The following is a 144,179-nucleotide window of genomic DNA, read 5'->3' on the forward strand; positions in this document are numbered from 1 at the left end:
CAGGTCAACATGTATGTTAAAACTGCGGAAGTATGACCCTGATGAGGGCATATCCCAGGCCTAACCTAGACCTAACATGCGTTTTCCTCTAAAACATTGATGGAAACCAGGTTTAATTGACTGTTTCAGTGTGGTACCACATTACCACGTGATCCAATCCAGAAATAGCCCAGGATCCAGCCATGAAGTATGAGAAATATGCGAAAGTATGAGCCTGATGGGGGCAAATCCTAGACCTAACCCAAGCCTAACATGCGTTATCCTCTAAAATATTTATCAAGACCAGGTTTAATTGACTGTTTCAGTGTTGTACTTCATTACTACGTGATGCAAACCGGAAAAAGCCCAGGATCTAGCCATCAAGTGTGAGAAATATGCGAAAGAATGAGCCTGATGAGAGCAAATCCCAGACCTAACCTAGACCTAACATGAAATAGTCTCCAAAACATTGATCGAAACCAGGCTTAATTGACTGTTTCAGTGTTGTACTTCATGACTACATGATGCAATCCAGGAAAAGCCCAGGATCTAGCCATCAAGTATGAGAAATATGCGAAAGTATGAGCCTGATGAGGGCGAATCCCAGACCTATCCCAGACCTAACATGCGTTATCCTCTAAAATATTAATCGAAACCAGGTTTAATCGACTGTTTCAGTGTGGTACCACATTACTACGTGATCCAAACAAGAAAAAAACCCAGGATCTTGTCAACGAGTATGTAAAGTGTGCGAAAGTATGTGTCTGATGAGGGCTAATCCCAGATCTAACCTAGACCTAACATGAATTATTCTCTAAAATATTGATCGAAACCAGGTTTAATTGACTGTTTTAGTTGTGGTACCACTTTACTACGTGATCCAAAGCAGAAAAAACCCTCGATCAGGTCAACATGCATGTTAAAACTGCGAAAGCATGAGCCTGATGAGGGCTAATCCCAGACCTATCCCAGACCTAACTTGCGTTATCCTCTAAAATAGTGATCGAAACCAGGTTTCATTGACAGTTTTAGTTGTGGTACCACTTTACTACGAGATCCAAAGCAGAAAAAACACTCGATCAGGTCAACATGCATGTTAAAACTGCGAAAGTATGACCCTAATGAGGGCAAATCCCAGGCCTAACCTAGGCCTAACATGCGTTATCTTCTAAAATATTGAGCGAAACCAGGTTTAATTGACTGTTTCAGTGTGGTACCACATTACTACGTGATACAATCCAGAAATAGCCCAGGATCTAGCCATGAAGTATGAGAAAAATGCGAAAGTATGAGCCTGATGAGTGAAAATCCCAGACCTAACTTAGACCTAACATGCGTTATCCTCAAAAATATTGATCGAAACTAGGTTTAATCGACTGTTTCAGTGTGGTACCACACTACTACGTGACCCAAACAGGAAAAAACCCAGGATCTGTTCAACAAGTATGTGAAAAACGCGAAAGTATGAGCCTGATGAGGGCAAATCCCAGACCTATCCCAGACCTAACTTGCGTTATCCTCAAAAATATTGATAGAAACCTGGTTTAATCGACTGTTTCAGTGTGGTACCACATTACTACGTGATCCAATCCAGAAATAGCCCAGGATCTAGCCATGAAGTATGAGAAATATGCGAAAGTATGAGCCTGACGAGGGCAAATCCTAGACCAAACCCAGACCTAACATGCGTTATCCTCTAAAATATTTATCAAGACCAGGTTTAATTGAATGTTTCAGTGTGGTACCACATTACTACGTGATCCAAACCAGAAAAAACCCAGGATCCGTTCAACAAGTATGTGAAGAATGCGAATGTATGAGTCTGATCAGTGAAAATCTTAGACCTAACCCAGACCTAAGATGCGTTATCCACTAAAATATTTATCCAGAACAGGTTTCATTGAATGTTTCAGTGTGGTACCACTTTACTACGTGATCCAATCCAGAAATAGCCCAGGATCTAGCCATGAAGTATGAGAAATATGCGATAGTAAGAGCCTGATGAGGGCAAATCCTAGACCTATCCCAGACCTAACTTGCGTTGTCCTCTAAAATATTGATGGAAACCAGGTTTCATTGACTGTTTCAGTATGGTACTACATTACTACGTGATGCAATCCAGATAAAGCCCAGGATCCGTTCAACAAGTATGAAGAAAGCGAAAGTATGAGTCTGATGAGGGCTAATCCCAGACCTATCCCAGACCTAACATGCGTTATCCTCAAAAATATTGATCGAAACCAGGTTTAATCGACTGTTTCAGTGTGGTACCACATTACTGCGTGATCCAAACTAGAAAAAAACCCAGGATCTCGTCAACGAGTATGTGAAGTGTGCGAAAGTATGAGCCTGATGAGGGCAAATCCTAGACCTAACCCAGACCTAACATGCGTTATTCTCTAAAATATTTATCAAGGCCAGGTTTAATTGAATGTTTCAGTGTGGTACCACATTACTACGTGTTCCAAACCAGAAAAAACTCAGGATCCGTTCAACAAGTATGTGAAGAAGGCGAAAGTATGAGTCTGATCAGTGAAAATCTCAGGCCTTAAATAGACCTAACTTGCGTTGTACTCTAAAATATTAATCGAAACCAGGTTTAATTGACTGTTTCAGTGTGGTACCACATTACTACGTGATCCAATCCAGAAATAGCCCAGGATCCAGCCATGAAGTATGAGAAATATGAGAAAGTATGAGCCTGATGAGGGCAAATCCTAGACCTGACCTAGACCTAACATGCGTTATCCTCAATAATATTGATCGAAACCAGGTTTAATCGACTGTTTCAGTGTGTTACCACATTACTACGTGATCCAAACCAGAGAAAAACCCAGGATCTGTTCAACGAGTATGTGAAGTGTGCGAAAGTATGAGTCTGATGAGGGCTAATCCCAGACCTACCCCAGACCTAACTTGCGTTATCCTCTAAAATATTTATCCAGACCAGGTTTCATTGAATGTTTCAGTGTGGTACCACATTACTACGTGATCCAATCCAGAAAAAACCCAGGATCCGTTCAACAAGTATGTGAAGAATGCGAAAGTATGAGTCTGATGAGTGAAAATCCCAGACCTGACCTAGACCTAACATGCGTTATCCTCAAAAATATTGATCGAAACCTGGTTTAATCCACTGTTCCAGTGTGGTACCACATTACTATGTGATCCAAACCAGAAAATAACACAGGATCTGTTCAACGAGTATGTGAAGAAAGCGAAAGTATGAGTCTGATGAGGGCTAATCCCAGACCTATCCCAGACCTAACTTGCGTTATCCTCTAAAATATTTATCCAGACCAGGTTTCATTGAATGTTTCAGTGTGGTACCACATTACTACGTGATCCAATCCAGAAAAAACACAGGATCCGTTCAACAAGTATGTGAAGAATGCGAAAGTATGAGTCTGATGAGTGAAAATCCCAGACCTATGCCAGACCTAACTTGCGATATCCTCTAAAATATTGATCGAAACCAGGTTTAATTGACTGCTTTATTGTGGTACCACACTACTACGGGATCCAAACCAGAAAAAACCCAGGATCTGTTCAACAAGTATGTGAAAAACGCGATAGTATGAGCCTGATGAGGGCAAATCCCAGACCTATCCCAGACCTAACTTGCGTTGTCCTCTAAAATATTGATGGAAACCAGGTTTAATTGACTGCTTCAGTGTGGTCCCACATTACTACGTGATCCAAACCAGAAAAAACCCAGGATCCGTTCAACAAGTATGTGAAGAATGCGAAAGTATGAGTCTGATGAGTGAAAATCCCAGGCCTAACCTAGACCTAACATGCGTTATCCTCTAAAATATTGATCGAAACCTGGTTTAATCGACTGTTTCAGTGTGGTACCACATTACTATGTGATCCAAACCAGAAAATAACCCTGGATCTATCCAACGAGTATGTGAAGTGTGCGAAAGTATGAGTCTGATGAGGTCAAATCCCAGACCAATCCCAGACTTAACTTGCGTTATCCTCTAAGATATTGATCGAAACCAGGTTTAATCGTCTGTTTCAGTGTGGTACCACGTTACTACGTGATCCAAACCAGAAAAAACCCAGGATCAGTTCAACAAGTATGAGAAGAATGCGAAAGTATGAGTCTGATGAGTGGAAATCCCAGGGCTAACCTAGACCTTACATGCGTTATCCTCTAAAATATTCATCCAAACCAGCTTTAATGGACTGTTTCAGTGTGGTACCACACTACTACGTGATACAAACCAGAAAAAACCCAGGATCTGTTCAACAAGTATGTGAAAAACGCGAAAGTATGAGCCTGATGAGGGCGTATCCCAGACATATGCCAGACCTAACTTGCGTTATCCTCTAAAATATTGATCGAAACCAGGTTTAATTGACTGTTTCAGCGTGGTACCACATTACTACGTGATACAATCCAGAAACAGCCCAGGATCTAGCCATCAAGTATGAGAGATATGCGAAAGTATGAGCCTGCTGAGTGCAAATCCTAGACCTAACCCAAGCCTAACATGCGTTATCCTCTAAAATATTTATCAAGACAAGGTTTAATTGATTGTTTCAGTGTGGTCCCTCATTACAACGTGATCCAAACCAGAAAAAACCCAGGATCCGTTCAACAGGTATGTGAAGAATGCGAAAGTATGAGTCTGATGAGTGAAAATCCCAGGCCTGACCTAGACCTAACATGTGTTATCCTCTAAAATATTGAGCGAAACCAGGTTTAATGGACTGTTTCAGTGTGGTACCACACTACTACGGGATCCAAACCAGAAAAAACCCAGGATCTGTTCAACAAGTATGTGAAGTGTGCGAAAGTATGAGTCTGATGAGGTCAAATCCCAGACCAATCCCAGACTTAACTTGCGTTATCCTCTAAAATATTGATCGAAACCAGGTTTAATCGACTGTTTCAGTGTGGTACCACACTACTACGTGATACAAACCAGAAAAAACCCAGGATCTGTTCAACAAGTATGAGAAGAATGCGAAAGTATGAGTCTGATGAGTGAAAATCTCAGGGCTAACCTAGACCTAACATGCGTTATCCTCTAAACAATTGATCCAAACTAGGTTTAATGGACTGTTTCAGTGTGGTACCACTTTACTACGTGATCCAAAGCAGAAAAAACCCTCGATCAGGTCAACATGTATGTTAAAACTGCGAAAGTATGACCCTGATCAGGGCAAATCCCAGGCCTAACCTAGACCTAACATGCGTTATCCTCTAAACAATTGATCCAAACCAGGTTTAATCGACTGTTTCAGTATGGTACCACATTACTACGTGATCCAAACCAGTAAAAACCCAGGATCAGTTCAACAAGTATAAGAAGAATGCGAAAGTATGAGTCTGATGAGTGAAAATCCCAGGGCTAACCTAGACCTAACATGCGTTATCCTCTAAAATATTGATCCAAACCAGGTTTAATGGACTGTTTCAGTGTGGTACCACATTACTACGTGATACAAGCCAGACAAAACACAGGATCCGTTCAACAAGTATGTGAGGAATGCGAAAGTATGAGTCTGATGAGTGAAAATCCCAGGCCTAACCTAGACCTAACATGCGTTATCCTCAAAAATATTGATCGAAACCTGGTTTAATCGACTGCTTCAGTTTGGTACCACATTACTATGTGATCCAAACCAGAAAATAACCCAGGATCTGTTCAACGAGTATGTGAAGTGTGCGTTGGTATGAGTCTGATGAGGGCAAATCCCAGACCTATCCCAGACCAAACTTGCGTTATCCTCTAAAATATTTATCAAGACCAGGTTTAATTGAATGTTCCAGTGTGGTACCACATTACTACGTGAACCAAACCAGAAAAAACACAGGATCCGTTCAACAAGTATGTGAAGAATGCGAAAGTATGAGTCTGACGAGTGAAAATCCCTGACCTAACCTAGACCAAACTTGCGTTATCCTCTAAAATATTGATCCAAACCAGGTTTAATGGACTGTTTCAGTGTGGTCCCACATTACTACGTGATCCAAGCCAGAAAAAACCCAGGATCTGCTCAAAAAGTGTGTGAAAAACGCGAAAGTATGAGCCTGATGAGGGCGAATCCCAGACCTATCCCAGACCTAACTTGCGTTATCCTCTAAAATATTCATCGAAATCAGGCTTAATTGACTGTTTCAGCGTGGTACCACATTACTACGTGAGACAATCCAGAAACAGCCCAGGATCTAGCCATGAAGTATGAGAAATATGCGAAAGTATCAGCCTGATGAGGGCATATCCTAGACCTAACCCAAACCTAACATGCGTTATCCTCTAAAATATTTATCAAGACCAGGTTTAATTGAATGTTCCAGTGTGGTACCACATTACTACGTGAACCAAACCAGAAAAAACACAGGATCCGTTCAACAAGTATGTGAAGAATGCGAAAGTATGAGTCTGACGAGTGAAAATCCCTGACCTAACCTAGACCAAACTTGCGTTATCCTCTAAAATATTGATCCAAACCAGGTTTAATTGACTGTTTCAGTGTGGTACCACATTACTACGTGATCCAAACCAGAAATAGCCCAGGATCCAGCCATGAAGTATGAGAAATATGCGAAAGTATGAGCCTGATGTGGGCAAATCCTAGTCCTAACCCAGACCTAACATGCGTTATCCTCTAAAATATTTATCAAGACCAGGTTTAATTGACTGTTTCAGTGTTGTACTTCATTACTACGTGATGCAAACCGGAAAAAGCCCAGGATCTAGCCATCAAGTGTGAGAAATATGCGAAAGAATGAGCCTGATGAGAGCAAATCCCAGACCTAACCTAGACATAACATGAATTATTCTCTAAAATATTGATCATTACCAGGTTTAATTGATTGTTTCAGTGTGGTCCCACATTACTACGTGATCCAAACCAGAAAAAACCCAGGATCCGTTCAACAAGTATGTGAAGAATGCGAAAGTATGAGCCTAATGAGGGCAAATCCCAGACCTATCCCAGACCAAACTTGCGTTATCCTCTAAAATATTGATCGAAACCAAGTTTAACCGACTGCTTCAGTGTGGTACCACATTGCTACGTGATCCAAACCAGAAAAAACCGAGGACCAGTTCAACAAGTATGTGAAAATCGCGAAAGTATGAGCCTGATGAGGGCAAATCCCAGACCTATCCCAGACCAAACTTGCGTTATCCTCTAAAATATTGATCGAAACCAGTTTTAATTGACTGTTTCAGCGTGGTACCACATTACTACGTGATACAATCCTGAAACAGCCCAGGATCTAGCCATGAAGTATGAGAAATATGCGAAAGTATGAGCCTGATAAGTGCAAATCCTAGACCTAACCCAAACCAAACATGCGTTATCCTCTAAAATATTGATCCAAACCAGGTTTAATGGTCTGCTTCAGTGCGGTACCACTTCACTACGTGATCCAAAGCAGAAAAAACCCTCGATCAGGTCAACATGTATGTTAAAACTGCGGAAGTATGACCCTGATGAGGGCATATCCCAGGCCTAACCTAGACCTAACATGCGTTTTCCTCTAAAACATTGATGGAAACCAGGTTTAATTGACTGTTTCAGTGTGGTACCACATTACCACGTGATCCAATCCAGAAATAGCCCAGGATCCAGCCATGAAGTATGAGAAATATGCGAAAGTATGAGCCTGATGGGGGCAAATCCTAGACCTAACCCAAGCCTAACATGCGTTATCCTCTAAAATATTTATCAAGACCAGGTTTAATTGACTGTTTCAGTGTTGTACTTCATTACTACGTGATGCAAACCGGAAAAAGCCCAGGATCTAGCCATCAAGTGTGAGAAATATGCGAAAGAATGAGCCTGATGAGAGCAAATCCCAGACCTAACCTAGACCTAACATGAAATAGTCTCCAAAACATTGATCGAAACCAGGCTTAATTGACTGTTTCAGTGTTGTACTTCATGACTACATGATGCAATCCAGGAAAAGCCCAGGATCTAGCCATCAAGTATGAGAAATATGCGAAAGTATGAGCCTGATGAGGGCGAATCCCAGACCTATCCCAGACCTAACATGCGTTATCCTCTAAAATATTAATCGAAACCAGGTTTAATCGACTGTTTCAGTGTGGTACCACATTACTACGTGATCCAAAGCAGAAAAAACCCTCGATCAGGTCAACATGCATGTTAAAACTGCGAAAGCATGAGCCTGATGAGGGCTAATCCCAGACCTATCCCAGACCTAACTTGCGTTATCCTCTAAAATAGTGATCGAAACCAGGTTTCATTGACAGTTTTAGTTGTGGTACCACTTTACTACGAGATCCAAAGCAGAAAAAACACTCGATCAGGTCAACATGCATGTTAAAACTGCGAAAGTATGACCCTAATGAGGGCAAATCCCAGGCCTAACCTAGGCCTAACATGCGTTATCTTCTAAAATATTGAGCGAAACCAGGTTTAATTGACTGTTTCAGTGTGGTACCACATTACTACGTGATACAATCCAGAAATAGCCCAGGATCTAGCCATGAAGTATGAGAAAAATGCGAAAGTATGAGCCTGATGAGTGAAAATCCCAGACCTAACTTAGACCTAACATGCGTTATCCTCAAAAATATTGATCGAAACTAGGTTTAATCGACTGTTTCAGTGTGGTACCACACTACTACGTGACCCAAACAGGAAAAAACCCAGGATCTGTTCAACAAGTATGTGAAAAACGCGAAAGTATGAGCCTGATGAGGGCAAATCCCAGACCTATCCCAGACCTAACTTGCGTTATCCTCAAAAATATTGATAGAAACCTGGTTTAATCGACTGTTTCAGTGTGGTACCACATTACTACGTGATCCAATCCAGAAATAGCCCAGGATCTAGCCATGAAGTATGAGAAATATGCGAAAGTATGAGCCTGACGAGGGCAAATCCTAGACCAAACCCAGACCTAACATGCGTTATCCTCTAAAATATTTATCAAGACCAGGTTTAATTGAATGTTTCAGTGTGGTACCACATTACTACGTGATCCAAACCAGAAAAAACCCAGGATCCGTTCAACAAGTATGTGAAGAATGCGAATGTATGAGTCTGATCAGTGAAAATCTTAGACCTAACCCAGACCTAAGATGCGTTATCCACTAAAATATTTATCCAGAACAGGTTTCATTGAATGTTTCAGTGTGGTACCACTTTACTACGTGATCCAATCCAGAAATAGCCCAGGATCTAGCCATGAAGTATGAGAAATATGCGATAGTAAGAGCCTGATGAGGGCAAATCCTAGACCTATCCCAGACCTAACTTGCGTTGTCCTCTAAAATATTGATGGAAACCAGGTTTCATTGACTGTTTCAGTATGGTACTACATTACTACGTGATGCAATCCAGATAAAGCCCAGGATCCGTTCAACAAGTATGAAGAAAGCGAAAGTATGAGTCTGATGAGGGCTAATCCCAGACCTATCCCAGACCTAACATGCGTTATCCTCAAAAATATTGATCGAAACCAGGTTTAATCGACTGTTTCAGTGTGGTACCACATTACTGCGTGATCCAAACTAGAAAAAAACCCAGGATCTCGTCAACGAGTATGTGAAGTGTGCGAAAGTATGAGCCTGATGAGGGCAAATCCTAGACCTAACCCAGACCTAACATGCGTTATTCTCTAAAATATTTATCAAGGCCAGGTTTAATTGAATGTTTCAGTGTGGTACCACATAACTACGTGTTCCAAACCAGAAAAAACTCAGGATCCGTTCAACAAGTATGTGAAGAAGGCGAAAGTATGAGTCTGATCAGTGAAAATCTCAGGCCTTAAATAGACCTAACTTGCGTTGTACTCTAAAATATTAATCGAAACCAGGTTTAATTGACTGTTTCAGTGTGGTACCACATTACTACGTGATCCAATCCAGAAATAGCCCAGGATCCAGCCATGAAGTATGAGAAATATGAGAAAGTATGAGCCTGATGAGGGCAAATCCTAGACCTGACCTAGACCTAACATGCGTTATCCTCAATAATATTGATCGAAACCAGGTTTAATCGACTGTTTCAGTGTGTTACCACATTACTACGTGATCCAAACCAGAGAAAAACCCAGGATCTGTTCAACGAGTATGTGAAGTGTGCGAAAGTATGAGTCTGATGAGGGCTAATCCCAGACCTACCCCAGACCTAACTTGCGTTATCCTCTAAAATATTTATCCAGACCAGGTTTCATTGAATGTTTCAGTGTGGTACCACATTACTACGTGATCCAATCCAGAAAAAACCCAGGATCCGTTCAACAAGTATGTGAAGAATGCGAAAGTATGAGTCTGATGAGTGAAAATCCCAGACCTGACCTAGACCTAACATGCGTTATCCTCAAAAATATTGATCGAAACCTGGTTTAATCCACTGTTCCAGTGTGGTACCACATTACTATGTGATCCAAACCAGAAAATAACACAGGATCTGTTCAACGAGTATGTGAAGAAAGCGAAAGTATGAGTCTGATGAGGGCTAATCCCAGACCTATCCCAGACCTAACTTGCGTTATCCTCTAAAATATTTATCCAGACCAGGTTTCATTGAATGTTTCAGTGTGGTACCACATTACTACGTGATCCAATCCAGAAAAAACACAGGATCCGTTCAACAAGTATGTGAAGAATGCGAAAGTATGAGTCTGATGAGTGAAAATCCCAGACCTATGCCAGACCTAACTTGCGATATCCTCTAAAATATTGATCGAAACCAGGTTTAATTGACTGCTTTATTGTGGTACCACACTACTACGGGATCCAAACCAGAAAAAACCCAGGATCTGTTCAACAAGTATGTGAAAAACGCGATAGTATGAGCCTGATGAGGGCAAATCCCAGACCTATCCCAGACCTAACTTGCGTTGTCCTCTAAAATATTGATGGAAACCAGGTTTAATTGACTGCTTCAGTGTGGTCCCACATTACTACGTGATCCAAACCAGAAAAAACCCAGGATCCGTTCAACAAGTATGTGAAGAATGCGAAAGTATGAGTCTGATGAGTGAAAATCCCAGGCCTAACCTAGACCTAACATGCGTTATCCTCTAAAATATTGATCGAAACCTGGTTTAATCGACTGTTTCAGTGTGGTACCACATTACTATGTGATCCAAACCAGAAAATAACCCTGGATCTATCCAACGAGTATGTGAAGTGTGCGAAAGTATGAGTCTGATGAGGTCAAATCCCAGACCAATCCCAGACTTAACTTGCGTTATCCTCTAAGATATTGATCGAAACCAGGTTTAATCGTCTGTTTCAGTGTGGTACCACGTTACTACGTGATCCAAACCAGAAAAAACCCAGGATCAGTTCAACAAGTATGAGAAGAATGCGAAAGTATGAGTCTGATGAGTGGAAATCCCAGGGCTAACCTAGACCTTACATGCGTTATCCTCTAAAATATTCATCCAAACCAGCTTTAATGGACTGTTTCAGTGTGGTACCACACTACTACGTGATACAAACCAGAAAAAACCCAGGATCTGTTCAACAAGTATGTGAAAAACGCGAAAGTATGAGCCTGATGAGGGCGTATCCCAGACATATGCCAGACCTAACTTGCGTTATCCTCTAAAATATTGATCGAAACCAGGTTTAATTGACTGTTTCAGCGTGGTACCACATTACTACGTGATACAATCCAGAAACAGCCCAGGATCTAGCCATCAAGTATGAGAGATATGCGAAAGTATGAGCCTGCTGAGTGCAAATCCTAGACCTAACCCAAGCCTAACATGCGTTATCCTCTAAAATATTTATCAAGACAAGGTTTAATTGATTGTTTCAGTGTGGTCCCTCATTACAACGTGATCCAAACCAGAAAAAACCCAGGATCCGTTCAACAGGTATGTGAAGAATGCGAAAGTATGAGTCTGATGAGTGAAAATCCCAGGCCTGACCTAGACCTAACATGTGTTATCCTCTAAAATATTGAGCGAAACCAGGTTTAATGGACTGTTTCAGTGTGGTACCACACTACTACGGGATCCAAACCAGAAAAAACCCAGGATCTGTTCAACAAGTATGTGAAGTGTGCGAAAGTATGAGTCTGATGAGGTCAAATCCCAGACCAATCCCAGACTTAACTTGCGTTATCCTCTAAAATATTGATCGAAACCAGGTTTAATCGACTGTTTCAGTGTGGTACCACACTACTACGTGATACAAACCAGAAAAAACCCAGGATCTGTTCAACAAGTATGAGAAGAATGCGAAAGTATGAGTCTGATGAGTGAAAATCTCAGGGCTAACCTAGACCTAACATGCGTTATCCTCTAAACAATTGATCCAAACTAGGTTTAATGGACTGTTTCAGTGTGGTACCACTTTACTACGTGATCCAAAGCAGAAAAAACCCTCGATCAGGTCAACATGTATGTTAAAACTGCGAAAGTATGACCCTGATCAGGGCAAATCCCAGGCCTAACCTAGACCTAACATGCGTTATCCTCTAAACAATTGATCCAAACCAGGTTTAATCGACTGTTTCAGTATGGTACCACATTACTACGTGATCCAAACCAGTAAAAACCCAGGATCAGTTCAACAAGTATAAGAAGAATGCGAAAGTATGAGTCTGATGAGTGAAAATCCCAGGGCTAACCTAGACCTAACATGCGTTATCCTCTAAAATATTGATCCAAACCAGGTTTAATGGACTGTTTCAGTGTGGTACCACATTACTACGTGATACAAGCCAGACAAAACACAGGATCCGTTCAACAAGTATGTGAGGAATGCGAAAGTATGAGTCTGATGAGTGAAAATCCCAGGCCTAACCTAGACCTAACATGCGTTATCCTCAAAAATATTGATCGAAACCTGGTTTAATCGACTGCTTCAGTTTGGTACCACATTACTATGTGATCCAAACCAGAAAATAACCCAGGATCTGTTCAACGAGTATGTGAAGTGTGCGTTGGTATGAGTCTGATGAGGGCAAATCCCAGACCTATCCCAGACCTAACTTGCGTTATCCACTAAAATATTGATCGAAACCAGGTTTAACCGACTGTTTCAGTGTGGAACCACATTACTACGTGATCCAAACCAGAAAAAACCCAGGATCCGTTCAACAAGTATGTGAAGAATGCGAATGTATGAGTCTGATCAGTGAAAATCTCAGGCCTTACCTAGACCTAACTTGCGTTGTCCTCTAAAATATTGATGGAAACCAGGTTTCATTGACTGTTTCAGTGTGGTACTACATTACTACGTGATGCAATCCAGAAAAAGCTCAGGATCTAGCCATCAAGTATGAGAAATATGCGAAAGAATGAGCCTGATGAGAGCAAATCCCAGACCTATCCCAGACCTAACTTGCGTTATCCTCCAAAATATTTATCAAGGCCAGGTTTAATTGAATGTTTCAGTGTGGTACCACATTACTACGTGATCCAAACAAGAAAAAACCAAGGATCCGTTCAACAAGTATGTGAAGAATGCGAAAGTATGAGTCTGATGAGTGAAAATCCCAGGCCTGACCTAGACCTAACATGAATTATTCTCTAAAATATTCATCGAAACCAGGTTTAATCGACTGTTTCAGTGTGGTACCACATTACTATGTGATCCAAACCAGAAAATAACCCAGGATCTGTTCAACAAGTATGTGAATTGTGCGAAAGTATGAGTCTGATGAGAGCAAATCCCAGACCAAACCTAGACCTAACATGAATTATTCTCTAAAATATTCATCGAAAACAGGTTTAATCGACTGTTTCAGTGTGGTACCACATTACTATGCGATCCAAACCAGAAAAACCCCAGGATCCGTTCAACAAGTATGTGAAGAATGCGAAAGTATGAGTCTGATGAGTGAAAATCCCAGGCCTGACCTAGACCTAACATGCGTTATCCTCTAAAATATTGATCCAAACCAGGTTTAATGGACTGTTTCAGTGTGGTACCACACTACTACGTGATCCAAACCAGAAAAACCCCAGGATCCGTTCAACAAGTATGTGAAGAATGCGAAAGTATGAGTCTGATGAGTGAAAATCCCAGGCCTGACCTAGACCTAACATGCGTTATCCTCTAAAATATTGATCCAAACCAGGTTTAATGGACTGTTTCAGTGTGGTACCACACTACTACGTGATCCAAACCAGAGAAAACCCAGGATCTGTTCAACAAGTATGTGAAAAACGCGAAAGTATGAGCCTGATGAGGGCAAATCCCAGACCTATCCCAGACCTAACTTGCGTTGTCCTCTAAGATATTGATGGAAACCAGGTTTAATTGACTGTTTCAGTGTTGTACTTCATTACTACGTGATGCAATCCAGAAAGAGCCCAGGATCTAGCCATCAAGTATGAGAAATATGCGAAAGAACGAGCCTGATGAGAGCAAATCCCAGACCTAACCTAGACCTAACATGAATTATTCTCTAAAATATTGATCGAAACCAGGTTTAATCGACTGTTTCAGTGTGGTACCACATTACTATGTGATCCAAACCAGAAAATAACCCAGGATCTGTTCAACGAGTATGTGAAGTGTGCGAAAGTATGAGTCTGATGAGGTCGAATCCCAGACCTATCCCAAACCTAACTATGCGTTATCCTCTAAAATATTGATCATAACCAGGTTTGATCGACTGTTTCAGTGTGGTACCACATTACTACGTGATCCAAACCAGAGAAAACCCAGGATCAGTTCAACAAGTATGAGAAGAATGCGAAAGTATGAGTCTGATGAGTGAAAATCCCAGGGCTAACCTAGACCTAACATGCGTTATCCTCTAAACAATTGATCCAAACCAGGTTTAATGGACTGTTTCAGTGTGGTACCACACTACTACGTGTTACAAACCAGAAAAAAACCCAGGATCTGTTCAACAAGTATGAGAAGAATGCGAAAGTATGAGTCTGATGGGTGAAAATCCCAGGGCTAACCTAGACCTAACATGCGTTATCCTCTAAACAATTGATCCAAACCAGGTTTAATGGACTGTTTCAGTGTGGTACCACTTTACTACGTGATCCAAAGCAGAAAAAACCCTCGATCAGGTCAACATGTATGTTAAAACTGCGAAAGAATGACCCTGATCAGGGCAAATCCCAGGCCTAACCTAGACCTAACATGCGCTGTCCTCTAAAATATTGATGGAAACCAGGTTTAATTGACTGTTTCAGTGTTGTACTTCATTACTACGTGATCCACTCCAGAAAAAACCCAGGATCTGTTCAACGAGTATGTGAAGTGTGCGTAGGTATGAGTCTGATGAGGGCAAATCCCAGACCTATCCCAGACCTAACTTGCGTTATCCACTAAAATATTGATCGAAACCAGGTTTAGCCGACTGTTTCAGTGTGGAACCACATTACTACGTGATCCAAACCAGAAAAAACCCAGTTTCAGTTCAACAAGTATGTGAAGAATGCGAAAGTATGAGTCTGATGAGTGAAAATCCCAGGCCTAACCTAGACCTAACATGCGTTGTCCTCAAAAATAGTGATCGAAACCTGGTTTAATCGACTGTTTCAGTGTGGTACCACATTACTATGTGATCCAAACCAGAAAATAACCCAGGATCTGTTCAACGAGTATGTGAAGTGTGCGAAAGTATGAGTCTGATGAGGGCAAATCCCAGAGCTATCCCAGACCTAACATGCGTTATCCTCTAAAATATTTATCAAGACCAGGTTTAATTGATTGTTTCAGTGTGGACCCACATAACTACGTGATCCAAACCAGAAAAAACCCAGGATCCGTTCAACAAGTATGTGAAGAATGCGAATGTATGAGTCTGATCAGTGAAAATCTCAGGCCTTACCTAGACCTAACTTGCGTTGTCCTCTAAAATATTGATGGAAACCAGGTTTCATTGACTGTTTCAGTGTGGTACTACATTACTACGTGATGCAATCCAGAAAAAGCTCAGGATCTAGCCATCAAGTACGAGAGATATGCGAAAGAATGAGCCTGATGAGAGCAAATCCCAGACCTATCCCAGACCTAGCTTGCGTGATCCTGTAAAATATTGATCGAAACCAGGTTTAATTGACTGTTTTAGTGTGGTACCACATTACTACGAGATACAATGCAGAAACAGCCCAGGATCTAGCCATGAAGTATGAGAAATATGCGAAAGTATGAGCCTGATGAGGGCAAATCCCAGACCTGTCCCAGACCTAACTTGCGTTATCCTCTAAAATATTGATCGAAACCAAGTTTAATCGACTGTATCAGTGTGGAACCACATTACTACGTCATCCAAGCCAGAAAAAAACCCAGGATCATGTCAACAAGTATGTGAAGTGTGCGAAAGTATGAGTCTGATGAGGGCTAATCCCAGACCTATCCCAGACCTAGCTTGCGTGATCCTGTAAAATATTGATCGAAACCAGGTTTAATTGACTGTTTTAGTGTGGTACCACATTACTACGAGATACAATGCAGAAACAGCCCAGGATCTAGCCATGAAGTATGAGAAATATGCGAAAGTATGAGCCTGATGAGGGAAAATCCTAGACGTAACCCAGACCTAACATGCGTTATCCTCTAAAATATTTATCAAGACCAGATTTAATTGAATGTTTCAGTGTGGTACCACATTACTACGTGATCCAAACCAGAAAAAACCCAGGATCCGTTCAACAAGTATGTGAAGAATGCGAATGTATGAGTCTGATCAGTGAAAATCTCAGGCTTTACCTAGACCTAACTTGCGTTGTCCTCTAAAATATTCATGGAAACCAGGTTTCATTGACTGTTTCAGTATGGTACTACATTACTACGTGATGCAATCCAGAAAAAGCCCAGGATCCGTTCAACAAGTATGAAGAAAGCGAAAGTATGAGTCTGATGAGGGCTAATCCCAGACCTATCCCAGACCTAACATGCGTTATCCTCAAAAATATTGATCGAAACCAGGTTTAATCGACTGTTTCAGTGTGGTACCACATTACTGCGTGAGCCAAACTAGAAAAAAACCCAGGACCTCGTCAACGAGTATGTGAAGTGTGCGAAAGTATGAGTCTGATGAGGGCTAATCCCAGACCTATCCCAGACCTAACATGCGTTATCCTCTAAAATATTTATCAAGACCAGGTTTAATTGAATGTTTCAGTGTGGTACCACAATACTACGTGATCCAAACCACAAAAAACCCAGGATCTGTTCGACAAGTATGTGAAAAACGCGAAACTGTGAGCCTGATGAGGGCAAATCTTAGACCTAACCTTGACCTAACATGCGTTATCCTTTAAAATTTTTATCCAGACCAGGTTTCATTGAATGTTTCAGTGTGGTACCACTTTACTACGTGATCCAATCCAGAAATAGCCCAGGCTCTAGCCATGAAGTATGAGAAATATGCGAAAGTATGAGTCTGATGAGGGCTAATCCCAGACCTATCCCAGACCAAACTTGCGTTATCCTCTAAAATATTTATCCAGACCAGGTTTCATTGGATGTTTCAGTGTGGTACCACATTACTACGTGATCCAATCCAGAAAAAACAAAGGATCCGTTCAACAAGTATGTGAAGAATGCGAAAGTATGAGCCTGATGAGGGCAAATCCCAGACCTATCCCAGACCTAACATGCGTTATCCTCTAAAATATTGATCGAAACCTGGTTTAACCGACTGTTTCAGAGTGGTACCACATTGCTATGTGATCCAAACCAGAAAATAACCCAGGATCTGTTCAACGAGTATGTGAAGTGTGCGAAAGTATGAGTCTGATGAGGTCAAATCCCAGACCAATCCCAGACTTAACTTGCGTTATCCTCTAAAATATTGATCGAAACCAGGTTTAATCGACTGTTTCAGTGTGGTACCACATTACTATGTGATCCAAACCAGAAAATAACCCAGGATCTGTTCAACGAGTATGTGAAGTGTGCGTAGGTATGAGTCTGATGAGGGCAAATCCCAGACCTATCCCAGACCTAACTTGCGTTATCCACTAAAATATTGATCGAAACCAGGTTTAACCGACTGTTTCAGTGTGGAACCACATTGCTACGTGATCCAAACCAGAAAAAAACCCAGTTTCAGTTCAACAAGTATGTGAAGAATGCGAAAGTATGAGTCTGATGAGTGAAAATCCCAGGCCTAACCTAGACCTAACATGCGTTGTCCTCAAAAATATTGATCGAAACCTGGTTTAATCGACAGTTTCAGTGTGGTACCACATTACTATGTGATCCAAACCAGAAAATAACCCAGGATCTGTTCAACGAGTATGTGAAGTGTGCGAAAGTATGAGTCTGATGAGGGCAAATCCCAGACCTATCCCAGACCTAACATGCGTTATCCTCGAAAATATTTATCAAGACCAGGTTTAATTGATTGTTTCAGTGTGGACCCACATTACTACGTGATCCAAACCAGAAAAAACCCAGGATCCGTTCAACAAGTATGTGAAGAATGCGAAAGTATGAGTCTGATGAGTGAAAAACCCAGGCCTAACCTAGACCTAATATGCGTTATCCTCAAAAATATTGATCGAAACCTGGTTTAATCGACTGTTTCAGTGTGGTACCACATTACTATGTGATCCAAACCAGAAAATAACCCAGGATCTGTTCAACGAGTATGTGAAGTGTGCGAAAGTATGAGTCTGATGAGGGCAAATCCCAGACCTATCCCAGACCTAACTTGCGTTATCCACTAAAATATTGATCGAAACCAGGTTTAACCGACTGTTTCAGTGTGGAACCACATTGCTACGTGATCCAAGCCAGAAAAAAACCCAGTTTCAGTTCAACAAGTATGTGAAGAATGCGAAAGTATGAGTCTGATGAGTGAAAATCCCAGGTCTAACCTAGACCTAACATGCGTTGTCCTCAAAAATATTGATCGAAACCTGGTTTAATCGACAGTTTCAGTGTGGTACCACATTACTATGTGATCCAAACCAGAAAATAACCCAGGATCTGTTCAACGAGTATGTGAAGTGTGCGAAAGTATGAGTCTCATGAGGGCAAATCCCAGACCTATCCCAGACCTAACATGCGTTATCCTCTAAAATATTTATCAAGACCAGGTTTAATTGATTGTTTCAGTGTGGACCCACATTACTACGTGATCCAAACCAGAAAAAACCCAGGATCCGTTCAACAAGTATGTGAAGAATGCGAAAGTATGAGTCTGATGAGTGAAAATCCCAGGCCTAACCTAGACCTAATATGCGTTATCCTCAAAAATATTGATCGAAACCTGGTTTAATCGACTGTTTCAGTGTGGTACCACATTACTATGTGATCCAAACCAGAAAATAACCCAGGATCTGTTCAACGAGTATGTGAAGTGTGCGAAAGTATGAGTCTGATGAGGGCAAATCCCAGACCTATCCCAGACCTAACACGCGTTATCCTCTAAAATATTTATCAAGACCAGGTTTAATTGATTGTTTCAGTGTGGACCCACATAACTACGTGATCCAAACCAGAAAAAACCCAGGATCCGTTCAACAAGTATGTGAAGAATGCGAATGTATGAGTCTGATCAGTGAAAATCTCAGGCCTTACCTAGACCTAACTTGCGTTGTCCTCTAAAATATTGATGGAAACCAGGTTTCATTGACTGTTTCAGTGTGGTACTACATTACTACGTGATGCAATCCAGAAAAAGCTCAGGATCTAGCCATCAAGTATGAGAAATATGCGAAAGAATGAGCCTGATGAGAGCAAATCCCAGACCTATCCCAGACCTAACTTGCGTTAACCTCCAAAATATTTATCAAGGCCAGGTTTAATTGAATGTTTCAGTGTGGTACCACATTACTATGTGATCCAAACCAGAAAATAATGCAGGATCTGTTCAACGAGTACGTGAAGTGTGCGAAAGTATGAGTCTGATGAGGGCAAATCCCAGACCTATCCCGGACCTAACATGCGTTATCCTCTAAAATATTTATCAAGACCAGGTTTAATTGATTGTTTCAGTGTGGACCCACATTACTACGTGAACCAAACCAGAAAAAAACCCAGGATCTTGTCAACGAGTATGTGAAGTGTGCGAAAGTATGGGTCTGATGAGGGCTAATCCCAGACCTATCCCAGACCTAGCTTGCGTGATCCTGTAAGATATTGATCGAAACCAGGTTTAATTGACTGTTTTAGTGTGGACCCACATAACTACGTGATCCAAACCAGAAAAAACCCAGGATCCGTTCAACAAGTATGTGAAGAATGCGAATGTATGAGTCTGATCAGTGAAAATCTCAGGCCTTACCTAGACCTAACTTGCGTTGTCCTCTAAAATATTGATGGAAACCAGGTTTCATTGACTGTTTCAGTGTGGTACTACATTACTACGTGATGCAATCCAGAAAAAGCTCAGGATCTAGCCATCAAGTACGAGAGATATGCGAAAGAATGAGCCTGATGAGAGCAAATCCCAGACCTATCCCAGACCTAACTTGCGTTATCCTCCAAAATATTTATCAAGGCCAGGTTTAATTGAATGTTTCAGTGTGGTACCACATTACTATGTGATCCAAACCAGAAAATAATGCAGGATCCGTTCAACAAGTATGTGAAAAACGCGAAAGTATGAGCCTGATGAGGGCAAATCCCAGACCAGTCCCAGACCTAACTTGCGTTATCCTCTAAAATATTGATCGAAACCAAGTTTAATCGACTGTATCAGTGTGGAACCACATTACTACGTCATCCAAGCCAGAAAAAAACCCAGGATCATGTCAACGAGTATGTGAAGTGTGCGAAAGTATGAGTCTGATGAGGGCTAATCCCAGACCTATCCCAGACCTAGCTTGCGTGATCCTGTAAAATATTGATCGAAACCAGGTTTAATTGACTGTTTTAGTGTGGTACCACATTACTACGAGATACAATGCAGAAACAGCCCAGGATCTAGCCATGAAGTATGAGAAATATGCGAAAGTATGAGCCTGATGAGGGAAAATCCTAGACGTAACCCAGACCTAACATGCGTTATCCTCTAAAATATTTATCAAGACCAGGTTTAATTGAATGTTTCAGTGTGGTACCACATTACTACGTGATCCAAACCAGAAAAAACCCAGGATCCGTTCAACAAGTATGTGAAGAATGCGAATGTATGAGTCTGATCAGTGAAAATCTCAGGCTTTACCTAGACCTAACTTGCGTTGTCCTCTAAAATATTGATGGAAACCAGGTTTCATTGACTGTTTCAGTATGGTACTACATTACTACGTGATGCAATCCAGAAAAAGCCCAGGATCCGTTCAACAAGTATGAAGAAAGCGAAAGTATGAGTCTGATGAGGGCTAATCCCAGACCTATCCCAGACCTAACATGCGTTATCCTCAAAAATATTGATCGAAACCAGGTTTAATCGACTGTTTCAGTGTGGTACCACATTACTGCGTGAGCCAAACTAGAAAAAAACCCAGGACCTCGTCAACGAGTATGTGAAGTGTGCGAAAGTATGAGTCTGATGAGGGCTAATCCCAGACCTATCCCAGACCTAACATGCGTTATCCTCTAAAATATTTATCAAGACCAGGTTTAATTGAATGTTTCAGTGTGGTACCACAATACTACGTGATCCAAACCACAAAAAACCCAGGATCTGTTCGACAAGTATGTGAAAAACGCGAAACTGTGAGCCTGATGAGGGCAAATCTTAGACCTAACCTTGTCCTAACATGCGTTATCCTTTAAAATTTTTATCCAGACCAGGTTTCATTGAATGTTTCAGTGTGGTACCACTTTACTACGTGATCCAATCCAGAAATAGCCCAGGCTCTAGCCATGAAGTATGAGAAATATGCGAAAGTATGAGTCTGATGAGGGCTAATCCCAGACCTATCCCAGATCTAACTTGCGTTATCCTCTAAAATATTTATCCAGACCAGGTTTCATTGGATGTTTCAGTGTGGTACCACATTACTACGTGATCCAATCCAGAAAAAACAAAGGATCCGTTCAACAAGTATGTGAAGAATGCGAAAGTATGAGCCTGATGAGGGCAAATCCCAGACCTATCCCAGACCTAACATGCGTTATCCTCTAAAATATTGATCGAAACCTGGTTTAACCGACTGTTTCAGAGTGGTACCACATTGCTATGTGATCCAAACCAGAAAATAACCCAGGATCTGTTCAACGAGTATGTGAAGTGTGCGAAAGTATGAGTCTGATGAGGTCAAATCCCGGACCAATCCCAGACTTAACTTGCGTTATCCTCTAAAATATTGATCGAAACCAGGTTTAATCGACTGTTTCAGTGTGGTACCACATTACTATGTGATCCAAACCAGAAAATAACCCAGGATCTGTTCAACGAGTATGTGAAGTGTGCGTAGGTATGAGTCTGATGAGGGCAAATCCCAGACCTATCCCAGACCTAACTTGCGTTATCCACTAAAATATTGATCGAAACCAGGTTTAACCGACTGTTTCAGTGTGGAACCACATTGCTACGTGATCCAAACCAGAAAAAAACCCAGTTTCAGTTCAACAAGTATGTGAAGAATGCGAAAGTATGAGTCTGATGAGTGAAAATCCCAGGCCTAACCTAGACCTAACATGCGTTGTCCTCAAAAATATTGATCGAAACCTGGTTTAATCGACAGTTTCAGTGTGGTACCACATTACTATGTGATCCAAACCAGAAAATAACCCAGGATCTGTTCAACGAGTATGTGAAGTGTGCGAAAGTATGAGTCTGATGAGGGCAAATCCCAGACCTATCCCAGACCTAACATGCGTTATCCTCGAAAATATTTATCAAGACCAGGTTTAATTGATTGTTTCAGTGTGGACCCACATTACTACGTGGTCCAAACCAGAAAAAACCCAGGATCCGTTCAACAAGTATGTGAAGAATGCGAAAGTATGAGTCTGATGAGTGAAAATCCCAGGCCTAACCTAGACCTAATATGCGTTATCCTCAAAAATATTGATCGAAACCTGGTTTAATCGACTGTTTCAGTGTGGTACCACATTACTATGTGATCCAAACCAGAAAATAACCCAGGATCTGTTCAACGAGTATGTGAAGTGTGCGAAAGTATGAGTCTGATGAGGGCAAATCCCAGACCTATCCCAGACCTAACTTGCGTTATCCACTAAAATATTGATCGAAACCAGGTTTAACCGACTGTTTCAGTGTGGAACCACATTGCTACGTGATCCAAACCAGAAAAAAACCCAGTTTCAGTTCAACAAGTATGTGAAGAATGCGAAAGTATGAGTCTGATGAGTGAAAATCCCAGGCCTAACCTAGACCTAACATGCGTTGTCCTCAAAAATATTGATCGAAACCTGGTTTAATCGACAGTTTCAGTGTGGTACCACATTACTATGTGATCCAAACCAGAAAATAACCCAGGATCTGTTCAACGAGTATGTGAAGTGTGCGAAAGTATGAGTCTGATGAGGGCAAATCCCAGACCTATCCCAGACCTAACATGCGTTATCCTCTAAAATATTTATCAAGACCAGGTTTAATTGATTGTTTCAGTGTGGACCCACATTACTACGTGATCCAAACCAGAAAAAACCCAGGATCCGTTCAACAAGTATGTGAAGAATGCGAAAGTATGAGTCTGATGAGTGAAAATCCCAGGCCTAACCTAGACCTAATATGCGTTATCCTCAAAAATATTGATCGAAACCTGGTTTAATCGACTGTTTCAGTGTGGTACCACATTACTATGTGATCCAAACCAGAAAATAACCCAGGATCTGTTCAACGAGTATGTGAAGTGTGCGAAAGTATGAGTCTGATGAGGGCAAATCCCAGACCTATCCCAGACCTAACACGCGTTATCCTCTAAAATATTTATCAAGACCAGGTTTAATTGATTGTTTCAGTGTGGACCCACATAACTACGTGATCCAAACCAGAAAAAACCCAGGATCCGTTCAACAAGTATGTGAAGAATGCGAATGTATGAGTCTGATCAGTGAAAATCTCAGGCCTTACCTAGACCTAACTTGCGTTGTCCTCTAAAATATTGATGGAAACCAGGTTTCATTGACTGTTTCAGTGTGGTACTACATTACTACGTGATGCAATCCAGAAAAAGCTCAGGATCTAGCCATCAAGTATGAGAAATATGCGAAAGAATGAGCCTGATGAGAGCAAATCCCAGACCTATCCCAGACCTAACTTGCGTTAACCTCCAAAATATTTATCAAGGCCAGGTTTAATTGAATGTTTCAGTGTGGTACCACATTACTATGTGATCCAAACCAGAAAATAATACAGGATCTGTTCAACGAGTACGTGAAGTGTGCGAAAGTATGAGTCTGATGAGGGCAAATCCCAGACCTATCCCGGACCTAACATGCGTTATCCTCTAAAATATTTATCAAGACCAGGTTTAATTGATTGTTTCAGTGTGGACCCACATTACTACGTGAACCAAACCAGAAAAAAAACCCAGGATCTTGTCAACGAGTATGTGAAGTGTGCGAAAGTATGGGTCTGATGAGGGCTAATCCCAGACCTATCCCAGACCTAGCTTGCGTGATCCTGTAAGATATTGATCGAAACCAGGTTTAATTGACTGTTTTAGTGTGGTACCACATTACTACGTGATCCAAACCAGAAAATAATGCAGGATCTGTTCAACGAGTATGTGAAGTGTGCGAAAGTATGAGCCTGCTGAGGGCAAATCCTAGACCTAACCCAAACCTAACACGCGTAATCCTCTAAAATATTTATCAAGACCAGGTTTAATTGATTGTTTCATTGTGGACCCACATTACTACGTGATCCAAACCCGAAAAAACCCAGGATCCGTTCAACAAGTATGTGAAGAATGCGAAAGTATGAGTCTGATGAGTGAAAATCCCAGGCCTGACCTAGACCTAACATGCGTTATTCTCTAAAATATTGAGCGAAACCAGGTTTAATGGACTGTTTCAGTGTGGTACCACACTACTACGGGATCCAAACCAGAAAAAACCCAGGATCTGTTCAACAAGTATGTGAATTGTGCGAAAGTATGAGTCTGATGAGGTCAAATCCCAGACCAATCCCAGACTTAACTTGCGTTATCCTCTAAAATATTGATCGGAACCAGGTTTAATCGACTGTTTCAGCGTGGTACCACATTACTACGTGATACAATCCAGGAACAGCCCAGGATCTAGCCATCAAGTATGAGAAATATGCGAAAGAATGAGCCTGATGAGAGCAAATCTCAGACCTAACCTAGACCTAACATGAATTATTCTCTAAAATATTGATCGAAACCAGGTTTAATCGACTGTTTCAGTGTGGTACCACATTACTATGTGATCCAAACCAGAAAATAACCCAGGATCTGTTCAACGAGTATGTGAAGTGTGCGAAAGTATGAGTCTGATGAGGTCAAATCCCAGACCTATCCCAAACCTAACTATGCGTCATCCTCTAAAATATTGATCAAAACCAGGTTGAATCGACTGTTTCAGTGTGGCACCACATTACTACGTGATCCAAACCAGAAAAAACCCAGGATCCGTTCAACAAGTTTGTGAAGAATGCGAAAGTATGAGTCTGATGAGTGAAAATCCCAGGGCTAACCTAGACCTAACATGCGTTATCCTCTAAACAATTGATCCAAACCAGGTTTAATGGACTGTTTCAGTGTGGTACCACACTACAACGTGATACAGACCAGAAAAAACCCAGGATCTGTTCAACAAGTATGTGAAAGACGCGAAAGTATGAGCCTGATGAGGGCGAGTCCCAGACCTATGCCAGACCTAACTTGCGTTATCCTCTAAAATATTTATCAAGACCAGGTTTAATTGAATGTTTCAGTGTGGTACCACATTACTACCTGAACCAAACCAGAAAAAACCCAGGATCCGTTCAACAAGTATGTGAAGAATTCGAAAGTATGAGTCTCATGAGCGAAAATCTCAGACCTAACCTAGACCTAACATGAATTATTCTCTAAAATATTCATCGAAACCAGGTTTAATCGACTGTTTCAGTGTGGTACCACACTACTGCGTGATACAAACCAGAAAAACCCCAGGATCTGTTCAAGAAGTATGTGAAAAACGCGAAACTGTGAGCCTGATGAGGGCAAATCTTAGACCTAACCTTGACCTAACATGCGTAATTCTCTAAAATTTTTATCCAGACCAGGATTCATAGAATGTTTCAGTGTGGTACCACTTTACTACGTGATCCAATCCAGAAATAGCCCAGGATCTAGCCATGAAGTATGAGAAATATGCGAAAGTATGAGCCTGATGAGGGCAAATCCTAGACCTAACCCTGACCTAACATGCGTTATTCTCTAAAATATTTATCAAGACCAGGTTTAATTGAATGTTTCAGTGTGGTACCACATTACTACGTGTTCCAAACCAGAAAAACCCAGGATCCGTCCAACAAGTATGTGAAGAAGGCGAAATTATGAGTCTGATCAGTGAAAATCTCAGGCCTTACCTAGTCCTAACTTACGTTGTCCTCTAAAATATTGATGGAAACCAGGTTTCATTGACTGTTTCAGTGTGGTACTACATAACTACGTGATGCAATGCAGAAAAAGCCCATGATATAGCCATCAAGTATGAGAAATATGCAAAAGAATAAGCCTAATGAGAGCAAATCCCAGACCCAACCTAGACCTAACATGCGTTATCCTCTAAAATATTGAGCGAAACCAGGTTTAATGGACTGTTTCAGTGTGGTACCACACTACTTCGTGATCCAAACCAGAAAAAACACAGGATCTGTTTAACAGGTATGTGAAAAACTCGAAATTGTGAGCCTGATGAGGGCAAATCTTAGACCTAACCTTGACCTAGCATGCGTTATCCTCTAAAATATTGAGCGAAACCAGGTTTGATGGACTGTTTCAGTGTGGTACCACACTACTACGGGATCCAAACCAGAAAAAACCCAGGATCTGTTCAACAAGTATGTGAAAAACGCGAAAGTATGAGCCTGATGAGGTCAAATCCCAGACCAATCCCAGACTTAACTTTCGTTATCCTCTAAGATATTGATCGAAACCAGGTTTAATCGTCTGTTTCAGTCTGGTACCACATTACTACGTGATCCAAACCAGAAAAAACCCAGGATCAGTTCAACAAGTATGAGAGGAATGCGAAAGTATGAGTCTGATGAGTGAAAATCCCAGGGCTAACCTAGACCTTACATGCGTTATCCTCTAAAATATTCATCCAAACCAGGTTTAATGGACTGTTTCAGTGTGGTACCGCACTACTGCGTGATACAAACCAGAAAAAACCCAGCATCTGTTCAACAAGTATGTGAAAAACGCGAAAGTATGAGCCTGATGAGGGCGAATCCCAGACCTATGCCAGACCTAACTTGCGTTATCCTCTAAAATATTTATCAAGACCAGGTTTAATTGATTGTTTCAGTGTGGTCCCACACTACAACGTGATCCAAACCAGAAAAAACCCAGGATCAGTTCAACAAGTATGTGAAGAATGCGAAAGTATGAGTCTGATGAGTGAAAATCCCAGGCCTAACCTAGCCCTAACATGCGTTATCCTCAAAAATATTGATCGAAACCTGGTTTAATCGACTGTTTCAGTGTGGTACCACATTACTATGCGATCCAAACCAGAAAATAACCCAGGATCTGTTCAACGAGTATGTGAAGTGTGCGAAAGTATGAGTCCGATGAGGGCAAATCCCATACCTATCCCAGACTTAACATGCGTTATCCTCTAAAATATTTATCAAGACCAGGTTTAATTGATTGTTTCAGTGTGGACCCACATTACTACGTGATCCAAACCTGAAAAATCCCAGGATCCGTTCAACAAGTATGTGAAGAATGCGAAAGTATGAGTCTGATGAGTGAAAATCCCAGGCCTGACCTAGACCTAACATGTGTTATTCTCTAAAATATTGAGCGAAACCAGGTTTAATGGACTGTTTCAGTGTGGTACCACACTACTACGGGATCCAAACCAGAAAAAACCCAGGATCTGTTCAACAAGTATGTGAAAAACGCGAAAGAACGAGCCTGATGAGAGCAAATCCCAGACCTAACCTAGACCTAACATGAATTATTCTCTAAAATATTGATCGAAACCAGGTTTAATCGACTGTTTCAGTGTGGTACCACATTACTATGTGATCCAAACCAGAAAATAACCCAGGATCTGTTCAACGAGTATGTGAAGTGTGCGAAAGTATGAGTCTGATGAGGTCAAATCCCAGGCCTATCCCAAACCTAACATGCGTTATCCTCTAAAATATTGATCCAAACCAGGTTTAATGGACTGTTTCAGTGTGGTACCACACTACTACGTGATCCAAACCAGAAAAAACCCAGGATCTGTTCAACAAGTATGTGAAAAACGCGAAAGTATGAGCCTGATGAGGGCAAATCCCAGACCAATCCCAGACCTAACTTGCGTTGTCCTCTAAGATATTGATGGAAACCAGGTTTAATTGACTGTTTCAGTGTTGTACTTCATTACTACCTGATGCAATCCAGAAAAAGCCCAGGATCTAGCCATCAAGTATGAGAAATATGCGAAAGAATGAGCCTGATGAGAGCAAATCTCAGACCTAACCTAGACCTAACATGAATTATTCTCTAAAATATTTATCAAGACCAGGTTTAATTGATTGTTTCAGTGTGGACCCACATTACTACGTGATCCAAACCAGAAAAAACCCAGGATCCGTTCAACAAGAATGTGAAGAATGCGAAAGTATGAGTCTGATGAGTGAAAATCCCAGGCCTAACCTAGACCTAATATGCGTTATCCTCAAAAATATTGATCGAAACCTGGTTTAATCGACTGTTTCAGTGTGGTACCACATTACTATGTGATCCAAACCAGAAAATAACCCAGGATCTGTTCAACGAGTATGTGAAGTGTGCGAAAGTATGAGTCTGATGAGGGCAAATCCCAGACCTATCCCAGACCTAACTTGCGTTATCCACTAAAATATTGATCGAAACCAGGTTTAACCGACTGTTTCAGTGTGGAACCACATTGCTACGTGATCCAAACCAGAAAAAAACCCAGTTTCAGTTCAACAAGTATGTGAAGAATGCGAAAGTATGAGTCTGATGAATGAAAATCCCAGGCCTAACCTAGACCTAATATGCGTTGTCCTCAAAAATATTGATCGAAACCTGGTTTAATCGACAGTTTCAGTGTGGTACCACATTACTATGTGATCCAAACCAGAAAATAACCCAGGATCTGTTCAACGAGTATGTGAAGTGTGCGAAAGTATGAGTCTGATGAGGGCAAATCCCAGACCTATCCCAGACCTATCATGCGTTATCCTCTAAAATATTTATCAAGACCAGGTTTAATTGATTGTTTCAGTGTGGACCCACATTACTACGTGATCCAAACCAGAAAAAACCCAGGATCCGTTCAACAAGTATGTGAAGAATGCGAAAGTATGAGTCTGATGAGTGAAAATCCCAGGCCTAACCTAGACCTAATATGCGTTATCCTCAAAAATATTGATCGAAACCTGGTTATAATCGACTGTTTCAGTGTGGTACCACATTACTATGTGATCCAAACCAGAAAATAACCCAGGATCTGTTCAACGAGTATGTGAAGTGTGCGAAAGTATGAGTCTGATGAGGGCAAATCCCAGACCTATCCCAGACCTAACACGCGTTATCCTCTAAAATATTTATCAAGACCAGGTTTAATTGATTGTTTCAGTGTGGACCCACATAACTACGTGATCCAAACCAGAAAAAACCCAGGATCCGTTCAACAAGTATGTGAAGAATGCGAATGTATGAGTCTGATCAGTGAAAATCTCAGGCCTTACCTAGACCTAACTTGCGTTAACTTACAAAATATTTATCAAGGCCAGGTTTAATTGAATGTTTCAGTGTGGTACCACACTACTACGTGATCCAAACCAGAGAAAACCCAGGATCTGTTCAACAAGTATGTGAAAAACGCGAAAGTATGAGCCTGATGAGGGCAAATCCCAGACCTATCCCAGACCTAACTTGCGTTGTCCTCTAAGATATTGATGGAAACCAGGTTTAATTGACTGTTTCAGTGTTGTACTTCATTACTACGTGATGCAATCCAGAAAAAGCCCAGGATCTAGCCATCAAGTATGAGAAATATGCGAAAGAACGAGCCTGATGAGAGCAAATCCCAGACCTAACCTAGACCTAACATGAATTATTCTCTAAAATATTGATCGAAACCAGGTTTAATGGACTGTTTCAGTGTGGTACCACATTAGTACGTGATCCATACCAGAAAAAACCCAGCATCCGTTCAACAAGTATGTGAAGAATGCGAAAGTATGAGTCTGAAGGGTGAAAATCCCAGACCTAACCTAGACCTAACATGCGTTATCCTCTAAAATATTGATCCAAACCAGGTTTAATCGACTGTTTCAGTGTGGTACCACACTACTACGTGATCCAAACCAGAGAAAACCCAGGATCCGTTCAACAAGTATGTGAAGAATGCGAAAGTATGAGTCTGATGAGTGAAAATCCCAGGGCTAACCTAGACCTAACATGCGTTGTCCTCTAAGATATTGATGGAAACCAGGTTTAATTGACTGTTTCAGTGTTGTACTTCATTACTACGTGATACAGACCAGAAAAAACCCAGGATCTGTTCAACAAGTATGTGAAAAACGCGAAAGAACGAGCCTGATGAGAGGAAATCCCAGACCTAACCTAGACCTAACATGAATTATTCTCTAAAATATTGATCGAAACCAGGTTTAATCGACTGTTTCAGTGTGGTACCATATTACTATGTGATCCAAACCAGAAAATAACCCAGGATCTGTTCAACGAGTATGTGAAGTGTGCGAAAGTATGAGTCTGATGAGGTCAAATCCCAGGCCTATCCCAAACCTAACATGCGTTATCCTCTAAAATATTGATCCAAACCAGGTTTAATGGACTGTTTCAGTGTGGTACCACACTACTACGTGATCCAAACCAGAAAAAACCCAGGATCTGTTCAACAAGTATGTGAAAAACGCGAAAGTATGAGCCTGATGAGGGCAAATCCCAGACCAATCCCAGACCTAACTTGCGTTTCCTCTAAGATATTGATGGAAACCAGGTTTAATTAACTGTTTCAGTGTTGTACTTCATTACTACCTGATGCAATCCAGAAAAAGCCCAGGATCTAGCCATCAAGTATGAGAAATATGCGAAAGAATGAGCCTGATGAGAGCAAATCTCAGACCTAACCTAGACCTAACATGAATTATTCTCTAAAATATTCATCGAAACCAGGTTTAATCGACTGTTTCAGTGTGGTACCACACTACTGCGTGATACAAACCAGAAAATAACCCAGGATCTGTTCAACGAGTATGTGAAGTGTGCGAAAGTATGAGTCTGATGAGGTCAAATCCCAGACCAATCCCAGACTTAACTTGCGTTATCCTCTAAAATATTGATCGAAACCAGGTTTAATCGACTGTTTCAGTGTGGTACCACATTACTACGTGATCCAAACCAGAAAAAACCCAGGATCAGTTCAACAAGTATAAGAAGAATGCGAAAGTATGAGTCTGATGAGTGAAAATCCCAGGCCTAACCTAGACCTAACATGCGTTGTCCTCAAAAATATTGATCGAAACCTGGTTTAATCGACAGTTTCAGTGTGGTACCACATTACAATGTGATCCAAACCAGAAAATAACCCAGGATCTGTTCAACGAGTATGTGAAGTGTGCGAAAGTATGAGTCTGATGAGGGCAAATCCCAGACCTATCCCAGACCTAACATGCGTTATCCTCTAAAATATTTATCAAGACCAGGTTTAATTGATTGTTTCAGTGTGGACCCACATTACTACGTGATCCAAACCAGAAAAAACCCAGGATCCGTTCAACAAGTATGTGAAGAATGCGAAAGTATGAGTCTGATGAGTGAAAATCCCAGGCCTAACCTAGACCTAACATGCGTTGTCCTCAAAAATATTGATCGAAACCTGGTTTAATCGACTGTTTCAGTGTGGTACCACATTACTATGTGATCCAAACCAGAAAATAACCCAGGATCTGTTCAACGAGTATGTGAAGTGTGCGAAAGTATGAGTCTGATGAGGGCAAATCCCAGACCTATCCCAGTCCTAACTTGCGTTATCCACTAAAATATTGATCGAAACCAGGTTTAACCGACTGTTTCAGTGTGGAACCACATTGCTACGTGATCCAAACCAGAAAAAAACCCAGTTTCAGTTCAACAAGTATGTGAAGAATGCGAAAGTATGAGTCTGATGAGTGAAAATCCCAGGCCTAACCTAGACCTAACATGCGTTGTCCTCAAAAATATTGATCGAAACCTGGTTGAATCGACAGTTTCAGTGTGGTACCACATTACTATGTGATCCAAACCAGAAAATAACCCAGGATCTGTTCAACGAGTATGTGAAGTGTGCGAAAGTATGAGTCTGATGAGGGCAAATCCCAGACCTATCCCAGACCTAACATGCGTTATCCTCTAAAATATTTATCAAGACCAGGTTTAATGGACTGTTTCAGTGTGGTACCACACTACTACGTGATCCAAACCAGAAAAAACCCAGGATCTGTTCAACAAGTATGTGAAAAACGCGAAAGTATGAGCCTGATGAGGGCAAATCCCAGACCAATCCCAGACCTAACTTGCGTTTCCTCTAAGATATTGATGGAAACCAGGTTTAATTAACTGTTTCAGTGTTGTACTTCATTACTACCTGATGCAATCCAGAAAAAGCCCAGGATCTAGCCATCAAGACGGCGAAAAATGCGAAGGTACGACCCAGATGAGGGCAAATCCCAGACCTAACCGAGACATAACCGGCGTTATCCTCTAAAATATTAATCGCAACCAGGTTTAATTGACTGTTTCAGGGTGGTATCACATTACTACTTGACCCAAACCAGAAAAAGCCCAGGATCTGGCCAACAAGTAAGCGAAAAGTATGAAAGCACGAGCCAGATGAGGGCAAATCCCAGACCTAACCGAGACATAACTGGCGATATCCGCTAAAATATTAACCGCAACCATGTTTAATTGACTGTTTCGGTGTGGTACCGCATTACTACGTGATCCAAACCAGAAAAAGGCCAGGATCTGGCCAACAAGTATGCGAAAAATGCGAAAGTACGAGCCTGATGAGGGCAAATCCCAGACCTAACCGAGACATAACCGGCGTTATCCGCTAGAATATTAATCGCAACCAGGTTTAATTGACTGTTTCGGTGTGGTACCGCTTTACTACGTGATCCAAACCAGAAAAAGGCCAGGATCAGTCCAACAAGTATCTAACAAATGCGAAAGTATGAGCCAGATGATTGCAAATACCAGAACTAACCCAGACAAAACGAGCGTTATCCTCTAGAATACTAATCGGAACCAGCTTTTATTGACGGTTTCAGCGTGGTACCACATTACTAAGTGATCCAAACCAGAAGAAGCCCAGGGTCTTGCCAACAAGTATGCGAGAAATGCGAAAGCACTAGCCAGATGAGGGCAAATACCAGACCTAACACAGACATAACCGGCGTTATCCTCTAAAATATTAATCGCAACCAGGTCTAATTGACTGTTTCGCTGTAGAACCAGATTACTACGTGTTCCAAACCAGAATAAGCCCAGGATCTGGCCAACAAGTATGCGAATAATGCGAAAGTACGAGTCAGATGAGGGCAAATCCCAGACCTAACCGAGACATAACCGGCGTTATCATCTAAAATATTAATCGGAACCGCCTTTTATTGACTGCTTCAGTGTGGTACCACATTACTACGCGATCCAAACCAGAAAAAGCCCAGGATCTGGCCAACAAGTATGCGAGAAATGCGAAAGTACTAGCCAGATGAGGGCAAATCCCAGAACTAACCGAGACATAACCGGCGTTATTCTCTAAAATATTAATCGCAACCAGGTTTAATTGACTGTTGCGGTGTGGTACCGCACTACTACGTGATCCAAACCAGAAAAAGGCCAGGATCGGCCAACAAGTATGCGAAAAAAGCGAAAGTACGAGCCAGATGAGGGCAAAAACCAGACCTAACCCAAACATAACCGTCGTTATCCTCTAAAATAATAATCGCAACCAGGTTTAATTGGCTGCTTCGGTGTGGTACCGCATTACTACGTGATCCAAACCAGAATAAGCCCAGGATCTGGCCAACAAGACGGCGAAAAATGCGAAGGTACGACCCAGATGAGGGCAAATCCCAGACCTAACCGAGACATAACCGGCGTTATCCTCTAAAATATTAATCGCAACCTGGTTTAATTGACTGTTTCGGTGTGGAACCACATTACTACGGGATCCAAACCAGAAAAAGGCCAGGATCTGGCCAACAAGTATGCGAAAAATGCGAAAGTACGGGCCAGATGAGGGCAAATCCCAGACCTAACCCAGACATAACCAGCGTTATCCTTTAAAATATTAATCGGAACCAGGTTTAATTGACTGTTTCAGTGTGGTACCACATTACTACGTGATCCAAACCAAAAAAAGCCCAGGATCTTCCCAACAAGTATGCGAAAAATGCGAAAGTACGAGCCAGATGAGGGCAAATACCAGACATAACCCAGACATAACCGGCGTTATCCTCTAAAATATGAATCGGAACCAGGTTTAATTGACTGTTTCAGTGTGATACCACATTACTACGTGGGCCAAGCCAGAAAAAGGCCAGGATCTGGCCAACAAGTATGCGAAAAATGCGCAAATACGAGCCAGATGAGGGCAAATACCAGACCTAACCCAGACATAACCGGCGTTATCCTCTAAATTATTGATCGGAACCAGGTTTAATTGACTGTTTCAGTGTGGCACCACATTACTACGTTATACAAACCAGAAAAAGCCCAGGATCTGGCCAACAAGTATGCGAAAAATACGAAAGCACGAGACAGATGAGGGCAAATCCCAGACCTAACCGAGACATAAACGGCGTTATCCTCTAAAATATTAATCGCAACCTGGTTTAGTTGACTGTATCAGGGTGGTATCATATTACTACTTGATCCAAACCAGAAAAGGCCCAGGATCTGGCCAACAAGTAAGCGAAAAATATGAAAGCACGAGCCAGATGAGGGCAAATCCCAGACCTAACCGAGACATAACCGGCGTTATCCGCTAAAATATTAATCGCAACCATGTTTAATTGACTGTTGCGGTGTGGTACCGCATTACTACGTCATCCAAACCAGAAAAAGGCCAGGATCTGGCCAACAAGTATGCGAAAAATGCGAAAGTACGAGCCAGATGAGGGCAAATCCCAGACCTAACCGAGACATAACCGGCGTTTTCCTCTAAAATATTAATCGCAACCAGGTTTAATTGACTGTTTCGGTGTAGTACCGATTTACTACGTGATCCAAACCAGAAAAATGCCAGGATCAGTCCAACAAGTATGCGAAAAATGCGAAAGTACGAGCCAGATGAGGGCAAATCCCAGACCTAACCGAGACATAACCGACGTTATCCTCTAAAATATTAATCGCAACCAGGTTTAATTGACCGTCTCGGTGTGGTACCGCTTTACTACGTGATCCAAACCAGAAAAAGGCCCGGATCAGGTCAACAGGTATGCAATAAAGGCGAAAGTATGACCCAGATGATTGCAAATACCAGAACTAACCCAAACATAACCAGCGTTATTCTCTAGAATACTAATCGGAACCAGCTTTTATTGACTGTTTCAGTGTGGTACGACGTTACTACGTGATCCAATCCAGAAAAAGGCCAGGATCTGGCCAACAAGGATGCGAAAAATGCGAAAGTATGAGCCAGATGAGGGCAAATCCCAGACCTAACCGAGACATAACCGGCGTTATCCTCTAAAATATTAATCGGAACCAGGTTTAATTGACTATTTTGGTGTGGAACCTCATTACTACAGGGATCCAAACCAGAAAAAGGCCAGGATCTGGCCAACATGTATACGAAAAATGCGAAAGTACGAGACACATGAGGGCAAATACCGGACCTAACCCAGACATAACCGGCGTTATCCTCTAAAATATTAATCGGAACCAGGTTTAATTGACTGCTTCAGTGAGATACCACATTACTACGTGGTCCAAGCCAGAAAAAGGCCAGGATCTGGCCAGCAAGTATGCGAAAAATGCGAAAATACGAGACAGATGACGGCAAATGCCAGAGCTAACCGAGACATAACCGGCGTTATCCTCTAAAATATTAATCGAAACCAGGTTTAATTGACTGGTTCGGTGTGGAACCACATTACGACGGGATACAAACCACAAAAAACCCAAGATCTGGCCAACAAGTACGCGAAAATTGCGAAAGTATGAGACAGATGATTGCAAATACTAGAACTAACCCAGACATAACCAGCATTATCCTCTAAAATATTAATCGCAACCAGGTGTAGTTGACAATATCGGTGTGGTACCGCATTACTACGTGAGCCAAACCAGAAAAAGGCCAGGATCTGGCCAACAAGTATGCGAAAAATGCGAAAGTACCAGCCAGATGAGGGCAAAAACCAGACCTAACCCAAAGATAACCGGCGTTATCCTCTAAAATAATAATCGCAACTAGGTTTAATTGGCTGCTTCAGTGAGATACCACATTACTACGTGGTCCAAGCCAGAAAAAGGCCAGGATCTGGCCAACAAGTATGCGAAAAATGCGAAAGCACGAGACAGATGAGGGCAAATCCCAGACCTAACCGAGACATAAACGGCGTTATCCTGTAAAATATTAATCGGAACCAGGTTTAATTGACTGTTTCAGTGTGGTACCACATTACTACGTGATCCAAACCAAACAAAGCCCAGGATCTTGCCAACAAGTATGCGAAAAATGCGAAAGTACGAGCCAGACGAGGGCAAATACCAGACCTAACCCAGACATAACCCGCGTTATCCTCTAAAATATGAATCGGAACCTGGTTTAATTGACTGTTTCAGTGTGATACCACATTACTACGTGGTCCAAGCCAGAAAAAGGCCAGGATCTGGCCAACACGTATGCGAAAAATGCGAAAATACGAGCCAGATGAGGGCAAAAACCAGACCTAACCCAAACATAACCGGCGTTATCCTCTAAAATAATAATCGCAACTAGGTTTAATTGGCTGCTTCGGTGTGGTACCGCATTACTACGTGATCCAAACCAGAATAAGCCCAGGATCTGGCTAACAAGTAGGCGAAAATGCGAAGGTACGAGCCAGATGAGGGCAAATCCCAGACCTAACCGAGACATAACCGGCGTTATCCTCTAAAATATTAATCGCAACCAGGTGTAGTTGACAATATCGGTGTGGTACCGCATTACTACGTGAGCCAAACCAGAAAAAGGCCAGGATCTGGCCAACATGTATGCGAAAAATGCGAAAGTACCAGCCAGATGAGGGCAAATTCCAGACCTAGCACAGACATAACCGGCGTTATCCTCTAAAATATTAATCGGAGCCAGCTTTAATTGACTGTTTCGGTGTGGTACCAAATTACTACGTGGTCCTAGCCAGAAACGGCCAGGATCTGGCCAACAAGTATGCGAAAAATGCGAAAGTACGAGCCAGATGAGGGCAAATCCCAGACCTGACCGAGACATAACCGGCGTTATCCTCTAAAATATTAATCGCAACCAGGGTTAATTGACTGTTTCGGTGTGGTACCGCATTACTACGTGATCCAAACCAGAAAAAGGCCAGGATATGGCCAACAGGTATGCGAAAAATGCGAAAGTACGAGCCAGATGAGGACAAATCCCAGACCTAACCGAGACATAACCGGCGTTATGCTCTAAAACATTAATCGCAACCAGGTTTAATTGACTGTTTCGGTGTGGTAACGCATTACTACGTGATCCACACCAGAAAACGGCCAGGATCTGGCCAACAAGTATGCGATAAATGCGAAAGTACGAGCCAGATGAGGGCAAATACCAGTCCTAACCCAGACATAACCGGCGTTATCCTCTAAAATATTAATCGGAGCCAGCTTTAATTGACTGTTTCGGTGTGGTTCCAAATTACTACGTGGTCCTAGCGAGAAACGGCCAGGATCTGGCCAACAAGTATGCGAAAAATGCGAAAGTACGAGCCAGATGAGGGCAAATCCCAGACCTGACCGAGACATAACCGGCGTTATCCTCTAAAATATTAATCGCAACCAGGGTTAATTGACTGTTTCGGTGTGGTACCGCATTACTACGTGATCCAAACCAGAAAAAGGCCAGGATATGGCCAACAAGTATGCGAAAAATGCGAAAGTACGAGCCAGATGAGGGCAAATACCAGACCTAACCCAGACATAACCGGCGTTATCCTCTAAAATATTAATCGGAACCAGGTATAATTGACTGTTTCAGTGTGGTACCACATCACTACGTGGTCCAAGCCAGAAAAAGGCCAGGATCTGGCCAACAAGTATGCGAAAAATGCGAAAATACGAGCCAGATGAGGGCAAATACCAGACCAAACCCAGACATAACCGGCGTTATCCTCTAAAATATTAATCGGAACCAGGTTTAATTGACTGCTTCAGTGTGGCACCACATTACTACGTGATACAAACCAGAGAAAGCCCAGGATCTGGCCAACAAGTATGCGAAATATGCGAAAGTACGAGCCAGATGAGGGCAAATACCAGACCTAACCCAGTCATAACCGGCGTTATCCTCTAAAATATTAATCGCAACCTGGTGTAGTTGACAGTATCGGTGTGGTACCGCATTACTACGTGAGCCAAACCAGAAAAAGGCCAGGATCTGGCCAACAAGTATGCGAAAAATGCGAAAGTACGAGCCAGATGAGGGCAAATTCCAGACCTAACACAGACATAACCGGCGTTATCCTCTAAAATATTAATCGCAACCTACTTTAATTGACTGTTTCAGTGTGGCACCACATTACTACGTGATACAAACCAGAGAAAGCCCAGGATCTGGCCAACAAGTATGCGAAAAATGCGAAAGTACGAGCCAGATGAGAGCAAATACCAGACCTAACCCAGATATAACCGGCGTTATCCTCTAAAATATTAATCGGAAACAGGTTTAATTGACTGTTTCAGTGTGGCACCACATTACTACGTGATACAAACCAGAGAAAGCCCAGGATCTGGCCAACAAGTATGCCAAAAATGCGAAAGTACCAGCCAGATGAGGGCAAATTCCAGACCTGACCGAGACATAACCGGCGTTATCCTCTAAAATAATAATCGCAACTAGGTTTAATTGGCTGCTTCGGTGTGGTACCGCATTACTACGTGATCCAAACCAGAATAAGCCCAGGATCTGGCTAACAAGTAGGCGAAAAATGCGAAGGTACGAGCCAGATGAGGGCAAATCCCAGACCTAACCGAGACATAACCGGCGTTATCCTCTAAAATATTAATCGCAACCAGGTGTAGTTGACAATATCGGTGTGGTACCGCATTACTACGTGAGCCAAACCAGAAAAAGGCCAGGATCTGGCCAACATGTATGCGAAAAATGCGAAAGTACCAGCCAGATGAGGGCAAATTCCAGACCTAACACAGACATAACCGGCGTTATCCTCTAAAATATTAATCGGAGCCAGCTTTAATTGACTGTTTTGCTGTGGTACCAAATTACTACGTGGTCCTAGCCAGAAACGGCCACGATCTGGCCAACAAGTATGCGAAAAATGCGAAAGTACGAGCCAGATGATGGCAAATCCCAGACCTGACCGAGACATAACCGGCGTTATCCTCTAAAATATTAATCGCAACCAGGGTTAATTGACTGTTTCGGTGTGGTACCGCATTACTACGTGATCCAAACCAGAAAAAGGCCAGGATATGGCCAACAGGTATGCGAAAAATGCGAAAGTACGAGCCAGATGAGGACAAGTCCCAGACCTAACCGAGACATAACCGGCGTTATGCTCTAAAACATTAATCGCAACCAGGTTTAATTGACTGTATCGGTGTGGTAACGCATTACTACGTGATCCACACCAGAAAACGGCCAGGATCTGGCCAACAAGTATGCGATAAATGCGAAAGTACGAGCCAGATGAGGGCAAATACCAGTCCTAACCCAGACATAACCGGCGTTATCCTCTAAAATATTAATCGGAGCCAGCTTTAATTGACTGTTTCGGTGTGGTTCCAAATTACTACGTGGTCCTAGCCAGAAACGGCCAGGATCTGGCCAACAAGTATGCGAAAAATGCGAAAGTACGAGCCAGATGAGGGCAAATCCCAGACCTGACCGAGACATAACCGGCGTTATCCTCTAAAATATTAATCGCAACCAGAGTTAATTGACTGTTTCGGTGTGGTACCGCATTACTACGTGATCCAAACCAGAAAAAGGCCAGGATATGGCCAACAAGTATGCGAAAAATGCGAAAGTACGAGCCAGATGAGGGCAAATACCAGACCTAACCGAGACATAACCGGCGTTATCCTCTAAAATATTAATCGGAACCAGGTATAATTGACTGTTTCAGTGTGGTACCACATCACTACGTGGTCCAAGCCAGAAAAAGGCCAGGATCTGGCCAACAAGTATGCGAAAAATGCGAAAATACGAGCCAGATGAGGGCAAATACCAGACCAAACCCAGACATAACCGGCGTTATCCTCTAAAATATTAATCGGAACCAGGTTTAATTGACTGCTTCAGTGTGGCACCACATTACTACGTGATACAAACCAGAGAAAGCCCAGGATCTGGCCATCAAGTATGCGAAAAATGCGAAAGTACGAGCCAGATGAGGGCAAATACCAGACCTAACCCAGACATAACCGGCGTTATCCTCTAAAATATTAATCGCAACCTGGTGTAGTTGACAATATCGATGTGGTACCGCATTACTACGTGAGCCAAACCAGAAAAAGGCCAGGATCTGGCCAACAAGTATGCGAAAAATGCGAAAGTACGAGCCAGATGAGGGCAAATTCCAGACCTAACACAGACATAACCGGCGTTATCCTCTAAAATATTAATCGCAACCTACTTTAATTGACTGTTTCAGTGTGGCACCACATTACTACGTGATACAAACCAGAGAAAGCCCAGGATCTGGCCAACAAGTATGCGAAAAATGCGAAAGTACGAGCCAGATGAGAGCAAATACCAGACCTAACCCAGACATAACCGGCGTTATCCTCTAAAATATTAATCGGAACCAGGTTTAATTGACTGTTTCAGTGTGGCACCACATTACTACGTGATACAAACCAGAGAAAGCCCAGGATCTGGCCAACAAGTATGCCAAAATTGCGAAAGTACGAGCCAGATGAGGGCAAATTCCAGACCTAACCCAGACATAACCGGCGTTATCCTCTAAAATATTAATCGCAACCTGGTTTAATTGACTGTTTCGGTGTGGTACCAAATTACTACGTGGTCCAAGCCAGAAACGGCCAGGATCTGGCCAACAAGTATGCGAAAAATGCGAAAGTACGAGCCAGATGAGGGCAAATCCCAGACCTAACCCAGACATAACCGGCGTTATCCTCTAAAATATTAATCGGAGCAAGGTTTAATTGACTGTTTCAGTGTGGCACCACATTACTACGTGATACAAACCAGAGAAAGCCCAGGATCTGGCCAACAAGTATGCGAAAAATGCGAAAGTACGAGCCAGATGAGGGCAAATACCAGACCTAACCCAGACATAACCGGCGTTATCCTCCAAAATATTAATCGGAACCAGCTTTAATTGACTATTTCGGTGTGGAACCTCATTACTACGGGATCCAAACCAGAAAAAGGCCAGGATCTGGCCAACAAGTATGCGAAAAATGTGAAAGCACGAGACAGATGAGGGCAAATCCCAGACCTAACCGAGACATAAACGGCGTTATCCTCTAAAATATTAATCGCAACCAGGTTTAATTGACTGGTTCGGTGTGGAACCACATTACGACGGGATCCAAACCACAAAAAACACAAGATCTAGCCAACAAGTACGCGAAAATTGCGAAAGTATGAGCCAGATGATTGCAAATACTAGAACTAACCCGGACATAACCAGCATTATCCTCTAAAATATTAATCGGAACCAGCTTTAATTGACTATTTCGGTGTGGAACCTCATTACTACGGGATCCAAACCAGAAAAAGGCCAGGATCTGGCCAACAAGTATGCGAAAAATGTGAAAGCACGAGACAGATGAGGGCAAATCCCAGACCTAACCGAGACATAACCGGCGTTATGCTCTAAAACATTAATCGCATCCAGGTTTAATTGACTGTTTCGGTGTGGTAACGCATTACTACGTGATCCACACCAGAAAACGGCCAGGATCGGGCCAACAAGTATGCGAAAAATGCGAATGTACGAGCCAGATGAGGGCAAATACCAGACCTAACCCATACATAACCGGCGTTATCCTCTAAAATATTAATCGGAACCAGCTGTAATTGACTGTTTCGGTGTGGTACCAAATTACTACGTGGTCCAAGCCTGAAACGGCCAGGATCTGGCCAACAAGTATGCGAAAAATGCGAAAGTACGAGCCAGATGAGGGCAAATCCCAGACCTGACCGAGACATAACCGGCGTTATCCTCTAAAATATTAATCGGAACCAAGTTTAATTGACTGTTTCAGTGTGGTACCACATCACTACGTGGTCGAAGCCAGAAAAAGGCCAGGATATGGCCAACAAGTATGCGAAAAATGCGAAAGTACGAGCCAGATGAGGGCAAATACCAGACCTAACCCAGACATAACCGGCGTTATCCTCTAAAATATTAATCGGAACCAGGTTTAATTGACTGTTTCAGTGTGGTACCACATCACTACGTGATACAAACCAGAGAAAGCCCAGGATATGGCCAACAAGTATGCGAAAAATGCGAAAGTACGAGCCAGATGAGGGCAAATACCAGACCTAACCCAGACATAACCGGCGTTATCCTCCAAAATATGAATCGGAACCAGCTTTAATTGACTATTTCGGTGTGGAACCTCATTACTACGGGATCCAAACCAGAAAAAGGCCAGGATCTGGCCAACAAGTATGCGAAAAATGCGAAAGCACGAGCCAGATGAGGGCAAATCCCAGTCCTAACCGAGACATAACCGGCGTTATGCTCTAAAACATTAATCGCAACCAGGTTTAATTGACTGTTTCGGTGTGGTAACGCATTACTACGTGATCCAAGCCAGAAAAAGGCCAGGATCTGGCCAACAAGTATGCGAAAAATGCGAAAATACGAGCCAGATGAGGGCAAATACCAGACCAAACCCAGACATAACCGGCGTTATCCTCTAAAATATTAATCGGAGCAAGGTTTAATTGACTGTTTCAGTGTGGCACCACATTACTACGTGATACAAACCAGAGAAAGCCCAGGATCTGGCCAACAAGTATGCGAAAAATGCGAAAGTACGAGCCAGATGAGGGCAAATACCAGACCTAACCCAGACATAACCGGCGTTATCCTCCAAAATATGAATCGGAACCAGCTTTAATTGACTATTTCGGTGTGGAACCTCATTACTACGGGATCCAAACCAGAAAAAGGCCAGGATCTGGCCAACAAGTATGCGAAAAATGCGAAAGCACGAGCCAGATGAGGGCAAATCCCAGACCTAACCGAGACATAACCGGCGTTATCCTCCAAAATATGAATCGGAACCAGCTTTAATTGACTGTTTCGGTGTGGTAACGCATTACTACGTGATCCACACCAGAAAACGGCCAGGATCGGGCCAACAAGTATGCGAAAAATGCGAATGTACGAGCCAGATGAGGGCAAATACCAGACCTAACCCAGACATAACCGGCGTTATCCTCTAAAATATTAATCGGAACCAGGTTTAATTGACTGTTTCAGTGTGGTACCACATCACTACGTGGTCCAAGCCAGAGAAAGCCCAGGATCTGGCCAACAAGTATGCGAAAAATGCGAAAGCACGAGCCAGATGAGGGCAAATCCCAGACCTAACCGAGACATAACCGGCGTTATCCTCCAAAATATGAATCGGAACCAGCTTTAATTGACTGTTTCGGTGTGGTAACGCATTACTACGTGATCCAAGCCAGAAAAAGGCCAGGATCTGGCCAACAAGTATGCGAAAAATGCGAAAATACGAGCCAGATGAGGGCAAATACCAGACCAAACCCAGACATAACCGGCGTTATCCTCTAAAATATTAATCGGAGCAAGGTTTAATTGACTGCTTCAGTGTGGCACCACATTACTACGTGATACAAACCAGAGAAAGCCCAGGATCTGGCCAACAAGTATGCGAAAAATGCGAAAGTACGAGCCAGATGAGGGCAAATACCAGACCTAACCCAGTCATAACCGGCGTTATCCTCTAAAATATTAATCGCAACCTGGTGTAGTTGACAATATCGGTGTGGTACCGCATTACTACGTGAGCCAAACCAGAAAAAGGCCAGGATCTGACCAACAAGTATGCGAAAAATGCGAAAGTACGAGCCAGATGAGGGCAAATTCCAGACCTAACACAGACATAACCGGCGTTATCCTCTAAAATATTAATCGCAACCTACTTTAATTGACTGTTTCAGTGTGGCACCACATTACTACGTGATACAAACCAGAGAAAGCCCAGGATCTGGCCAACAAGTATGCGAAAAATGCGAAAGTACGAGCCAGATGAGAGCAAATACCAGACCTAACCCAGATATAACCGGCGTTATCCTCTAAAATATTAATCGGAAACAGGTTTAATTGACTGTTTCAGTGTGGCACCACATTACTACGTGATACAAACCAGAGAAAGCCCAGGATCTGGCCAACAAGTATGCCAAAAATGCGAAAGTACCAGCCAGATGAGGGCAAATTCCAGACCTGACCGAGACATAACCGGCGTTATCCTCTAAAATAATAATCGCAACTAGGTTTAATTGGCTGCTTCGGTGTGGTACCGCATTACTACGTGATCCAAACCAGAATAAGCCCAGGATCTGGCTAACAAGTAGGCGAAAAATGCGAAGGTACGAGCCAGATGAGGGCAAATCCCAGACCTAACCGAGACATAACCGGCGTTATCCTCTAAAATATTAATCGCAACCAGGTGTAGTTGGCAATATCGGTGTGGTACCGCATTACTACGTGAGCCAAACCAGAAAAAGGCCAGGATCTGGCCAACATGTATGCGAAAAATGCGAAAGTACCAGCCAGATGAGGGCAAATTCCAGACCTAACACAGACATAACCGGCGTTATCCTCTAAAATATTAATCGGAGCCAGCTTTAATTGACTGTTTCGGTGTGGTACCAAATTACTACGTGGTCCTAGCCAGAAACGGCCACGATCTGGCCAACAAGTATGCGAAAAATGCGAAAGTACGAGCCAGATGATGGCAAATCCCAGACCTGACCGAGACATAACCGGCGTTATCCTCTAAAATATTAATCGCAACCAGGGTTAATTGACTGTTTCGGTGTGGTACCGCATTACTACGTGATCCAAACCAGAGAAAGGCCAGGATATGGCCAACAGGTATGCGAAAAATGCGAAAGTACGAGCCAGATGAGGACAAGTCCCAGACCTAACCGAGACATAACCGGCGTTATGCTCTAAAACATTAATCGCAACCAGGTTTAATTGACTGTATCGGTGTGGTAACGCATTACTACGTGATCCACACCAGAAAACGGCCAGGATCTGGCCAACAAGTATGCGATAAATGCGAAAGTACGAGCCAGATGAGGGCAAATACCAGTCCTAACCCAGACATAACCGGCGTTATCCTCTAAAATATTAATCGGAGCCAGCTTTAATTGACTGTTTCGGTGTGGTTCCAAATTACTACGTGGTCCTAGCCAGAAACGGCCAGGATCTGGCCAACAAGTATGCGAAAAATGCGAAAGTACGAGCCAGATGAGGGCAAATCCCAGACCTGACCGAGACATAACCGGCGTTATCCTCTAAAATATTAATCGCAACCAGGGTTAATTGACTGTTTCGGTGTGGTACCGCATTACTACGTGATCCAAACCAGAAAAAGGCCAGGATATGGCCAACAAGTATGCGAAAAATGCGAAAGTACGAGCCAGATGAGGGCAAATACCAGACCTAACCGAGACATAACCGGCGTTATCCTCTAAAATATTAATCGGAACCAGGTATAATTGACTGTTTCAGTGTGGTACCACATCACTACGTGGTCCAAGCCAGAAAAAGGCCAGGATCTGGGCAACAAGTATGCGAAAAATGCGAAAATACGAGCCAGATGAGGGCAAATACCAGACCAAACCCAGACATAACCGGCGTTATCCTCTAAAATATTAATCGGAACCAGGTTTAATTGACTGCTTCAGTGTGGCACCACATTACTACGTGATACAAACCAGAGAGAGCCCAGGATCTGGCCATCAAGTATGCGAAAAATGCGAAAGTACGAGCCAGATGAGGGCAAATACCAGACCTAACCCAGACATAACCGGCGTTATCCTCTAAAATATTAATCGCAACCTGGTGTAGTTGACAATATCGGTGTGGTACCGCATTACTACGTGAGCCAAACCAGAAAAAGGCCAGGATCTGGCCAACAAGTATGCGAAAAATGCGAAAGTACGAGCCAGATGAGGGCAAATTCCAGACCTAACACAGACATAACCGGCGTTATCCTCTAAAATATTAATCGCAACCTACTTTAATTGACTGTTTCAGTGTGGCACCACATTACTACGTGATACAAACCAGAGAAAGCCCAGGATCTGGCCAACAAGTATGCGAAAAATGCGAAAGTACGAGCCAGATGAGAGCAAATACCAGACCTAACCCAGACATAACCGGCGTTATCCTCTAAAATATTAATCGGAACCAGGTTTAATTGACTGTTTCAGTGTGGCACCACATTACTACGTGATACAAACCAGAGAAAGCCCAGGATCTGGCCAAGAAGTATGCCAAAATTGCGAAAGTACGAGCCAGATGAGGGCAAATTCCAGACCTAACCCAGACATAACCGGCGTTATCCTCTAAAATATTAATCGCAACCTGGTTTAATTGACTGTTTCGGTGTGGTACCAAATTACTACGTGGTCCAAGCCAGAAACGGCCAGGATCTGGCCAACAAGTATGCGAAAAATGCGAAAGTACGAGCCAGATGAGGGCAAATCCCAGACCTAACCCAGACATAACCGGCGTTATCCTCTAAAATATTAATCGGAGCAAGGTTTAATTGACTGTTTCAGTGTGGCACCACATTACTACGTGATACAAACCAGAGAAAGCCCAGGATCTGGCCAACAAGTATGCGAAAAATGCGAAAGTACGAGCCAGATGAGGGCAAATCCCAGACCTGACCGAGACATAACCGGCGTTATCCACTAAAATATTAATCGGAACCAAGTTTAATTGACTGTTTCAGTGTGGTACCACATCACTACGTGGTCCAAGCCAGAAAAAGGCCAGGATATGGCCAACAAGTATGCGAAAAATGCGAAAGTACGAGCCAGATGAGGGCAAATACCAGACCTAACCCAGACATAACCGGCGTTATCCTCTAAAATATTAATCGGAACCAGGTTTAATTGACTGTTTCAGTGTGGTACCACATCACTACGTGATACAAACCAGAGAAAGCCCAGGATATGGCCAACAAGTATGCGAAAAATGCGAAAGTACGAGCCAGATGAGGGCAAATACCAGACCTAACCCAGACATAACCGGCGTTATCCTCCAAAATATGAATCGGAACCAGCTCTAATTGACTATTTCGGTGTGGAACCTCATTACTACGGGATCCAAACCAGAAAAAGGCCAGGATCTGGCCAACAAGTATGCGAAAAATGCGAAAGCACGAGCCAGATGAGGGCAAATCCCAGACCTAACCGAGACATAACCGGCGTTATGCTCTAAAACATTAATCGCAACCAGGTTTAATTGACTGTTTCGGTGTGGTAACGCATTACTACGTGATCCAAGCCAGAAAAAGGCCAGGATCTGGCCAACAAGTATGCGAAAAATGCGAAAATACGAGCCAGATGAGGGCAAATACCAGACCAAACCCAGACATAACCGGCGTTATCCTCTAAAATATTAATCGGAGCAAGGTTTAATTGACTGTTTCAGTGTGGCACCACATTACTACGTGATACAAACCAGAGAAAGCCCAGGATCTGGCCAACAAGTATGCGAAAAATGCGAAAGTACGAGCCAGATGAGGGCAAATACCAGACCTAACCCAGACATAACCGGCGTTATCCTCCAAAATATGAATCGGAACCAGCTTTAATTGACTATTTCGGTGTGGAACCTCATTACTACGGGATCCAAACCAGAAAAAGGCCAGGATCTGGCCAACAAGTATGCGAAAAATGCGAAAGCACGAGCCAGATGAGGGCAAATCCCAGACCTAACCGAGACATAACCGGCGTTATCCTCCAAAATATGAATCGGAACCAGCTTTAATTGACTGTTTCGGTGTGGTAACGCATTACTACGTGATCCACACCAGAAAACGGCCAGGATCGGGCCAACAAGTATGCGAAAAATGCGAATGTACGAGCCAGATGAGGGCAAATACCAGACCTAACCCAGACATAACCGGCGTTATCCTCTAAAATATTAATCGGAACCAGGTTTAATTGACTGTTTCAGTGTGGTACCACATCACTACGTGGTCCAAGCCAGAAAAAGGCCAGGATCTGGCCAACAAGTATGCGAAAAATGCGAAAATACGAGCCAGATGAGGGCAAATACCAGACCAAACCCAGACATAACCGGCGTTATCCTTTAAAATATTAATCGGAGCAAGGTTTAATTGACTGTTTCAGTGTGGCACCACATTACTACGTGATACAAACCAGAGAAAGCCCAGGATCTGGCCAACAAGTATGCGAAAAATGCGAAGGTACGAGCCAGATGAGGGCAAATCCCAGACCTAACCGAGACATAACCGGCGTTATCCTCTAAAATATTAATCGCAACCAGGTGTAGTTGACAATATCGGTGTGGTACCGCATTACTACGTGAGCCAAACCAGAAAAAGGCCAGGATCTGGCCAACATGTATGCGAAAAATGCGAAAGTACCAGCCAGATGAGGGCAAATTCCAGACCTAACACAGACATAACCGGCGTTATCCTCTAAAATATTAATCGGAGCCAGCTTTAATTGACTGTTTCGGTGTGGTACCAAATTACTACGTGGTCCTAGCCAGAAACGGCCACGATCTGGCCAACAAGTATGCGAAAAATGCGAAAGTACGAGCCAGATGATGGCAAATCCCAGACCTGACCGAGACATAACCGGCGTTATCCTCTAAAATATTAATCGCAACCAGGGTTAATTGACTGTTTCGGTGTGGTACCGCATTACTACGTGATCCAAACCAGAGAAAGGCCAGGATATGGCCAACAGGTATGCGAAAAATGCGAAAGTACGAGCCAGATGAGGACAAGTCCCAGACCTAACCGAGACATAACCGGCGTTATGCTCTAAAACATTAATCGCAACCAGGTTTAATTGACTGTATCGGTGTGGTAACGCATTACTACGTGATCCACACCAGAAAACGGCCAGGATCTGGCCAACAAGTATGCGATAAATGCGAAAGTACGAGCCAGATGAGGGCAAATACCAGTCCTAACCCAGACATAACCGGCGTTATCCTCTAAAATATTAATCGGAGCCAGCTTTAATTGACTGTTTCGGTGTGGTTCCAAATTACTACGTGGTCCTAGCCAGAAACGGCCAGGATCTGGCCAACAACTATGCGAAAAATGCGAAAGTACGAGCCAGATGAGGGCAAATCCCAGACCTGACCGAGACATAACCGGCGTTATCCTCTAAAATATTAATCGCAACCAGGGTTAATTGACTGTTTCGGTGTGGTACCGCATTACTACGTGATCCAAACCAGAAAAAGGCCAGGATATGGCCAACAAGTATGCGAAAAATGCGAAAGTACGAGCCAGATGAGGGCAAATACCAGACCTAACCGAGACATAACCGGCGTTATCCTCTAAAATATTAATCGGAACCAGGTATAATTGACTGTTTCAGTGTGGTACCACATCACTACGTGGTCCAAGCCAGAAAAAGGCCAGGATCTGGCCAACAAGTATGCGAAAAATGCGAAAATACGAGCCAGATGAGGGCAAATACCAGACCAAACCCAGACATAACCGGCGTTATCCTCTAAAATATTAATCGGAACCAGGTTTAATTGACTGCTTCAGTGTGGCACCACATTACTACGTGATACAAACCAGAGAAAGCCCAGGATCTGGCCATCAAGTATGCGAAAAATGCGAAAGTACGAGCCAGATGAGAGCAAATACCAGACCTAACCCAGACATAACCGGCGTTATCCTCTAAAATATTAATCGGAACCAGGTTTAATTGACTGTTTCAGTGTGGCACCACATTACTACGTGATACAAACCAGAGAAAGCCCAGGATCTGGCCAAGAAGTATGCCAAAATTGCGAAAGTACGAGCCAGATGAGGGCAAATTCCAGACCTAACCCAGACATAACCGGCGTTATCCTCTAAAATATTAATCGCAACCTGGTTTAATTGACTGTTTCGGTGTGGTACCAAATTACTACGTGGTCCAAGCCAGAAACGGCCAGGATCTGGCCAACAAGTATGCGAAAAATGCGAAAGTACGAGCCAGATGAGGGCAAATCCCAGACCTAACCCAGACATAACCGGCGTTATCCTCTAAAATATTAATCGGAGCAAGGTTTAATTGACTGTTTCAGTGTGGCACCACATTACTACGTGATACAAACCAGAGAAAGCCCAGGATCTGGCCAACAAGTATGCGAAAAATGCGAAAGTACGAGCCAGATGAGGCCAAATCCCAGACCTGACCGAAACATAACCGGCGTTATCCTCTAAAATATTAATCGGAACCAAGTTTAATTGACTGTTTCAGTGTGGTACCACATCACTACGTGGTCCAAGCCAGAAAAAGGCCAGGATATGGCCAACAAGTATGCGAAAAATGCGAAAGTACGAGCCAGATGAGGGCAAATACCAGACCTAACCCAGACATAACCGGCGTTATCCTCTAAAATATTAATCGGAACCAGGTTTAATTGACTGTTTCAGTGTGGTACCACATCACTACGTGGTACAAACCAGAGAAAGCCCAGGATATGGCCAACAAGTATGCGAAAAATGCGAAAGTACGAGCCAGATGAGGGCAAATACCAGACCTAACCCAGACATAACCGGCGTTATCCTCCAAAATATGAATCGGAACCAGCTTTAATTGACTATTTCGGTGTGGAACCTCATTACTACGGGATCCAAACCAGAAAAAGGCCAGGATCTGGCCAACTAGTATGCGAAAAATGCGAAAGCACGAGCCAGATGAGGGCAAATCCCAGACCTAACCGAGACATAACCGGCGTTATGCTCTAAAACATTAATCGCAACCAGGTTTAATTGACTGTTTCGGTGTGGTAACGCATTACTACGTGATCCAAGCCAGAAAAAGGCCAGGATCTGGCCAACAAGTATGCGAAAAATGCGAAAATACGAGCCAGATGAGGGCAAATACCAGACCAAACCCAGACATAACCGGCGTTATCCTCTAAAATATTAATCGGAGCAAGGTTTAATTGACTGTTTCAGTGTGGCACCACATTACTACGTGATACAAACCAGAGAAAGCCCAGGATCTGGCCAACAAGTATGCGAAAAATGCGAAAGTACGAGCCAGATGAGGGCAAATACCAGACCTAACCCAGACATAACCGGCGTTATCCTCCAAAATATGAATCGGAACCAGCTTTAATTGACTATTTCGGTGTGGAACCTCATTACTACGGGATCCAAACCAGAAAAAGGCCAGGATCTGGCCAACAAGTATGCGAAAAATGCGAAAGCACGAGCCAGATGAGGGCAAATCCCAGACCTAACCGAGACATAACCGGCGTTATCCTCCAAAATATGAATCGGAACCAGCTTTAATTGACTGTTTCGGTGTGGTAACGCATTACTACGTGATCCACACCAGAAAACGGCCAGGATCGGGCCAACAAGTATGCGAAAAATGCGAATGTACGAGCCAGATGAGGGCAAATACCAGACCTAACCCAGACATAACCGGCGTTATCCTCTAAAATATTAATCGGAACCAGGTTTAATTGACTGTTTCAGTGTGGTACCACATCACTACGTGGTCCTAGCCAGAAAAAGGCCAGGATCTGGCCAACAAGTATGCGAAAAATGCGAAAATACGAGCCAGATGAGGGCAAATACCAGACCAAACCCAGACATAACCGGCGTTATCCTCTAAAATATTAATCGGAGCAAGGTTTAATTGACTGTTTCAGTGTGGCACCACATTACTACGTGATACAAACCAGAGAAAGCCCAGGATCTGGCCAACAAGTATGCGAAAAATGCGAAAGTACGAGCCAGATGAGGGCAAATACCAGACCTAACCCAGACATAACCGGCGTTATCCTCCAAAATATGAATCGGAACCAGCTTTAATTGACTATTTCGGTGTGGAACCTCATTACTACGGGATCCAAACCTGAAAAAGGCCAGGATCTGGCCAACAAGTATGCGAAAAATGCGAAAGCACGAGCCAGATGAGGGCAAATCCCAGACCTAACCGAGACATAACCGGCGTTATGCTCTAAAACATTAATCGCAACCAGGTTTAATTGACTGTTTCGGTGTGGTAACGCATAACTACGTGATCCACACCAGAAAACGGCCAGGATCTGGCCAACAAGTATGCGATAAATGCGAAAGTACGAGCCAGATGAGGGCAAATACCAGTCCTAACCCAGACATAACCGGCGTTATCCTCTAAAATATTAATCGGAGCCAGCTTTAATTGACTGTTTCGGTGTGGCTCCAAATTACTACGTGGTCCTAGCCAGAAACGGCCAGGATCTGGCCAACAAGTATGCGAAAAATGCGAAAGTACGAGCCAGATGAGGGCAAATCCCAGACCTGACCGAGACATAACCGGCGTTATCCCCTAAAATATTAATCGCAACCAGGGTTAATTGACTGTTTCAGGGTGGTATCACATTACTACTTGATCCAAACCAGAAAAAGCCCAGGATCTGGCCAACAAGTAAGCGAAAAATATGAAAGCACGAGCCAGATGAGGGCAAATCCCAGACCTAACCGAGACATAACCGGCGTTATCCGCTAAAATATTAATCGCAACCATGTTTAATTGACTGTTTCGGTGTGGTACCGCATTACTACGTGATCCAAACCAGAAAAAGGCCAGGATCTGGCCAACAAGTATGCGAAAAATGCGAAAGTACGAGCCAGATGAGGGCAAATTCCAGACCTAACCCAGACATAACCGGCGTTATCCTCTAAAATATTAATCGCAACCTGGTTTAATTGACTGTTTCGGTGTGGAACCACATTACTCCGGGATCCAAACCAGAAAAAGTCCAGGATCTGGCCAACAAGTATGCGAAAAATGCGAAAGTACGAGCCAGATGAGGGCAAATCCCAGACCTAACCCAGACATAACCGCCGTTATCCTCTAAAATATTAATCGGAACCAGCTTAAATTGACTGTTTCGGTGTGGTACCAAATTACTACGTGATCCACACCAGAAAACGGCCAGGATCTGGCCAACAAGTATGCGAAAAATGCGAAAGTACGAGCCAGATGAGGGCAAATACCAGACCTAACCCAGACATAACCGGCGTTATCCTCTAAAATATTAATCGGAACCAGCTGTAATTGACTGTTTCGTTGTGGTACCAAATTACTACGTGGTCCAAGCCAGAAACGGCCAGGATCTGGCCAACAAGTATGCGAAAAATGCGAAAGTACGAGCCAGATGAGGGCAAATCCTAGACCTGACCGAGACATAACCGGCGTTATCCTCTAAAATATTAATCGGAACCAGGTTTAATTGACTGTTTCAGTGTGGTACCACATCACTACGTGGTCCAAGCCAGAAAAAGGCCGGGATATGGCCAACAAGTATGCGAAAAATGCGAAAATACGAGCCAGATGAGGGCAAATACCAGAACAAACCCAGACATAACCGGCGTTATCCTCTAAAATATTAATCGCAACCAGGTTTAATTGACTGGTTCGGTGTGGAACCACATTACGACGGGATCCAAACCACAAAAAACCCAAGATCTGGCCAACAAGTACGCGAAAATTGCGAAAGTATGAGCCAGATGATTGCAAATACTAGAACTAACCCGGACATAACCAGCATTATCCTCTAAAATATTAATCGGAACCAGGTTTAATTGACTGTTTCAGTGTGGTACCACATTACTACCTGATCCAAACCAAGAGAAGCCCAGGATCTTGCCAACAAGTATGCGAAAAATGCGAAAGTACGAACCAGATGAGGGCAAATACCAGACCTAACCCAGACATAACCGGCATTATCCTCTAAAATATGAATCGGAACCAGGTTTAATTGACAGTTTCAGTGTGATACCACATTACTACGTGGTCCAAGCCAGAAAAAGGCCAGGATCTGGCCAACAAGTAAGCGAAAAATATGAAAGCACGAGCCAGATGAGGGCAAATCCCAGACCTAACCGAGACATAACCGGCGTTATCCGCTAAAATATTAATCGCAACCATGTTTTATTGACTGTTTCGGTGTGGTACCGCATTACTACGTGATCCAAACCAGAAAAAGGCCAGGATCTGGCCAACAAGTATGCGAAAAATGCGAAAGTACGAGCCAGATGAGGGCAAATTCCAGACCTAACCCAGACATAACCGGCGTTATCCTCTAAAATATTAATCGCAACCTGGTTTAATTGACTGTTTCGGTGTGGAACCACATTACTCCGGGATCCAAACCAGAAAAAGTCCAGGATCTGGCCAACAAGTATGCGAAAAATGCGAAAGTACGAGCCAGATGAGGGCAAATCCCAGACCTAACCCAGACATAACCGCCGTTATCCTCTAAAATATTAATCGGAACCAGCTTAAATTGACTGTTTCGGTGTGGTACCAAATCACTACGTGATCCACACCAGAAAACGGCCAGGATCTGGCCAACAAGTATGCGAAAAATGCGAAAGTACGAGCCAGATGAGGGCAAATACCAGACCTAACCCAGACATAACCGGCGTTATCCTCTAAAATATTAATCGGAACCAGCTGTAATTGACTGTTTCGTTGTGGTACCAAATTACTACGTGGTCCAAGCCAGAAACGGCCAGGATCTGGCCAACAAGTATGCGAAAAATGCGAAAGTACGAGCCAGATGAGGGCAAATCCTAGACCTGACCGAGACATAACCGGCGTTATCCTCTAAAATATTAATCGGAACCAGGTTTAATTGACTGTTTCAGTGTGGTACCACATTACTACGTGATCCAAACCAAGAGAAGCCCAGGATCTTGCCAACAAGTATGCGAAAAATGCGAAAGTACGAACCAGTTGAGGGCAAATACCAGACCTAACCCAGACATAACCGGCATTATCCTCTAAAATATGAATCGGAACCAGGAATAATTGACAGTTTCAGTGTGATACCACATTACTACGTGGTCCAAGCCAGAAAAAGGCCAGGATCTGGCCAACAAGTATGCGAAAAATGCGAAAATACGAGCCAGATAAGGGCAAATACCAGACCTAACCGAGACATAAACGGCGTTATCCTCTAAAATATTAATCGCAACCAGGTTTAATTGACTGTTTCAGGGTGGTATCACATTACTACGTGGTCCAAGCCAGAAAAAGGCCAGGATCAGTCCAACAAGTATCCAAAAAATGCGAAAGTACGAGGCAGATGAGGGCAAATCCCAGACATAACCGAGACATAACCGGCGTTATCCTCTAAAATATTAATCGCAACCAGGTTTAATTGACTGTTTCAGTGTGATACCACAGTACTACGTGGTCCAAGCCAGAGAAAAGCCAGGCTCTGGCCAACAAATATGCGAAAAATGCGGAGGTACGAGCCAGATAAGGGCAAATACCAGACCTAACCGAGACATAAACGGCGTTATCCTCTAAAATATTAATCGCAACCAGGTTTAATTGACAGTTTCAGTGTGATACCACATTACTACGTGGTCCAAGCCAGAAAAAGGCCAGGATCTGGCCAACAAGTATGCGAAAAATGCGAAAATACGAGCCAGATAAGGGCAAATACCAGACCTAACCGAGACATAAACGGCGTTATCCTCTAAAATATTAATCGCAACCAGGTTTAATTGACTGTTTCAGGGTGGTATCACATTACTACGTGGTCCAAGCCAGAAACGGCCAGGATCTGGCCAACAAGTATGCGAAAAATGCGAAAATACGAGCCAGATAAGGGCAAATACCAGACCTAACCGAGACATAAACGGCGTTATCCTCTAAAATATTAATCGCAACCAGGTTTAATTGACTGTTTCAGGGTGGTATCACATTACTACTTGATCCAAACCAGAAAAAGCCCAGGATCTGGCCAACAAGTAAGCGAAAAATATGAAAGCACGAGCCAGATGAATGCAAATACCAGAACTAACCCAGACAAAACGAGCGTTATCCACTAGAATACTAATCGGAACCAGCTTTTGTTGACGGTTTCAGTGTGGTACCTCATTACTAAGTGATCCAAACCAGAAAAAGCCCAGGATCTTGCAAACAAGTAGGCGAAAAATGCGGAGGTACGAGCCAGATGATTGCAAATCCCAGACCTAACCCAGACATAACCGGCGTTATCCTCTAAAATATTAATCGCAACCAGGTTTAATTGACTGTTTCAGTGTGATACCACAGTACTACGTGGTCCAAGCCAGAGAAAAGCCAGGCTCTGGCCAACAAGTATGCGAAAAATGCGAAAATACGAGCCAGATAAGGGCAAATACCAGACCTAACCGAGACATAAACGGCGTTATCCTCTAAAATATTAATCGCAACCAGGTTTAATTGACTGTTTCAGGGTGGTATCACATTACTACGTGGTCCAAGCCAGAAAAAGGCCAGGATCAGTCCAACAAGTATCCAAAAAATGCGAAAGTACGAGGCAGATGAGGGCAAATCCCAGACATAACCGAGACATAACCGGCGTTATCCTCTAAAATATTAATCGCAACCAGGTTTAATTGACTGTTTCAGTGTGATACCACAGTACTACGTGGTCCAAGCCAGAGAAAAGCCAGGCTCTGGCCAACAAATATGCGAAAAATGCGGAGGTACGAGCCAGATAAGGGCAAATACCAGACCTAACCGAGACATAAACGGCGTTATCCTCTAAAATATTAATCGCAACCAGGTTTAATTGACAGTTTCAGTGTGATACCACATTACTACGTGGTCCAAGCCAGAAAAAGGCCAGGATCTGGCCAACAAGTATGCGAAAAATGCGAAAATACGAGCCAGATAAGGGCAAATACCAGACCTAACCGAGACATAAACGGCGTTATCCTCTAAAATATTAATCGCAACCAGGTTTAATTGACTGTTTCAGGGTGGTATCACATTACTACGTGGTCCAAGCCAGAAACGGCCAGGATCTGGCCAACAAGTATGCGAAAAATGCGAAAATACGAGCCAGATAAGGGCAAATACCAGACCTAACCGAGACATAAACGGCGTTATCCTCTAAAATATTAATCGCAACCAGGTTTAATTGACTGTTTCAGGGTGGTATCACATTACTACTTGATCCAAACCAGAAAAAGCCCAGGATCTGGCCAACAAGTAAGCGAAAAATATGAAAGCACGAGCCAGATGAATGCAAATACCAGAACTAACCCAGACAAAACGAGCGTTATCCACTAGAATACTAATCGGAACCAGCTTTTGTTGACGGTTTCAGTGTGGTACCTCATTACTAAGTGATCCAAACCAGAAAAAGCCCAGGATCTTGCAAACAAGTAGGCGAAAAATGCGGAGGTACGAGCCAGATGATTGCAAATCCCAGACCTAACCCAGACATAACCGGCGTTATCCTCTAAAATATTAATCGCAACCAGGTTTAATTGACTGTTTCAGTGTGATACCACAGTACTACGTGGTCCAAGCCAGAGAAAAGCCAGGCTCTGGCCAACAAGTATGCGAAAAATGCGAAAGTACGAGCCAGATGAGGTCAAATACCAGAGCTAACCTTGACATAACCGGCGTTATCCTCTAAAATATTAATCGCAACAAGGTTTAATTGACTGTTTCGGTGTAGAACCACATTACTACGTGTTCCAAACCAGAATTAGCCCAGGATCTGGCCAACGAGTATGCGAAAAATGCGAAAGTACGAGCCAGATGAGGGCAAATCCCAGACCTAACCGAGACATAACCGGCGTTATCATCTAAAATATTAATCGGAACCAGCTTTTATTGACTGCTTCAGTGTGGTACCACATTACTACGCGATCCAAACCAGAAAAAGGCCAGGATCTGGCAAACATGTATGCGAAAAATGCGTAGGTACGAGTCAGATGAGGGCAAATTCCAGACCTAACCGAGACATGACCGGCGTTATCCTCAAAAATATTAATCGCAACCAGGTTTAATTGACTGCTTCGGTGTGGTACCACATTACTACGTGATCCAAACGAGAAAAGGCCCAGGATCTTGCCAACAAGTATGCGAAAAATTGGAAGGTACGAGCCAGATGAGGGCAAATCCCAGACCTAACCGAGACATAACCGGCGTTATCCTCTAAAATATTAATCGCAACCAGGTTTAATTGACTGGTTCGGTGTGGAACCACATTACGACGGGATCCACACCACAAAAAACCCAAGATCTGGCCAACAAGTACGCGAAAATTGCGAAAGTATGAGCCAGACTGTCTCAGGGCGGTCGTCGGGGATTATCTCCGCGGCAGGTGGATCGAGTATCCGGGCCGGGATGGTGATATGCGGAGGGAGGCGTACTGCGGTGTTCCGCAGGGGTCGGTCCTCGGGCCACTCCTGTGGAACATCGCGTACGACTCGGTGTTGCGGGCCGGCCTCCCCGACGGCGTCAGCACGGTGTGTTATGCGGATGACACACTGGTGCTGGCCGTCGGGGCGCACTGGGGGAGGGCCATGCGTCGCGCGGAGGAGGGGTCGCAACGCGTCGTCGACCGGATCAGGGGGATGGGGATGACGGTGGCGGTCCATAAGACCGAGGTGATTGCGTTTCATTCACCTCGGCAGGATCCGCCACCCCCTCTGATTCGGGTGGGTGGGGCTGACATCGAGGTGAAGCCCCAGATCAGGTATCTGGGGCTGATCCTCGATAGCCACTGGCGTTTCGAGAAGCATTTCCGCTGCCTGGTCCCCCGGTTGGAAAGGATGGTTGCGGCTCTGGGCCGGATCCTGCCCAACCTGGGGGGCCCGGCGGGCCGAGTTCGTCGCCTCTATGTGGCAATGGTCCAGTCGGTGGCCCTATACGGGGCCCCCGTCTGGGCGGACGACCTGGCTGCCTCCCGGCGCAGCATGACTATGCTGCGTCGGGTGCAGAGGCGCATGGCGCTCAGGGTCGTCCGCGGGTATCGGACCATGTCACATGAGGCGGCGACGGTTCTAGCGGGGATGCCGCCCATGGACCTGCTCGCGCGGTCGCACGCGTTGATGTACCGGCACCGCGTCGACCGTCGCGCGGTGGTGGGGGCGGTCCCGGGCGGGCAGGAACCTGCTTGGGGCGATTTGAAGCGCCAGGCCCGGCAGTCCGTGTTGCTCGCGTGGCAGGAGCGGCTGGCTCTGCCAACCGCGGGGCACCGGACTGTCGGGGCTGTTCGGCCACTCCTGAAGGAGTGGCTGGACAGAGGCCATGGCAGCCTCACCTACCGGCTGGCACAGGTATTTTCCGGGCATGGCAGCTTCGGAAGATACCTGTGCCGGATAGGGAAGGAGCCGACGGCGCGTTGCTGCCACTGCGACGCTGAGCAGGACACGGCGGATCATACCCTGGAGGTATGCCCCGCGTGGGAGGGGGAGCGCCGTGTCCTGGTCGGCGTCGTCGGGCGGGATGTCTCGCTGCCGGGCGTGGTGCGCGCCATGCTCGGCAGCGAGGAGAAGTGGAGGGCCGTGGCCTCCTTCTGCGAGAACGTAATGTTGCAGAAGGAGGCCGCGGGGAGGGAGCGCGAGCTTCAGCGGCGCGCTGAAGCTCGCGCTCGTGCGGTGGCCCGAGGTCGTCGCCCGGTCGCGAGGCGTCGCGGGCGGCCGCCTCGGCGTGGCGGATGACCTAGGCTGGGAGGGGGGTCCTGAGGGGACCCTCCTCCCACCAGGCGGCGCCGGGTCGGACCGGTTGGGGGTAGGAGTGCCTCCCCCTACCGGTCCGACGCAAGGGGAGGCACCCTCGGTGGTCTGATGCGGCCATGAACGCCCGGCTGCCGAGGGGTGGAAACGGGGTCGCGGGCGGTTGCGAGTTGGGGCTCGCAGCCGCCACTAAACGCGGCCCCGGGACGGATAGCGGCGGGATGGAGTGGCCCCGTCCCGCCGCTATGAGGCAGTGTGTCTACTGGGGGGACCGATTGTCCCCCCGGGGGATGGGCGCGAAAGCGCGGGCACGGGGAGGATACCGGAAGAATGCTTCGAGCGATTCCCGGTATCCTCCCAAAGCGTGCCGAAGGGTCACCGTGGGGTTTTTAGTGGGTAGGTCCCGCGCCTGTCGTTGTACGGGCGCGGGGAATCCCACACACCCCTCCCACCTCTCCCCAAGGAGGTGGGAGGGAGTCTTTCGAAGATTTTCCCCACGACAAAAAAAAAAAAAAAAAAAAGTATGAGCCAGACGATTGCAAATACTAGAACTAACCCAGACATAACCAGCATTATCCTCTAAAATATTAATCGCAACCAGGTTTAATTGACTGGTTCGGTGTGGAACCACATTACGACGGGATCCACACCACAAAAAACCCAAGATCTGGCCAACAAGTACGCGAAAATTCCGAAAGTATGAGCCACACGATTGCAAATACTAGAACTAACCCAGACATAACCGGCGTTATCCTCTAAAATATTAATCGGAACCAGGTTTAATTGAGTGTTTCAGTGTGGTACCACATTACTACGTGGTCCAAGCCAGAAAAAGGCCAGGATCTGGCCAACAAGTATGCGAAAAATGCGAAAGTACGAGCCAGATGAGGGCAAATCCCAGACCTAACCCAGACATAACCAGCATTATCCTCTAAAATATTAATCGGAACCAGGTTTAATTGACTGTTTCAGTGTGGTACCACATTACTACGTGATCCAAACCAAGAAAAGCCCAGGATCTTGCCAACAAGTATGCGAAAAATGCGAAAGTACGAGCCAGATGAGGGCAAATACCAGAACTAACCCAGACATAACCGGCGTTATCCTCTAAAATTGGAATTGTAACCAGGTTTAATTGACTGTTTCAGTGTGATACCACATTACTACGTGGTCCAAGCCAGAAAAAGGCCAGGATCTGGCCAACAAGTATGCGAAAAATGCGAAAATACGAGCCAGATGAGGGCAAATACCAGACCTAACCCAGACATAACCGGCGTTATCCTCTAAAATATTAATCGCAACCTGGTTTAATTGACTGTTTCAGTGTGGCACCACATTACTACGTGATACAAACCAGAAAAAGCCCAGGATCTGGCCAACAAGTATGCGAAAAATACGAAAGCACGAGACAGATGAGGGCAAATCCCAGACCTAACCGAGACATAAACGGCGTTATCCTCTAAAATATTAATCGCAACCTGGTTTAATTGACTGTTTCGGTGTGGAACGTCATTACTACTTTATCCAAACCAGAAAAAACCCAGGATCTGGCCAACAAGTATGCGAAAAACGCGAAAGTATGAGCCAGATGATTGCAAATACCAGAACTAACCCAGACGTAACCTACGTTATCCTCTAAAATATTAATCGCAACCAGGTTTAATTGACTGGTTCGGTGTGGAACCACATTACGACGGGATCCACACCACAAAAAACCCAAGATCTGGCCAACAAGTACGCGAAAATTGCGAAAGTATGAGCCACACGATTGCAAATACTAGAACTAACCCAGACATAACCGGCGTTATCCTCTAAAATATTAATCGGAACCAGGTTTAATTGAGTGTTTCAGTGTGGTACCACATTACTACGTGGTCCAAGCCAGAAAAAGGCCAGGATCTGGCCAACAAGTATGCGAAAAATGCGAAAGTACGAGCCAGATGAGGGCAAATCCCAGACCTAACCCAGACATAACCAGCATTATCCTCTAAAATATTAATCGGAACCAGGTTTAATTGACTGTTTCAGTGTGGTACCACATTACTACGTGATCCAAACCAAGAAAAGCCCAGGATCTTGCCAACAAGTATGCGAAAAATGCGAAAGTACGAGCCAGATGAGGGCAAATACCAGAACTAACCCAGACATAACCGGCGTTATCCTCTAAAATTGGAATTGTAACCAGGTTTAATTGACTGTTTCAGTGTGATACCACATTACTACGTGGTCCAAGCCAGAAAAAGGCCAGGATCTGGCCAACAAGTATGCGAAAAATGCGAAAATACGAGCCAGATGAGGGCAAATACCAGACCTAACCCAGACATAACCGGCGTTATCCTCTAAAATATTAATCGCAACCTGGTTTAATTGACTGTTTCAGTGTGGCACCACATTACTACGTGATACAAACCAGAAAAAGCCCAGGATCTGGACAACAAGTATGCGAAAAATACGAAAGCACGAGACAGATGAGGGCAAATCCCAGACCTAACCGAGACATAAACGGCGTTATCCTCTAAAATATTAATCGCAACCTGGTTTAATTGACTGTTTCGGTGTGGAACGTCATTACTACTTTATCCAAACCAGAAAAAACCCAGGATCTGGCCAACAAGTATGCGAAAAACGCGAAAGTATGAGCCAGATGATTGCAAATACCAGAACTAACCCAGACGTAACCTACGTTATCCTCTAAAATACTATTCGGAACCAGCTTTTATTGACTGTTTCAGGGTGGTACCACATTACTGCGTGATCCAAACCAGAAAAAGCACAGGATCTGGCCAACAAGTAAGCGAAAATATGAAAGAACGAGCCAGATGAGGGCAAATCCCAGACCTAACCGAGACATAACCGGCGTTATCCGCTAAAATATTAATCGCAACCAGGTTTAATTGACCGTTTCGGTGTGGTACCGCATTACTACGTGATCCAAACCAGAAATAGGCCAGGATCTGGCCAACAAGTATGCGAAAAATGCGAAAGTACGAGCCAGATGAGGGCAAATCCCAGACCTAACCGAGACATAACCGGCGCTATCCTCTAAAATATTAATCGCAACCAGGTTTAATTGACGGTTTCGGTGTGGTACCGCTTTACTACTTGATCCAAACCAGAAAAAGGCCAGGATCAGGCCAACAAGTATGCAAAAAATGCGGAAGTATGAGCCAGATGATTGCAAATACCAGAACTAACCCAGACAAAACGAGCGTTATCCTCTAGAATACTAATCGGAACCAGCTTTTATTGGCTGTTTTAGTGTGGTACCACATTACTGCGTGATCCAAACCATAAAAAGCCCAGGATCTTGCAAACAAGTAGGCGAAAAATGCGAAAGTACGAGCCAGATGAGGGCAAATTCCAGACCTAACCCAGACATAACCGGCGTTATCCTCTAATATATTAATCGCAACCTGGTTTAATTGACTGTTTCGGTGTGGAACCACATTACTACGGGATCCAAACCAGAAAAAAACCAGGATCTGGCCAACAAGTATGCGAAAAATGCGAAAGTACGAGCCAGATGGGGGCACATCCCAGACCTAACCGAGACATAACCGGCGTTATGCTCTAAAATATTAATCGGAGCCAGCTTTAAATGACTGTTTCGGTGTGGTACCAAATTACTACGTGGTCCTAGCCAGAAACGGCCAGGATCTGGCCAACAAGTATGCGAAAAATGCGAAAGTACGAGCCAGATGAGGGCAAATCCCTGACCTGACCGAGACATAACCGGCGTTATCCTCTAAAATATTACTCGCAACCAGGTTTAATTGACTGTTTCGGTGTGGTACCGCATTACTACGTGATCCAAACCAGAAAAAGGCCAGGATATGGCCAACAAGTATGCGAAAAATGCGAAAGTACGAGCCAGATGAGGGCAAATACCAGACCTAACCCAGACATAACCGGCGTTATCCTCTAAAATATTAATCGAAACCAGGTTTAATTGACTGTTTCAGTGTGGCACCACATTACTACGTGATACAAACCAGAAAAAGCCCAGGATCTGGCTAACAAGTATGCGAAAAATACGAAAGCACGAGACAGATGAGGGCAAATCCCAGACCTAACCGAGACATAACCGGCGTTATCCTCTAAAATATTAATCGCAACTAGGTTTAATTGACTGTTTCGGTGTGGTACCGCTTTACTACGTGATCCAAACCAGAAAAAGGCCAGGATCTGGCAAACAAGTATGCGAAAAATGCGGAAGAACGAGTCAGATGAGGGCAAATTCCAGACCTAACCGAGACATAACCGGCGTTATCCTCTAAAATATTAATCGCAACCAGGTTTAATTGACTGCTTCGGTGTGGTACCGCATTACTACGTGATCCAAACGAGAAAAAGCCCAGGGTCTTGCCAACAAGTATGCGAAAAATTGGAAGGTACGAGCCAGATGAGGGCAAATCCCAGACCTAACCGAGACATAACCGGCGTTATCCTCCATAATATTAATCGCAACCACGTTTAATTGACTGTTACGGTGTGGTACCACATTACTACGTGATCCAAACCAGAAAAAGCCCTGGATCTTGCAAACAAGTAGGCGAAAAATGCGGAGGTACGAGCCAGATGATTGCAAATCCCAGACCTAACTCAGACATAACCGGCGTTATCCTCTAAAATATTAATCGCAACCAGGTTTAATTGACTGTTTCGGTGTAGAACCACATTACTACGTGTTCCAAACCAGAATAAGCCCAGGATCTTGCAAACAAGTAGGCAAAAAATGCGAAGGTACGAGCCAGATGAGTAGGTGAGTAAGGGGAGTTCTGGACAGGGGCTCCGAGGGGGGTGCGGGGGAGGGGGGAAATTGGGGTGAGGGGGGTGGGGGAGGGGGCCTGTGCGCCGGAGTGGGGGGCCGTAGTGGGTCCGTCGGGGGGGGGGGGGGGTAGTCGGAGTGGGGGGTCGGTAACTATTACCGACAGTCGATAATTGGTATCTACGGTCGGTAATTAGTATCTATGGTTGGTAATTAGTATTTATGGTCGGTAATTAGTATCAACGATCGATAATTGACATTAACGGCTGGTAATTAGCAGAGGTTAGAAAATGAATGAGGGTAATTGCTTGGTATCGATAAAAAGGGAAGGCGTGATAAAAGAGATGCATCTGGTAAAAAGAAGTGGTAATTATCAAAGGTAATTATCAGAGGTCGATAAAGAGGAGGTGGGGAAAGAGATTAGACATCTTTTGACTATTTCGAAATTTTATTTCACAAAAATTAGATACAGTTTTTATTTTTAATTATTAATAGCATCATATAAAATGTTATCCAGCGCATATGCTAACAGCTCGCAATCTACAGGCGAATTTTTATCGTAATATTCACGAAGGATTTTGTCTGCATCACGTTTACGCATAATACTATTGCGTCTTAAAATATTTGTAAATTCTTGGTATTTCTCACCAACATAGTGCGCATTTTGGCATAGCCACGAATATGCATGCTCGATGCACTGTTCCAGTTCGAATAAAAACAATAGAGTTGTCGGTTTCATATACATGCAAGCATCATGCAATTTCACTTGTACAATGTTCATATCATGCATTGCAACAACCGTAAGCACCAAATCACAAATTGATAACGATGTTGGAGAAGGAGCTGATAGCACATGTTGTTTGATGTCCTCGCGTTTCTGAATAAACACCATCCATGTTGAGTAAGACAGCAACAATTTATTTCCTCGAGTATCACCAAGTATAATTTCCACGGCGGATACAGGTCCTACACCGATTGCAATATCCAAATACTTGTATGCTGTGGATGTGAGGGCAAACCTCCTTCCCAGTATATAAGGCGTTGGATGCTGTTTTTTGCTACTGTTGCATGTAGAAAAGTAAATAAAGAATAAAAGGTAAGTAATGACAATAAGTAATAACAATAAGAAAAAATGGATAAGAAAAAAATTGTGGTAATAATACTTACTCGTTACTTGTGCATGCTGTATCGTAAGGAATGCAATAATTCATTTTTTCAGAAAAAATTTGAACGTAGAATTCAATAGATAATGTTTCACGACGATACTATCAAACGAGTGTGAATATTGTGCAGCACTTAAATGCAACGTTGCATCATATGTATCAGGGAAGCGGGTGGCGCGTAGTGGGGGGACGAATTTCAGGGAAGCGGGTGGTGCGTAGTGGGGGGAAGGAATTTTTTATATCACATGTTCTTCTTCTGCGAAAAGTGCAACTTTTGCAAAAATGTCTTTTAGATTGCCTTGAACACGTCTAAACATGCAACTTCTGCAAAGCGTATAACATTACATTCGCAGGATGATGCAAACAAATAATATTCTTCGCGACATAGATCATTTGTGGGGAAGGAGGAATTTTTTATATCACGTGTTCTTCTTCTGTGAAAAGTGCAACTTTTTGCAAAAAATTTTTTAGATTACCTTGAACATGTCTAAACATGAAACTTCTGCAAAGCGTATAACATTACACACGAATTGTGTGAGCTATTGGGGTCCTAATCATTTTACGTACACGCTATTCATATTCTTATTTTATGTCGCATGTTCTTCTTTTGCGAAGAGCGCAACGTTTTTTTGCAAGACGTTTTAGATTACACTGAACACGTGCAAAAACGCAACTTCTGCAAACGTATACATTGCATTCACAGGCAAAGAATTCTGTAACATATATATATGGAGACCCTTACCATGGGAAAGAAATTAGATACCATGTTTTGATGATTTAAAAATATGATATATTTATTAAAGCAATGAATAATTATGTTACAAAACATTACTTTTGTGGATCCACGAATTGTGCGAGTTATTGAGCCCCAACCATTTTACGTACACGTTGTTCCCCTTCTTACGCAATACTTTTTCAACTAGATACACGTCGGAATTTGCAACGCGTTGCAACTCGTGTTCGATCCATGAATTGTGCGAGTTATTGAACCCCAACCATATTTACGTACACGTTGTTCCCCCTTCTTACTATTTTATGTTACATGTTCTTCTGCGAAAAGTGCAACTTTTTTGCAAGGTGTTTTAGATTACACTGAACATGTGCAAAAAACGTATACAATACATTTGTGGATGAACACGCGCAAAAAACACAACCTCTGCAAAACCTATAACAGCGCATTCGCGGACACAGATTTCTGTAATATATCGCGAGCATCACCGAAAGCATCATCGGGAACAGTGATTTTTTGTAATATATCGTATGCATCACTATACACATTAACACAAAAGACGACAGTATGGATCATCGAGAGCAGGAGCTGTACGAGCAAGCCGCTCAATTAAGGTCGATGGAAGAATACAATTTATGGGAACATCGATTTGGCGATTATCTCGATTCGTTGGAGGAACGAAGCCGAATCAAGAGACTGCGACTCTCAATCGGTGAAAAACAATCATTGATTGCTCGTATCGCTAGATTAGAAAGTCTAAAAGATTCGACACGTAATCGATTTGTACATGCGGGTGCTGGACATAGTGCAAGACTCAGATGGCATGAAATTGATACGGCTTTCGTTAACCGTATATTGACCGGTGCAGTGATAAATTCTAACCACATAGAACCTCGCAATTTTCTCGAAGATGCGAGGGATATTGTAGTCGATCATGTGCGAAACATTCTGCTGAAACATGATAGTGTAAAAATAAATACTATACTTAATGGTGAATTTGTTGTTGGTAACAAATGTGCAAACAAAAGTGTTAACACGAAAAATTGTGAACTTTTTCGCTTGTCTGACCTACGCGAATGGTATGATTTACGTGTCATCGAACCCATTCTAGCATCCTTAGACGAATTTCAGGAACGTGATAGTGGGTGGGCGCTGTCGCGGATACTGAATTTAATTGTTAATGTAAATAAATATATGCCAATGCATGCAGGATGTGCCGTACAATTACCGCGAGAGGTACGACTAAAGAAAGCAGTAATCAATGTATGCTCGACGGACAATGCATGTTTTGCGTGGTCGGTGGTGGCCGCTCTGTATCCAGCCGAAAGTCACGTATCTCTCGCATCGTCATATCCTCATTATACAACAGTGTTGAATATCCAGGATATTGAATTTCCAATGACATTGAACCAAATTAAAAAGTTTGAACATATCAACAACATCTCCATCAATGTCTATACCATTGAGAATAAGAAGGTGTTACCAATACGAGTCACTGATAAGAAGATGGAAAGACATGTCAATTTGTTGTATTTAGAAGGAGCAAACGACGTGGGACATTTCACATGGATTAAGAACTTATCTCGCCTCGTATGCACACAATTGAGTAAACATAATGGCAGGAAATACTTTTGTGATAGGTATGTATATAATAAATCTTTTAAATATTTTATGCTAGATAAAAATTATGCCTCTTATTGCAGATGCTTACACTACTTTAGTTCGAATGAGAAGCTGGAAGCTCACACCATGGATTGTGAGAAGATGAACGATTGCGCAATCATATTGCCAAATGATGATTGCAGTAAGTGGCTCAGCTTCAGCAACTACAACAGGAAAGAGCGTGTTCCGTTTATCGTGTATGCCGATCTGGAATGCATCCTGGAGAAAACGGATACTGATCGAGAAGCGTCAAGATACACGTACCAGCATCATCGAGTATTTAGCGTGGGATATTATGTGCGGTGCTCGTACGACGACTCGTTATCTACGTTTCAATGTCGTCGCGATCCTGATTGCATATCATGGTTTGTGGGACAACTTCAAGATTTGTCACATCGTGTAAAGTCCATCTTATCGACCAATGTACCCATGGAAAATTTATCAGCTGAACAATTACGAAATTTTAATATGGCAACACACTGCCATATATGCGAAACACCGTTTACGCGAGATGATATGCGAGTACGCGATCATTGCCACTTAACCGGTCGGTACAGAGGTCCTGCACATTCAAATCACAATCTAAATTATAAAGACGCATTTGTCATCCCTATAGTCTTTCACAATTTATCCGGTTATGATTCACATTTTATTATCAAGGAGATAGCCACAGCATTTGAGGGTGATGTCACTGTATTGCCGATAACAAAAGAGAAGTACATTTCATTTACAAAATACGTTGAAAACGCGAATGAAGAATCAAACTCGCGCAAGCGCATAAAATTGCAATTCATCGATTCATTTAAATTTTTAAATACAAGTCTCGAGAAATTGGTATCTTTTCTTAGTAAAGATAAACTTGAAATTACACGGTCCGAGTTTCAAAAATTATCTGCGGAAGATTTTGATTTATTGACGCGAAAAGGGGTGTTTCCATACGAGTACATTGACTGTATTGAAAAGTTGGACCAATCATGTTTACCATCACGCAATTCATTTTACAGTTCCTTAACTGGCGATACAGTATCCGAAAACGACTACGCACACGCTGTCAACGTGTGGAAGCGGTTCTCCATTGAAACGCTCGGCGAGTATAGCGATTTGTATCTGAAGACGGATGTCTTGCTGTTGGCTGATATTTTTGAAAATTTTCGCAATAGTTGCATCGCAAGTTATGGACTCGACCCCGCGCACTATTATACTTTGCCTGGTTTTACGTGGGATGCCATGCTGAAGCATACACGTATCAATTTCGAACTTCTTACCGATATTGACATGGTCCTATTTATCGAACGTGGTATACGTGGTGGTTTGAGTCAATGTTCCAACAGACGCGCACGAGCCAACAACAAATACACGCAATCGCACGATCCATCGCAACCGTCGTCATATTTAATGTATTTCGATGTAAATAATTTGTACGGCTGGGCAATGTGTCAACCATTACCATATGCCAATTTTCAGTGGGTCAACAACAAAGATGTAGATGTAATGACCGTAGCGTTAGACTCATCGACGGGGTATATTTTGGAAGTCGATCTAGAGTATCCGCAACATCTGCATGATTCGCACACTGACCTACCGTTCTGCCCAACACATGATAAACCACCTGGCAAGCGCCAGGAGAAGCTCCTCGCAACTCTATACGATAAGAAGCGTTACGTAATACACTATCGCAATCTGCAGCAATGTATTCGTCACGGCCTTCGCGTAACTGAAGTTCACCGCGTATTACAGTTTTCCCAATCCCCATGGCTTCGCGATTACATCGAACTAAATACAAAGTTCAGAACTCTTGCTACAAACGATTTTGAGAGAAATTTATATAAGTTAATGAATAATGCAGTGTTTGGTAAAACCATGGAGAATGTGCGCAATCATGTAGATGTAAAATTAGTAACGAAATGGGGAGGGAGATACGGTGCAGAGGCACTAATCGCTAAACCAAATTTCCACAGTCGCAGCATATTTTCGGAAAACCTAGTTGCGATCGAACTGCATAAATTGTTCGTAAAATTTAACAAACCAATCTATGTGGGCATGTGTATACTAGATATATCTAAGATTTGTTTGTATGAATTCCATTACGATTACATGTTACCCACACATAGGAATAAATGTAAAATTATGTACACCGATACAGACAGTCTAATCTACCACATCGAGTGTGACGATATTTATGAACTTATGATACGCGATATTACCCGCTTTGACACGAGCGATTATCCCACAGACAATCGATATGGTATTCCGCTTGCTAATAAGAAGGTACCAGGTTTAATGAAAGATGAAAATAATGGTGCGATTATGACGGAATTTGTTGGATTGAGAGCGAAAATGTATGCCATACAAGTCGATGGTAAGAAAGATACGAAAAAGGTGAAAGGTGTCAAGAGTAATGTTGTAGCGCGAACTATAACATTTGATGATTATGTGCAATGTTTGATGGGTGAGGTTGAAAAGATTTGTCACTAATCGTGTATAAGATCCATGTTGCATGAAGTGTACACGGTATCAGAAACAAAAATTGCTTTGAGTCCATACGATGACAAACGATATATTGTACCATATTCAACCAAGACGCTGCCGTGGGGGCATTATAAAATACCGCTTTAGACATACCAATTATATTTCTTATTCATTTTTCAATATATATATTTTTTATATAATTTTTATATTTCTTATTCATTTTTCAATATATATATTTTTATTTATATTTTCTATGTAATTTTTATATTTCTTATTCATTTTTCAATACATATATTTTTTATTTATATTTTCATGTAATTTTTATATTTTTTTATTCATTTCATTATATATATTTTTATGTATGTAATTATAGTATGTAATAAAACAATTTATATATACATGGTATCTCTACACATCTCCCTCGCCCCAATTTGTTATTAATTTTACATTTGGAAAAGTTCACAGTAAAAAAAAAAAAAAAAAAAAAAAAAAAATTATTATTTCTGATATTTCAACCACTCGCTGTATAATTTAAATACATTTTTGTAAAACACAAGTCTTTTCATGGTTGTTGGATTACAATGTATTAGCACGATCGAGATTTTTCAAACACATTTTTCAAAAACTAAAGTTCATAATTTTATAAAAAGATACATTTATATTTAATATTTCAACCATCACTAATAAGTACATGTTTTTCAGAAGCTTGCAAAAACATTAAAAGATTTTTAGACATATTCTGAAAGTTCATAATTTTATAAAAATTGCTAGGAAGGAGGAGGATGAGGAAATTAGATGTATTTTTTAAATGACATAAATTGATTCAAAAAGATACATTTATTTCCAATATTTTAACCACCAATTGCATAATTTAAATACATTTTACAAATCAAAAAAGGTACATTTATTTTTTATATTTTAACCACCAATTGTATAATTTAAATACATTTTGCATAGCGCATGTCTTTTTATGGTTACCACATCGCCATGTATTTGCACAATCAAGATTTTTTAAACATTCAATATCACCATAATCAGCATCGATGTTCTCTGCATTAATATGTTCAGCCACCAAGTTTGTTAACCAATCACGTTTTTGAAGTCCTTTAACATAGACGATTGGGTTTGACTCATCAATTATTGCCGATGTAATAAGCATTTTGCTCATGTTGTATGGTATAAAACCGTCGTCCCACGACAGTCCGTGGTGATTCTTCGTCACCCAAGTAGCTCGTGATTTATCGGGTGCTGATAATAAACACCATGGATATGGACTTTGGAAGATATAATGCGCTAGAGTGCTTCCCTTTTTCAACACCGCCACTTCCTTTACAACAAACTCTGTGTCGCTAACGAACCCCTGCATGTCGACGAATGTTGGTACCATTATGAAAATATCTTTGAAACTATGCTGCAATGCGGCGTGTCCGCCTGTTATATATATTACAAACATTGCTGATGTTACAGTTTATGTAATCTTGCGCACAACGTTGGACAGGGGACAGTATTCGACAACACGATCATGTAAAATAAGACAATAGGCGGTAGTATTTGCTGGCACGTTTTCTTTACAATCAAATTCTATTCGCACATCTATGGTAGCGCTCTTGATTGATTCGTTCTGTCTCGAACAATCAATGACTACAAACGGTCCATACAACGAAAAGTTCTCCCTGTTGCAAAGCGTTTCGTAACAGTCGTATCCATAATAAGCTTTACGAAAACGTGCATACATATCAAAAAGAATAGCATATCTGTTTTTATCAAAATCAAGATTCAAGTCATCATATGGATAAAAGTCAGAGTTTAGATACAGTTTCACATTGGTCAAGTTACATTCATCGAAATTGCTTGCATCTTTAGACATGTTGTTCTTCCGACCAGTCTGCAGCGCAAAAATGACGTATCGTGGCTTTTCCAGCTGAGTTGCAGTTTTAACAGCCCACGAATGTTTTGTTGTACTTTGCAATAATGGGTACTCATACAGGTCCCACGAACGAAAACTCATGCTTAGGTATTGTCCGCTTTCCAAAATCCGCAACATCGATAGTTTATTCGTATCATTCAGTATAATGCGAGGCATTCGCCACTGTATCTTTAGTAATTCAATCTCCGGCTCCAGCGCGGAATTTGCAATGATGCAGTTGTTATCATTGCGAGCGCGTATAAGAATGAGTTCATGTCGAGCATTGACTACTATACGCCTGTAATCTTCGCAAAACCCCAACAGCATATTGAGCGGTACACAAAAGTTAAAGTAACCTGTCGGTATGTTTGATTGTGCGGCCCATCCAGCATTCCGTAAAATTAACGATTTGTCATATGTTGAGGACACAAATGTTTTGATGGTACTTGTTATCCCAACGTTTCTGTTACGATCGATCTCCACACCATTGAGTTCATATCGAATTTCATCAAACATAAACGCAACACAATTATTTCCGAGGAATGCATCCAACTCATTGTTTGGCTTCTTTACTATGAATCTTCCTTCAACGTATAGAAAGCTCTCACATGGTAGCGTGTATAAATCCTGCTGTTGTATAGGTATTCGTATCTCATCGTTGTGCCCAAACGTTGTGTTGGCGTATGGGTTGTATGTGTGAGTCTCAATCTTGACAATGCGATCATCAAAGATCGGTTCGCTTCCAATGTTTAAGATATTAGCCATTTCGTACAACAAAACCCAACGATTTCAGAAATTCAACATTCGATGCAGTAAGTTTTGTGGGTGATCGAATTGTCCTCTCGCCTGATGGTTTTAGACAGTCAATATTCGATACAGTGTGGTGTGCAAGCGATTGAATTGTCTTCTCTTTATTTTCATGCGTCGTCTGTTTCACTTGCTCCCCTTCGTTCAGCACAAGCATCTCCTACTACAGTCGCTGTCTCCGCACATGCAATCGAACGGTGATCTGTTCCCCTCGAAAATCGAGCAATTGATCGTCTTGATTCACAACACGAATCGTCAAATCCGAAATGCTTCGTGCAGTAATCGGAAGGTAAATGATCTGTGTTGGTCTTTCCGATATCTTATATCCTGGTGGAACGGTAGGCGAAAACTCATGTATCGTGTGCGCACACTTGTTATTGCTGTAAGCGCCAGCTGTCACGTTGCATTCAATGCGAATGATATTTACATTCATTATATTGATTGATGTATCTGATTCGTGCCATTTTCGTGGTTGTAGCACCCGATTCGTTGAAAACCCCAGTAACGAACCAATAGTATTGGGTTTGGTAAAATTTATGCTATAATTACACCTAATTTCGCTCTTCATTGTATTGTTGTTAGCTCTAAGCATCAATGGCGGGTTCCCTTCATTATCCCATGAAAGCGATCGTTGCAAATACATGTGAATGTCGTCCAGCTCATAAGATCCCTCGGGAATAATGATTTCCTTATCATCATTATCATAGTAAAATTTATTATTTGACAAATTTACATTCGGTATTGTGTAATATGTTTCAAAGTCCATAAGACCGAGTTCGTAATTACCATTGCTCAAATCGATGGCTGGAAAATAGCTTACTGCGAGAATACTACTTTGCCCGGTGAGCGTTAGCGTCAGCGACATGTTTCAACGGATACTGGAGTTAAAGCGTACAATGATTATCCTTAAATTGATTGTCAACTGTCAGCAGAAACTGCAAACACAGCTGTCCACAATTGCTTTGATTATAGCGCTGATAAGGCATGTGATTATACTCAATTACACTATTCTTCAAATATTGTATCAGTTCCCTCGGTGGTTGAAGATTGCCAAAACTATCAAAATATATGGCGTATGTTCCCCGTTTTGCGTATGCCACCCAATGAGTACCTGGTCCCTCAACAGTATCCAAATTTACGATCCCGCTCTCATTCCTGCGTACCCCATCTGTTGGTAAAGTATTGCGCATAAAAATATTCAGGCATTTTAATTTTGACTTTTTTTTTTTCCTCTTTGAGACTCCTCGCCCGCGTTTGTATGGCGCGAGATAAAGTCCGCGACCTTCCATGGCGAGATTATGACGTTTCATTTCTTCTAGCTGGCGATGCATTGCCTTCTTATCGTTCACAGCCTTTGCGACTCCTGCCGCCCCTCCAACCAATGAGCCAAGAACCCCCAATAATGGTAAAATCGGTAGGATACCGCCACGTTTCGCCGTTGGAAGTATTCGCTTCTTCACAGCACTCTTTTTTTTCTTTTTCAAACCCATGCCGAATTTTGTTTTGGCCTTCATAGCCGCCCAAACGGTTGTGGCAGCAGCCTTTTCCCCGAGACTGGAATCTCTCGCAGTAATGCGTTCTCGTGCTTTTGCTGCTAGGATGTTGTCAGCTGCGTGTCGTTTTACGAGATCGTTATTTTGTGAATACGCTATATCATGCTCGCGACATGCAGCATCCAGCGGATTGATACCTTGATCGCCTCGCGCCAAACGTTTCTCTAAATGTGTTCCGGGGCCACAAAACTGATAACCTGGAATATGTAATTCAATCGGAAGTGTGTTTATAACGCGATTTAATAGGCCTTTCCCAATTTTTGCTGACATTCGTCACAGTTGTTTATCGATGGTGGTGGTAGACAGTCAATGTGTGTTCTGCTGACTCGACAGGTTATATTTGAATACTGATTGTTTCAGCTCTATGCATCGCTATAAATAGACCAGCACTCTTTCGAAAGTATCTTCATTTGTATAATGCTGATAAAATATGCAGTTTATACGCCAATCACCTATGATCAAAGTGACTAATCTAGACAAAAAGATACAGTCTGAGAAAGAGTTACGCAAACATGGAAATATGCTGCCGGCCTCTATACGTGGTATCATCTGCGGTCCATCGAATTGTGGCAAAACGAACGTGTTGATTAGTTTGTTAGAAAGTCCGCACGGTGTTCGTTTCGAAAACGTATACGTGTACTCGAAATCGTTGCACCAACCGAAATATCGATATCTAGAAAATATATTCTCATCGATAGACGAAATTGGTTATTTTACATTTTCGAATAACAGCGATGTCGTTCCGCCGAGCGATGCACTTCCGAATTCCATTTTTATCTTTGATGATGTGGCATGTGATAAGCAAAACGTGGTAAGAGAATACTTTGCGATGGGTAGGCACTCGGACGTTGACTGTTTTTATCTTTGTCAGACATATGCAAAGATACCGAAGCATCTGATACGCGACAACGCGAACCTGCTGATCATGTTCAAACAAGATGGTACAAATCTAAAACATGTATACAACGATCATGTTAACACTGACATGTCATTTGAGAATTTCTGCAAATTGTGTACCGCTTGTTGGCAAGAAAAATATGGATTTGTAGTGATTGATAAAGACAGCGCATTATGGAATGGTCGCTATAGAAAGGGATTTAATGACTTTGCAATATCATAACATGTTCAGTTATTTCCGATACGTTGACAAAGCAGTGTTCCAACATGAGCAACAATATTGAAGATTGTGAGAGGATAACGAAACAGATTGCGAGAACGAGTGATTTGATTCGCAAAAAGTATCGTGAATTGAAAACTGGTAAAATTGAGGAAGAGATTGCGCTGGAAAAACACTTTAAGCCTGTTACTGAACCGTTGAAAGCAATTGTTGATAACGCGACAAAAAATTATGATCTATACAATAATACAGATATCGGAAGCGAACCATTAGCCACTCCGAATATCAAAGAATTGGATAAAACACAATCAAATTACTGGCTAAATCTTTCGAAACCACTAAAAATAAAAAAACCAAGATTAAGCAGTTTACTCGATATGAATCCCATGATTTCTACACCGGCCTCTACATCGATTAAGACGATGCCAACAATAAAAAGCTCAGCAAGTCTACCCGATACGAATCTGATGGCCTCTACACCGATTAAGATAGTACCAACAATAAAAACCTCAGCAAGATTAAGCAGTTTACCTGGTATGAATACGATGACCTCTATACCGATTAAAACAACCCCAGCAACAAAAAGCTTAGGAAACGAAGATACTTTTGAAAGTCCAAAAAGCTTAGCAAACGAAGATGTTTTTGAAAGCCCAAAAAGCAGTTTCTCAACATCTGTTCGAAGTCGGTTGCAAACGTCGGAAGGTGAAAAAACGTTGCGGAATCACCTAGGTCCGCTGAGTCAAAAATACATCGCGCCTGTATTACGTGGAAACATAGAGGTTGGTATGGATCATGTGTATGGTGTATATCTCGGTAATGATGGACCGATGCTCGGTAATAAACATGTTGATGTGGACAATGCTGATAACATAATTATCGATGGCATACGATATTCTGGTACACCCGGTCTTTATGAATTGATATTTAAGAAAATTCCAGATAACGACATTTATACTGAGGCTGATGAATGCAAATATAGGGACATACTACTGACAACGAGTGCACATAAGTACAAGCATGATTCGTATGGTAAAACATTAGGCAACAAAGGATACAAGTATAACTATGTAATCAAACCTTTATTGAAAGATAGAAAAGTTGGAAAGGGTGTACCAAGCTCGATGAGATTAACCAGCAACAAGATTGAATACGTTCATTGGAATGATCCTAACGAACTCGTAGATCGGCTTCGATTGCTCGAGGCTTCGCGTCAAGCTGGTCACAATGCTCACGATAATGAGATGTTATCGATTATCGAGGAACTTCGCGAGGCAGAGCTCATTATAAATTAAGCTGCACTTTGACGATAGAATCAATCATTATCAAAATGCCAATCAACAAGTTTGGGTCATCGTTTGGAACAATGGAATCATACTATCGCTGGAATGGAGTAGTGAGAAATTATGTGCACAACAACGCTCTATGTATTGTCGGTGCCGATTATGATGCAAAGGCGCGCAAGATTCGTCGAGTAGCACCACCTGTAGAGGATGGTGACGCTATCAACAAACTATACTTGCAAGAAAACATGACATTTATAAAAAATCGGCAAGATGAATTCGACAAGAAGATGATCATGTTTCAAGATTACGTTCAGAATTTGAAAGATCAACTGAATCACTTGGAGAGGGATATTATCGAATTCCGAAATCAAATGCATCAATAGCTGGATGTTGGGACGTTGGAACGTTGGGGTGTTGGAACGTTGGGGTGTTGGAACGTTGGGACGTTGGAACGTTGGGACGTTGGAACGTTGGGACGTTGGGACGTTGGGACGTTGGGACGTTGGGACGTTGGGACGTTGGGATGTTGGGGACGTTGGGGTGTTGAGACTTTGAACATTGATTGATAAGACGTGTGCGTTAGGTCTTCGCGTTAGTGGCGAGTCATACATGGCTGAGAAGAAAACCTCCAGTATCGAGAAACGATGTCTTGTGGAAGAATTGCATGCTCCAGCGAGAAGACATTTTCCTCGAAGACGCGTCATAGTACATGGATACGACGACCTATGGCAAGCGGACGTGGTCGAGATGCGACCTTACACGCGATATAACAGAGGCTTCCATTACATACTCACTGTTATCGATGTGCTGAGTAAACATGCGTGGGCTATACCCCTCAAAACCAAGAATGGAAATGAAGTTTCTACAGCGATCGGGAAGATAATCCGAGACAGTGGGAGGTACCCGAAAAATTTGCAGACCGACAAAGGAAAGGAATTTTACAACGCAAATATGCAAAAACTTTTGTCAAAATACACAATAAATCATTATTCAACGTATTCGGTGATGAAGGCGTCTGTCGTCGAGCGGTTCAATCGTACACTCAAAAACGATATGTGGAAACTGTTCACACTTAATGGAAATTATAAATGGATTGATTCGCTGCAGCATCTCATATCAAATTACAACGCGCGAAAGCATCGAACTATCGCTATGCGACCAATTGATGTTACACCAACAAACGCTGCTAAGCTCTTAACAATGGCGTATAATCATATAAAAATTGCCGCTCCTGCACGATTCAAAGTGGGAGATGCAGTACGCGTGAGCAAATTCAAGACAATTTTTGAAAAAAGTTACACACCGAATTGGAGCACTGAAATATTTACAATCGCCGAGGTACAGAAAACTAATCCTGCAACGTATCTACTGAAAGATATTTATGAAAAACCAATTGCTGGAGGATTCTACGAACACGAGTTGCAACGCGTTGCAAATTCCGACGTGTATCTAGTTGAAAAAGTATTGCGTAAGAAGGGGAACAACGTGTACGTAAAATGGTTGGGGCTCAATAACTCGCACAATTCGTGGATCCACAAAAGTAATGTTTTGTAACATAATTATTCATTGCTTTAATAAATATATCATATTTTTAAATCATCAAAACATGGTATCTAATTTCTTTCCCATGGTAAGGGTCTCCATATATATATGTTACAGAATTCTTTGCCTGTGAATGCAATGTATACGTTTGCAGAAGTTGCGTTTTTGCACGTGTTCAGTGTAATCTAAAACGTCTTGCAAAAAAACGTTGCGCTCTTCGCAAAAGAAGAACATGCGACATAAAATAAGAATATGAATAGCGTGTACGTAAAATGATTAGGACCCCAATAGCTCACACAATTCGTGTGTAATGTTATACGCTTTGCAGAAGTTTCATGTTTAGACATGTTCAAGGTAATCTAAAAAATTTTTTGCAAAAAGTTGCACTTTTCACAGAAGAAGAACACGTGATATAAAAAATTCCTCCTTCCCCACAAATGATCTATGTCGCGAAGAATATTATTTGTTTGCATCATCCTGCGAATGTAATGTTATACGCTTTGCAGAAGTTGCATGTTTAGACGTGTTCAAGGCAATCTAAAAGACATTTTTGCAAAAGTTGCACTTTTCGCAGAAGAAGAACATGTGATATAAAAAATTCCTTCCCCCCACTACGCACCACCCGCTTCCCTGAAATTCGTCCCCCCACTACGCGCCACCCGCTTCCCTGATACATATGATGCAACGTTGCATTTAAGTGCTGCACAATATTCACACTCGTTTGATAGTATCGTCGTGAAACATTATCTATTGAATTCTACGTTCAAATTTTTTCTGAAAAAATGAATTATTGCATTCCTTACGATACAGCATGCACAAGTAACGAGTAAGTATTATTACCACAATTTTTTTCTTATCCATTTTTTCTTATTGTTATTACTTATTGTCATTACTTACCTTTTATTCTTTATTTACTTTTCTACATGCAACAGTAGCAAAAAACAGCATCCAACGCCTTATATACTGGGAAGGAGGTTTGCCCTCACATCCACAGCATACAAGTATTTGGATATTGCAATCGGTGTAGGACCTGTATCCGCCGTGGAAATTATACTTGGTGATACTCGAGGAAATAAATTGTTGCTGTCTTACTCAACATGGATGATGTTTATTCAGAAACGCGAGGACATCAAACAACATGTGCTATCAGCTCCTTCTCCAACATCGTTATCAATTTGTGATTTGGTGCTTACGGTTGTTGCAATGCATGATATGAACATTGTACAAGTGAAATTGCATGATGCTTGCATGTATATGAAACCGACAACTCTATTGTTTTTATTCGAACTGGAACAGTGCATCGAGCATGCATATTCGTGGCTATGCCAAAATGCGCACTATGTTGGTGAGAAATACCAAGAATTTACAAATATTTTAAGACGCAATAGTATTATGCGTAAACGTGATGCAGACAAAATCCTTCGTGAATATTACGATAAAAATTCGCCTGTAGATTGCGAGCTGTTAGCATATGCGCTGGATAACATTTTATATGATGCTATTAATAATTAAAAATAAAAACTGTATCTAATTTTTGTGAAATAAAATTTCGAAATAGTCAAAAGATGTCTAATCTCTTTCCCCACCTCCTCTTTATCGACCTCTGATAATTACCTTTGATAATTACCACTTCTTTTTACCAGATGCATCTCTTTTATCACGCCTTCCCTTTTTATCGATACCAAGCAATTACCCTCATTCATTTTCTAACCTCTGCTAATTACCAGCCGTTAATGTCAATTATCGATCGTTGATACTAATTACCGACCATAAATACTAATTACCAACCATAGATACTAATTACCGACCGTAGATACCAATTATCGACTGTCGGTAATAGTTACCGACCCCCCACTCCGACTACCCCCCCCCCCCCCCGACGGACCCACTACGGCCCCCCACTCCGGCGCACAGGCCCCCTCCCCCACCCCCCTCACCCCAATTTCCCCCCTCCCCCGCACCCCCCTCGGAGCCCCTGTCCAGAACTCCCCTTACTCACCTACTCAGATGATTGCAAATACAAGAACTAACCCAGACATAACCAGCGTTATCCATTAAAATACTAATCGGAACCAGCTTTTATTGACCATTTCAGTGTGGTACCACATTACTACGTGCTCCAAACCAGAAAAAGGCCAGGTTCTGGCCAACAAGTATGCGAAAAATTTTGAAAGTTCGAGCCAGATGAGGGCAAATACCAGACCTAACCTAGACATAACCGGCGTTATCCTCTAAAATATTAATCGCAACTAGGTTTAATTGACTGTTTCGGTGTAGGACCACATTACTACGTGATCCAAACCAGAATAAGCCCAGGATCTGGCCAACAAGTATGCGAAAAATGCGAAAGTACGAGTCAGATGAGGGCAAATCCCAGACCTGACCGAGACATAACTGGCGTTATCCTCTAAAATATTAATCGCAACCAGGTTTAATTGACTGTTTCGGTATGGTACCGCATTACTACGTGATCCAAACCAGAAAAAACCCAGGATCTGGCCAACAAGTATGCGAAAAACGCGAAAGTATGAGCCAGATGATTGCAAATACCAGAACTATCCCAGACGTAACCTACGTTATCCTCTAAAATACTATTCGGAACCAGCTTTTATTGACTGTTTCAGGGTGGCACCACATTACTATTTGATCCAAACCAGAAAAAGCCCACGATCTGGCCAACAAGTATGCGAAAAATACGAAAGCACGAGACAGATGAGGGCAAATCCCAGACCTAACCGAGACATAAACGGCGTTATCCTCTATAATATTAATCGCAACCAGGTTTAGTTGACTGTTTCAGTGTGGCACCACATTACTACTTGATCCAAACCAGAAAAAGCCCAGGATCTGGCCACCAAGTAAGCGAAAAATATGAAAGCACGAGCCAGATGAGGGCAAATCCCAGACCTAACCGAGACATAACCGGCGTTATCCGCTAAAATGTTAATCGCAACCAGGTGTAATTGACTGTTTCGGTGTGGTACCGCTTTACTACGTGATCCAAACCAGAAAAAGGCCAGGATCAGGCCAACAAGTATGCAAAAAATGCGAAAGTATGAGCCAGACGATTGCAAATACCAGAACTAACCCAGACAAAACGAGCGTTATCCTCTAGAATACTAATCGGAACCAGCTTTTATTGACTGTTTCAGTGTGGTACCACATTACTACGTGATCCAAACCAGAAAAAGCCCAGGGTCTTGCAAACAAGTAGGCGAAAAATGCGGAGGTACGAGCCAGATGATAGCAAATCCCAGACCTAACCCAGACATAACCGGCGTTATCCTCTAAAATATTAATCGCAACCAGGTTTAATTGACTGTTTCAATGTGGCACCACATTACTACGTGATACAAACCAGAAAAAGCCCACGATCTGGCCAACAAGTATGCGAAAAATACGAAAGTACGAGCCAGATGAGGGCAAATCCCAGACCTAACCGAGACATAGCCGGCGTTATCCTTTAAAATATTAATCGGAACCAGGTTTAATTGACTGTTTCGGTGTGGAACCACATTACGACGGGATCCAAACCACAAAAAACCCAAGATCTGGCCAACAAGTACGCGAAAATTGCGAAAGTATGAGCCAGATGATTGCAAATACCAGAACTAACCCAAACATAACCAGCGTTATCCTCTAAAATACTATTCGGAACCAGCTTCTATTGCCTGTTTCAGTGTAGTACCACATTAGTACGAAAACCAAACCAGAAAAAGCCCAGGATCTGGCCAACAAGTATGCGAAAAAAGCGAAGGTACAAGCCAGATGAGGGCAAATCCCAGACCTAACCGGGACATAACCGGCGTTATCATCCAAAATATTAATCGCAACCAGGTTTAATTGACTGTTACGGTGTGGTACCGCATTACTACGTGATCCAAACCAGGAAAAGGCCAGGATCTGGCCAACAAGTATGCGAAAAATGCGAAAGTACGAGCCAGATGAGGGCAAATACCAGACCTAACCTAGACATAACCGGCGTTATCATCTAAAATAGTAATCGGAAGCAGGTTTAATTGACTGTTTCAGTGTGGTACCTCATTACTACGTGGTCCAAGCCAGAAAAAGGCCAGGATCTGGCCAACAAGTATGCGCGAAATGCGAAAGTACTAGCCAGATGAGGGCGAATCCCAGACCTAACCGAGACATAACCGGCGTTATCCTTTCAAATATTAATCGCAACCAGGTTTAATTGACTGCTTTAGTGTGGAACCACATTACGACGGGATCCAAACCACAAAAAACCCAAGATCTGGGCAACAAGTACGCGATAATTGCGAAAGTATGAGCCAGATGATTGCAAATACCAGAAATGACCCTGACATAACCAGCGTTATCCTCTAAAATACAAATCGGAACTAGCTTTTATTGACTGTTTCAGTGTGGTACCACATTACTACATGATCCGAACAACAAAAAGCCCAGAATCTGGCCAACAAGTATGCGAAATCGCGAAGGTACGAGCCAGATGAGGGCAAATCCCAGACCTAACCGAGACATAACCAGCGGTATCCTCTAAAATATTAATCGCATCCAGGTTTAATTGACTGTTACGGTGTGGTACCGCATTACTACGTGATCCAAACCAGAAAAAGCCCAGGATCTTGCAAACAAGTAGGCGAAAAATGCGGAGGTACGAGCCAGATGTTTGCAAATACCAGAACTAACCCAGACATAACCAGCGTATGCTCTAAAATACTAATCGGAACCAGCTTTTATTGACTGTTTCAGTGTGGTACCACATTACTACGTGCTCCAAACCAGAAAAAGCCCAGGATCTGGCCAACAAGTATGGGAAAAATGCGAAGGTACGAGCCAGATGAGGGCAAATCCCAGACCTAACCGGGACATAACCGGCGTTATCCTCCAAAATATTAATCGCAACCAGGTTTAATTGACTGCTTCGGTGTGGAACCACATCACGACGGGATCCTAACCACAAAAAACCCAAGATCTGGCCAACAAGTACGCGAAAATTGTGATAGTATGAGCCAGATGGTTGCAAATACCAGAGCTAACCCAGACATAACCAGCGTTATCCTCTAAAATACTAATCGGAACTGGCTTTTATTGACTGTTTCAGTGTGGTACCACATTACTACAGGATCCAAACCACAAAAAGCCCAGGATCTGGCCAACAAGTTTGCGAAGTCGCGAAAGTATGAGCCAGATGATTGCAAATACCAGACCTAACACAGACATAACCGGCGTTATCCTATAAAATATTACTCGGAACCAGGTTGAATTGACTGTTTCAGTGTGGTACCACACTACTACGTGGTCCAAGCCAGAAAAAGGCCAGGATCAGGCCAAAAAGTATGCGAAAAAGGCGAAAGTACGAGCCAGATGGGGGCAAATCCCAGACCTAACCGAGACATAATCAGCGTTATCCACTAAAATATTAATCGCAACCAGGTTTAATTGACTGTATCGGTGTGAAGTCTCATTACTACGGGATCCAAACCAGAAAAAACCCAGGATCCGGCCAACAAGTATGCGAAATCGCGAAAGTATGAGCCAGATGGTTGCAAATACCAGAACTAACCCAGACATAACCAGCGTTATCCTCTAAAATACTATACGGAACCAGCTTCTATTGACTGTTTCAGTGTAGTACCATATTAGTACGAAATCCAAACCAGAAAAAGCCCAGGATCTGGCCAACAAGTATGCGAAAAATGCGAAGGTACGAGCCAGATGAGGGCAAATCCCAGACCTAACCGGGACATAATCGGCGTTACCCTCCAAAATATTAATCGCATCCAGGTTTAATTGACTGTTACGGTGTGGTACCGCATTACTACGTGATCCAAACCAGAAAAAGCCCAGGATCTTGCAAACAAGTAGGCGAAAAATGCGGAGGTACGAGCCAGATGTTTGCAAATACCAGAACTAACCCAGACATAACCAGCGTATGCTCTAAAATACTAATCGGAACCAGCTTTTATTGACTGTTTCAGTGTGGTACCACATTACTACGTGCTCCAAACCAGAAAAAGGCCAGGATCTGGCCAACAAGTATGCGAAATCGCGAAGGTACGAGCCAGATGATTGCAAATACCAGACCTAACCCAGACATAACCGGCGTTATCCTATAAAATATTAATCGGAACCAGGTTTAATTGACTGTTTCAGTGTGGTACCTCACTACTACGTGGTCCAAGCCAGAAAAAGGCCAGGATCTGGCCAACAAGTATGCGAAATCGCGAAAGTACGAGCCAGATGATTGCAAATACCAGACCTAACCCAGACATAACCGGCGTTATCCTATAAAATATTAATCGGAACCAGGTTTAATTGACTGTTTCAGTGTGGTACCACATTACTACGTGGTCCAAGCCAGAAAAAGGCCGGGATCTGGCCAACAAGTATGCGAAAAATGCGAAAGTACGAGCCAGATGAGGGCAAATCCCAGACCTAACCGAGAAATAACCAGCGTTATCCTCTAAAATATTAATCGCAACCAGGTTCAATTGACTGCTACGGTGTGGAACCACATTACGACGGGATCCAAACCACAAAAAACCCAAGATCTGGCCAACAAGTACGCGAAAATTGTGATAGTGTGAGCCAGATGGTTGCAAATACCAGAACTAACCCAGACATAACCAGCGTTATCCTCTAAAATACTAATCGGAACTGGCTTTTATTGACTGTTTCAGTGTGGTACCACATTACTACAGGATCCAAACCACAAAAAGCCCAGGATCTGGCCAACAAGCATGCGAAAAATGCGAAAGTACGAGCCAGATGATAGCAAATCCCAGACCTAACCGAGACATAATCAGGGTTATCCTCTAAAATATTAATCGCAACCAGGTTTAATTGACTGTTTCGGTGTGGAATCTCATTACTACGGGATCCAAACCAGAAAAAACCCAGGATCTGGCCAACGAGTATGCGTAATCGCGAAAGTATGAGCCAGATGGTTGCAAATACCAGAACTAACCCAGACATAACCAGCGTTATCCTCTAAAATATTATTCGGAACCAGCTTCTATTGACTGTTTCAGTGTAGTACCATATTAGTACGAAATCCAAACCAGAAACAGCCCAGGATCTGGCCAACAAGTATGGGAAAAATGCGAAGGTACGAGCCAGATGAGGGCAAATACCAGAACTAACACAAACATAACCAGCGTTATCCTCCAAAATATTCATCGCAACCAGGTCTAATTGACTGCTTCGGTGTGGAACCACATTACGACGGGATCCAAACCACAAAAAACCCAAGATCTGGCCAACAAGTACGCGAAAATTGTGATAGTATGAGCCAGATGGTTGCAAATACCAGAACTAACCCAGACATAACCAGCGTTATCCTCTAAAATACTAATCGGAACTGGCTTTTATTGACTGTTTCAGTGTGGTACCACATTACTACAGGATCCAAACCACAAAAAGGCCAGGATCTTGCAAACAAGTAGGCGAAAAATGCGGAGGTACGAGCCAGATGATTGCAAATACCAGAACTAACCCAGACGTAACCAGCGTTATCCTCTAAAATACTAATCGGAACCAGCTTTTATTGACTGTTTTAGTGTGGTACCACATTACTACGTGCTCCAAACCAGAAAAAGGCCAGGATCTGGCCAACAAGTATGCGAAAAATATGGAAGTACGAGCCAGATGAGGGCAAATCTCAGACCTCACCGAGACATAACCGGCGTTATCCTCTAAAATATTAATCGGAAGCAGGTTTAATTGACTGTTTCAGTGTGGTACCTCATTACTACGTGGTCCAAGCCAGAAAAAGGCCAGGATCTGGCCAACAAGTATGCGAGAAATGCGAAAATACTAGCCAGATGAGGGGAAATCCCAGAACTAACCGAGACATAACCGGCGTTATCCTTTCAAATATTAATCGCAACCAGGTTTAATTGACTGCTTCAGTGTGGAACCACATTACGACGGGATCCAAACCACAAAAAACCCAAGATCTGGCCAACAAGTACGCGAAAATTGCGAAAGTATGAGCCAGATGATTGCAAATACCAGAAATGACCCTGACATAACCAGCGTTATCCTCTAAAATACTAATCGGAACTAGCTTTTATTGACTGTTTCAGTGTGGTACCACATTACTACATGATCCGAACAACAAAAAGCCCAGAACCTGGCCAACAAGTTTGCGAAATCGCGAAGGTACGAGCCAGATGAGGGCAAATCCCAGACCTAACCTAGACATAGCCGGCGTTATCATCTAAAATAGTAATCGGAAGCAGGTTTAATTGACTGTTTCAGTGTGGTACCCCATTACTACGTGGTCCAAGCCAGAAAAAGGCCAGGATCTGGCCAACAAGTATGCGAGAAATGCGAAAGTACTAGCCAGATGAGGGGAAATCCCAGAACTAACCGAGACATAACCGGCGTTATCCTTTCAAATATTAATCGCAACCAGGCTTAATTGACTGCTTCAGTGTGGAACCACATTACGACGGGATCCAAACCACAAAAAACCCAAGATCTGGCCAACAAGTACGCGAAAATTGCGAAAGTATGAGCCAGATGATTGCAAATACCAGAAATGACCCTGACATAACCAGCGTTATCCTCTAAAATACTAATCGGAACTAGCTTTTATTGACTGTTTCAGTGTGGTACCACATTACTACATGATCCGAACAACAAAAAGCCCAGAATCTGGCCAACAAGTATGCGAAATCGCGAAGGTACGAGCCAGATGAGGGCAAATCCCAGACCTAACCTAGACATAACCGGCGTTATCATCTAAAATATTAATCGCAACCAGGTTTAATTGACTGTTTCGGTGTGGAATCTCATTACTACGGGATCCAAACCAGAAAAAACCCAGGATCTGGCCAACGAGTATGCGTAATCGCGAAAGTATGAGCCAGATGGTTGCAAATACCAGAACTAACCCAGACATAACCAGCGTTATCCTCTAAAATACTATTCGCAACCAGCTTCTATTGACTGTTCCAGAGTAGCATCATATTAGTACGAAATCCAAACCAGAAAAAGCCCAGGATCTGGCCAACAAGTATGCGAAAAATGCGAAGGTACGAGCCAAATGAGGGCAAATCCCAGACCTAACCGGGACATAACCGGCGTTATCCTCCTAAATATTAATTGCAACCAGGTTTAATTGACTGTTACGGTGTGGTACCGCATTACTACGTGATCCAAACCAGAAAAAGGCCAGGATCTGGCCAACAAGTATGCGAAAAATGCGAAAGTACGAGTCAGATGAGGACAAATTCCAGACCTAACCGAGACATAACCGGCGATATCCTCTAAAATATTAATCGCAACCACGTTTAATTGACTGTTTCGGTGTGGTACCGCATTACTACGTGATCCAAACCAGAAAAAGGCCAGGATCTGGCCAACAAGTATGCGAAAAATGCGAAAGTACGAGCCAGATGAGGGCAAATACCAGACCTAACCTAGACATAACCGGCGTTATCATCTAAAATAGTAATCGGAAGCAGGTTTAATTGACTGTTTCAGTGTGGTACCTCATTACTACGTGGTCCAAGCCAGAAAAAGGCCAGGATCTGGCCAACAAGTATGCGAGAAATGCGAAAGTACTAGCCAGATGAGGGCAAATCCCAGAACTAACCGAGACATAACCGGCGTTATCCTTTCAAATATTAATCGCAACCAGGTTTAATTGACTGCTTCAGTGTGGAACCACATTACGACGGGATCCAAACCACAAAAAACCCAAGATCTGGCCAACAAGTACGCGAAAATTGAGATAGTATGAGCCAGATGGTTACAAATACCAGAACTAACCCAGACGTAACCAGCGTATGCTCTAAAATACTAATCGGAACCAGCTTTTATTGACTGTTTTAGTGTGGTACCACATTACTACGTGCTCCAAACCAGAAAAAGGCCAGGATCTGGCCAACAAGTAGGCGAAAAATGCGGAGGTACGAGCCAGATGATTGCAAATACCAGAACTAACCCAGACATAACCAGCGTTATCCTATAAAATATTAATCGGAACCAGGTTTAATTGACTGTTTCAGTGTGGTACCTCACTACTACGTGGTCCAAGCCAGAAAAAGGCCAGGATCTTGCAAACAAGTAGGCGAAAAATGCGGAGGTACGAGCCAGATGATTGCAAATACCAGAACTAACCCAGACGTAACCAGCGTATGCTCTAAAATACTAATCGGAACCAGCTTTTATTGACTGTTTTAGTGTGGTACCACATTACTACGTGCTCCAAACCAGAAAAAGGCCAGGATCTGGCCAACAAGTATGCGAAAAATATGGAAGTACGAGCCAGATGAGGGCAAATCTCAGACCTCACCGAGACATAACCGGCGTTATCCACTGAAATATTAATCGCTACCAGGTTTAATTGACTGTTTCGGTGTGGAATCTCATTACTACGGGATCCAAACCAGAAAAAACCCAGGATCTGGCCAACAAGTATGCGTAATCGCGAAAGTATGAGCCAGATGGTTGCAAATACCAGAACTAACCCAGACATAACCAGCGTTATCCTCTAAAATACTATTCGCAACCAGCTTGTATTGACTGTTCCAGTGTAGCATCATATTAGTACGAAATCCAAACCAGAAAAAGCCGAGGATCTGGCCAACAAGTATGCGAAAAATGCGAAGGTACGAGCCAAATGAGGACAAATCCCAGACCTAACCGGGACATAACCGGCGTTATCCTCCTAAATATTAATCGCAACCAGGTTTAATTGACTGTTACGGTGTGCTACCGCATTACTACGTGATCCAAACCAGAAAAAGCCCAGGATCTTGCAAACAAGTTGGTGAAAAATGCGGAGGTACGAGCCAGATGATTGCAAATACCAGAATTAACCCAGACGTAACCAGCGTATGCTCTAAAATATTAATCGGAACCAGGTTTAATTGACTGTTTCAGTGTGATACCACAGTACTGCGTGGTCCAAGCCAGAAAAAGGCCAGGGTCTGGCCAACAAGCATGCGAAAAATGCGAAAGTTCGAGCCAGATGAGGGCAAATCCCAGACCTAACCGAGACATAATCAGCGTTATCCTCTAAAATATTAACCGCAACCTGGTTTAATTGACTGTTTCGGTGTGGAAACCCATTACTACGGGATCCAAACCAGAAAAAACCCAGGATCTGGCCAACAAGTATGCGTAATCGCGAAAGTATGAGCCAGATGTTCGCAAATAGCAGAACTATCCCAGACATAACCAGCGTTATCCTCTAAAATATTATTCGGAACCAGCTTCTATTGACTGTTTCAGTGTAGTACCATATTAGTACGAAATCCAAACCAGAAACAGCCCAGGATCTGGCCAACAAGTATACGAAAAATGCGAAGGCACGAGCCACATGAGGGCAAATCCCAGACCTAACCGAGACATAACCAGCGGTATCGCCCAAAATATTCATCGCAGCCAGGTTTAATTGACTGCTTCGGTGTGGTACAGCATTACTACGTGATCCAAACCAGAAAAAGCCCAGGATCTTGCCAACAAGTAGGCGAAAAATGCGAAAGTTCGAGCCAGATGAGGGCAAATCCCAGACCTAACCGAGACATAACCAGCGTTATCCTCTAAAATATTAATCGTAACCAGGTTTAATTGACTGTTTCGGTGTGGTACAGCATTACTACGTGACCCAAACCAGAAAAAGCCCAGGATCTGGCCAACAAGTATGCGAAAATGCGACAGTATGTCCCAGATGAGTGCAAATCCGAGACCTAACACAAACCTAAACGGTGTTATCCTCTAAAATATTGATCGAAACCAAGTTGAATTGACTGCTCCAGTCTAGTACCACATGACTACGTGATCCCAACCACAAAAAAACACAGGATCTGGCCAACAAGTATGCAAAAAATGCGAAAGTATGAGCCAGATGGGAGTAAATAACAGACCTAAACGGGACCCAACCGGAGTTATCCTTTTAAATGTAGATTGATGCCACGTTTAATTGACTGTTACAGTGTGGTACCACATTACTACGTGACCCAAACCAAGAAAAGTCCAGGATCTGGCCAAGAAGTATGTGAAGAATGCGAATGTTTGAGGCAGATGAGGATAAATACCAGACCTAACCGGTGTTATACTCTAAAATATTGATCGGAATCAGGTTTAGTGGACTGTTCCAGTGTGGTACCACATTACTACGTGATCCAAACCAGAAAAAACCTGGGATCTGGCCAACAAGTATGCGAAGAATGCGAAAGTACGACCAGATGATTGCAAATACCAGACCTAGCTCACACCAAACCGGTGTTATCCTCTATAATATTCACCGATTCCAGGTTTAGTTGACTGTTTCAGTATGGTACGACATGATTACGTGATCTAAACCAGAAGAAAAAACAGGATCTGGCCCACAAGTTTGCGGAAAATGCGAAGGTGTGAGCCAGGTGAGGGCAAATCCCAGACCTAACACAAACCTAAACGGTGTTATCCTCTTAAATATTGATCGAAAACAAGTTGAATTGACTGTTTCAGTCTGGAACCACATTACTACGTGAACAAAACCAGAAATAGCGCAGGATCTGGCCAACAAGTGTGTGAAGAATGCGAAAGTATAAGCCAGGTGAGGGCAAATCCCAGACCTAACACAAACCTTAACGGTGTTATCCTCTAAAATATTGATCGAAACCAAGTTGAATTGACTGTTTCAGTCTGGAACCACATTACTACGTTATCCAAACCAGAAAAAAACACAGGATCTTGCCCACAAGTTTGCGGAAAATGCGAAGGTGTGAGCCAGGAGAGGGCAAAAGCCAGACCTAACACAGACCTAACCGGTGTTATCCTCTAAAATATTGATCGAAACCAAGTTGAATTGACTGCTTCAGTCTGGTGCCACATTACTACGTTATCGAAACCAGAAAAAAAAACAGGATCTGGCCCACAAGTTTGCGGAAAATGCGAAGGTGTGAGCCAGGTGAGGGCAAATCCCAGACCTAACACAAACCTAAACGGTGTTATCCTCTTAAATATTGATCGAAAACAAGTTGAATTGACTGTTTCAGTCTGATGCCACATTACTACGTGATCCAAACCAGAAAGAAACTCAGGATCTGGCCAACAAGTATGCGAAGAATGGGAAAGTATGAGGCAGATGAGGATAAATACCAGAACTAACCTAGACCTAACCGGTGTTATCCTCTAAAATATTCATCGATTCCAGGTTTAATTGAGTGTTTCAGTATGGTACGACATGATTACGTGATCCAAACCAGAAAAAAACACAGGGTCTGGCAAGGAAGTGTACGAAAAGTGCGAAAGTATGAGCCAGATGTGGGCAAATCCCAGACCTAAACGAGACCCAACCGGAGTTTTCCTTTAAAATATTGATCGAGGCCACGTTTAACTGACTGTTTCAGTGTCGTACCGCATTACTACGAGATCCAAACCAGAAAAAGTCCCGAATCTGGCCAACAACTATGCTAAGAATGTGAAAGTATGAGTCAGACGATTGCAATTACCAGGCCTAACACAAACCTAACCGGTGTGATACTGTAAAATATAGATCGAATCCAGGTTTAGTTGACTGTTTCATTTTGGTACCATATTACTACGTGATCCAAACCAGAAAAAGCCCAGGATCTGGCCAACAACTATGAGAAAAATGCGTAAGTATGAGCCAGATGATTGCAAATACCAGACCTAACACAAACCTAAACGGTGTTATCCTCCTAAATATTGATCGAAACCAAGTTGAATTGGCTGTTCCGGACTGGTACCACATTGCTACATGATCCAAACCAGAAAAAGCCAAGGATCTGGCCAACAAGCAAACGAAAATGCGAGAGTATGAGCTAGATGATTGCAAATACCAGGACTAACACAAACATAACTGGCGTGATCCACTAAAATACTGGTCGTATCCAGGTTTAGTGGACTGCTCCAGTGTGATACCACATTACTACGTGATCCAAACCAGAAAAAGCCCAGGATCTGGCCAACAAGTATGCGAAAAATGCGACAGTATGTCCCACATGAGTGCAAATCCGAGACCTAACATAAACTTAAACGGTGCTATCCTCTAAAATATTGATGGAAACCAAGTTGAATTGTCTGTCTCTGTCTGGTACCACATTACTATGTGATCCAAACCTGAAAAAAACACAGGATCTGGCCAACAAGTATGCGAAGAATGCGAAAGTATCAGCCAGATGAGAGTAAATACCAGACCTAAACGGGACCCAACAGGAGTTATCCTTTTAAATGTTGATCGATGCCACGTTTAATTGACTGTTCCAGTGTGGTACCACATTACTACGTGACCCAAACCAGAAAAAGCCCAGGATCTGGCCAACAAGTATGCGAAAAATGCGGAGGTATAAGCCAGATGATTGCAAATACCAGGCCTAACACAAACCTAACCGGTGTGATCCTCTATAATATTCATCGAATCCAGGTTTAATTGACTGTTTCAGTGTGGTATCACATGACTACCTGATCCAAACCAGAAAAGGGCCCGGATCCGGCCAACAAGTATGCGAAGAATGCGAAAGTATGTCCCAGATGAGTGCAAATCCGAGACCTAACACAAACCTAAACGGTGTTATCCTCTAAAATATTGATCGAAACCAAGTTGAATTGACTGTTTCAGTCTGATACCACATTACTACGTGATCGAAACCAGAAAGAAACTCAGGATCTGGCCAACAAGTATGCGAAGAATGGGAAAGTATGAGGCAGACGATCGCAAATACCAGGCCTAACACAAACCTAACCGGTGTGATCCTGTAAAATATTGATCGAATCCAGGTTTAGTTGACTGTCTCATTCGGGTACCATATTACTACGTGATCCAAACCAGAAAAAGCCCAGGATCTGGCCAACAACTATGAGAAAAATGCGTAAGTATGAGCCAGATGATTGCAAATACCAGACCTAACACAAAACTAAACGGTATTATCCTCCTAAATATTGATCGAAACCAAGTTGAATTGGCTGTTTCAGTCTGGTACCACATTACTACGTGAACAAAATCAGAAATAGCGCAGGATCTGGCCAACAACTGTGCGAAGAACGCGAAAGTATAAGCCAGGTGAGGGCAAATCCCTGACCTAACACAAACCTTAACGGTGTTATCCTCTAAAATATTGATCGAAACCAAGTTGAATTGACTGTTTCAGTGTGGAACCACATTACTACGTGATCCAAACCAGAAAAAAACACAGGATCTGGCCGACAAGTTTGCGGAAAATGCGAAGGTGTGAGCCAGGTGAGGGCAAAAGCCAGACCTAACACAGACCTAACCGGTGTTATCCTCTAAAATATTGATCGAAACCAAGTTGAATTGACTGTTTCAGTCTGGTGCCACATTACTACGTTATCGAAACCAGAAAAAAACACAGGATCTGGCCCACAAGTTTGCGGAAAATGCGAAGGTGTGAGCCAGGTGAGGGCAAATCCCAGACCTAACACAAACCTAAACGGTGTTATCCTCTTAAATATTGATCGAAAACAAGTTGAATTAGCTGTTTCAGACTGGTACCACATTACTACATGATCCAAACCAGAAAAAGCCAAGGATCTGGCCAACAAGCAAACGAAAATGCGAGAGTATGAGCAAGATGATTGCAAATACCAGGACTAACACAAACATAACTGGCGCGATCCACTAAAATACTGGTCGTATCCAGGTTTAATGGACTGCTCCAGTGTGGTACCACATTACTACGTGATCCAACCCAGAAAAAGCCCAGGATCTGGCCAACAAGTATGCGAAAATTGCGACAGTATGTCCCAGATGAGTGCAAATCCGAGACCTAACACAAACCTAAACGGTGTTATCCTCTAAAGTATTGATCGAGGCCACGTTTAACTGACTGTTTCAGTGTGGTACCACATTACTACGAGATCAAAACCAGAAAAAGCCCAGGATCTGGCCAACAAGTATGCAAAAATGCGGAGGTATAAGCCAGATGATTGCAAATACCAGACTTTACACAAACCTAAACGGTGTTATCATCTAAAATATTGATAGAAACCAAGTTGAATTGACTGCTTCAGTCTGATGCCACATTACTACGTGATCCAAACCAGAAAGAAACTCAGGATCTGGCCAACAAGTATGCGAAGAATGGGAAAGTATGAGGCAGATGAGGATAAATACCAGAACTAACCTAGACCTAACCGGTGTTATCCTCTAAAATATTCATCGATTCCAGGTTTAATTGAGTGTTTCAGTAAGGTACGACATGATTACGTGATCCAAACCAGAAAAAAACACAGGGTCTGGCAAGGAAGTGTACGAAAAGTGCGATAGTATGAGCCAGATGTGGGCAAATCCCAGACCTAAACGAGACCCAACCGGAGTTTTCCTTTAAAATATTGATCGAGGCCACGTTTAACTGACTGTTTCAGTGTCGTACCACATTACTACGAGATCCAAACCAGAAAAAGTCCCGAATCTGGCCAACAACTATGCTAAGAATGTGAAAGTATGAGTCAGACGATTGCAATTACCAGGCCTAACACAAACCTAACCGGTGTGATACTGTAAAATATAGATCGAATCCAGGTTTAGTTGACTGTTTCATTTTGGTACCATATTACTACGTGATCCAAACCAGAAAAAGCCCAGGATCTGGCCAACAACTATGAGAAAAATGCGTAAGTATGAGCCAGATGATTGCAAATACCAGACCTAACACAAACCTAAACGGTGTTATCCTCCTAAATATTGATCGAAACCAAGTTGAATTGGCTGTTCCAGACTGGTACCACATTACTACATGATCCAAACCAGAAAAAGCCAAGGATCTGGCCAACAAGCAAACGAAAATGCGAGTGTATGAGCCAGATGATTGCAAATACCAGACTTAACACAAACCTAAACGGTGTTATCCTCTAAAATATTGATCGAAACCAAGTTGAATTCACTGTTTCAGTCTGATGCCACATTACTACGTTATCGAAACCAGAAGAAAACCCAGGGTCTGGCAAAGAAGTGTACGAAAATTGCGAAAGTATGAGCCAGATGTGGGCAAATCCCAGACCTAAACGAGACCCAACCGGAGTTTTCCTTTAAAATATTGATCGAGGCCACGTTTATCTGACAGTTTCAGTGTGGTACCACATTACTACGAGATCCAAACCAGAAAAAGTCCAGAATCTGGCCAACAACTATGCGAAAAATGCGTAAGCATGAGCCAGATGATTGCAAGTACCAGACCTAACACAAACCTAAACGGTGTTATCCTCCTAAATATTGATCGAAACCAAGTTGAATTGACTGTTTCAGTCTGGTACCACATTACTGCGTTATCCAAACCAGAAGAAAACACAGGATCTGGCCAACAACTATACGATGAATACGAAAGTTTGTGGCAGATGATTGCAAATACTAGAGCTAACTCAGACATAACCGGTGTTATCCTCTAAAATATTCATCGAATTCAGGTTTAATTGACTGTTTCAGTTTGGTACCACATTACTACGTGATCCCAACCAGAAAAAAACACAGGATCTGTCCCACAAGTATGCGAAGAATGCGAAAGTATAAGCCAGATGATGGCAAATCCCAGACCTAAACGAGATCCAAACGGTGTTATACATTATAATATTGATCGGAACCAGGTTTAATGGACTGTTTGAGTGTGGTAGCACGTTACTCCGTGATTCAAGCCAGAAAAAGCCCAGGATCAGGCGAACAGGTATGCGAAGAATGTGAAAGTATGAGACAGATGAGGGGAAATCCCAGACCTGGACGCGACCCAACCGGTGTTATACTTTAAAATAATGATCGAATCCAGGTTTAATTGACTGTTTCAGTTTGGTACCACATTACTACGTGAACCAAACCAGAAATAGCGCAGGATCTGGCTAACAAGAGTGCGAAGAATGCGAAAGTATAAGCCAGGTGAGGGCAAGTACCAGACCTAACACAAACCTAAACGGTGTTATCCCCTAAAATATTGATCGAAACCAAGTTGAATTGACTGTTTCAGTCTGGTACCACATTACTGCGTTATCCCAACCAGAAAAAGCCCAGGATCTGGCCCACAAGTGCGCGAAATGTGCGAATGTATGAGCCAGGTGATTGCCAAACCCAGACCTAACACACACCTAGCCGGTGTTAACCTCTAAAATATTGTTCCGAACCAGGTTTAATGGACTGTTTCAGTGTGGTACCACACTACTGCGTGATCCAAACCAGAAAGAAACACAGGATCTGGCCAGCAGGTATGCGAAAAATGAGAAGGTATGATCCAGATGATTGCAAATACCAGTCCTAACGCAATCCTGTGCGGTGTTATCCTCTAAAATATTCATCGAAACCGAGTTGAATTGACTGTTTCAGTTTGATACCACATTACTACGTAATCCAAACCAGAAAAAAACACAGGATCTGACCCACAAGTGTGCGAAATGTGTGAAAAGTATGAGCCAGGTGAGTGCAAAACCCAGACCTAACAAACACCTAGCCGGTGTTAACCTCTAAAATATTGTTCCCAACAAGGTTTAATGAACTGTTTCAGTGTGGTACCACATTACTTCGTGATTCAAGCCAGAAAAAGCCCAGGATCAGGCCAACACGTATGCGAAGAATGCGAAAGTATGAGACAGATGAGGGCAAATCCCAGAACTAAACGCGGCCCAACCGGTGTTATCCACTAAAATATTGATCGGTGCCAGTTTTAATGGACTGTTTCAGTGTGGTACCACATTACTGCGTGATTCAAGCCAGAAAAAGCCCAGGATCAGGCCAACACGTATGCGAAGAATGCGAAAGTATGAGACAGATGAGGGCAAATCCCAGAACTAAACGCGGCCCAACCGGTGTTATCCACTAAAATATTGATCGGTGCCAGTTTTAATGGACTGTTTCAGTGTGGTACCACATTACTGCGTGATTCAAACCAGAAAAATCCCAGGATCTGGCCAACAGGTATGCGAAAAATGCGAAAGAATGAGCCAGATGAGGGCAAATCCCAGAACTAAACGCGGCCCAACCGGTGTTATCCACTAAAATATTGATCGGTGCCAGTTTTAATGGACTGTTTCAGTGTGGTACCACATTACTGCGTGATACAAACCAGAAAAATCCCAGGATCTGGCCAACAAGTATGCGAAAGGTGCGAAAGTATGAGCCAGATGATTGCAAATCCCAGACCTAAACGAGACCCAACCGGAGTTATCCTTTAAAATATTGATCGTGGCTACGTTTAATTGACTGTTTTAGTATGGTAACGCATTACTACGAGATCCAAACCAGAAAAAGTCCAGGATTTGGCCAACAAGAGTGCGATGAACGCGAAAGTGTGACTCAGATGATTGCAAATACCAGGACTAACACAAACCTAATCGGTGTGGTCCTCTAAAATATTGATCGAATCCAGGTTTAATTGACAGTTTCATTCTGGTACCTCATTACAACGTGATCCAAACCAGAAAAAACCCAGGATCTGGCCAACAAGTATGCGAAAAATGCGAAAGAATGAGCCAGATGATTGCAAATACCAGGCCTAACACAAAGCTAACTGGTGCGATCCTCTAAAATATTGATCGAATCCAGGTTTAGTTGACTGTTTCATTCTGGTACCATATTCCTACGTGATCCAAACTAGAAAAAGCCCAGGATCTGGCCAACAAGTATGCGAAAAATGCGAATGTATGAGCCAGATGATTGCAAATACCAGACCTAACACAAACCTAAACGGTGTTATCCTCTAATATAGTGATCGAAACCAAGATGAATTGGCTCTGTCAGTCTGGTACCACACTACTACGTGATCGAAACCAGAAAAAGCCCAGGATCTGGCCAACAAGTGTGCGAAGAATGCGAAAGTATAAGCCAGATGAGGGCAAATCCCAGACCTAAACGAGACCCAACCGGAGTTATCCTTTAAAATATTGATCGAGGCTACGTTTAATTGACTGTTTTAGTATGGTAACGCATTACTACGAGACCCAAACCAGAAAAAGTCCAGGATTTGGCCAACAAGTGTGCGATGAACGCGAAAGTATGACTCTGATGATTGCAAACACCATGCCTAGCACAAACCTAAACGGTGTTATTCTCTTAAATATTGATCGAAACCAAGTTGAATTGGCTGTTTTAGTCTGGTACCACACTACTACGTGATCCAAACCAGAAAAAGCCCAGGATCTGGCCAACAAGTGTGCGAAGAATGCTAAAGTATAAGCCAGATGAGGGCAAATCCCAGACCTAAACGAGACCCAACCGGAGTTATCCTTTAAAATATTGATCGGGGCCACGTTTAATTGACTGTTTCAGTATGCTACCACATTACTGCGACATCCAAACCAGAAAAAGACCAGGATCTGGCCAACAAGTGTGCGATGAATGCGAAAGTATGAGCCAGATGATTGCAAACACCAGGCCTATCACAAACCTAACCGGTGTGATCGTCTAAAATATTGGTCGAATCCAGGTTTAATTGACAGTTTCATTCTGGTACCACATAACTACGTGATCCAAACCAGAAAGAGCCCAGGATCTGGCCAACAAGTATGCGAAATGAGCGAAAGTATGAGCCAGATGATTGCAAACACCAGACCTAACACAAACCTAAACGGTGTTATCCTCTCAAATATTGATCGAAACCAAGTTGAATTGGCTGTGTCAGTCTGGTACCACACTACTACGTGATCGAAACCAGAAAAAGCACAGGATCTGGCCAACAAGTGTGCGAAGAATGCGAAAGTATAAGCCAGATGAAGGCAAATCCCAGACCTAAACGAGTCCCAACCGGAGTTATCCTTTAAAATATTGATCGAGGCTACGGTAAATTGACTGTTTCAGTATGGTGACGCATTACTACGAGATCCAAACCAGAAAAAGTCCAGGATTTGGCCAACAAGTGTGCGATGAACGCGAAAGTATGCCTCTGATGATTGCAAACACCAGGCCTAACACAAACCTAAACGGTGTTATCCTCTTAAATATTGATCGAAACCAAGTTGAATTGGCTGTTTCGGTCTGGTACCACACTACTACGTGAGCCAAACCAGAAAAAGCCCAGGATCTGGCCAACAAGTGTGCGAAGAATGCGAAAGTATGAGCCAGATGATTGCAAACACCAGGCCTAACACAAACCTAACCGGTGTGATCGTCTACAATATTGATCGAATCCAGGTTCAATTGACAGTTTCATTCTGGTACCACATCACTACGTGATACAAACCAGAAAAATCCCAGGATCTGGCCAACAAGTATGCGAAAAATGCGAAAGTATGAGCCAGATGATTGCAAATACCAGACCTAACACAAACCTAACTGGTGTTATCCTCTAAAATATTGATCGAGACCAAGTTGAATTGACTGTTTCAGCCTGGTACCACATTACTACGTGATCCCAACCAGAAAAAAACACGGGATCTGGCCAACAAGTATGCGAAAAATGCGAGAGTATGAGCCAGATGATTGCAAATACCAGGCCTAACACAAACCTAATCGGTGTGATCCTCTAAAATATTGATCGAATCCAGGTTTAATTGACAGTTTCATTCTGGTACCACATTACTACGTGATACAAACCAGAAAAATCCCAGGATCTGGGCAACATGTATGCGAAAAATGCGAAAGTATGAGCCAGATGATTGCAAATACCTGGCCTAACACAAACCTAACCGTTGTGATCCTCTAAAATATTGATCGAATCCAGGTTTAGTTGACTGTTTCATTCTGGTACCATATTACTACGTGATACAAACTAGAAAAAGCCCAGGATCTGGCCAACAAGAATGCGAAAAATGCGAAAGTATGAGCCAGATGATTGCAAATACCAGGCCTAACACAAACCTGACTGGTGTGATCCTCTAAAATATTGATCGAATCCAGGTTTAGTTGACTGTTTCATTCTGGTACAATATTCCTACGTGATCCAAACTAGAAAAAGCCCAGGATCTGGCCAACGAGTATGCGGAAAATGCGAATGTATGAGCCAGATGATTGCAAACACCTGGCCTAACACAAACCTAACTGGTGTGATCGTCTAAAATATTGATCGAATCCAGGTTTAACTGACAGTTTCATTGTGGTACCACATTACTACGTGATACAAACCAGAAAAATCCCAGGATCTGGCCAACAAGTATGCGAAGAGTGCGAAAGTATGAGCCTGATGATTGCAAATACCAGGCCTAACACAAACCTAATCGGTGTGATCCTCTAAAATATTGATCGAAACAAAGTTCAATTGCCTGTGTCAGTCTGGTACCACACTACTACGTGATCGACACCAGAAAAAGCACAGGATCTGGCCAACAAGTGTGCGAAGAATGCGAATGTATAAGCCAGATGAGGGCAAATACCAGGCCTAACACATACCTAACCGTTGTGATCCTCTAAAATATTGATCGAATCCAGGTTTAGTTGACTGTTTCATTCTGGTACCATATTTCTACGTGATCCAAACTAGAAAAAGTCCAGGATCTGGCCAACGAGTATGCGAAAAATGCGAATGTATGAGCCAGATGATTGCAAATACCAGACCTAACACAAACCTAAACGGTATTATCCTCTAAAATATTGATCGATACCAAGTTGAATTGGCTGTTCCAGTCTGGTACCACACTACTACGTGATGCAAACCAGAAAAAGCCCAGGATCTGGCCAACAAGTGTGCGAAGAATGCGAAAGTATAAGCCAGATGAGGGCAAATCCCAGACCTAAACGAGACCCAACCGGAGTTATCCTTTAAAATATTGAACGAGGCCACGTTTAATTGACTGTTTCAGTATGATAGCGCATTTCTACGAGATCCAAACCAGAAAATGCCCAGTATCTGGCCGACAATTATGCGAAAAATGCGAAAGTATCAGGCAGATGTTTGCAAATACCAGACCGAGCACAAACCTAAAGGGTGTTATCCTCTTAAATATTGATCGAAACCAAGTTGAATTGACTGTTTCAGTCTGGTACCACATTACTACGTGATCCAAACCAGAAACAGCCCAGTATCTGGCCGACAAGTATGCGAAAAATGCGAAAGTATCAGGCAGATGTTTGCAAATACCAGACCTAACACAAACCTAAACGGTGTTATCCACTAAAATATTGTTCGAGGCCACGTATAATTGACTGTTTCAGTATGGTAACGCATTACTACGAGATCCAAACCAGAAAAAGACCAGGATCTGGCCAACAAGTGTGCGATGAATGCGAAAGTATGAGCCAGATGATTGCAATCACCAGGCCTAACACAAACCTAACCGGTGTGATTGTCTAAAATATTGATCGAATCCAGGTTTAATTGACAGTTTCATTCTGGTACCACATAACTACGTGATCCAAACCAGAAAAAGCCCAGGATCTGGCCAACAAGTATGCGAAAAGTGCGAAAGTCTGAGCCAGATGATTGCAAATTCCAGACCTAACACAAACCTAAACGGTGTTATCCCTTAATATATTGATCGGTGCCACGTTTAATTGACTGTTTCAGTCTGGTACCACATTACTACGAGATTCAAACCAGAAAAAGACCAGGATCTGGCCAACAAGTGTACGAAGAGTGCAAAAGTATGAGCCAGATGATTGCAAATACCAGGCCTAACACAAACCTAATCGGTGTGATCCTCTAAAATATTGATCGAATCCAGGTTTAGTTGACAGTTTCATTCTGGTACCACATTACTACGTGATCCAAACCAGAAAAAGCCCAGGATCTGGTCAACAAGTATGCGAAAAGTGTGAAAGTATGAGCCAGATGATTGCAAACACCAGACCTAACACAAACCTAGAGGGTGTTATCCTGTAAAATGTTGATCGAAACCAAGTTGAATTGACTGTTTCAGTCTGGTACCACATTACTACGTGATCCCAACCAGAAAAAAGCCCAGGATCTGGCCAACAAGTTTTCGAAAATTGCGAATGTATGAGCCAGACGATTGCGAATACCAGACCTAACAGAAACCTAAACGGTGTTATCCTCTAAAATATTGTTCGAGGCCACGTATAATTGACTGTCTCAGTATGGTAACGCATTACTACGAGATCCAAACCAGAAAAAGGCCAGGATTTGGCCAACAAGAGTTCGATGAACGCGAAAGTATGACTCAGATGATTGCAAACACCAGGCCTAACACAAACCTAACCGGTGTGATCCTCTAAAATATTGATCGAATCCACGTTTAGTTGACTGTTTCATTCTGGTACCATATTACTACGTGATCCAAACTAGAAAAAGCCCAGGATCTGGCCAACAAGTATGCGACAAATGCGAAAGTATGAGCCAGATGAGGGCAAATCCCAGACCTAAACATGAACTAGCCGGTGTTATACTTTAAAATGTTGATCCAGGTCAGGTTTAATTGACTGTTTAGTGTGGTACCACATTACTACACAATCCCAACCAGAAAAAGCCCAGGATCTGGCCAACAAGCATGCGAGAAATGCGAAAGTATGAGCAAGATGATTGCAAATACCAGGTCTAACACAAACCTAACTGGTGTGATCCTCTAAAATATTGATAGAATCCAAGTTTAGTTGACTCTTTCATTCTGGTTCCATATTCCTACGTGATCCAAACTAGAAAAAGCCCAGGATCTGGCCAACAAGTATGCGAAAAATGCGAAAGTATCAGGCAGATTTTTGCAAATATCAGACCTAACACAAACCTAAACGGTGTTATCCACTAAAATATTGATCGAGGCCACGTTTAATTGACTGTTTCAGTATGGTAACGCATTACTACGAGATCCAAACCAGAAAAAGACCAGGATCTGGCCAACAAGTGTGCGATGAATGCGAAAGTATGAGCCAGATGATTGCAAATACCAGGCCTAACACAAACCTAACCGGTGTGATCGTCTAAAATATTGATCGAATCCAGGTTTAATTGACAGTTTCATTCTGGTACCACATAACTACGTGATCCAAACCAGAAAAAGCCCAGGATCTGGCCAACAAGTATGCGAAAAGTGCGAAAGTCTGAGCCAGATGATTGCAAATTCCAGACCTAACACAAACCTAAACGGTGTTATCCCTTAATATATTGATCGAATCCAGGTTTAGTTGACTGTTTCAGTGTGGTATCACATGACTACCTGATCCAAACCAGAAAAGGGCCCGGATCCGGCCAACAAGTATGCGAAGAATGCGAAAGTATGTCCCAGATGAGTGCAAATCCGAGACCTAACACAAACCTAAACGGTGTTATCCACTAAAATATTGATCGAGGCCACGTTTAATTGACTGTTTCAGTATGGTAACGCATTACTACGAGATCCAAACCAGAAAAAGACCAGGATCTGGCCAACAAGTGTGCGATGAATGCGAAAGTATGAGCCAGATGATTGCAAATACCAGGCCTAACACAAACCTAACCGGTGTGATCGTCTAAAATATTGATCGAATCCAGGTTTAATTGACAGTTTCATTCTGGTACCACATAACTACGTGATCCAAACCAGAAAAAGCCCAGGATCTGGCCAACAAGTATGCGAAAAGTGCGAAAGTCTGAGCCAGATGATTGCAAATTCCAGACCTAACACAAACCTAAACGGTGTTATCCCTTAATATATTGATCGAATCCAGGTTTAGTTGACTGTTTCAGTGTGGTATCACATGACTACCTGATCCAAACCAGAAAAGGGCCCGGATCCGGCCAACAAGTATGCGAAGAATGCGAAAGTATGTCCCAGATGAGTGCAAATCCGAGACCTAACACAAACCTAAACGGTGTTATCCTGTAAAATATTGATCGAAACCAAGTTGAATTGACTGACTCAGCCTGGCACCACATTACTACGTGAACCAAACGAGAAATAGCGCAGGATCTGGCCAACAAGGGTGCGAAGAACGCGAAAGTATAAGCCAGGTGAGGGCAAGTCCCAGACCTAACACAAACCTAAACGGTGTTATCCTCTAAAATATTGATCGAAACCAAGTTGAATTGACTGTTTCAGTCTGATACCACATTACTACGTGATCGAAACCAGAAAGAAACTCAGGATCTGGCCAACAAGTATGCGAAGAATGGGAAAGTATGAGGCAGACGATCGCAAATACCAGGCCTAACACAAACCTAACCGGTGTGATCCTGTAAAATATTGATCGAATCCAGGTTTAGTTGACTGTCTCATTCGGGTACCATATTACTACGTGATCCAAACCAGAAAAAGCCCAGGATCTGGCCAACAACTATGAGAAAAATGCGTAAGTATGAGCCAGATGATTGCAAATACCAGACCTAACACAAAACTAAACGGTATTATCCTCCTAAATATTGATCGAAACCAAGTTGAATTGGCTGTTTCAGTCTGGTACCACATTACTACGTGAACAAAATCAGAAATAGCGCAGGATCTGGCCAACAACTGTGCGAAGAACGCGAAAGTATAAGCCAGGTGAGGGCAAATCCCTGACCTAACACAAACCTTAACGGTGTTATCCTCTAAAATATTGATCGAAACCAAGTTGAATTGACTGTTTCAGTGTGGAACCACATTACTACGTGATCCAAACCAGAAAAAAACACAGGATCTGGCCGACAAGTTTGCGGAAAATGCGAAGGTGTGAGCCAGGTGAGGGCAAAAGCCAGACCTAACACAGACCTAACCGGTGTTATCCTCTAAAATATTGATCGAAACCAAGTTGAATTGACTGTTTCAGTCTGGTGCCACATTACTACGTTATCGAAACCAGAAAAAAACACAGGATCTGGCCCACAAGTTTGCGGAAAATGCGAAGGTGTGAGCCAGGTGAGGGCAAATCCCAGACCTAACACAAACCTAAACGGTGTTATCCTCTTAAATATTGATCGAAAACAAGTTGAATTAGCTGTTTCAGACTGGTACCACATTACTACATGATCCAAACCAGAAAAAGCCAAGGATCTGGCCAACAAGCAAACGAAAATGCGAGAGTATGAGCAAGATGATTGCAAATACCAGGACTAACACAAACATAACTGGCGCGATCCACTAAAATACTGGTCGTATCCAGGTTTAATGGACTGCTCCAGTGTGGTACCACATTACTACGTGATCCAACCCAGAAAAAGCCCAGGATCTGGCCAACAAGTATGCGAAAATTGCGACAGTGTGTCCCAGATGAGTGCAAATCCGAGACCTAACACAAACCTAAACGGTGTTATCCTCTAAAGTATTGATCGAGGCCACGTTTAACTGACTGTTTCAGTGTGGTACCACATTACTACGAGATCAAAACCAGAAAAAGCCCAGGATCTGGCCAACAAGTATGCAAAAATGCGGAGGTATAAGCCAGATGATTGCAAATACCAGACTTTACACAAACCTAAACGGTGTTATCATCTAAAATATTGATAGAAACCAAGTTGAATTGACTGCTTCAGTCTGATGCCACATTACTACGTGATCCAAACCAGAAAGAAACTCAGGATCTGGCCAACAAGTATGCGAAGAATGGGAAAGTATGAGGCAGATGAGGATAAATACCAGAACTAACCTAGACCTAACCGGTGTTAGCCTCTAAAATATTCATCGATTCCAGGTTTAATTGAGTGTTTCAGTAAGGTACGACATGATTACGTGATCCAAACCAGAAAAAAACACAGGGTCTGGCAAGGAAGTGTACGGAAAGTGCGATAGTATGAGCCAGATGTGGGCAAATCCCAGACCTAAACGAGACCCAACCGGAGTTTTCCTTTAAAATATTGATCGAGGCCACGTTTAACTGACTGTTTCAGTGTCGTACCACATTACTACGAGATCCAAACCAGAAAAAGTCCCGAATCTGGCCAACAACTATGCTAAGAATGTGAAAGTATGAGTCAGACGATTGCAATTACCAGGCCTAACACAAACCTAACCGGTGTGATACTGTAAAATATAGATCGAATCCAGGTTTAGTTGACTGTTTCATTTTGGTACCATATTACTACGTGATCCAAACCAGAAAAAGCCCAGGATCTGGCCAACAACTATGAGAAAAATGCGTAAGTATGAGCCAGATGATTGCAAATACCAGACCTAACACAAACCTAAACGGTGTTATCCTCCTAAATATTGATCGAAACCAAGTTGAATTGGCTGTTCCAGACTGGTACCACATTACTACATGATCCAAACCAGAAAAAGCCAAGGATCTGGCCAACAAGCAAACGAAAATGCGAGTGTATGAGCCAGATGATTGCAAATACCAGACTTAACACAAACCTAAACGGTGTTATCCTCTAAAATATTGATCGAAACCAAGTTGAATTCACTGTTTCAGTCTGATGCCACATTACTACGTTATCGAAACCAGAAGAAAACCCAGGGTCTGGCAAAGAAGTGTACGAAAATTGCGAAAGTATGAGCCAGATGTGGGCAAATCCCAGACCTAAACGAGACCCAACCGGAGTTTTCCTTTAAAATATTGATCGAGGCCACGTTTATCTGACAGTTTCAGTGTGGTACCACATTACTACGAGATCCAAACCAGAAAAAGTCCAGAATCTGGCCAACAACTATGCGAAAAATGCGTAAGCATGAGCCAGATGATTGCAAGTACCAGACCTAACACAAACCTAAACGGTGTTATCCTCCTAAATATTGATCGAAACCAAGTTGAATTGACTGTTTCAGTCTGGTACCACATTACTGCGTTATCCAAACCAGAAGAAAACACAGGATCTGGCCAACAACTATACGATGAATACGAAAGTTTGTGGCAGATGATTGCAAATACTAGAGCTAACTCAGACATAACCGGTGTTATCCTCTAAAATATTCATCGAATTCAGGTTTAATTGACTGTTTCAGTTTGGTACCACATTACTACGTGATCCCAACCAGAAAAAAACACAGGATCTGTCCCACAAGTATGCGAAGAATGCGAAAGTATAAGCCAGATGATGGCAAATCCCAGACCTAAACGAGATCCAAACGGTGTTATACATTATAATATTGATCGGAACCAGGTTTAATGGACTGTTTGAGTGTGGTAGCACGTTACTCCGTGATTCAAGCCAGAAAAAGCCCAGGATCAGGCGAACAGGTATGCGAAGAATGTGAAAGTATGAGACAGATGAGGGGAAATCCCAGACCTGGACGCGACCCAACCGGTGTTATACTTTAAAATAATGATCGAATCCAGGTTTAATTGACTGTTTCAGTTTGGTACCACATTACTACGTGAACCAAACCAGAAATAGCGCAGGATCTGGCTAACAAGAGTGCGAAGAATGCGAAAGTATAAGCCAGGTGAGGGCAAATCCCAGACCTAACACAAACCTAAACGGTGTTATCCCCTAAAATATTGATCGAAACCAAGTTGAATTGACTGTTTCAGTCTGGTACCACATTACTGCGTTATCCCAACCAGAAAAAGCCCAGGATCTGGCCCACAAGTGCGCGAAATGTGCGAATGTATGAGCCAGGTGATTGCCAAACCCAGACCTAACACACACCTAGCCGGTGTTAACCTCTAAAATATTGTTCCGAACCAGGTTTAATGGACTGTTTCAGTGTGGTACCACACTACTGCGTGATCCAAACCAGAAAGAAACACAGGATCTGGCCAGCAGGTATGCGAAAAATGAGAAGGTATGATCCAGATGATTGCAAATACCAGTCCTAACGCAATCCTGTGCGGTGTTATCCTCTAAAATATTCATCGAAACCGAGTTGAATTGACTGTTTCAGTTTGATACCACATTACTACGTAATCCAAACCAGAAAAAAACACAGGATCTGACCCACAAGTGTGCGAAATGTGTGAAAAGTATGAGCCAGGTGAGTGCAAAACCCAGACCTAACAAACACCTAGCCGGTGTTAACCTCTAAAATATTGTTCCCAACAAGGTTTAATGAACTGTTTCAGTGTGGTACCACATTACTTCGTGATTCAAGCCAGAAAAAGCCCAGGATCAGGCCAACACGTATGCGAAGAATGCGAAAGTATGAGACAGATGAGGGCAAATCCCAGAACTAAACGCGGCCCAACCGGTGTTATCCACTAAAATATTGATCGGTGCCAGTTTTAATGGACTGTTTCAGTGTGGTACCACATTACTGCGTGATTCAAGCCAGAAAAAGCCCAGGATCAGGCCAACACGTATGCGAAGAATGCGAAAGTATGAGACAGATGAGGGCAAATCCCAGAACTAAACGCGGCCCAACCGGTGTTATCCACTAAAATATTGATCGGTGCCAGTTTTAATGGACTGTTTCAGTGTGGTACCACATTACTGCGTGATTCAAGCCAGAAAAATCCCAGGATCTGGCCAACAGGTATGCGAAAAATGCGAAAGAATGAGCCAGATGAGGGCAAATCCCAGAACTAAACGCGGCCCAACCGGTGTTATCCACTAAAATATTGATCGGTGCCAGTTTTAATGGACTGTTTCAGTGTGGTACCACATTACTGCGTGATACAAACCAGAAAAATCCCAGGATCTGGCCAACAAGTATGCGAAAGGTGCGAAAGTATGAGCCAGATGATTGCAAATCCCAGACCTAAACGAGACCCAACCGGAGTTATCCTTTAAAATATTGATCGTGGCTACGTTTAATTGACTGTTTTAGTATGGTAACGCATTACTGCGAGATCCAAACCAGAAAAAGTCCAGGATTTGGCCAACAAGAGTGCGATGAACGCGAAAGTGTGACTCAGATGATTGCAAATACCAGGACTAACACAAACCTAATCGGTGTGGTCCTCTAAAATATTGATCGAATCCAGGTTTAATTGACAGTTTCATTCTGGTACCTCATTACAACGTGATCCAAACCAGAAAAAACCCAGGATCTGGCCAACAAGTATGCGAAAAATGCGAAAGAATGAGCCAGATGATTGCAAATACCAGGCCTAACACAAAGCTAACTGGTGCGATCCTCTAAAATATTGATCGAATCCAGGTTTAGTTGACTGTTTCATTCTGGTACCATATTCCTACGTGATCCAAACTAGAAAAAGCCCAGGATCTGGCCAACAAGTATGCGAAAAATGCGAATGTATGAGCCAGATGATTGCAAATACCAGACCTAACACAAACCTAAACGGTGTTATCCTCTAATATAGTGATCGAAACCAAGATGAATTGGCTCTGTCAGTCTGGTACCACACTACTACGTGATCGAAACCAGAAAAAGCCCAGGATCTGGCCAACAAGTGTGCGAAGAATGCGAAAGTATAAGCCAGATGAGGGCAAATCCCAGACCTAAACGAGACCCAACCGGAGTTATCCTTTAAAATATTGATCGAGGCTACGTTTAATTGACTGTTTTAGTATGGTAACGCATTACTACGAGACCCAAACCAGAAAAAGTCCAGGATTTGGCCAACAAGTGTGCGATGAACGCGAAAGTATGACTCTGATGATTGCAAACACCATGCCTAGCACAAACCTAAACGGTGTTATTCTCTTAAATATTGATCGAAACCAAGTTGAATTGGCTGTTTTAGTCTGGTACCACACTACTACGTGATCCAAACCAGAAAAAGCCCAGGATCTGGCCAACAAGTGTGCGAAGAATGCTAAAGTATAAGCCAGATGAGGGCAAATCCCAGACCTAAACGAGACCCAACCGGAGTTATCCTTTAAAATATTGATCGGGGCCACGTTTAATTGACTGTTTCAGTATGCTACCACATTACTGCGACATCCAAACCAGAAAAAGACCAGGATCTGGCCAACAAGTGTGCGATGAATGCGAAAGTATGAGCCAGATGATTGCAAACACCAGGCCTATCACAAACCTAACCGGTGTGATCGTCTAAAATATTGGTCGAATCCAGGTTTAATTGACAGTTTCATTCTGGTACCACATAACTACGTGATCCAAACCAGAAAGAGCCCAGGATCTGGCCAACAAGTATGCGAAATGTGCGAAAGTATGAGCCAGATGATTGCAAACACCAGACCTAACACAAACCTAAACGGTGTTATCCTCTCAAATATTGATCGAAACCAAGTTGAATTGGCTGTGTCAGTCTGGTACCACACTACTACGTGATCGAAACCAGAAAAAGCACAGGATCTGGCCAACAAGTGTGCGAAGAATGCGAAAGTATAAGCCAGATGAAGGCAAATCCCAGACCTAAACGAGTCCCAACCGGAGTTATCCTTTAAAATATTGATCGAGGCTACGGTAAATTGACTGTTTCAGTATGGTGACGCATTACTACGAGATCCAAACCAGAAAAAGTCCAGGATTTGGCCAACAAGTGTGCGATGAACGCGAAAGTATGCCTCTGATGATTGCAAACACCAGGCCTAACACAAACCTAAACGGTGTTATCCTCTTAAATATTGATCGAAACCAAGTTGAATTGGCTGTTTCGGTCTGGTACCACACTACTACGTGAGCCAAACCAGAAAAAGCCCAGGATCTGGCCAACAAGTGTGCGAAGAATGCGAAAGTATGAGCCAGATGATTGCAAACACCAGGCCTAACACAAACCTAACCGGTGTGATCGTCTACAATATTGATCGAATCCAGGTTCAATTGACAGTTTCATTCTGGTACCACATCACTACGTGATACAAACCAGAAAAATCCCAGGATCTGGCCAACAAGTATGCGAAAAATGCGAAAGTATGAGCCAGATGATTGCAAATACCAGACCTAACACAAACCTAACTGGTGTTATCCTCTAAAATATTGATCGAAACCAAGTTGAATTGACTGTTTCAGCCTGGTACCACATTACTACGTGATCCCAACCAGAAAAAAACACGGGATCTGGCCAACAAGTATGCGAAAAATGCGAGAGTATGAGCCAGATGATTGCAAATACCAGGCCTAACACAAACCTAATCGGTGTGATCGTCTAAAATATTGATCGAATCCAGGTTTAACTGACAGTTTCATTGTGGTACCACATTACTACGTGATACAAACCAGAAAAATCCCAGGATCTGGCCAACAAGTATGCGAAAAATGCGAAAGTATGAGCCAGATGATTGCAAATACCAGACCTAACACAAACCTAACTGGTGTTATCCTCTAAAATATTGATCGAAACCAAGTTGAATTGACTGTTTCAGCCTGGTACCACATTACTACGTGATCCCAACCAGAAAAAAACACGGGATCTGGCCAACAAGTATGCGAAAAATGCGAGAGTATGAGCCAGATGATTGCAAACACCAGGCCTAACACAAACCTAATCGGTGTGATCCTCTAAAATATTGATCGATACCAAGTTGAATTGGCTGTTCCAGTCTGGTACCACACTACTACGTGATGCAAACCAGAAAAAGCCCAGGATCTGGCCAACAAGTGTGCGAAGAATGCGAAAGTATAAGCCAGATGAGGGCAAATCCCAGACCTAAACGAGACCCAACCGGAGTTATCCTTTAAAATATTGAACGAGGCCACGTTTAATTGACTGTTTCAGTATGGTAGCGCATTTCTACGAGATCCAAACCAGAAAATGCCCAGTATCTGGCCGACAATTATGCGAAAAATGCGAAAGTATCAGGCAGATGTTTGCAAATACCAGACCGAGCACAAACCTAAAGGGTGTTATCCTCTTAAATATTGATCGAAACCAAGTTGAATTGACTGTTTCAGTCTGGTACCACATTACTACGTGATCCAAACCAGAAACAGCCCAGTATCTGGCCGACAAGTATGCGAAAAATGCGAAAGTATCAGGCAGATGTTTGCAAATACCAGACCTAACACAAACCTAAACGGTGTTATCCACTAAAATATTGTTCGAGGCCACGTATAATTGACTGTTTCAGTATGGTAACGCATTACTACGAGATCCAAACCAGAAAAAGACCAGGATCTGGCCAACAAGTATGCGAAAAGTGCGAAAGTCTGAGCCAGATGATTGCAAATTCCAGACCTAACACAAACCTAAACGGTGTTATCCCTTAATATATTGATCGGTGCCACGTTTAATTGACTGTTTCAGTCTGGTACCACATTACTACGAGATTCAAACCAGAAAAAGACCAGGATCTGGCCAACAAGTGTACGAAGAGTGCAAAAGTATGAGCCAGATGATTGCAAATACCAGGCCTAACACAAACCTAATCGGTGTGATCCTCTAAAATATTGATCGAATCCAGGTTTAGTTGACAGTTTCATTCTGGTACCACATTACTACGTGATCCAAACCAGAAAAAGCCCAGGATCTGGTCAACAAGTATGCGAAAAGTGTGAAAGTATGAGCCAGATGATTGCAAACACCAGACCTAACACAAACCTAAAGGGTGTTATCCTGTAAAATGTTGATCGAAACCAAGTTGAATTGACTGTTTCAGTCTGGTACCACATTACTACGTGATCCCAACCAGAAAAAAGCCCAGGATCTGGCCAACAAGTTTTCGAAAATTGCGAATGTATGAGCCAGACGATTGCGAATACCAGACCTAACAGAAACCTAAACGGTGTTATCCTCTAAAATATTGTTCGAGGCCACGTATAATTGACTGTCTCAGTATGGTAACGCATTACTACGAGATCCAAACCAGAAAAAGGCCAGGATTTGGCCAACAAGAGTTCGATGAACGCGAAAGTATGACTCAGATGATTGCAAACACCAGGCCTAACACAAACCTAACCGGTGTGATCCTCTAAAATATTGATCGAATCCACGTTTAGTTGACTGTTTCATTCTGGTACCATATTACTACGTGATCCAAACTAGAAAAAGCCCAGGATCTGGCCAACAAGTATGCGACAAATGCGAAAGTATGAGCCAGATGAGGGCAAATCCCAGACCTAAACATGAACTAGCCGGTGTTATACTTTAAAATGTTGATCCAGGTCAGGTTTAATTGACTGTTTAGTGTGGTACCACATTACTACACAATCCCAACCAGAAAAAGCCCAGGATCTGGCCAACAAGCATGCGAGAAATGCGAAAGTATGAGCAAGATGATTGCAAATACCAGGTCTAACACAAACCTAACTGGTGTGATCCTCTAAAATATTGATCGAATCCAAGTTTAGTTGACTCTTTCATTCTGGTTCCATATTCCTACGTGATCCAAACTAGAAAAAGCCCAGGATCTGGCCAACAAGTATGCGAAAAATGCGAAAGTATCAGGCAGATGTTTGCAAATATCAGACCTAACACAAACCTAAACGGTGTTATCCACTAAAATATTGATCGAGGCCACGTTTAATTGACTGTTTCAGTATGGTAACGCATTACTACGAGATCCAAACCAGAAAAAGACCAGGATCTGGCCAACAAGTGTGCGATGAATGCGAAAGTATGAGCCAGATGATTGCAAATACCAGGCCTAACACAAACCTAACCGGTGTGATCGTCTAAAATATTGATCGAATCCAGGTTTAATTGACAGTTTCATTCTGGTACCACATAACTACGTGATCCAAACCAGAAAAAGCCCAGGATCTGGCCAACAAGTATGCGAAAAGTGCGAAAGTCTGAGCCAGATGATTGCAAATTCCAGACCTAACACAAACCTAAACGGTGTTATCCCTTAATATATTGATCGGTGCCACGTTTAATTGACTGTTTCAGTCTGGTACCACATTACTACGAGATTCAAACCAGAAAAAGACCAGGATCTGGCCAACAAGTGTACGAAGAGTGCAAAAGTATGAGCCAGATGATTGCAAATACCAGGCCTAACACAAACCTAATCGGTGTGATCCTCTAAAATATTGATCGAATCCAGGTTTAGTTGACAGTTTCATTCTGGTACCACATTACTACGTGATCCAAACCAGAAAAAGCCCAGGATCTGGTCAACAAGTATGCGAAAAGTGTGAAAGTATGAGCCAGATGATTGCAAACACCAGACCTAACACAAACCTAAAGGGTGTTATCCTGTAAAATGTTGAACGAAACCAAGTTGAATTGACTGTTTCAGTCTGGTACCACATTACTACGTGATCCCAACCAGAAAAAAACACAGGATCTGTCCAACAAGTATGCGAAGAGTGCGAAAGTATGAGCCAGATGATTGTAAATACCAGACCGAGCACAAACCTAAACGGTGTTATCCTCTTAAATATTGATCGAAACCAAGTTGAATTGGCTGTTTCAGTCTGGTACCACATTACTACGTGATCCAAACCAGAAAAAGCGCAGGATCTGGCCAACAAGTATGCGAAAAGTGCGAAAGTATGAGCCAGATGATTGCAAACACCAGACCTAACACAAACCTAAAGGGTGTTATCCTGTAAAATATTGGTCGAAACCAAGTTGAATTGACTGTTTCAGTCTGGTACCACATTACTACGTGATCCAAACCAGTTAAAGCCCAGGATCTCGCCAACAAGCATGCGAGATATGCGAAAGTATGAGCAAGATGATTGCAAATACCAGGTCTAACACAAACCTAATCGGTGTGATCCTCTAGAATATTGATCGAATCCAGGTTTAATTGACAGTTTCATTCTGGTACCACATTACTGCGTGATAGAAGCCAGAAAAATCCCAGGATCTGGCCAACAAGTATGCGAAATGTTCGAAAGTATGAGCCAGATGATTGCAAATACCAGGCCTAACACAAACCTAATCGGTGTGATCGTCTAAAATATTGATGGAATCCAGGTTTAATTGACAGTTTCATTCTGTTACCACATAACTACGTGATCCAAACCAGAAAGAGCCCAGGATCTGGCCAACAAGTATGCGAAGAGTGCGAAAGAATGAGCCAGATGATTGCAAACACCAGGACTAACACAAACCTAATCGGTGTGATCGTCTAAAATATTGATCGAATCCAGGTTCAATTGACAGTTTCATTCTGTTACCACATAACTACGTGATCCAAACCAGAAAGAGCCCAGGATCTGGCCAACAAGTATGCGAAAAGTGCGAAAGTATGAGCCAGATGATTGCAAATTCCAGACCTAACACAAACCTAAACGGTGTTATCCCTTAAAATATTGATCGGGGCCAAGTTGAATTGACTGTTTCAGTATGCTACCACATTACTGCGAGATCCAAACCAGAAAAAGACCAGGATCTGGCCAACAAGTGTGCGATGAATGCGAAAGTATGAGCCTGATGATTGTAACTACCAGGCCTAACACAAACCTATCCGGTGTGATCCCCTAAAATCTTGATCGAATCCAGGTTTAGTTGACTGTTTCATTCTGGTACCATATTACTACGCGATCCAAACCAGAAAAAGCCCAGGATCTGGCCAACAAGCATGCGAGAAATGCGAAAGTATGAGCCACGTGATAGCAAATACAAGACCTAGCACAAACCTGAACGGTGCTATCCTCTAAAATATTGATCGAAACCGTGTTGAATTGACTGTTTCAGTGTGGTACCACATTACTACGAGATCCAAACCAGAAAAAGTCCAGGATCTGGCCAACAAGTATGCGAAGAGTGCGAAAGTATGAGCCAGATGATTGCAAATACCAGGCCTAACACAAACTTAATCGGTGTGATGCTCTAAAATATTCATCGAATCCAGGTTTAATTGACAGTTTCATTCTGGTGCCACATTAGTACGTGATACAAACCGGAAAAATCCCAGGATCTGGCAAACAAGTATGCGAAAAATGCGAAAGTATGAGCCAGATGATTGCAAATACCAGGCCTAACGCAAACCTAACTGGTGTGATCCTCTAAAATATTGATCGAATCCAGGTTTAGTTGACTGTTTCATTCTAATACCATATTCCTACGTGATCCAAACTAGAAAAAGCCCAGGATCTGGCCAACAACTATGCGAAAAATGCGAATGTATGAGCCAGATGATTGCAAATACCAGACCTAACAAAAACCTAAACGGTGTTATGCTCTAAAATATTGATCGAAACCAAGTTGAATTGGCTGTTACAGACTGGTACCACACTACTACGTGATCCAAACCAGAAAGAGCCCAGGATCTGGCCAACAAGTATGCGAAATGTGCGAAAGTATGAGCCAGATGATTGCAAATACCAGACCTAGCACAAACCTAACCGGTGTGATCCTCTTAAATATCGAATCCAGGTTTAGTTGACTGTTTCATTCTGGTGCCATATTACTACGTGATCCAAACTAGAAAAAGCCAAGGATCTGGCCAACAAGTATGCGAAAAATGCAAAAGTATGAGACAGATGGGGGCAAATCCCAGACCTAAACGTGAACATACCGGTGTTCTACTTTAAAATATTGATCCAGGTCAGGTTTAATTGACTGTTTAGTGTGGTACCACATTACTACACAATCCCAACCGGAAAAAGCCCAGAATCTGGCCAACAAGCATGCGAGAAATGCGAAAGTATGAGCAAGATGATTGCAAATATCAGGCCTAACACAAACCTAATCGGTGTGATCCTCTAAAATATTGATCGAATCCAGGTTTAATTGACTGTTTAGTGTGGTACCACATTTCTACGTGATCCAAACCAGAAAAAGCCAGGATCTGGCCAACAAGTATGCGAAAAGTGCGAAAGTATGAGCCAGATGATTGCAAATACCAGGCCTAACACAAACCTAATCGGTGTGATCGTCTAAAATATTGATAGAATCCAGGTTTAATTGAGTTTCATTCTGTTACCACATAACTACGTGATCCAAACCAGAAAGAGCCCAGGATCTGGCCAACAAGTATGCGAAAAGTGCGAAAGTATGAGCCAGATGATTGCAAATTCCAGACCTAACACAAACCTAGACGGTGTTATCCCTTAAAATATTGATCGGGGCCACGTTTAATTGACTGTTTCAGTATGCTACCACATTACTACGAGATCCAAACCAGAAAAAGACCAGGATCTGGCCAACAAGTATGCGAAAAGTGCGAAAGTATGAGCCAGATGATTGCAAATTCCAGACCTAACACAAACCTAAACGGTGTTATCCCTTAAAATATTGATCGGGGCCACGTTGAATTGACTGTTTCAGTATGCTACCACATTACTACGAGATCCAAACCAGAAAAAGTCCAGAATCTGGCCAACAACTATGCGAAGAATGTGAAAGTATGAGTCAGACGATTGCAAATACCAGGCCTAACACAAACCTAACCGGTGTGATCCTGTAAAATATTGATCGAATCCAGGTTTAGTTGACTGTTTCATTCTGGTACCATATTACTACGTGATCCAAACCAGAAAAAGCCCAGGATCTGGCCAACAAGTATGCGAAGAACGCGAAAGTATCAGCCAGATGAGTGTAAATACCAGACCTAAACGGGACCCAACCGGAGTTATCCCTTTAAATGTAGATTGATGCCACGTTTAATTGACTGTTACAGTGTGGTACCACATTACTACGTGACCCAAACCAGGAAAAGTCCAGGATCTGGCCAACGAGCATGCGAAGAACGCGAAAGTATCAGCCAGATGAGTGTAAATACCAGACCTAAACGGGACCCAACCGGAGTTATCCCTTTAAATGTAGATTGATGCCACGTTTAATTGACTGTTACAGTGTGGTACCACATTACTACGTGACCCAAACCAGGAAAAGTCCAGGATCTGGCCAACGAGCATGCGAAAAATGCGACAGTATGAGCCAGATGATTGCAAATACCACACCTAACACAAACCTAAACGGTGTTATCCTCTAAAGTATTGATCGAAACCAAGTTGAATTGACTGTTTCAGTCTGATACCACATTACTACGTGATCCAAACCAGAAACAAACTCAGGATCTGGCCAACAAGTATGCGAAGAATGCGAAACTATGGGGCAGATGAGGATAAATACCAGACCTAACCCAGACCTAACCGGTGTTATACTCGAAAATATTGATCGGAATCAGGTTTAATGGACTGTTCCAGTGTGGTACCACATTACTACGTGATCCAAGCCAGAAAAATATCTGGGATCTGGCCAACAAGTATGCGAAGAATGCGAAAGTACGACCCAGATGATTGCAAATACCAGACCTAACTCAGACCTAACCGGTGTTATCCTCTATAATATTCATCGATTCCAGGTTTATTTGACTGTTTCAGTATGGTACGACATGATTATGTGATCCAAACCAGAAGAAAACCCAGGGTCTGGCAAAGAAGTGTACGAAAAGTGCGACAGTATGTCCCAGATGAGTGCAAATCCGAGACCTAACACAAACCTAAACGGTGTTATCCTCTAAAATATAGATCGAAACCAAGTTGAATTGTCTGTGTCAGTCTGGTACCACATTACTACGTAATCCAAACCTGAAAAAAACACAGGATCTGGCCAACAAGTATGCGAAGAATTGCGAAAGTATCAGCCAGATGTGGGCAAATCCCAGACCTAAACGGGACCCAACCGGGGTTTTCCTTTAAAATATTGATCGAGGCCACGTTTAACTGACTGTTTCAGTGTGGTACCACATTACTACGTGACCCAAACCAGAAAAAGCCTAGGATCTGGCCAACAAGTATGCGAAAAATGCGGAGGTATAAGCCAGATGATTGCAAATACCAGGCCTAACACAAACCTAACCGGTGTGATCCTCTATAATATTCATCGAATCCAGGTTTAATTGACTGTTTCAGTGTGGTATCACATGACTACCTGATCCAAACCAGAAAAAGCCCAGGATCTCGCCAACAAGTATGCGAAAAATGCGGAGGTATAAGCCAGATGATTGCAAATACCAGACTTAACACAAACCTAAACGGTGTTATCTTCTAAAATATGGATCGAAACCAAGTTGAATTGACTGTTTCAGTCTGATACCACATTACTACGTGACTCAAACCAGAAAAAGCCCAGGATCTGGCCAACAAGCAAGCGAAGAACGCGAAAGTATCAGCCAGATGAGAGTAAATACCAGACCTAAACGGGACCCAACAGGAGTTATCCTTTTAAATGTTGATCGATGCCACGTTTAATTGACTGTTCCCGTGTGGTACCACATTACTACGTGACCCAAACCAGAAAAAGCCCAGGATCTGGCCAACAACTATGCGAAGAATGTGAAAGTATGAGTCAGACGATTGTAAATACCAGGCCTAACACAAACCTAACCGGTGTGATCCTGTAAAATATTGATTGAATCCAGGTTTAGTTGACTGTTTCATTCTGGTACCATATTACTACGTGATCCAAACCAGAAAAAGCGCAGGATCTGGCCAACAACTATGAGAAAAATGCGTAAGTATGAGCCAGATGATTGCAAATACCAGACCTAACACAAACCTAAACGGTGTTATCCTCCTAAATATTGATCGAATTCAGGTTTAATTGACTGCTTCAGTATGGTACCACACGACTACGTGATCCAAACCAGAAACAAACCCAGGATCTGGCAAGGAAGTGTGCGAAAATTGCGAAAGTATAAGCCAGGTGAGGGCAAATCCCAGACCTAACACAAACCTAAACGGTGTTATCCTCTAAAATATTGATCGGAACCAAGTTGAATTGACTGTTTCAGTCTGGTACCACATTACTGCGTTATCCAAACCAGAAGAAAACGCAGGATCTGGCCAACAACTATACGAAGAATGCGAAAGTTTGTGCCAGATGATTGCAAATACTAGAGCTAACTCAGACATAACTGGTGTTATCCTCTAAAATATTCATCGAATTCAGGTTTAATTGACTGTTTCAGTATGGTACCACACGACTACGTGATCCAAACCTGAAACAAACCCAGGATCTGGCAAGGAAGTATGCGAAAAATGCGAAAGTATGACCCAGATGAGGGCAAATCCCAGACTTTGCCCAGACCTGACCGGTGTTATCCTCTGAAATATTAATCGAGCCAAGGTTTAACTGACTGTTCCAGTGTGGTACCACATGACTACCTGATCCAAACCAGAAAAAGGCCAGGATCTGGCCAACAAGAATGCGTGCAATGCGAAAGTATGAGCTAGATGATTGCAAATACCAGACTTAACACAAACATAGACGGTGTTATCCTCTAAAATATTGATCGAATCCAGGTTTAATTGACTGTTTCGGTGTGGTACCACATGACTACCCGCTCCAAACCAGAAAAAAACCCAGGATCTGGCAAAGAAGTGTGCGAAAAGTGCGCAAGTGTGAGCCAGATGAGGGCAAATCCCAGACCTAAACGAGACCCACCCGGAGTTATCCTCTAAAATATTGGTCGAATCCAGGTTTAACTCACTGTTTCAGAGTGGTACCACATTACTACATAATCCCAACCAGAAAAAGCCCAGGATCTGGCCAACAGGTATGCGAAAAATGCGAAGGTATGATCCAGATGATTGCAAATACCAGACCTAACCCAGACCTAACCGGTGTTATTCTCTAAAATATTGATCGGAGCCAGGTTTAGTGGACTGTTTCAGTGTGGGACAACATTACTGCGTAATTCAAGCCAGAAAAAGCCCACGATCTGGCCAACGGGTATGCGAAGAATGCGAAAGTATAAGCCAGATGAGGGTAAATACCAGACCTCATCCAGACCTAAGCGGTGATATCCTCTAAAATATTGATCGGAACCAGGTTTAATGGACTGTTTCAGTGTGGTACCACATTACTGCGTGATTCAAGCCTGGAAAAGCCCAGGATCACGCCTACAGGTATGCCAAGTATGCGAAAGTATGAGACAGATGAGGGCAAATCCCAGACCTAAACGTGACCCAACTGGATTTATACTTTAAAATATTGATCGAGGCCAGTTTTAATTGACTGTTTCATTGTGGTACCACATTAATACGTGTCCCAAACCTGAGAAAGGCCAGGATCTTGCCGACCAGTATGCGAGAAATACGAAAGTATGAGCCAGGTGAAGGCAAAACCCAGACCTAACACACACCTAGCCGGTGTAATCCTCGAAAATATTGATCCGTACCAGCGTTAGTGGACTGTTTCAGTGTGGTGCCTCATTACTGCGTGATTCCAACCAGAAAAAGCCCTGGATCAGTACAACAGGTATGCCAAGAATGCGAAAGTATAAGCCAGACGAGGACAAATCCCAGACCTAACCCAGACCCAACCGGAGTTATCCTTTAAAATATTGATCGAGGCCACGTTTAATTGACTGTTCCAGTGCAGTACCACATTACTACGAGATCCAAACCAGAAAAAGTCCAGGATCTGGCCAGCAAGTGAGCGAAGAATGCGAAAGTATGAGCCAGATGATTGCAAATATCAGACCTAATACAAACCTAAACGGTGTTATCCTCCATAATATTGATCGAAACCAAGTTGAATTGTCTGTTTCAGTTTGGTACCACATTGCTACGTGATCCAAACCAGAAAAAAACACAGGATCTGGCCAACAAGTATGCGCAGAATGCGATAGTATAAGCCAGATGAGGGTACATACCAGACCTAGCCCAGACCTAACCGGTGTTATCCCCTAAAATATTGATCGGAGCCAGTTTTAATGGACTGTTTCAGTGTCGTACCACATTACTGCGTGATTCAACCCAGAAAAAGCCCAGGATCAGGCCAACAGGTATGCGAAGAATGCGAAAGTATGAGACAGACGAGGACAAATCCCAGACCTAACCCAGACCTAACTTGCGTTATCCTCTAAAATATTTATCGAGACCATGTTTAATTGACTGTTTCAGTGCGGTTCCACATTACTACGTGATCGAAACCAGAAAAAAACCAGGATCAGTTCAACAAGTATGTGAAGAGTGCGAAAGTATGAGTCTGATGAGGGAAAATCCCTGGCCTAACCTAGACATAACATGCGTTATCCTCTAAAATATTGATCGAAACCAGGTTTAATCGACTGTTTCAGTGTGGTACCACATTACTACGTGATCCAAAACAGAAAAAACCTAGTATCTGTTCAACAAGTATGTGAAAAACGCGAAAGTATGAGCCTGATGAGGGCAAATCCTAGACCTAACCTAGACCTAACATGTGTTATCCTCAAAAATATTGACGGAAACCACGTTTAAATGACAGTTTCAGTGTGGTACAACATTACAACGTGATCGAATCCAGAAAAGGCCCAGGATCTAGCAAACAAGTATGAGAAATATGCGAAAGTATGAGCCTGATGAGGGCAAATCCTAGACCTAACCCAGACCTAACATGCGTTATACTCTAAAATATTGATCGAAACCACGTTTAATGGACTGTTTCAGTGTGGTACCACATTACTACGTGATCCAAACCAGAAAAAACCCAGGATCTGTTCAAGAAGTATGTGAAGAATGCGAAAGTACGAGTCTGATGAGGGAAAATTCCTGGCCTAACCTAGTCCTAAAGTTCGTTATCCTCTAAAATATTGATCGTAACCAGGATTAATTGACTGTTTCAGTGTGGTACCACATCACTACGTGATCCAATCCAGAAAAAGCCCAGGATCTAGCCAACAAGAATGAGAAATATGCGAAGGTATGAGCCTGATGAGGGCAAATCCCAGACCTATCCCAGACATAACTTGCGTTATCCTATAAAATATTTTTCAAGACCATGTTTAATTGACTGTTTCAGTGTGGTACCACATTACTACGTGATCCAAACCAGAAAAAACCCAGGATCTGTTCAAGAAGTATGTGAAGAGTGCGAAAGTATGAGTCTGATGAGGGAAAATTCCAGGCCTAACCTAGTCCTAACGTGCGTTATCCTCTAAAATATTGATCTTAACCAGGATTAATTGACTGTTTCAGTGTGGTACCACATTACTACGTGATCGAAACCAGAAAAAGCCCAGGATCTCGTCAACAAGTATGTGAAGAATGCGAAAGTATGAGTCTGATGAGGGAAAATCCCTGGATTAACGTAGACATAACATGCGTTATCCACTAAAATATTAATCGAAACAAGGTTTAATTGACTGTTTCAGTGTGGTACCACATTACTACATGAAAGAAAACAGAAAAAACCCAGGATCTGTTCAACAAGTATGTGAAGAATGCGAAAGTATGAGTCTGATGAGAGAAAATCCCAGGCCTAACCTAGACCTAACATGCGTTATCCACTAAAATATTAATCGATACCAGGTTTAATTGACTGTTTCAGTGTGGTACCACATTACTACGTGATCCAAACCAGAAAAAACCTAGTATCTGTTCAACAAGTATGAGAAAATCGCGAAAGTATGAGCCTGATGAGGGCAAATCCCAGACCTATCTCAGACATAACCTGCGTTATCCTATAAAATATTGATCGAATCCTGTTTTATTGGCCAGTTTTAGTGTGGTACCACTTTACTACGTGATCCAATGTAGAAAAAACCCTCGATCAGGTCAACATGTATGTTAAAACTGCGAAAGTATGACCCTGATGAGGGCAAATCCCAGACCTAACCTAGACCTAACGTGTGTTATCCTCTAAAATAATAATCGAACTCAGGTTTAATGGTCTGTTTCAGTGTGGTCCCACATTACTACGTGATCTAAACACGAATAAACCCAGGATCTGTTCAAGAATTATGTGAAGAATGCGAAAGTATGAGACTGATGATGGCAAATCCTAGACCTAAACTAGACCTAACATGTGTTATCCTGTAAAATATTGACGGAAACCACGTTTAAATGACAGTTTCAGTGTAGTACAACATTACAACGTGATCCAAACCAGTGGAAGCCTAGGATCTGGCCTACAAGTATGAGAAATATGAGAAAGTATGAGCCTGATGAGGGCAAATCCTAGACCTAACCCACACCTAACACGCGTTATCCTCTAAAATATTTATCAAGACCAGGTTTAATTGACTGTTTCAGTGTAGTACCACATTACTACGTGATCCAAACCAGAAAAAATCCCAGGATCTGTTCAACAAGTATGTGAAAAATGCGAAAATATGACCCTGATGAGGGCAAATCCCTGACCTATCCCAGACCTAACTTGCGTTATCCTCTAAAATATTTATCAAGACCATGTTTAATTGACTGTTTCAGTGTTGTTCCACATTACTACGTGATCCAAACCAGAAAAAACCCAGGATCTGTTCAACAAGTATGTGAAAAACGCGAAAGTATGAGCCTGATGAGGGCAAATCCCAGGCCTAAGCTAGACCTAACATGCGTTATCCTCTAAAATATTGATCGAAGCCACGTTTAATTGACAGTTTCAGTGTGGTACCACATTACTACGTGATCCAATCCAGAAAAAGCCCAGGATCTAGCCAACAAGAATGAGAAATATGCGAATGTATGAGCCTGATGAGGGCAAATCCCAGACCTATTCCAGACATAACTTGCGTTATCCTATAAAATATTTATCAAGACCATGTTTAATTGACTGTTTCAGTGTGGTACCACATTACTACATGATCCAGGCCAGAAAAAACCCAGGATCTGTTCAAGAAGTATGTGAAGAATGCGAAAGTACGAGTCTGATGAGGGAAAATCCCAGACCTAATCCAGACCTAACATGCGTGATCCTCTAAAATATTGATCGAGTCCAGGTTTAGTCGACTGCTACAGTGTGGTACCGCATTACTACGTGATTTAACCAGTGGAAGCCCAGGATCTGGCCAACAAGTATGAGAAATATGCGAAAGTATGTGGCTCATAAGGGCAAGTCACAAACCTAACCCAGTCCTGACATGCGTTATCCTCTAAAATATTTATCGAGACCAGGTTGAATTGACTGTTTCAGTGTGGTACCACATTACTACGTGATCCAAACCAGTGAAAGCCCAGGATCTGGCCAACAAGTATCAGAAATATGCGAAAGTATGAGCCTGATGAGAGCAAATCCTGGATCTAACATAGACCTAACATGCGTTATCCTCTAAAATATTGATCGAAACCAGGTTTAGTCGACGGTTTCAGTGTGGTACCACATTACTACGTGATCCAAACCAGAAAAAGACCAGAATCTGGCCATCAAGTATCAGAAATATGCGAAAGTATGAGCCCCATGAGGGCAAGTCACAAACCTAACCCAGTCCTGACATGCGTTATCCTCTAAAATATTTATCGAGACCAGGTTGAATTGACTGTTTCAGTGTGGTAACACATTACCACGTGATCCAAACCAGAAAAAGCAAAGGATCTGGCTAGCAAGTAAGAGATATATGCCAAATTATTAGCCACATGAGGGCAAATCACAGACCTAACCCAGACCTAACATGCGTTATCCTCTAAAATATTGATCGACACCAGGTTTAGTCGACTGTTTCAGTGTGGTACCACATTACTACGTGATCCAAACCAGAAAAAGACCAGAATCTGGCCATCAAGTATCAGAAATATGCGAAAGTATGAGCCTGATGAGAGCAAATCCCGGATCTAACATAGACCTAACATGCGTTATCCTCTAAAATATTGATCGAAACCAGGTTTAATAATCTGTTTCAGTGTGGTACCTCATCACTACGTGATCGAAACCAAAAAAGGCCCAGAATCTGGCCATCAAGTATGAGAAATATGCGAAAGTATGAGTCTGATGAGGGCAAATCCAAGGCCTAACCTAGACCTAATATGCGTTATCCTCTAAAATATTGATCGAAACCAGGTTTAATGGTCTGTTTCAGTGTGGTAACACATTACCACGTGATCCAAACCAGAAAAAGCAAAGGATCTGGCTAGCAAGTAAGAGAAATATGCCAAAGTATTAGCCACATGAGGGCAAATCACAGACCTAACCCAGACCTAACATGCGTTATCCTCTAAAATATTGATCGACACCCGGTTTAGTCGACTGTTTCAGTGTGGTACCACATTACTACGTGATTCAAACCAGAAAAAGACCAGAATCTGTTCAGCAAGTATGTGAAAAATGCGAAGGTACGAGCCTGATGAGGGCAGATCCCAGACCTTTTTTTTTTTTTTTTTTAACGTGCAGAAATCCTCATGGATACCTCGGCTCCCTGGGGGGGAGGCCGGTTTAGTGCCGGTCTCTTACCGGCTAAAACACCACGGTGACCGCCTGCGCCCTTTATCTGGGGAGAGTCACGGGAACCAAACTAGCGATACTACCGTGACTCTCGACGTTGGCGCAACGCCCTATTACGGGCCCTTTCCGGGGGAGATGTGAACCTCCTCCCCCAATGGGGGTCAAACATAATTGATTGCCCCCCGGCGACGCCGCGCGGTCACACGCGACGTCGCCCCCACTCGTGCCGTTGCTACTAGCCGCGACCGGGCCCCCACCCGATCGCGACCACGGCTGCGGAGCCGGCTAACACTGCCGCGCCCGCCAAGCGGGGCCCCTGCCACGGGCCCCCGGTCCGGTGATGGGCTGGGTGCGAGGGGGAATGAGGGAATAAGGTCCCTCACGTCGCACCACAAACACCATCACTGAACCCTTCGCGCTCCCCCTGCCACGGGGAGCGTTGGAGGGTCTTACGGTCGGCGTCGCCGCCAGCCCCCCACCTCCTCACGCGCCCTTTCGGCGTCTTCCTTGGAGGACATGACGTCCTCACAAAACAAGGCCATGGCCGCCCACGCCTCCTCACTGCCGACCATTGCACGAATGACGGCCGGCAGCGAGAGGTTCGCCCCAATCGCTCTAACGAGGACACCGCGTTGAGCTGCCCACGCCGGACAAAACTCCAACGTGTGCTGCGCGGTGTCCTCCCTTCCCCTGCAGTGACGGCACACCGTCGTCGCCTCCCGCCCTATCCGATGCAGGTACCGACCGAAGCAACCGTGTCCGGTCAGTACCTGTGTCAGGCGGTAGTTGGGCGTACCCCAGCTACGGCTCACCCAGGCATAAAACACTGGGCGGACCGCCGCGGCGACGCGATCATCCCGCTGGTCTGGCTTGGATAACCAGACCTGCCACCGACTATAGACGCGTCGCCGCGCCTGGCTTCGGGCCCTGGCGGCCTCCTCGCCGTGCGGGTCCACGCCCCGCTGGCGATGGTCGCAGAGGTTTTGATAGACCTCTGCGTCCATTTTCGCCAGCAGGTGAAACGGTGCGGAACCCGCCAGCAAGGTGGCGTCTGTGTAGGAGATCGTGCGATAACCCTGCACGACTCTGATGGCGACCAACCTCTGTAAGCGGCGGAGTACAAATGCTCCCTGCCGATTTGCCATCAGACTGCCGGCCCATATTGGCGCGCCATAAAGCGCCATGGACCGGACGTCTCCCAAATACAGCCGCCGTGCCGCCATGTTGGGCCCCCCGAGATTGGGCATTATGCGGCCTAACGCGGCCGCTGCCCTTTCAACACGGCGACCCAACCCTTCCAAATGATGCCCGAACCGCCAGTAGCTGTCGGGGGTGAGGCCCAGATACTTCATCCGGCGCCCCACCGCGACTTGGGCTCCGCCCACCCGTAGAGACGCCTGGCGCGACACCCCGCGGCCACTGACGTTACACAGCCAGATGGCCTCGGTCTTCTGGGGTGCCACGCGTAAACCCAGACGCTCAACCTCGGCGACGACACGTGCCGTCCCTTCCTCCGCGAGGGCCACTGCCCTGCTCCACGTATCCCCGCCGGCTATCACCAGGGTGTCGTCGGCGTAACAAACCAACGACACGCCGACGGGGAGGTCCGCCCGCAGCACCGCGTCATACGCCAAGTTCCACAGGAGCGGCCCGAGGACCGACCCCTGTGGAACCCCGCGGTGCACCACTCTCTGCTCCATCCCGTTCCGACCCGGATATTGGACTACCCTGCCGCGCAGATAGTCCCCGATCAGTCGGCACAGATAGGCGGGCACCCGGTGGTACTGGAGTGCCCGACCTATCGCCCCCCAGGAGACGGTATTGAAGGCGTTGGCTATGTCAAGAGATACTGCCAACGCCACACCCCCCCCGGGAGATTGCCGATTCCGCCAGTGTCCGCACGGTCGCTATGGCGTCGACCGTGGAGCGGCCCCGGCGAAAGCCGAACTGTCGGTCGGCCAGATCGGGGCCGACGCGGGACAGATGCCCCTCGAGACGGGATACAATGACCCGCTCGAGGAGCTTTCCAGCCTCGTCCAACAAACAAATGGGTCGGAACGCGGATGGAGAATCCGCGGGCTTCCCTGGCTTGTGGAGGAGGACCAACCTCGCCACCTTCCATATGGGGGGAACTGACCGGTTCGGAGGCACGCGTCGAAGACGCGTATCAACCCACCACCCAAAACGCTCACCGCTATTGCCCAGGCCCTACCAGGTATGCCGTCCGGTCCTGGCGCCATCTTCTTGGCAGCAGTACGCCTCAAACTCGCTGAGGCCCATAGCGGGCGACGCGTAACACCCGCCAACCACTAGTTCCCCCCACTTAACCACCACGACACCGTGGCCCCTCCAAACGACGGTGCACGGCAGCGTGCCGCGTCCGTACTGCCAAGTGATCGCCGAAACCCCGTTAAGGTCCCCCACCCAAGCGGGGTGTTTGGGAACACGATAGGGCTCGGCGATCACGGCCATCTCGACGTTCCACTGCCGGAGGGTTTGGAGCATGAGATCCTGGGCCCCGCGGCAGTGGTTCACATTGACCTGAAGGAGGCGTTGAGACATTATCGGGTCTCAGCCGCGGCCTCCTCCAGGCCTCCACTTCCAGCGCTTAGGGGCGCATCTGCTCGCCCCGGATCTTTGCCGCCGTACGAGGCCATCACCCCCCTAATAAGGGGCTCTGACCTGCACTGCGACTGAGTTGCCGCTTGTTCTGGGGGCACTGCAGCTCCCCCACCAGGCAACACACCTTCCGATTCCGTGGAGGTGGATGGCGCCGAGTCGAATGGCGCCAAATCCACCTCCATCATCTCCGTAACAGGCGGTTGTGCTGGTGCACACCCCACCACCTTCACTGCCGTCGCGACAGATGCCGGGGCGGGAATAGCTCCCGACACCACAGCTGGGGACGGCTGGGTACAAGCCGCCCCTTGGACTTCCATCGCGACGGGCACCGGCGCCGGCTCAACACCAGCCGGCACCGTGGATGGGGGCACACCCGCCCCTTTCGCCTTCTTCCCCTTCCGCTTGGGGGGACGGCACGCCGCCCCACCCATGCGGTGATCCTCTGGCCGCCCCAAGCCCACACATAGGGGGCATTTAGGGGCGGCCGTGCACTCCCGTGCGGTGTGGGAGGCCCCTCCGCAGCGGTAGCAGAGGCCGCTGCGATCAATGGTGCTGGTGCACCGCTGCCGGACATGTCCGAACTCCAGGCACCGGTGGCACTGCAGCGGCCTCGCGGCGAGCACCGCCAGCCGGGCCTCGAAGAAGCCGACCGTCAATCGGCCGGACTTCGCGAGCTTAGTTGCGGCGCGAAGGGGACAGCGGGCCCAGGCGGTGAACATGCCCCAGCTGTCCCGGCGAAGGTCACCAACGTTAACCTCCGCAGCGCCGCAACCCCCGGCTGTAGCGAGGGCCTCCCTAACTGCATCCCCGGTGGCTGCCTCCGACAGGCCGGACACCCGCAACTCAGCCTGCTTTGCAAGGGCCCCCTCGAGACGCGCCCTGAGGGCGGTCGCCTTCTCTTTTCCCTTTTCACCGGGGATCGCTAATAGGAGCGCCCCGGTGACCGCCCTGGTGGGCCGCATCCCGGTGATGCCAAGGTCCTGGCATATCCCGGGCATCACCCTATTCAGTAGGGGGCCCAGTTCTCCTTCGCGTCCAGCAGCGGCGGTCACCGAGACTGCTGCCTTTTTCGGCAGCTTCGGTAACTTGACCGCCGCGGGCTGGGCGCCAATCCTCTTCTTTGAACCAGCCGCGGTATTGGCGGCTGGACGACTCCGTGCGGCGGAATTCCCGCCCTTGGCTGTGGATGCGACAGATGCCGCACCTTTTTCTCCTCCGTTTTTCTTCCCCCGCCTGACCACCTCCGCCCAAGAGCCCTGCCCATCGTTGGTGGGGGCAGGTGTGGGCGTCGCCCTGTTGTGGGCTGGCGGAGCGGGCCTGCCGCTATCTGCCTTGGGCGGTGGTAGAGTGGGACGAGGCGCTGCCTTTGACGAATCTTTAGCTTTCGCGGCAGGTGGTTTAGCTATCTGCACCGCTCCGGCGGCCGATGTGCCACCATGGGCCCTGGTGGTGCCTACTACCTGGAGTTTCGGCTTGGAGGAAGCCGCGGCGGCTTTTACGGGAGCAAACGCGCTTCCCGGTTTCGTCGCCGCCGTCCCGTTAGCTTTTCCCTTCGCCATATCTTGGCCCTTCGCCTTATCCGCCGGGGCCGCATCCACGGACGTAGAAGGGGGCTGCGGACCCTTCCCCAGTGGTGGGCGGGCCACTGCCCGCCATATCGCTTCAAAGCGGGCCTGGAACCGGTCCTCGACGGCCGATATGTGCCCCGCCATCCCGGAAACCCTTTTGACGACATCTGTCATCATGACAACCAAAGGGCTTCCGGACTTGGGGCACTCCTCTTCACGCAGGACGGGCCTTGCTGCAGACGACGGTCCAGGAACCGCCGCGTCAATCTCCATCCCGACGTCTCCCCCGTCAAAGGTAGACGTGATGATGTCCCTCCGCCGCGGTCGAGGGACACAGGGCAGCTGATAGTCCGGTGGCGTCTCGTCAGCCAGCTCCTCCCCTGCTCTCTGGAGCTTCCGATGCTCCTGTTTGTACCTCAGGCGGCCCACTTCCCGCCTGAGGTGCTCCAGCTCCCTATCTTTAACCCTGACGGTATCCGACAGGGTGGTGGCGGTGGAATCGGCCACCTCCAGCCTCTTCTCGAGGACCTTGGCACTCCTCTCCCATTCGCCGTTGCGAATGACTACCTCCTGGGCCGGCCTATTCGGGGTTTCGGCACGGTCAGCTCTGCCGTAAAGCTCTTCGGCGCTGACCATGGCCACCCGAGCAGCCAAGCGGAGCCTGCGGATATCCATCGTCTTGAGGTGGCTTGCGGTGTCTGCCACCCTGACGACGGACTCGAGCTGCTCCTTGAGCCGGCCCAGGAGCTCGTCCAAATTCATCACCTCCGCTATATTGCGGAGGTCTCCCTGTTTCGGCAGGGCTTTCATCCCGGGACCCAGCTTCTTTGGGTCCACAAAAATGCCCCTAGGTCTTCCAGCCGTAGGACCCCTCCTCTTTCTCTTCCCGGGCTCATACACCACACCATACTCATCGCTTGAGTCGGCAGATTCCACCTCGTCAGCGCCGTTAGGATTGGGCGGCGCCCACTCGTCGTTGGCCTGGGAATCGTCGTCGAGGACGCCAAGATCCTCTTCGACATATGCCGTCGCCACCTCTCCTGTTTGGGCTGTAACACCCGCCGTGGACTGCGTGCCCACAACATGCCTCTTGCAGGGAGGTGACTCCTCACCGGTCGCATGATGCCCTGATGCACTCTTGCACCACTCCGTGACATTCAGCCGCTCCAGGCTGACCACTGGGCTGGTTTTGGCCCTAAGGAGGTGCACCTCACTTCCACGGTGGATCCCCAGCGGGGGATTAACCACCACCACACTCCTGACCGTGGGTCTCACCCCACCAGGATGTTGTCCATTTGTTCCGTTGCCGATTGCCGATTTGTGTGCCAGTCCGTTATCAATGTTGTCCGTCCAGTTAGTTGGTTCTTGATTATTCTCCATATCTGTTCCCACGAGTGTGGTCGGAATGGAGGTCACCCCAGGCAGAGCTGCCTTACCTAGGGAAGCCTAATACTCCGGGGGTTCGGCAGATGCCCCGGAGGTGGTCGCTCGGGATTGGGCCTTCTCACCCAACCATGCATCCCATCGCCGCGCACCATAGCCTAGGATTAGAGGGTAATTTATAGAGTTACCATCCTCGCGGCCCAGGCGGTTAAGCCAAGACCCCCGCTCCTCCTGCCGCCACGTTGCATTCACAAAACCAAAAATGGAGTTGTGAATGAGTCGTTGCGACGACCAACAGGAGGTTTACGGTGTGATTAGCATCAGGTAGCTCGGGGACGCTACGCCCCGTACTGCGCCGAACACCTGGCCGGACACAGCCCCTGAGGGGGCAGACCTCGAACCTATCCCAGACCTAACTTGCATTATCCTATAAAATGTTGATCGAGACCAGGTTTAATTGGCTGTTTCAGTGTGGTACCACATTACTATGTGACCCAAACCAGAAAAAACCCAGGATTTGTTCAAGATGTATATGAAGACTGCGAAAGTATGAGCCTGATGTGGGCAAATCCCAGTCCTATCCCAGACCTAACTTGCGCTATCCTATTAAATATTGATCGAAACCAGGTTTAATTGACTGTTTCAGTGTGGTACCACATTGCTACCTGATCCAACCCAGGAAAAAGCCAGGATCTGTTCAACAAGTATGTGAAGAATGCGAAAGTATGAGTCTGATGAGGGCAAATCCCAGGCCTAACCTAGAACTAACATGCGTCATCTCCTACGAATATTGATCGACATCAGGTTTAATCGACTGTTTCAGTGTGGTACCACATTACTACGTGATCGAAACCAGAAAACACCCAGGATCTGTCCAAGAAGTATGTGAAGAATGCGAAAGTATGAGACTGATGAGGGCAGATCCCAGACCTATCCCAGACCAAACTTGCGTTATCCTATAAAATGTTGATCGAGACCAGGATTAATCGACTGTTTCAGTGTGGTACCACTTTACAACGTGATTCAAACCAGAAAAAGCCAGGGATCTGTTCAACAAGTATGTGTAGAATGCGAAAGTATGAGTCTGATGAGGGCAGATCCCAGGTCTAACCTAGACATAACATGCGTTATCCTCTAAAATATTGATCGAAACCAGGTTTAGTTGACTGTTTCAGTGTGGTACCACTTTACTGCGTGATCCAAAGCGGAAAAAACCCTCGATCAGTTCAACATGCGTTATCCTATAAAATGTTGATCGAGACCAGGATTAATCGTCTGTTTCAGTGTTGTATCACTTTACAACGTGATCCAAACCAGATAAAGCCAGGGATCTGTTCAACAAGTATGTGAAAAATGCGAAAGTATGACCCTGATGGCTGCTGCAGGGCGTGGTCAATACTCTCTTCCCAATAGGGGAGATGGGACCTCGTCCTCCGGCAGAGGCGACGGCCCCGTTGGAGTGGGTGGCCGAGCCGGGGGTCACGCAGGGGGAGCTGGCCGGGGGCGTAACACGGCCCCGGGTCCGGATGGTGTGCCTGGCCGGGTTTGGGTCTTGACCAACGGCGTCCTTGGGGCCGACCTCAGGCGGTTGTTTAACCGATGCCTGAGGGACGGGCGATTCCCCCCCCCCCCCCAGTTGGAAGGTGGCGAGGATGGTCCTCCTCCGGAAGGAGGGTCGGCCCGCGGAGTCTCCATCCGCATACCGGCCCATCTGTCTCCTCGACGAGGTGGGCAAGATCTTCGAACGAGTGAATGCTGCCCGCCTCGTCGAACACCTGTCGCGGGGTGCTCCGGGCCTGGCCGACTGCCAGTACGGTTTCCGGGGGGGCCGGTCGACGGTCGACGCGATCAGTCGGGTCAGGGTCCTCTCGGAGTCGGCCGTCTCCCGGGGAGGGGTGGCGTTGGCGGTATCGCTGGATATTGCCAACGCGTTTAACACCCTTCCCTGGGAGGAGATACGGAGGGGGCTCGAATATCATCGGGTACCCCCGTGTCTCAGGGCAGTCGTCGGGGATTATCTCCGCGGCAGGTGGATCGAGTATCCGGGCCGGGATGGTGATATGCGGAGGGAGGTCTACTGCGGGGTTCCGCAGGGGTCGGTCCTAGGGCCACTCCTGTGGAACATCGCGTACGACGCGGTGTTGCGGGCCGACCTCCCCGACGGCGTCAGTGCCGTGTATTACGCAGATGACACACTGGTGCTGGCCGTCGGGGCTCAGTGGGGGAGGGCCAAGCGCCTCGCCGAGGAGAAACGCAACGCGTCGTCGACCGGATCAGGGGGATGGGGATGACGGTGGCGGTCCATAAGACCGAGGTGATAGCGTTCCATTCACTTCGGCAGGATCCGCCACCCCCTCTGATCCGGGTGGGTGGGGCTGATATCGAGGTGAAGCCCCGGATGAGGTATCTGGGGCTGATCCTCGATAGCCACTGGCGCTTCGAGGAGCATTTCCGCTGCCTGGTTCCCCGGTTGGACAGGATGGTCTCGGCTTTAGGCCGGATCCTCCCCAACCTGGGGGGCCTGGCGGGACGAGTTCGCCGCCTCTATGTGGCAATGGTTCAGTCGGTGGCCCTATACGGGGCCCCCGTCTGGGCGGACGACCTGGCGGCCTCACGGCGCAGCATGACGATGCTGCGTCGGGTGCAGAGGCGGATGGCGCTGAGGGTCGTCCGCGGCTACCGGACCGTGTCGCATGAGGCGGCGACGGTTCTAGCGGGGATGCCGCCCATGGATCTCCTCGCGCGGTCGCACGCGATGATGTATCGTCATCGTGTCGACCGTCGCGCGGGAGTGGGGGCGGTCCCGGGAGAGCAGGAACCTGCTTGGGGCGATTTGAAGCGCCAGGCCCGGCAGTTCGTGGTGTTCGCGTGGCAGGAGCGGTTGGCACTGCCAACTGCGGGGCACCGGACAGTCGGGGCTGTTCGGCCACTGCTGTGTGAGTGGCTGGACAGAGGCCATGGAAGCCTTACTTACCGGATGGCACAGGTATTTTCAGGGCATGGTAGCTTCGGAAGATACCTGTGCCGGATAGAGAAGGAGCCGACGGCGCGTTGCTGCCATTGTGACGCCGAGCAGGACACGGCTGATCATACCCTCCAGGTATGCCCAGCGTGGGAGGGGGAGCGCCGTGTCCTGGTCGGCGTCATAGGGCGGGATGTCTCGCTGCCGGGTGTGGTGCGCGCCATGCTCGGCAGCGAGAGGAAGTGGAGGGCCGTGGCCTCCTTTTGCGAGACCGTAATGCTGCAGAAGGAGGCCGCGGGAAGGGAGCGCGAGCTTCAGCGGCGCGCTGAGGCTCGCGCTCGTATGGTGGCGCGAGGGCGTTGCGGGCGGCGGCCATTGCGCGGCGGATGACCCTGGCTAGGAGGGGGGCCCTGAGGGGAGCCTCCTCCCGCCAGGCGGCGATGGGTCGGACCGGGTGAGTTCGGCCCACGGGGAGGCACCCTCGGTGGCCTGGAGCGGCCATCAGCTCCCGGCCGCCGAGGGCTAGAAACGGGGTCGCAGGCGGTTGTGGGTTGGGGCTCGCAGCCCGCCACTAAATGCGGCCCCGGAACGGATCGCGGCGGGATGGAGTGGCCCCGTCCTGCCGCTATGAGACAGAGTGTCTACCGGGGGGACCGTTTGTCCCCCACGGGGATGGGTGCAAAGCGCGGGCACGGGGAGGATACCGGACGAATGCTTCGAGCGATTCTCGGTATCCTCCCAAAACGTGCGGAAGGGTCACCGTGGGGTTTTTAGTGGGTAGGTCCCGCGCCCGTCATTCTACGGGCGCGGGGAATCCCACACAAACCTCCCGCCTCTCCCCAAAGAGGTGGGAGGGAGTCTTTCGAAGATTTTCCCCACGACAAAAAAAAAAAAAAAAAAAAGTATGACCCTGATGAGGGCAAATGGCGGACCTGTCCCATACCTAACTAGCGTTATCCTCTAGAATATTGATCGAAACCAGGTTTAATTGACTGTTTCCGTGTGGCACCACATTACTATGTAATCCAAACCAGAAAAAAAACCCAGGATCTGTTCAAGAAGTATGGGCAGAATGCGAAAGTATGAGACTGATGAGGGCAAATCCTGGACCTAACCAAGACCTAACATGTGTCATCCTCTAAAATATTGATGGAAACCAGGTTTAATTGACTGTTTCAGTGTGGTACCACATTACTACGTGATCCAAACCAGCAAAAGCCAGGGATCTGTTCAACAAGTATGTGAAAAACGCGATAATATGACCCTGATGAGTGCAAATCCCACACCTGTCCCAGACCTAACTTGCGCTATCCCATAAAATATTGATCGAAACCAGGTTTAATTGACTGTTTCAGTGTGGTACCACATTGCTACGTGATCCAAACCAGGAAAAACCCACGATCAGGTCAGCATGTATGTTAAAACTGCGAAAGAATGACCCTGCTGAGGTCAAATCACAGACCTAACCTAGACATAACATGCGTAATCCTCTAAAATATGCATCAAAACCAGGTTTATCGACTGTTTCAGTGTGGTACCACACTACTGTGTGATCCAAACCAGAAAAAGCAAAGGATCTGGCTAACAAGTAAGAGAAATATGCGAAAGTATGAGCCTGATGAGGGCACATCCTAGACCCAACTCTGACCTAACATGTGTTATCCTCTAAACTACTGATCAAAACCATGTTTAATCGACTGTTTCAGTGTAGTACCGCATTACTACGTGATACAAACCAAAAAAAGCCCAGAATCTGGCCATCAAGAGTGAGAGATATGCAAAAGTATAAGCCTGATGAGTGCAAATCCCAGACCTAACCTAGACCTAACATGCGTTATCCTCAAAAATATTGATCGAAACCTGGTTTAATAGACTGTTTCGGTGTGGTACCACATTACCACGTCATCCAAACCAGAAAAAACCCAGGTTCTGTTCAACAAGTATGTGAAGAATGCGCAAGTATGAGTCTGATGAGGGCAAATCCAAGGCCTAACCTAGACATAACATGCGTTATCCTCTTAAATATTGATCGAAACCAGGTTTAATTGACTGTTGCAGTGTGGTACCGCATTTCAACGTGATCCAAACCCGAAAAACCCCTCGACCAGGTCAACATGTATGTTAAAACTGCGAAAGTATGACCCTGATGAGGGCAAATCCCAGACCTAACCTAGACCTAACATGCGCTATCCTGTAGGATGTTGATCGAAACTGGGTTTAATCGACTGTTTCAGTGTGGTACCACATTACTACGTGGTGCAAACCAGTGAAAGCCCAGGATCTGGCCAACAAGAATGGGAAATATGTGAAAGTATGAGCCTGATGAGAGCAAATCCCACACCTTACCTAGACCTAACATGCGTTATCCTCTAAAATATTGATCGAGACCAGGTTTAGTCGACTGTTTCAGTGTGGTACCACATTACTACGTGATCCAAACCAGTGGGAGCCCAGAATCCGGCCAACAAGAATGAGAAATATGCGAACGTATGAGCCTGATGAGTGCAAATCCCAGACCTAACCTTGACCTTACATGCGTTATCGTCTTAAATATTGTGCCGAGGTCAGGTTTAATCAAAAGTTTCAGTGTGGTACCACATAACTACGTGGTCCAAACCAGTAAAAACGCTCGATCAGGTCAACATGTATGTTAAAACTGCGAAAATATGACCCTGATGAAAGCAAAGCCCCAGACCTAACACTGACCTAACATGTGTTATCCTCTAAAATATTGATCGAGACCAGGTTTAGGCGACTGTTTCAGTGTGCTAGAACATTACTACGTGGTGCAAACCAGTGAAAGCCCAGGATCTGGCCAACGAGAATGAGAAATATGCGAAAGTATGAGCCTGATGACAGCAAATCCCCAGACATAACCTAGACCTGACATGCGTTATCCTCTAAAATATTGATCGAAGCCAGGTTAAATGTACTGTTTCAGTGTGTTACCACATTACTACGTGATCCAATCCAAAAAATTCCCAGAATCTGGCCATCAAGTATGAGAGATATGCGAAAGTATGAGCCTGATCAGTGCAAATCCCAGACCTAACCTAGACCTAACATGTGTTATCCTTTAAAATATTGATCAAAACCAGGTTTAATGGTCTGTTTCAGTGTGGTACCACATTACCACCTGATACAAACCAGAAAAAACCCAGGTTCTGTTCAACAAGTATGTGAAGAATGCGAAAGTATGAGTCTGATGAGGGCAAATCCAAGGCCTAACCTAGACCTAACATGCGTTATCCTCTTTAATATTGATCGAAACCAGGTTTAATTGACTGTTGCAGTGTGGTACCGCATTTCAACGTGATCCAAACCAGAAAAAAACACTCGACCAGGTCAACATGTATGTTAAAACTGCGAAAGTATGACCCTGATGAGGGCAAATCCCAGACCTAACCTAGACCTAACATGCGCTATCCTGTAGGATGTTGATCGAAACTGGGTTTAATCGACTGTTTCAGTGTGGTACCACATTACTACGTGGTGCAAACCAGGGAAAGCCCAGGATCTGGCCAACAAGAATGGGAAATATGTGAAAGTATGAGCCTGATGAGAGTAAATCCCACACCTTACCTAGACCTAACATGCGTTATCCTCTAAAATATTGATCGAAACCAGGTTTAATCGACTATTTCATTGTGGTCCCACATAACTACGTGATCCAAACCAGAAAAAGCCCAGGTTCTGGCCTACAAGTATGAGAAATTTGCGAAACTATGAGACTGATGAGGGCAAATACCAGACCTAACCCAGACCTGACATGCGTTATCCTCTAAAATATTTTTCGAGACCAGGTTGAATTGACTGTTTCAGTGTGGTACCACATTACTACGTGATCCAAACCAGCGAAAGCCCAGGATCTGGCCAACAAGAATGAGAAATATGCGAAAGTATGAGCCTGATGAGAGCAAATCCCAGACCTAACCTTGACCTTACATGCGTTATCGTCTTAAATATTGGTCGAGGTCAGGTTTAATCAAAAGTTTCAGTGTGGTACCACATAACTACGTGATCCAAACCAGTGAAAGCCCAGGATCTGGCCAACAAGAATGAGAAATATGCGAAAGTATGAGCCTGACGAAAGCAAAATACCATACCTAACACTGACCTAACATGTGTTATCCTCTAAAATATTGATCGAAACCAGGTTTAGTTGACTGTTTCAGTGTGGTACCACATTACTGCGTGATCCAAACCAGTGGAAGCCCAGGATCTGGCCAACAAGTATGAGAAATATGTGAAAGTATGAGACTCATGAGGGCAAATCCTAGACCTAACCCAGACCTAACATGCGTTATCCTCTAAAATATTTTTCGAGACCAGGTTGAATTGACTGTTTGAGTGTGCTAGCACATTACTACGTGGTCCAAAGCAGTGAAAGCCCAGAATCTGGCCTACAAGTATGAGAAATTTGCGAAAGGATGAGCCTCTTGAGGGCAAATCCTAGACCTAACCCAGACCTAACATGCGTTATCCTCTAAAATATTTATCGAGACCAGGTTGAATTGACTGTTTCAGTGTGGTACCACATTACTACGTGATCCAAACCAGTGAAAGCCCAGGATCTGGCCAACAAGAATGAGAAATATGCGAAAGTATGAGCCTGATGAGAGCAAATCCCAGACCTAACCTTGACCTAACATGCGTTATCGTCTTAAATATTGGTCGAGGTCAGGTTTAATCAAAAGTTTCAGTGCGGTACCACATAACTACGTGATCCAAACCAGTGAAAGCCCAGGATCTGGCCAACAAGAATGAGAAATATGCGAAAGTATGAGCCTGATGAGAGCAAATCCCAGACCTAACCTTGACCTAACATGCGTTATCGTCTTAAATATTGGTCGAGGTCAGGTTTAATCAAAAGTTTCAGTGTGGTACCACATAACTACGTGGTCCAAACCAGTAAAAACGCTCGATCAGGTCAACATGTATGTTAAAACTGCGAAAATATGACCCTGATGAAAGCAAAACCCCAGTCCTAACACTGACCTAACATGTGTTATCCTCTAAAATATTGATCGAAACCAGGTTTAGTCGACTGTTTCAGTGTGGAACCACATTACTGCCTGATCCAAAGCAGTGGAAGCCCAGGATCTGGCCACCAGTATGAGAAATATGCGAAAGTATGAGCCTCATGAGGGCAAATCCTAGACCTAACCCAGACCTAACATGCGTTATCCTCTAAAATATTTTTCGAGACCAGGTTGAATTGACTGTTTCAGTGTGCTAGCACATTACTACGTGGTCCAAACCAGTGAAAGCCCAGGATCTGGCCTACAAGTATGAGAAATTTGCGAAAGGATGAGCCTCTTGAGGGCAAATCACACACCTAACCCAGACCTAACATGCGTAATCATCTAAAATATTTTTCGAGACCAGGTTGAATTGACAGTTTCAGTGTGGTACCACATTACTACGTGATCCAAACCAGAAAAAACCCTCGATCAGGTCAACATGTGTGTTAAATCTGCGAAAGTATGACCCTGATGAAAGCAAAACCCCAAACCTAACACTGACCTAACATGCGTTATCCTCTAAAATATTTTTCGAGACCAGGTTGAATTGACTGTTTCAGTGTGCTAGCACATTACTACGTGGTCCAAACCAGTGAAAGCCCAGGATCTGGCCTACAAGTATGAGAAATTTGCGAAAGGATGAGCCTCTTGAGGGCAAATCACACACCTAACCCAGACCTAACATGCGTAATCCTCTAAAATATTTTTCGAGACCAGGTTTAGGCGACGGTTTCAGTGTGGTACCACATTACTGCGTGATCCAAACCAGTCAAAGCCCAGGATCTGGCCAACAAGTATGTGAAGAATGCGAAAGTATGAGCCTGATGAGGGCAAATCCAAGGCCTAACCTAGACCTAACATGCGTTATCCTCTTAAATATTGATCGAAGCCAGGTTTAATGGACTGTTCCAGTGTGTTACCACATTACTACGTTATCCAATCCAAAAAATTCCCAGAATCTGGCCATCAAGTATGAGAAATATGCGAAAGTATGAGCCTGATCAGTGCAAATCCCAGACCTAACCTAGACCTAACATGTGTTATCCTTTAAAATATTGATCAAAACCAGGTTTAATGGTCTGTTTCAGTGTGGTACCACATTACCACCTGATCCAAACTAGAAAAAACCCAGGTTCTGTTCAACAAGTATGTGAAGAATGCGAAAGTATGAGCCTGATGAGGGCAAATCCAAGGCCTAACCTAGACCTAACATGCGTTATCCTCTTAAATATTGATCGAAACCAGGTTTAATTGACTGTTGCAGTGTGGTACCGCATTTCAACGTGATCCAAACCAGAAAAAAACACTCGACCAGGTCAACATGTATGTTAAAACTGCGAAAGTATGACCCTGATGAGGGCAAATCCCAGACCTAACCTAGACCTAACATGCGCTATCCTGTAGGATGTTGATCGAAACTGGGTTTAATCGACTGTTTCAGTGTGGTACCACATTACTACGTGGTGCAAACCAGTGAAAGCCCAGGATCTGGCCAACAAGAATGGGAAATATGTGAAAGTATGAGCCTGATGAGAGCAAATCCCACACCTTACCTAGACCTAACATGCGTTATCCTCTAAAATATTGATCGAAACCAGGTTTAATCGACTATTTCAATGTGGTCCCACATAACTACGTGATCCAAACCAGAAAAAGCCCAGGATCTGGCCTACAAGTATGAGAAATTTGCGAAAGTATGAGCCTCATGAGGGCAAATGCTAGACCTAACCCAGACCTAACATGCGTTATCGTCTTAAATGTTGGTCGAGGTCAGGTTTAATCAAACGTTTCAGTGTGGTACCACATAACTACGTGGTCCAAACCAGTAAAAACGCTCGATCAGGTCAACATGTATGTTAAAACTGCGAAAATATGACCCTGGTGAAAGCAAAACACCAGACCTAACACTGACCTAACATGTGTTATCCTCTAAAATATTGATCGATCCAGGTTCAGTCGACTGTTTCAGTGTGGTACCACATTACTGCGTGATCCAAACCAGTGGAAGCCCAGGATCTGGCCAACAGGTATGAGAAATATGCGGAAGTATGAGCCTGATGAGAGCAAATCCCCAGACCTAACCTAGACCTAACATGCGTTATCCTCTAAAATATTGATCGAAACCAGGTTTATTGGACTGTTTCAGTGTGTTACCACATTACTACTTGATCCAATCCAAAAAAATCCCAGAATCTGGCCATCAAGTATGAGAAATATGCGAAAGTATGAGCCTGATCAGTGCAAATCCCAGACCTAACCTAGACCTAACATGTGTTATCCTTTAAAATATTGATCAAAACCAGGTTTAATGGTCTGTTTCAGTGTGGTACCACATTACCACCTGATCCAAACCAGAAAAAACCCAGGTTCTGTTCAACAAGTATGTGAAGAATGCGAAAGTATGAGTCTGATGAGGGCAAATCCAAGGCCTAACCTAGACCTAACATGCGTTATCCTGTAGGATGTTGATCGAAACTGGGTTTAATCGACTGTTTCAGTGTGGTACCACATTACTACGTGGTGCAAACCAGTGAAAGCCCAGGATCTGGCCAACAAGAATGGGAAATATGTGAAAGTATGAGCCTGATGAGAGCAAATCCCACACCTTACCTAGACCTAACATGCGTTATCCTCTAAAATATTGATCGAAACCAGGTTTAATCGACTATTTCAATGTGGTCCCACATAACTACGTGATCAAAACCAGAAAAAGCCCAGGATCTGGCCTACAAGTATGAGAAATTTGCGAAAGTATGAGCCTCATGAGGGCAAATGCTAGACCTAACCCAGACCTAACATGCGTTATCGTCTTAAATGTTGGTCGAGGTCAGGTTTAATCAAACGTTTCAGTGTGGTACCATATAACTACGTGGTCCAAACCAGTAAAAACGCTCGATCAGGTCAACATGTATGTTAAAACTGCGAAAATATGACCCTGGTGAAAGCAAAACACCAGACCTAACACTGACCTAACATGTGTTATCCTCTAAAATATTGATCGATCCAGGTTCAGTCGACTGTTTCAGTGTGGTACCACATTACTGCGTGATCCAAACCAGTGGAAGCCCAGGATCTGGCCAACAAGTATGAGAAATATGCGAAAGTATGAGCCTGATGAGAGCAAATCCCCAGACCTAACCTAGACCTAACATGCGTTATCCTCTAAAATATTGATCGAAACCAGGTTTATTGGACTGTTTCAGTGTGTTACCACATTACTACGTGATCCAATCCAAAAAAATCCCAGAATCTGGCCATCAAGTATGAGAAATATGCGAAAGTATGAGCCTGATCAGTGCAAATCCCAGACCTAACCTAGACCTAACATGTGTTATCCTTTAAAATATTGATCAAAACCAGGTTTAATGGTCTGTTTCAGTGTGGTACCACATTACCACCTGATCCAAACCAGAAAAAACCCAGGTTCTGTTCAACAAGTATGTGAAGAATGCGAAAGTATGAGTCTGATGAGGGCAAATCCAAGGCCTAACCTAGACCTAACATGCGTTATCCTCTTAAATATTGATCGAAACCAGGTTTAATTGACTGTTGCAGTGTGGTACCGCATTTCAACGTGATCCAAACCAGAAAAAAACACTCGACCAGGTCAACATGTATGTTAAAACTGCGAAAGTATGACCCTGATGAGGGCAAATCCCAGACCTAACCTAGACCTAACATGCGCTATCCTGTAGGATGTTGATCGAAACTGGGTTTAATCGACTGTTTCAGTGTGGTACCACATTACTACATGGTGCAAACCAGTGAAAGCCCAGGATCTGGCCAACAAGAATGGGAAATATGTGAAAGTATGAGCCTGATGAGAGCAAATCCCACACCTTACCTAGACCTAACATGCGTTATCCTCTAAAATATTGATCGAAACCAGGTTCAATCGACTATTTCAATGTGGTCCCACATAACTACGTGATCCAAACCAGAAAAAGCCCAGGATCTGGCCTACAAGTATGAGAAATTTGCGAAGGTATGAGCCTCATGAGGGCAAATGCTAGACCTAACCCAGACCTAACATGCGTTATCGTCTTAAATGTTGGTCGAGGTCAGGTTTAATCAAACGTTTCAGTGTGGTACCACATAACTACGTGGTCCAAACCAGTAAAAACGCTCGATCAGGTCAACATGTATGTTAAAACTGCGAAAATATGACCCTGGTGAAAGCAAAACACCACACCTAACACTGACCTA

The 144,179-nt window shown here is 44.0% G+C and overlaps 1 protein-coding gene across 1 annotated transcript; it reads left to right on the forward strand.

Moving 5' to 3' along the window:
• Window positions 1-67,130: 67,130 nt before the first annotated feature.
• LOC143350586 (uncharacterized) lies at window positions 67,131-68,245 on the forward strand. The gene is made up of 2 exons (XM_076782662.1): window positions 67,131-68,203; window positions 68,242-68,245. Exons 1-2 carry the CDS (start codon window positions 67,131-67,133, stop codon window positions 68,243-68,245), a joined length of 1,077 nt encoding a protein of 358 aa, XP_076638777.1.
• The last annotated feature ends 75,934 nt before the right edge of the window (window positions 68,246-144,179 follow it).

This window comes from Colletes latitarsis, unplaced genomic scaffold, assembly GCF_051014445.1.
Source record: "Colletes latitarsis isolate SP2378_abdomen unplaced genomic scaffold, iyColLati1 scaffold0007, whole genome shotgun sequence".
NCBI classification, from domain to species: domain Eukaryota; kingdom Metazoa; phylum Arthropoda; class Insecta; order Hymenoptera; family Colletidae; genus Colletes; species Colletes latitarsis.

Coding starts and splice junctions, on each gene's coding strand:
- LOC143350586 (XM_076782662.1), top strand. CDS start 67,131: ATGGATCATCGAGAGCAGGAGCTGTACGAGCAAGCCGCTCAATTAAGG.